This window comes from Anabrus simplex, chromosome 4 (genome assembly GCF_040414725.1).
Source record: "Anabrus simplex isolate iqAnaSimp1 chromosome 4, ASM4041472v1, whole genome shotgun sequence".
Taxonomy (NCBI): domain Eukaryota; kingdom Metazoa; phylum Arthropoda; class Insecta; order Orthoptera; family Tettigoniidae; genus Anabrus; species Anabrus simplex.
The window spans coordinates 394220652-394364830 of record NC_090268.1 but is presented as its reverse complement, the minus strand read 5'-3'; the positions used below and the strand labels follow the sequence as shown (position 1 = coordinate 394364830).

The 144179-nt window shown below is 40.9% G+C and overlaps 1 protein-coding gene across 1 annotated transcript; it reads right to left on the bottom strand.

Moving 5' to 3' along the window:
• Positions 1-30690: 30690 nt before the first annotated feature.
• Positions 30691-124576, bottom strand: LOC136872294 (probable cytochrome P450 49a1). Its single transcript, XM_068227316.1, has 12 exons — positions 124443-124576; positions 104475-104681; positions 103266-103399; positions 102838-102950; positions 99309-99425; positions 87784-87860; positions 83250-83451; positions 78192-78354; positions 45111-45280; positions 43522-43600; positions 38593-38799; positions 30691-31076 (listed from the first exon to the last, which is right to left on the bottom strand). The coding sequence occupies exons 2-12, from the start codon at positions 104668-104670 to the stop codon at positions 30969-30971; spliced, it is 1566 nt and encodes a 521-aa protein (XP_068083417.1). The 5' UTR covers positions 104671-104681; positions 124443-124576; the 3' UTR covers positions 30691-30968.
• Positions 124577-144179: the final 19603 nt, after the last annotated feature.

The window sequence follows — 144179 nt, the reverse complement described above, 5'->3', positions numbered from 1 at the left end:
AAAGACCCAAATAAAATGAAATTATAATTATTATCCCTCTGAAATGGCGTGCTTGCAGTCTACGTTATATCTAAGTGAAAAAATTTACATATTTACAATGGGACACGACCTTCAAAGAAATAAATACTTGGAAATGTACTCAGCCTTCTGGATACCACGTTCACAGCTTTACAGGAAGGCACTCCATGGATTTTAGACTGCTTGCATCACGTCATCGGTGATGTGAAGACCCATGATGACTTCCTGGCAGGTCACGAACATGACGGCTTGATCTGGTATGACGTTCTCGACGTTCTCTGCTACACCAGGCGAAGACAGCTAGGCGTCTGGTTCTCTCTAATATGCAGGCAAAATTCTGGCATTCAGATGGGCGTCGGCGTTCACTCCGGCGTTCACGTAGACATGTAAATGAGGGGAAATTATCTCAAGTGAATACGTTAGTTTATCACACACCACAATTTGAATATATGGTTGGATCTGCTCAATAGCACGAGCATTCCAACCCAATGCCGGTATTGTCTCTGTAGCCCGACACTGCTCCCTCCTCATGTACCTATTCTTTTATAAACGGCATACAGCCATTCTAGGTCCTGAATAAAGAATGTCACTGGTTAGGCCACTACTGGATTAAAATTTCTCGTCTCACACGACCACACTTCAAGCATATTCTATCTCGCCTAGTCATGCGTAAGTCAGGCTCTCAAATGCATTATCGATTTATAGACGTGACACTACCCTTAATTATGCCGACGCTGAGCCGTTCACGCACTTTCTTTGTATCTATCAATTATGTCGAGACACACACACAACTCCACGCACTGAGTTACCTGGCTATTGTGGTTAATTGAGCCGTATTAGTATCGGCACATATGAGGCTCGACGCACGACCTCTTCGACACACGGACAGCAGTCATTTCGGTTTCGTGCTGCTCCCACTATATTAAATAGCGACACACTATACTCGCAAAAAAAACTTAGTTAAATTGTGGATATTTTCGCAGATGTTCACAGCGTTTAATGAATCTGCATAACACTGCTCAAATTACAAGATTATTTCTTCACCACGACGAAACACTACCGTACTGGCGTCACATTGAGAATGCACTGGGTGGTGTCTCCTTCTCAGCTCATGAATATATAGGCGCGCTACGCTAGAGACCCGAATGCTGAGGGTGGGGGAAAAAATGCAATCCTTTCTCACACATTGGTCCGTTAATACGCAACGTACAGTAACGAACAGGATATCAAAATGTAGCTCTTGTATTCCCATCTCCACTGAGTGACTGTTATTAAAATAACTTCGTAGGTTCTGAAGCAATCTTAAAAGCGTCCTTTAGTTTCTGGCGGTGAATGATGACGAGCACAGGGGATTCCTTGTGTTCGCTGTTACTGTTAGGGTCCAATATCTGTTAGTCATTAAGACGTGCCCTTGTTTACAGCGCAGTTATCTCTCTGTCAGTTAAGTAGAGCACTTCTTGGTCTCATAATTATGCGTGAAATTCCCTGATTCGAATGAATGTTTGCGCTTAATTATCCATTGGGTATTTTGCGATTTATGAAATTTAACAGAAATAAAACAGCTGAATGCGTTAAGTTGGCAGTGGTGAATAAGCGAGGAAAACAGGGTATAATGTTAGTTTTCACGTTGGACCTACTCTCTGGGCTCAGTTAGTGACCTAGATTCTTTGTCACGTGATAACGCGTATGGTTTCATCTCGCTCGCGGTGGGAGTGAGAGAGCTTCGAGTACAAGCGCTCTTGCACCGCCTTGCTGCTAATTACCAGCAACTAGAGCTGGGTCGCGCGACTCTGGATATTGCAACTCGAGTCCTGGAGCGGGCAGAAAAATTCTGACTTGGGCAGTTTTTATCGTAGAATAACGCGGAAAACGGCGTATTTCATCTCCTGGATATCATGACATACCATAGGTGACGTTGTGAACGGTCACATCCCTCCCCTGCTTAAAATAAGAAAAATCACGGGTAGGGATTTTTCTTACCAATCACATGGTTCTCGTGTTGTTAAATGTGAGTGTATCGTAGGATAGCATTTTCTTGTCTTAGAGCGTATCTGGACATAAGGATACGCAAGTATTCTTGGGTCATGATATCTCGTCTTTCCGTGCATGCTAGACAATCTTCATCTCCCGACTCGCCAATGTTATCATCCATCCCATGGTAATCTTCTAGTTCCATGTAGTTTACTCCATCCATTCCCTCTTCAGGATCCTCCTCATCCGCGACGTCCACGCCGTCGTCATCCTCGTCTTCTTCTGGATGTTGTCCTTCATCTTCTAGGTCATCTGGATCGTTTGGATTCTCCTCCGGTAATTGTCCTGGCACAGGGTATAGTTTTAGATTTGAGGCGTTATAGATAGCCTCAGTTGTCCCATCCATGGATTGTACCTTGTACGCGTTATTTTCTAAATTTTTAATTATTCGATAAGGCCCAATATACAGCTCTGCAAATTTGTGGTAAAATTTCCTTGGTGGATCCGAAGTTGAGGGACGTTTGACCAATACAAGTTCTCCAACACGTAGAGGTCTGTGGAATCGTTTGCGTCGCAATCGTCGTAGCCGCTTCTCTGCCTGTTTCTTCAGAGATTCCAACGTATCTCTCACCCTCAACTCTACTGATGGTCTTGGATCTTCTGGACATGGCACGACGTCTTTCCATGGTCTCTCGGGATGTTCGTTGAAGTGCACGACGCTAGGAATCTGCCCTGTCGATTCGTGTACGGTTGAGTTTATGCATTCCATGATGGTTGGAACAACATCTACCCACCGCCAATGCTGTCTCGGGCAATAGATTCTGCAAAATTTTCCGATTTCCCTCATAATCCTTTCAGACGGATTCGATTCTGGATGTCGAATCGAACTCATGAGGTGTTGAATTCCCATCTGTTCCATGTCTCTACGGAACGCGGCTGAAGTGAACTGCGATCCGTGGTCGGTTAAGAGTTTATCGGGTTTGCCCATCTTGGGAATGATCTTATTCCTTATCTGGTTGACAACGGTACGCGTATTTGCTTTCTGTACTGGACACAGCATAACATATTTGCTGAAGACGTCCATGCACACCAAAATGAATTGGAGCCCCCTGGTCGCCTTTGGAAGCGGACCATAGAAGTCCATGGAAAACAGTTCACGGGGCTTCTCAGGAATCAACGGCTTCGGTGGTTGTTTGAGTAAGTACGCGTTGGGCTTAATACGTTGACAGATGTCACAAGTCATTAAAATTGTACGAGTCATCCTCATCATTCGCGGCCATGTAAAGGTCTCTCTAAGCGTCGCCATGACTTTGTCTACACCAGCGTGTCCTATGGAGTGATGCGTCAGCCATATTAAGTCAACCTGGAGAGCGGGTGGAACGACCACTCTAAGACGAGTATGTGCATCGTCCACATATTTGTACAAGATCCCATTTAAATAGTTATAGTTTTGCGCATGTCTCTCAGCGTCTTGATATTCTGGCGTTCCTGGTTGCAACTGTTTTCGCAGAAACTGAATCATTCGACGGGTCTCCGGCCACATTCCTTGTTCTTCAGGAATTTGTCTGAGTCGATCCAAGGTCTCTCGATCTTCCTCAACTAGCTGTAGATGATGTATGGCTTCGCCCTCGGGATCAGGATTTCTGCTAAGGGCGTCCGCAATGATATTTTCTTTGCCCGCGCAATGTTCTATCTCCAGATCAAATTGTTGAACGAATAAGGTCCAACGATTTACCCTTTCAGAGGCCATGGTGGATTTGAGTACAAATGTTAAAAGCTCGATGATCCGTTCTTAATAAAATGGGAAAACCATAGATGTATTTGCGCCAGTGATTCAATGCAGTTACGATCGCAAGCATCTCCAATTCGGTAACAGTGTAATTTTGCTCATGTCCGCGTAGCTTGCGGCTCATGAAGGCCAAGTAATTTATTCGTGGCTCAGTGTCCTTCTCCTGATATAACACTGCGCCGACACCAATCATGGACGCGTCCGTCTGTATTATAAACTTCTGGCTATAATCAGGATATCCTAATTTAACGCTGTTACTCATCAGATCCTTAGTCTTACGGAAAGCTTCCTCACAGGCTGTATCCCACTTCCAACGGTTGTTTTTCTTTAATAGCTCTTGCAAGGGAGCAACCGTGGTGGTATATGACGGACAGTGATCCGCAAAGAATCCGCATAAGCCTAAGAACTGCCGAACGTGCTTCACTCTGGTTGGCTTCGGGAAGTTCTGAATTGCCTTGATTTTCACGGGGTTTGGAGAGATACCCTCGGCATCAATAACATGCCCTAAGAAGAGGATACTGCGCTGACAAAAATGAGATTTTTCAAGGTTAATTTTGAAATTGTTTCGGCCTAAATCTTCCAAAACGAGACGCAAATGTTCCATGTGTTCCTCCAAAGTTTGCGTAGCTATCAAGATATCGTCTACATATTGGACTGTGATTTTCTTCACCTTATCACTTAAGTTGCGATCAAGTGCTCGAATGAGGGCTGACCCAGCGTTCTTGAGTCCGAACGGGAGACGTTGTAAACGTATGTCTGCTGGTCAAACAGAAAACCAGTCAAGACCTTTGACTCGGCTGACAACTCTACATGATGGTAGGATGCTCGCAAGTCTACACTGGAAAAGAACTGCATATGCTGAAATTTCTTTAGGAGCTCTTTGATATTCCGCGCACGATCGTATTCCGGCACGAGTCTCTCGTTAATTGCTCGGGCGTCTAAGCAAACCCTCAGAGATCCGTTTGGTTTAGCAACAATGACCAATGGATTTAGAAACGGTGTTGGAGCCTTTGAAATGATGTCATTGTCTTCCATCTCCTTGATGATCTCACGCACCTTAGGATAGTGCTTCTCTGGTACAGGGTAGGGGTTTTTCTTAAATGGTTCCCAACTAGTTACAACCATGTTATATTTGAAATTTAGAATCTTTCCTGGTTGAGATCCAAAAACATCCCGATAAGTTTCCAAAATGTCCTTCAATTTACACTTGTTCTCGTCATCAATCTTCGCCTCGCTCAATTTGACCTGTACAATATCCTCAAACTTCGGTTCTGCTTCTTCCACTTTCTCCAGATTAGCAACCATCTCATCGAATTGTTTTCTAATTTCTTCGACCTTCTGTTCGTCCCAATTCAAGAATTCGTGGTAGTCTTCCGCTGCATCTTGTGACAACTGGGTCGTCCATATCCGTTCTCCGTCCATGGTCTCTGGTTTATCATTCAGTTTCACGTTCTCTTGAATCATATTTATGTACAACTTAACATGGTTTTGATCCATGTCGACGACTGCCTTGTATTCACGTAAAAAGTCAGATCCCAGGATAACGTTGTATTCCATTCGGTCCATGACCAGAAATGGATGTGCGAGTGTGGCGTTGCCTATTTGTAAATCCAAATACACTTGCGTGTCACATACTGCCGTGCGATCCGGAATGATGCCTCGCACCTTCACCTTGGAAACGGGTAAAGTCGGAATTTTGAATTTTGACTGTATTTCACGTACAAACGTTCTTGACACTACACTGACACTAGCTCCTGTGTCTATTAGACAACGTACGCGTAACTCTTGGACACGAATATAAATTACTGGAAGTTCTCGGATAATCTTTTTACAACATGGACTTGGACCCTCTAACAAATCTTCGGGTTGAATTTCCCATGAGTCAATCGTGACAATGACTAAGTCTGAATCGTCTCGATGGTTGCTAATGTTTGGAGAAACTATCTCCTCGCTACCTACTTCTGCTTTTTTTTAACAGCTCCGCCCCCTGCGAAGTATTCTGACGCATGAGGGTTCAGCCGGTTTCCTCGGTCTTGTTCCCTTTGAGCTTGAAATTCGATACTCTCAGCTCCTGTGACTTCCTCAGATGATGCCATCTCTTGGATAGGCCTTTGCCATTTGTCAGTTCTTGCGGGCTGGTTTCGGAGTTGCTCGACGTACCTCTTCGATTCCGCCTGTCGATCCCGTATCTGGTTGTCCATATTCCTCGGTCTATCCCATGACCGTCTACTCTCTCCTCTCCATCTACCGTATGGCCTTCTACAATGATCGACCTGACTATACCTAAACCTATTTCTCCGTTCAGGTCGTCTTTGGTAGTCATAATTCCTGGAATTCCATTCTTCACGGCGTCTATCTCTCGGCTCACTCCATCTCGGAGGATTTCTATCACCATCCCTCGACGTTGAGTAAGTTTCCCTTCTCTCTTCGGTACTCGTGCCCTGATTTCGACGTTTTGGTGAACCTCCTTCTGATTTCACGTCTATCGTGTGCACCGTCTCATGGTGTCTCTGTCTCACATGTCCTCCACTTGTTGTCTGGTCCAACTGGCGCAAAATGTGCTCAGCTTCTACTGCGGTCTTAACATTGGCAGAGATGAGAATCTTTTGGACTTCCGGCGGAAGTTGTTTCCCGATCGCTGAGATCAGCTCTAACTCGGAAGGTGGGCTATCTAACTCTTTCATGCGAAGAAGCTGATGGACGAAGTACTCACAAAACCTCGTTTGTCCAGTTGCCGAGTATCGCCGTGAGTACAGCTCGAGGCGTAACCCTTGCTGTGTCTCGATCCCCCAGTATTTCTCTAAAAACCTACGCCGGAATTCTTCGTATCCGTCAAAGCAGTATTTAAATGCCTTGAACCATATCAACGGCTGGTCCGCGAGATATCTTTCAACTATCCGTAGGCGCCTATCTGCGGGGACATTGTGGTCGGAAAAATATTGGTCCATCTCATTTAAGAACCCCTTCGGTGTCATATGGGCATTGGACCCGAATTTCTTAGGTTCATCATGACTGAAACGCAAAAGGTTGTAAAAAGGGATCGAACCAAGATCCTGTGGTGTTGAGCTACGTCCTGACATAAAGCGAGTTTGATTGTTCTCATGGGTTGGAACTGATTTTCCCGACAAGTCAGATTCGTTGTGCGTTCCTGGCGGTTCCTGGTCCTTCTTAGCGGACTTGTTCAAAATGGATTTCAACACGTCGTCTCCTCGAGATTCTTGCGTCTTAAGGTTTTCTATTTCTTCTTGGAGTTCCAAGATTAGCCTCTCGTGGACGTCTAATTTAATGGTAGCTTTATGAGCCTTCAGTTCAAATTTATCAATTTTGTTTTTCAACTCCTGGACCTTTCCCTGCGTTTCCCGTTGTTTTCCCTCGGCGGTAACGTTCAATTCATTCTTCGCCCGATCCATGTGCTGATCAATATATTCCTTGCATTTAGTTTCTGTGCCGTCCCGAACCTGCGTTATTTGTCCTTCCATTTCTTCAGTCCTTAAAGACAGGTCCTCAAATCTTGTTTGTAGGTCTATCATGGCTTCCGTACTGGTGTTAACCTTCGATTCCATTTCTTCCATTTTGCTTTCCTGAGCTGTCATTCTTATTTCTATTTCGGCCGTACGCTCATCCAGACGGCGACTGGTTTGCTCTAGCTTCAATGCGAGGGAATCTATGCGTGTCGTCACGTCATCAATGCGGGAGTTAACATGTTCTTTGAGCTCCGCGGCTTGGGCTTTACACGACGCCTCGTATCCGTCTAACCGTGCAGTGAGCTGACCTACTCGACTATTGTGCTGGTCTAAACGTTCTTCAATTTGTGTGGTTGCCTGTCCTAGTTTATTTAATAGTTCTGCCTGCCTATCACTATCAGCCTTTAACTGCTCCTTTAAGAGTCCTGCCTGTCTTTCACTATCGGCCTTTAGCTGCTCCTTTAAAAGTCCTGCCTGTCTTTCACTATTGTCCGCATTAGCCTGTTCCAATTTCGCAAGACGCTCATCAAACTTCGCACTCTGTTCCCTGAAAAGCTCTGCCTGCTTCTCACTTTGTTCGGCCAGTAAGATGGCCATCAACTGTTTAATACCTTCCACATCCATAATACTTCACTTCTTGAGAAATGTGTGCCCCCCTGAATTAAGCTGCTCGTGGTATTTCAGTTCATACGATTCAGTTTCCTAAACTTAGGAAGGTGTGCAATTTTTGGAAATGACCAAGTCGTTTTACGCCAAAATTAGCTTCAAAACAGCTGCGTCACACCTCCTAACAATTACTTGTGTTTCCCTAGTATTTTCCTACGTAATTCATAAACATTATCCCGACATATTGTTTTTTTAATAATTAAATTCATGTAGCCCTTTATAAGATAAATATTACCTAAGTCCGCGACCTAAATGGGCTCTGTACCTTACGTGTGCCAAAAATGTGATGCACTTAATAAACATTGGATGTTTTCAGCCTCGAGATTTGGAAGATGCTTTAGCAGACAATTCCCCGTCTCGAACTGACAACATTGCACTGTTCATTTGAGAGAAAAAAAAATTAAGGGTGATGAGGCTTCCACTCTTGTCCGCGATATCTACCCTGTTTACATTGGATGAATCCCCTAAACTACCAAGGCCTGCTACAAACGCATCGCCTTCGGCATGAACCTGTGACCAGAAGAATTTGAAGAACTCAGTCCAGTCATTTTATCCTCAACAATGGGAAGGTCATTTTATTGCTCCCCTGAAGTTACACAACTCCATAACTTTTTTTCAGGTCCGCCATATTTCTGAGTGACCATCGTGTATATTTCCACTTAACCTGGTACACGATCTCTTCATTCTTCTCCCTACATCCGTCGGATTTAATTTATTCCAGTCACTCATTCAAATATCATTGCGCGTGACGTAACTGTCTATGGTAGCGGCTTACGCGCTCCATCCGACACATTATCCATACTAACTATCACGTTCACACCCTCTGATTCTATTTTGTATTCCTCTCTTCTAGCAAATTTAATATACGGGTAAAATTTGGTATTTCCATTCGTTCAGTTCTAATCGAATCAATTTGATAATCCTACTACATTGGGTACTCCTTTTATAGTAGTGGTATTCGAACTTGTGCCTTAATATTGGCTATATCAATATTTATGGTGCCGTAGGGCTTTACAAACTTGCCCCAACAACGGGACGCTAAACTATGCGTCGCGAGAACAATATGTAGCTCGCCCCAAACAACAATAAGGCCACCCGTTACGGGACGCCAATTATGTAACCTTTCCAGGGCATCAGTACATGAACCAGTTACCATTGTTCATAAATATGACGTTAGAATGGAGCACCATCGGTGAGCTTCGAACTCAGCCCGGTTTGTCGAAGCCTCACCCTCCCCTACTAGAATAGTTCGCTAGCTGAGTCGGTATCGCAATTTCGGGTCTGTGGACTGTCCGATGGGGGCGGTAAGTCCTTTAGTAATAGTCTCTATAGTAGGGGGAAAAGTTAATTATGAGAGGAATACCATTTCATTACTAATGAGAAGAGAGACAATATCTTGTATAATAAATTTTTACTTATACTAGTGAAACACATTATTTACATGGGTATGCCATACAGACACCTTACATATAGTAACTTGGGTAATCTTGACGTTTAAATGTTCGGTAGTCTTTTCTACACTTCATTATACGTTTAAATATTCAAAATTAAGAAGGCGCTCCCTCTTGAACTATTACACTACCGGTACCTCAGACTTAGAGAGGCGTTTTCTCTCTAATTATTTCACTTTACATTTACACTAATCACTTTACACACAAATCTATTCAACATAGGCATACCCAGCTGTAATTCCGTTTGTTTGTCGAGAATTAATATATTCAATTTGCATCAAATTATGATATAAGTTTGCTAGTATTGTATGAACTGAAATAGGCAATTTACACTCCCAATCCTTTGAAAGTCGCGTTACAACACTACTTTGAGTTAAACGTTGCCAAATATGCAGTATGACAAACACGCCCATTTCATTAGGAGTTTTATCAACACATATATCAGGACATTATTTACACAACGATGTTACCTATGGACAAGCATTTAGCGACTTCAATACCAGACATCATAAACAAAGTATTATAGCACTACCTGCTACAAATGGACAAGAATATATACATTTCACATACACACGATGGGTCGCAGGTGGCATATTCACCTGCCGCTTGTGACAGTAGGCTTTACTGCCTCCTGCAATGAACTCAGGACCTTCTGAGACAGGGTATATCTGACCTGGAATTCCCTATACGCTGTGAAAAGAAATAAATTGGAGGGATCCTTCATTTAATGCTCATTTGGAATCTCTGCGACGTTGGCTCTTTTTAAATTAACACGCGTAATCTTTGTACCGAAAAGGAAAGAAACTCGCTACTTGTATCTGTTTACTTTCAATGTAGAAAACACTTCTCTTCGTCCCTACAGCCAGGCTCGTAAATCTATTCAGCTGATAGCCTTCCAAGACCCATTTCTAAAGGGCGGCCACTGGGCCGTCTTCATACAATGACTTCGCAGTAAACGACCTTGCTTTCTTTTTTTTTCAAGCCACTGTGGCCTCACATTCAATGTCGGCTATGTCCGGCCGTAATTAACATATTCACAACACGAGATCCACTTCGTGTACATTACTAAAGAGTTCCAAGGGAACTTAACATTCTCATTTCACACTATATATTATGGCTACCGCCTGTTCACCCATTTCATTTCTCCTCTCGGTACATTGACTACGATGCAGATTTATTGATAATCTCCTGCCATCAGGGTCCAAATTAACTTGCTCATTCGCGAACTAATTAGCGATGTAAGATATATACCCCAAACTCATGCTCCATTCGTTGTTCCAGCAGTTTTAATTTCTAGTAAGGAGGATTTCCTAAGAGCTTGTGAAGTACAAAAAAAAATCAGTTACTGAGATATCTTTGAGGACTCCTATTGGCTGTAGAAAGATGATAACTGGAGTCGTTTACGTAGAATATTTAAGCCCTTTTTACTTGACAGTACTTCACACATAATTAATCTGAGGTCCTTAAATTTACGTCATGCATTATCAAACCCTTGTAAAAAAAAATGGAAGTAAAGTATGGTCGTTCCCAAACCATGAAGAAAGTATTCTATAAAAGACCCAAATAAAATGAAATTATAATTATTATCCCTCTGAAATGGCGTGCTTGCAGTCTACGTTATATCTAAGTGAAAACATTTACATATTTACAATGGGACACGACCTTCAAAGAAATAAATACTTGGAAATGTACTCAGCCTTCTGGATACCACTTTCACAGCTTTACAGGAAGGCACTCCATGGATTTTAGACTGCTTGCATCACGTCATCGGTGATGTGAAAACCCATGATGACTTCCTGGCAGGTCACGAACATGACGGCTTGATCTGGTATGACGTTCTCGACCTTCTCTGCTACACCAGGCGAAGACAGCTAGGCGTCTGGTTCTCTCTAATATGCAGGCAAAATTCTGGCATTCAGATGGGCGTCGGCGTTCACGTAGACATGTAAATGAGGGGAAATTATCTCAAGTGAATACGTTAGTTTATCACACACCACAATTTGAATATATGGTTGGATCTGCTCAATAGCACGGGCATTCCAACCCAATGCCGGTATTGTCTCTGTAGCCCGACACTGCTCCCTCCTCATGTACCTATTCTTTTATAAACGGCATACAGCCATTCTAGGTCCTGAATAAAGAATGTCACTGGTTAGGCCACTACTGGATTAAAATTTCTCGTCTCACACGACCACACTTCAAGCATATTCTATCTCGCCTAGTCATGCGTAAGTCAGGCTCTCAACTGCATTATCGATTTATAGACGTGACACTACCCTTAATTATGCCGACACTGAGCCGTTCACGCACTTTCTTTGTATCTATCAATTATGTCGAGACACACACACAACTCCACGCACTGAGTTACCTGGCTATTGTGGTTAATTGAGCCGTATTAATATCGGCACATATGAGGCTCGACGCACGACCTCTTCGACACACGGACAGCAGTCATTTCGGTTTCGTGCTGCTCCCACTATATTAAATAGCGACACACTATACTCGCAAAAAAAACTTAGTTAAATTGTGGATATTTTCGCAGATGTTCACAGGGTTTAATGAATCTGCATAACACTGCTCAAATTACAAGATTATTTCTTCACCACGACGAAACACTACCGTACTGGCGTCACATTGAGAATGCACTGGGTGGTGTCTCCTTCTCAGCTCATGAATATATAGGCGCGCTACGCTAGAGACCCGAATGCTGAGGGTGGGGGAAAAAATGCAATCCTTTCTCACACATTGGTCCGTTAATACGCAACGTACAGTAACGAACAGGATATCAAAATGTAGCTCTTGTATTCCCATCTCCACTGAGTGACTGTTATTAAAATAACTTCGTAGGTTCTGAAGCAATCTTAAAAGCGTCCTTTAGTTTCTGGCGGTGAATGATGACGAGCACAGGGGATTCCTTGTGTTCGCTGTTACTGTTAGGGTCCAATATCTGTTAGTCATTAAGACGCGCCCTTGTTTACAGCGCAGTTATCTCTCTGTCAGTTAAGTAGAGCACTTCTTGGTCTCATAATTATGCGTAAAATTCCCTGATTCAAATGAATGTTTGCGCTTAATTATCCATTGGGTATTTTGCGATTTATGAAATTTAACAGAAATAAAACAGTTGAATGCGTTAAGTTGGCAGTGGTGAATAAGCGAGGAAAACAGGGTATAATGTTAGTTTTCACGTTGGACCTACTCTCTGGGCTCAGTTAGTGACCTAGATTCTTTGTCACGTGATAACGCGTATGGTTTCATCTCGCTCGCGGTGGGAGTGAGAGAGCTTCGAGTACAAGCGCTCTTGCACCGCCTTGCTGCTAATTACCAGCAACTAGAGCTGGGTCGCGCGACTCTGGATATTGCAACTCGAGTCCTGGAGCGGGCAGAAAATTTCTGACTTGGGCAGTTTTTATCGTAGAATAACGCGGAAAACGGCGTATTTCATCTCCTGGATATCATGACATACCATAGGTGACGTTGTGAACGGTCACAGTATGCACACGGCAACTGAGACCATACTTTTATTATTATTATAATTATAGGTGAAAAGTATTGAGCTAATAAAATTATATTCAAATTCTGCCAGGGTATTATGTAGGACTGGAATGAGTTGGTCGATGTAATATCAGTTTGCACTGCATGACTGATTTCAAAGTATACGTACGGAAAATATAATTAAAGATCGTATTATATCGTCAATATTTATTTTTAATGGAAAAACACTGCCGGAATTTGAGGAATTATTCGATTATAACTTTCCATGCACCGGTGATTAATTAATTAATAAATAATGATAATAATAATAATAATAATAATAATAATAATAATAATAATGAAAGCAATAAAATATCTTCAACTGGCCTGATTTTCTTATCATGCCTCCTTTGACTGACTGCATTTCGAAATAAGATTGGAAAGCTAAGGTGATTCTTTATCTCCGAAATGAATCGTTGCGCTGAAAAGTAGAGTTTTCTGTTAATTTAATCCAGTTCATATTTATTTCAAAACTTTACACATCCATTTCTCGTATTTACGATGTATATTCTCCCAGGATGATAGAATACTAACTGAGGCTGAATCGAAGTGCAAAAAACCTAACACAGTGAGCTCACAGTTGCGAACGACGGTACTGTTTCTTCTTACAACTTGCTTTACGTCACACCGACACTGATAGGTCTTATGGAGACGATGGGATAGGAAAGGGCTAGGACTGAGAAGGAAGCGACCGTGCCATTAATTAAGGTACAGCGCCAGAATTTTCCTGGTGTAAAAATGAGAAACCGCGGAAAACCATCTTCAGGGCTGCTGAAACTGGAGTTCGAACCCACCATCACCCGAATGCAAGCTGATAACTACGTGACCGAAACCGCACAGTCACTCGCTCGGTACAGACAACATTTTATAAGAAGGAAGTGAGTTCTTGGAAGAAACTACTTTTACACATGTCTGTTTCGGACCGAATTAATTGGACGGGAATGAACGCTGGGTGGACTTTGGATGTCATATTCGGAAGCTGTTAGTAAGACATCTAAGCAGTGAGAATGACTGCTGTTACATACAGTTGGGAACAATGGTACAAGGATACACGGCAGTCGTATTATGATTTTTGAAGAGCGGTAGAAAGGCCATTTAGTATCAAAACGGACCAAATCCACATATGTAGCTGAATGTCTTCTCGTACAGTAGCGAAGGAGAAGCTGTTTAAATCCAAATGAGTCAGCTTCGTAACTCTCACTAATATTAAACACACTAATAATGGACTCAGTTTGACTGTCTTGAAGTTTCGCACAGGGTTGTAAAATCACAGTTAACCAATAGACAACAATAAGCTCATACTTTTAGTATTAGTTTCATTATCAGTGTAAAAACCCATCTCTGTACCTCCACCAACTGCAAACAACAAGGCATCTTCATTCACAATGTCGAACGCACAACCCCTCTAGAGCGTCTACGTTTCAGTACGTAGCATTAGGATTGGTAGACTCCTAGAAATTTACTAAACTCCAATAAAACGACCACGAAAACTACTCAAAAATAATACTGTATGACCTTATGGGGATAATGGAAACTGTGAGGATTCGTGACTTGTATCTCAGGATTAGCTGCAAATGCAAGATTATGAAGGCTTTCAGATTGAGCGTTGAAAGGAACTACATTCTACAACGAAGATGGACAGAATGTTGGTGTATATGTGCACGAGCTAATGCTTTACAAATATTCTGACATGTATCGAAGATCAAACACACGATAAAATCTGAACTGTCATAATTTTACGATACGGATTTACAAAATTGATCCACTATTAACTCTGAATAATTAATAACATTGCTTTTTAGTCCCATTAAATACTTTTATGGTTTACGGAGACGCTAAGGTTCCGAAATGTTTTCCCGTAGGAGTTATTTTGCGTGCCGGTAAATCTACTGTCACGAGGCTAACGTATTTCGGCACCTTTATCTACTATCGGTCTGATTCTGGATCGAACCCACCAACTTGAGCTCAGAAGGCCAGTGTTCTACCGTCTGAGCTGCTCAGCGTGGCCAACCAAAAATTCTAACTCATGCCTGTATCAGGGACTTTCCTGACAATACTACTCTGAGCGAAGCAGTGGCATATCTTGGTGTTATGACTGAAGATTGTCTCTTTTGAATATTGAATGTAAAACGTACCTTGTTGGGAGTGTGTAGATATCTGTATCTATTCCTAAAACCAGATAGTCCTACTACTAGCAAGTAAAGAATGAATAAACATTCTGATAATGCACTCGTTTTGACTTTCTTGAAGTTGTGCACAGGGATATAAAATCATAGTTAACCAGCAGACAACGGAAAGCTCATATTTTTATTATTAGTGTAAAAGAGTTGCCTGGTTGAGGTGGTAAAGGCGTGCTCTGTTCACCCGAAAGGACGTGGGTTCGATTTCCCGTCAGAAAGTCAAAACAATTAAGAAACGAGATTTCTACTTCCGGAAGTGCACCTGGCCCCGAGGTTCACTCAGCCTACACCAGAAATTAGCACCAGGTTAATTCCTGGGACCGAAGGAGGTCGGGTGTTCAGCTAACCACTCTACCCCACCAAGTGCCGAGCCTTTACCCTCCACTCCTCGCAGGGTCTTCAGGGCCTGTATGGAGATGACTTTGCTTTGCTTTCTTATCAGCATATAACCCTACTCTATACCTCAACCAACTGCAAATAACAAGGAATCTTCATTCCCAGTGTCGAACCCATAACCCCCATCAATGTGTCTACATTTCAATACGTAGCATCGGGCTTGGTAAACTGCTAGACATTTTGTAAACTCCTATTAAACGAACATAAGAACTACTAAAAAAAGATTACTCTATGTCTTTAAGGGGATAATGGAAACTCTCAGAGCTATTCAGTAACTTAGGCGATGTAATCTCCTATGAATATTCAGAACTGCAAGGCTGTACAAAATTATGAACTTTCGCCATAGTTTATTTACCTCCTCCGCAGCGTAATGGAGCGCTTTCAGCTGCCGTCCTCAGAGGCTTGGTTTCATATTCGGTACTGTCAAAAGTTAAGAATGGCAGGAGGATTGGTATGTAGTTAAAACAGGTAAGTGTACCTGACCTACACTGGGGGTGTGCCTTAATAGAAACTCCACCACCTCACGACGAAGATACGAGTTTACTTAACAATGTTTAATTGGCCTAGCAGAAAATTTCCTTCGTTTATTTATGAGACATTAGACAGTCAGTGACATATGTGTATTTGGTACTAGGTTATAATACTAAAAAGTAGTAATATTAATCATCATCATCATCATCATCTGTTTACCCTCCAGGTTCGGTTTTTCCCTCGGACTTAGCGAGGGATCCCACCTCTATCGCCTCAAGGGCAGTGTCCTGGAGCTTCAGACTCTTGGTCGGGGGATACAACTGGGGAGAATGACCAGTACCTCGCCCAGGCGGCCTCACCTGCTATGCTGAACAGGGGCCTTGCGGGGGATGTGGAAGATTGGAAGGGATAGACAAGGAAGAGGGAAGGAAGCGGCCGTGGCCTTAAGTTAGGTACCATCCCGGCATTTGCCTGGAGGAGAAGTGGGAAACCACGGAAAACCACTTCCAGGATGGCTGAGGTGGGAATCGAACCCACCTCTACTCAGTTGACCTCCCGAGGCTGAGTGGACCCCGTTCCAGCCCTCGTACCACTTTTTCAAATTTCGTGGCAGAGCCGGGAATCGAACCCGGACCTCCGGGGGTGGCAGCTAATCACGCTAACCACTACAGCACAGAGGTGGACAGTAATATTAATACATGTTGTAATTCAGATTGTTACGAAGAACAGCTTATCAATTTGACCTAGCATCCTGGTGTAGATATTTAGATTTCACGTGCAATTTTGCTAACGTTCCACTGCTCATTAACAAAAGCTTGGACTTTGCATGCCACTGGCGATGTACAATTCTAGGAATGTACGTGAACTATCTCACAATTATGAAGCTCTAGGAGTTTGCGTACACCTATTAGCATCTAAGCTTAGCAAAACTCTCAGTGGCTGAACAACTAAGTACCCGATCTTACAACAGGAACATTCCTCCATAAATTCTCGACCTACTCTCGACTATATACACCATTAAACAGGGCTCGGACTTCTTCGCTGTAGATGAGTACGCGTCTAATACACGATACGAAAGAAATTATGGAGTCAGGGTTCAACTCTCTATTCATAAAGCAGTAGCAGTATAATTAGGCATATACAGTTATATTATTATTTTTATTATTATTCAATTTTACTGTTATTATTCCAATAGTGGAAATAATAATACACATTACTTCGACTGAAGCTGTGGGTTCTTGCCCTTTGAAATGGACGAATTGCAGCGAAACTTTACGTATCATAAAGGATTTTCTCCCTTTCCTCAGAAGTGAACCATGACAGATCACAACTATGTTTTATAATTCCAAGCTCACTTGGTAATAAGGAAAAGTGTCCTCTAGGAATATAGCCGTACATAACGTGCCATCTGGTGAGGGATTAATGTACTGTTACACCAACAGAGCGACGTTCAATTTAATTCAAATATGCAGCATTTATAGATCAATTGTAATCGCTCATGATTCACTTTTGAGGATGCAGGACAAAGTCCTCTTGATAAATAATTTCCCCTATAGTCTCGAAAGAAAGAAATTAATCTACAAGTAGTATTTGCTCTGGCATAACCTTCATTTAGTGCAATAGAAAGCGGCTTAAGCTCAATATCAGCTAGTTTTTGCTAGCCATGTAGCCCTGCGTCGGCTCTCCTGAGAATGGTTTATGTGGATTTCCATTCTCCTGAACTAAGGGAAATGCTGGGCAGGTCCTCTTATAGGCCACGCCTACTAAAGCCTTCACCTTCTCCACACCACAAATCACCACTTCAAATCTCCTTGGTCTGGGAGCGGGCTTGAACATTCAGCGTACGGAATGAAAACTATATTTTAGTACTACTACCAATAGAAGGCTTCGTAACCTTAATTACCCGAAGTAAAACAAGGGAATTATATAAATGAATTTAGGGTGTCGAACTTTATTTAAACCACCATTAAGCTATTCCTAATTTTCTATCAGCAATTGCTACCCAAACCTCCATAGCAAAGTATTGTCAAATTTCACTTTGGGAAAGTGAACTGATCATAAATATGTATTTCACTAAAATGTGTGACACTGTGTTACCTAGCAACCGTGGAGGCTATGATGTGAAGTACTCATGGATGGCCATGACATTCTGATCCATGTCATGTGTAGCTCTCAGGCACTATTGCCAGGTAACATAGCGTCACACATTTTATTACATGATACTATTTCGTTACACAAATTATCGGATGACTCCCGGCTCTAACACACATTTACTGAATGCCAAAATGAAAAGATATAATAGGCTGTCCCAGATACAGCCGATGGAGTTATTTCCGGAAAATAGCCGTTGTGCATTGTAATAAGAAAATTTGCAATTTTCACATCGTTTTATTGTATTTGAGACGACAGTCCATATACTGGTTTGATGCAGCTCTCCATGCCAGCCTATCCTGTGCTAACCCTTATATTTCTACATAACTACAGCATCCTATATCCGCTCTAATCTGCTTGTCATATTCACACCTTGATCTACCCTTACCGTTTTTTACCACCTACACGTCCCTCAAAAACCAACTGGACAAGTCCTGGGTGTCTTAAGATGTGTCCTATCATCCTATGCCTTCTTCTTGTCAAATTCAGCCAAATCAATCTCCTATCACCAATTCGATTTAGTATCTCTTCATTCGCAATTCTATCTATCCATTTCACCTTCAGCATTTATCTGTAACACCACATTTCAAAAGCTTCTCTTCTCTTTCTTTCTGAGCTAGATATCACCCATGCTTCACTTCCATACAATGCCAAGTTCCGGAGGAAAGTCTTCAGAAACATCTTTCTAATTCCTAAATCAATGTTCGAAGTGAGCAAATTTATTTTCTTAAAAATTCTTTGGCTTGTGCTAGCCTGTATATTTTGTCCTCCTTACTTCTTTCATCGTTAGTTATTTTATTACTCAAGTAACAATATCCATCTACTTCCTTTATTAATTCATTTAAATGCCTATTTGCACAATATTTAATATATATCAACATTTTCCTTAATAATGTTGAATGATCCGAGAAGTAACAGATGTATAATTTACAATGTTGTTTGTCAAGTCTGTGACGCTCCCGAAACCACCTTATTCGTTTGGCAGATGCACTTTTGTCTTATGCGTTCTATTATAAAGTCTAGTTTTTGATCAGTCATACAGTTGAACATGGTATTTAGGAAGGGAACATTCGTCAGCAACTAAACCTGGGCACTTCTTTAAAAAATCTTGAACCCATTTTAATTTCTTCGCTGTTTTCTGATATATTAGGTGTTCACAACCAAAGTGGACCAAGTCCACGAGTGGTCATTTTGTGGATTAATGCAATCTGGGACTAACAAGACTTTGATTTATTTGCTGCCATAGCAAACTAAGTCCAGAACTTATTTGCCACTTCACAGAGGGCAGCACTTTCTGTGCAAGGTGAAGGTTACTAAGAATTTGTACTTGCCATAGTGAGCCAGGTCCATTAATCTACAGACGATCATTGTTTGTGAGCGTGTGTGTGTGTGTGTGTTTTTTTGCTAGGGGCTTTACGTCGCACCGACACAGATAGGTCTTATGGCGACGATGGGATAGGAAAGGCCTAGGAGTTGGAAGGAAGCGGCCGTGGCCTTAATTAAGGTACAGCCCCAGCATTTGCCTGGTGTTAAAATGGGAAACCACGGAAACCCATCTTCAGGGCTGCCGATAGTGGGATTCGAACCTACTATCTCCCGGATGCAAGCTCACAGCCGCGCGCCTCTACGCGCACGGCCAACTCGCCCGGTCGTTTGTGTTTTATTTGATCGATAACATGTCTAACGTTGAAAATTATGTCCCTAATTCATCATCTGACCCATATCGACATCCCAGAAGCCTGAGTATAAATTAGTCTTTCTTGGAGGTAAACTTTTCGCAAAAACAAGATTGCAGTATGATCATTATTATCATTGTCACCTGTCATTCAAGAGCCCCTATATGAAATTCAAAGGGGTATCTCTGTTACTAAGAAGAAGGACATGATCGACCTCTTGCCCTATATACCTCCAATGCATTATCTCTTCGCCAATAATCTCCCAAATGATATTACTACAAGGTCAACTAATATTGCAAACAACGCAAAAGATCACAATGATGAATTTGTGTACATTGTTTGAGATTAATTGTGCTGAGGAAATATAAAGACATCTCCATTTTTGCGTTAAATTATGTGACAATAACGAATAGTTGTCTGACTGTGATGTCTGTTATTAAGTAAACTCAAATTTTCAATCCACTGCTTAAATAATCATTGTTTTCATCCAGTCAATTAAAATTCAAAACCTGACTATACAAAGTTCATGTTTCTTTTACAAAATGAAATTGTTCATTTCATATGTACTGTACGCTTACATTTAAGCTAGAAATTACCCTAGTTATTAAGGATTTTCTGAAACTAATTTAAATTTTCAGAAATTAACAATGAGCCAGAAATCGTACGATTCAATTTATCTAAACCATTCCAAACGGACTTCGTTCACTTTTGGTTGTGAACCCTTCATATCTCAGCGATAAAATCAAATTACGCCTCATTTATAACATCAACACGCTAAGCCACACGGTGCAGCAGCAGACTTTGGACCGCCAAATCTTACCTTTACTGGGTGGCCATCTTGTGATGACGTCATTCACTTGACGTTAGCTATCATGGTGATATCTTGTGGATTAATTTTTCTTTTCCTTTTAAAATAACAAATAAACGATTCCCGCATATGTAATACTTCTTGAGCGATATAACCTTTTTTCGTTACATGAAAAGTTTCACATCGATTTTTCGTCGGAGGCCCTGGATCCGAATCTCATTGACGTTTCACATTAAGAAAGAACTGAAACATAATATAAAATACAATGGGAATTGAAAAAAATTCTCCGCTACATACCATGTAGGGCCTCAGCGGAAGTGGAGGCAAAAGGCGTACATAATTGGACACTAAAATGGACAAAGCCTAACATTATTTTCAGCTAAATTTGCTACTAGGAATTTTTTTTCTGTAGGCTAAATGAATCCCTTGACTACGTATCATTTCAGAAGTAGCGAACTTGTTTTTAAGCCTTATTCTCCGAGTAAATCTACCACACTTTTCATTCTTCGGCATGACTGTATCCACTATACCATAACTGAATTCTTAATAACGCAGCTTGACATGGAGTAACAATACAGCCTGATGTACATCGATGACAGCATGCAATTCCTAAATTTGGTAAGAAAAATGATCATATCCTTGATCGATTCCAGAGTGATGATCCATTTAAAATTTTTACTCCTTGATTAATGTATCCCTTAGGTCAGGGCCTCTCAGGGTGCATGCGCCTGGTGCATGCACTGTGCACAGTACAAAAGACGACTTCACTTGGTTGACCAGAGTGCAGACCCCCCACTCCTCGATTTGCAGCAATAGTGCTGTCTCTCTCTTTCCCCACGCCTGTCTCGCTCGCTCCCCCTGTCTCACTCTTCCACACTTGCTCCGTAGTGTTCCAAATCCGAGCTCGGTTGAGCCGAGTTGAGCTGAGCTTGGCCGAATCGCCCAGAGAGGAAGTGTTGGTCCGAGCCGAGCCGAGCCGAGCGGGACCGATGCACTGTGCTCAGGAACTCCGCACCGCTGTTTGCACGCGTGAAATTTTGAGCGTTTGAGAGGCCCTGACTTAGGTAATTATGTGTAACCCTAAGATCTCATGCAAACTTCAGTCTGATTATAAAACGTTTGTACTGAATATTACTTTTCTTTACAGGTAAGTGCAATGTCTTCAGGACTACGCAGAGGGCAGATATACACGTACAGAAGAAGTTATTTACGTTCAATGATTGCTGCGTCCATAGAGGTTAGTAGAATATACTGTACATGTTACTTGGTGCTGTAACCTGACAAACCCCGGTCAGATATTATTATTATTATTGTCATTATTATTATTATTACTATTATTATTATTATTATTATTATTATTATTATTATTATTATTATTATTATTTATTCATGTGTATATTTCATTTATGTGTGTATTTAGCCGTCGCGGCTTAGTAATTCTTTTTGGAACTCTCGTTATTATGGATACTCTCTATATTTTATTTGGGACTAGTGTGTTTCGATCACTCAGTTTATCTCCCGGTTGTGTACGTGACGAGTCTCCGAGCGGGGGTTTACGTGTTGACGGAGCTGAAGTGGAAAATTCCAGGAACTGGGCTATTTTAAGATGCTGTTGTGTTGGCTTGGGCTAGTGTGGTGCAAGCACGCGTCGGCAGTTGGAAGTTGCAGCTTGCAGTATGCAGATGTGATACTGGTGGTAATCGGAGAGGTGTTTTGTACGAGTTGTGGGAAGATGTCCCATGCCACGTTGGGAGTTCGAGATCTGCTGTTGAAGGAACCAGGGAGAAAGATGCTGGAGTGTAACAACATTCTATGGTTATGAATGTTAGCCATATATAATTCTACGGAGAGTCTACGTAAGGTAACGTGTTGGGCCTTTTCAAACTATACCAACGCCATCAGCAAAGTGGAGTCCATTCTTGAAAAATGAGTCATGACTGCGTGTGAATATTTTGCGTTGCGGAATAAACTGAGTACCAGTTATTGAGAGAGAGTTATTTCATAAATTAAGACATTTATTATTTATATCAATATTCTCTTTATTTTGTTATATATGTTCAAGGGTGTATCACGACGAGCTCTGCTCGGATTTCTAGGTAAATACAGGTTTAATTGACTAAGTATATTGTATGAGATTAATATATATTCTGTTTAATTTCTATGGGTGGGGGAAATTACCAGATGGACTCCTTTTCCAATATTAATTTTTTAGATATCAAGTGATTCAGATCTCCTTGTCACAAGGCAACGACCCTGAAGATGAGTTTCAACAGCCGGCAAAGTTTAAGAATTATTTATTTGTATATTTATGGCTCCCAAATTCCATTAGTCATTATTATTTATATTTATATTTAATAAAGAGATTTCAATGGCGCCCAACGTGGGGCAAGACTGATCTGAGTCACGATAGGGTATGCACACAGAAATGGTATAGTTGCTCTCAGATGTCATGATATGTACAGTTGTTGTGGAGATTTCTTGTTCGCTGTGGAGTGTAAAATATGTCTTGTGGAAATTTTGCTTATGTGGGAAACGCAAGGTGATGAGTTGGAAGAGAGAAAGTATTAATCTGTTAAAATTAAGAAATAGGAGTGTGGAAAGGAAAGTGCATATTAATTGTAGTACAGGGGGAGCAAACTATACCGTTGACATGATTAATTCAGAGAGTGAAGCCACAATGGGCGATAATAATTTAAATGCTTCATCATCTCTATCAGAGCAGAGTAGCGGTAATAGTGACCAGCAGCTAGACCAATTAGTTCATATTTTGAGTGAATTTACTAATAAACTTGAAAGTAAACTTAGAAAGCAGAATGATGAGTTAACACAGAAACTTGAAAGTAAACTTGAGGATAATAATCAGAAAATGGAAATTAATGTTGCTAAAATTGAAAAACAAGTTCAGGAAATTAGTGATAGGATGGATAATCAAGAAAAGAGGTTAAGTGAGAAAGTCGATTCAGGTATTATGGAGATGAGGAAGGAATTAAACTATCAATGTGTAGAAATTAATGGTAAATTGTCTGAGCATGATAGGCAAATTGAAGAAATTAGGGGTATATCTGAATCAAATAAAAGTGAATTTAACCGAGTAATTTGTAACGTTGCTAATAATCTTGAAGCTAAACTTGTTGAAAATAATTCTAAATGTCAGGATAAAATTTTAGATAACTTTAACAGTATTCACAATGTGATAAGTAAACAAGGTGTAATTGAACATCAGGTCAGAGAGAACGCTAGTCATATTGATGTATGGAAGGCAGATGTATTACAGAGGGTTGACGAAAAGATTCAATCAGTCAGGTCCTCAGGTGATGTTCAGAGTTCTAGCATACAAAGGCATATTATCAAGGAAATTGGGCTGCCTAAGTTTAATGGTAAGCAGTTTAACCCTCTGGAATTTCTCAAGGTAGTGGAGAAACGTTTTACTAGGAGCTTGGATGAAGGTGTGTTAGAGTGGGACTTGGTAGATGATATGTTAGCAAGTGCGTTGACGGGTGAAGCTAGGAGTTGGTATGATGTTTATAGAGGTCATATTAAGGGTTTAAGGGGATTCAGGGAGTTGTTTATGGATAAGTTTTGGGATGAGGAGATTCAGGGTAGGGAAAGAGATAGGATTATGGCTGGGAAGTATAAGGGTAATGAGGGTATTTCTCGTACGGAGTATTTTCTTGTGCACGTGGCTATTAGTCAGAACTTAGAAGAGAGTTTGCCAGAGCAGGATATTGTTAGGAGGATGGCTAGACATTTTAATGAAGATATTCAGTTGGCCATGTGCATCCAGCAGGTTAAGACCATTAAGGGAATGGAAGGGCTGTTGCAACGTTTTGATTCTTTGGGTAGGCAGGTAGGACATAGGAGTGTGGGGGAAAATAATCACAGGAGAGGAGTAGCATTTGAAAGTAATCGTAGGAATGGGAATGACTATAGCAGAAGGGATCAGGGTAATGGGAATAGGCAGGAAGAAACCAGGATTAATTTCAGGAATCAAGATAGTAGGAATTTTAATTCTAGTAATCAGTCTAGGGATTTGAATGATAGGGGGAGAAGGGATGAGAGAGGTAATAATAGTGGTAATCAGCAGAATCAGAATTTAAACTCCAACGGGATGTCCTAAATAGGTCCGTTAGGAGATCCCCACTTGATGTGCAAATCCATGTTATCAGGGAGGCTTTTGAGATTGATGTTGGTAAGGATTTGTTGTGTGACCAGGATAGTGCTAAGGAAGGTGGTTCGTCTGAATTATTGATCAACCCAGCTATGGAGGCTACCATATGGGGTGTGAAGGAGAAATTGCTTGTAGACTCGGGGAGTCACAAGTCTTGTGTAAATTTTAAATTTTGTGAGGAAGTTCGTCGCAGAGGTGAGATTATTGAGGAGATTCCTGTGAGGAACACATTTATTATCACAGCAGCTGGTGCTAAGAGTAATCGTATTCGTAGTCAGGTTATTGTTCCTATTGAGGTTGGTGGTCAGACCATGTTGCAATGTTGTCTTGTTGTGCCTAATCTGGTATATTCCGTTATACTGGGGAATGACTGGCTATCTGAAACCAAGTGTGTGATTGACTATGATACTGCTGTTTTGAAATTTCTTGTTGGTGAAGAACGTAAACCGATTAAGCTTAATTATCAGGTGGATAGGAGTAGTTTTGTGCTTCATTGTAGTCATATTCAGGTTATTGAGGAAATTGTTGAGGATGAAGTCGATGTTAAAGTTAATAATGCAAGTATCAGAATTAATGACAGTATGGTATCGGAAAGTCAGGATTTGGTCAGTGAGGTGGAGAAAGCGGTGCGACAGACATGCCTGGAGGAGCAGCAGAAGAGGGAACTTTTGAATGTTTTGATGGAGAACAAGGAGGTGTTCTCTGGTGAATTAGGGTGTACTACTGTGTACGAACACTCATTTGATATTTTAGATAGGTCTAGTTTTAATAGTCCTAGATATCCGATTCCTCATGCTCATGCTCAGGCGGTACAGGAAGTGATACATAATATGCTTACAGGTAAGATTATTGAGCCTTCCTGTAGCAAGTACGTTAATCCTTTGGTTGTTATTGGCAAGAAGGATGGGTCTGTGAGACTGTGTTTAGATGCTAGGCTTATGAACCGTCGGATAGCTGAGGATCAGCAGAGGCCTGAGAATATTGAGAGTTTAGTTCAGAGATTTGAAGGTTGTCATTGGTTTACTGCGGTTGACTTGCGTAGTAGTTTCTGGCAGGTACCATTACGGGTGGAGGACCGGCCTTTTACTGCTTTTCTTTATAAGAACAGGTTGTTTCAATTCACCAGAATTCCTTTCGGAACCAAGACGTCGTCATCAGGGCTTATTAGAGCCCTATCTATTGCACTAGGGCCGGACACAGAGGAATTCACTACGTGTTACATTGACGACTTGGTCCTTGCATCTCGTACATTTTCTGAACACATGACACACTTACGGAGTGTTTTTACAAAATTAAGGGAAGCGGGCTTCACTTTGAAGCTATCTAAATCTAATTTCGCAACGCATCAAATTAGTTTTCTGGGGCACACCATCAATCGGAACGGGGTCACACCACAGGGGGAGAAACTGGACAGCATCTTCAATGCTAGCACCCCACGCAATGCGAAGCAGTTAAGGTCCTTTTTAGGTCTCTGCAATTATTCCAGGCGCTTTGTAATCAGATACTCTTGTTTAATTGAACCTTTCCGCGAGTTATTAGTAAAGAATGCGAAATGGAGATGGAACCATGACCTCAATGAGGCATTTGAGCGCCTGAAAAGTGGATTCCGCCAAGCTGTCACGCTGAAATTTCCATGTACTGAGAAGCCTTATATTGTAATGACGGATGCGTCTAATTCAGGTATAGCTGGTGCTCTCTGTCAGCGTGATGAACAAGGTAATCTAGGCATTGTTTCCCTGGCAAGTCGAGGACTTAGCACAGCGGAACGGCGGTATACTACGAGCGAACAGGAACTTTTAGCGATTGTTTATTCTTTAGAGAAATTCCGCATTTACATTTTAGGCCATTCTTTTGAGATCCATACAGATCATAATGCTCTTGTCTTTATGAAAACGTGTAAGTTAACCTCCAACAGGATGTCACGCTGGATTCTGGCGATACAGGAGTATGACCCTAAAGTTGTTCATATTAAGGGTACTGATAATGTGTTAGCTGACTATTTGAGTCGGAATATTTCTGTGACAGCTGATGAGGTCAGCACTGATTTTAGTGAGAATATCTTGGTATGTGCTGATAAGTATGACGAATGTAGAGAGGAGAGAAGGAAACTCTCGAAGATGAAATTGGAACAGGGACAGGATGAGGAGTTGTGTGATATTTTATTTGAGTTAGAGGCTGCTGAGCCTGACACTATTGTGGAAAAAGGGAATATGAGGTATAAACTTCTGAGTGGTTTAGTAGCTCGCATATGTCATAAGGATGTATGGAGGGTTGTAGTGCCTCAAGCCTTGCGGAAAGACATGATTTGGTATTTCCATAAGGAATTAGGTCACTTTGGTGCGGAGAAGGTATTATGTGCAATTCAGTATCACTTTGTGTGGCGCAATATGGGTAGACAAGTCCGTCAGACTTTGGCTACTTGCGATGTGTGTCAGAAGTGTAAACACCCAAATAGGTATATGCACGGGCCGAGGCAGGCTGTGATAACCGAGGATATAGGTGAGTTACTGTGTATGGACATCTATGGACCGTTGGTTAAGTCTAGGTATGGCTACCGATATATATTTGTAATACTTGACTCGTTCTCTAAATTTGTTAAATTATACCCACTTCGGAAGGCTGCTGCTAGAGGATGTGCCAATGCAGTGAGTAAGTATTGCGAGGAATTCGGTAACTCTAGGAGGATCCTATCCGATCACGGCTCACAGTTCACTTCGAACATCTGGAAGAAGACTCTACAGGACAGAGGTATTCAGGTAACATATTCGTCTATAAGGTTTCCTTGTGGAAACATGTCTGAGAGAGTCATGAGGGAACTTGGACGGATGTTTAGGACCTATGTAAGTCATAATCATAGCTCTTGGTATGAACATTTAAGTAGGATGGAAAATTGGCTCAATGTCACAAGACATGAGAGTACTGGTCTTACACCCATTGAGGTGCACTTTGGGAGAAAGCCTGATTTTGAGTTGGCCAAGATATTGAGGTTGGAGAGCGTGGAGGAGGTTCCTCAGGATCTATTTGTACAGCTTGCTAGCGAGAAGCTGGTTAAGTCTGGTCAGAAACGTGCTAGGATAGTTCAGAATAGGTGCTCTGATAGTTTAGAGGTAGGAGATGAAGTATTGTTGCGAGTGCCTCACCCATCTAACGCTGAGGATAAGACCATGTCTAAGTTTTTTCAATTGTTTAAGGGTCCTTTTATTGTTGCGAGAAGGATAGGGAGGTGTGCATATTCCTTAATTGATGCTAATAGGAAATGTATTGGAACTTATAATGTGTTCAATTTGAGGAGATACCATCGGGATCCCTAATGTTGTATATTGTATATTTGATGGGTAGTTTGAGGAGCTGTCCTTGGGCCATCAGCCACCTGATTTGTGTTGTTTTGCCAACATTTGCATCTGTTGGAAAACAAAGGGGGAGTATTGTAACCTGACAAACCCCGGTCAGATATTATTATTATTATTGTCATTATTATTATTATTATTATTATTATTATTATTATTATTATTATTATTATTATTATTATTATTATTATTATTATTATTTATTCATGTGTATATTTCATTTATGTGTGTATTTAGCCGTCGCGGCTTAGTAACGCTTTTTGGAACTCTCGTTATTATGGATACTCTCTATATTTTATTTGGGACTAGTGTGTTTCGATCACTCAGTTTATCTCCCGGTTGTGTACGTGACGAGTCTCCGAGCGGGGGTTTACGTGTTGACGGAGCTGAGGTGGAAAATTCCAGGAACTGGGCTATTTTAAGATGCTGTTGTGTTGGCTTGGGCTAGTGTGGTGCAAGCACGCGTCGGCAGTTGGAAGTTGCAGCTTACAGTATGCAGATGTGATACTGGTGGTAATCGGAGAGGTGTTTTGTACGAGTTGTGGGAAGATGTCCCATGCCATGTTGGGAGTTCGAGATCTGCTGTTGAAGGAACCAGGGAGAAAGATGCTGGAGTGTAACAACATTCTATGGTTATGAATGTTAGCCATATATAATTCTACGGAGAGTCTACGTAAGGTAACGTGTTGGGCCTTTTCAAACTATACCAACGCCATCAGCAAAGTGGAGTCCATTCTTGAAAAATGAGTCATGACTGCGTGTGAATATTTTGCGTTGCGGAATAAACTGAGTACCAGTTATTGAGAGAGAGTTATTTCATAAATTAAGACATTTATTATTTATATCAATATTCTCTTTATTTTGTTATATATGTTCAAGGGTGTATCACGACGAGCTCTGCTCGGATTTCTAGGTAAATACAGGTTTAATTGACTAAGTATATTGTATGAGATTAATATATATTCTGTTTAATTTCTATGGGTGGGGGAAATTACCAGATGGACTCCTTTTCCAATATTAATTTTTTAGATATCAAGTGATTCAGATCTCCTTGTCACAAGGCAACGACCCTGAAGATGAGTTTCAACAGCCGGCAAAGTTTAAGAATTATTTATTTGTATATTTATGGCTCCCAAATTCCATTAGTCATTATTATTTATATTTATATTTAATAAAGAGATTTCAGTGCTGATGAAGGGAAAGAAATTGTCGCAATAATAAATCTGAAAGTTTGTATATTTTCCAGTCTGTGCTTTTCCGCGTATAAATATTTGACTGATGGGGTAAACCTAGGCAAATTTATTTCTGATATCTTTCTTTAACACGTGGGTACATAATATATTTTTTACAAGTAGTTTTACGTCGCACCGACACAGATAGGTCTTATGACGATGAACGGACAGGAAAGGTCTAGTAGTGTTAAAATGGGAAAGCAAGCAATACCATTTTCAGGACTGCCGACAGTGGGGTTGGAACCCACTATCTCCCGAATACTGGAGACTGGCCGCACTTAAGCGACTGCGGCTATCAAACTCAGTAATTTATGTATGACTCTATACCAGGGCCTCTCAGGGTGCATGCGCTTGGTGCATGCACTGTGCACAGTGCAAAAGATGACTTCATTTGATTGACCAGAGTGCAGACCCCCACTCCTCGATTAGGAGCAAGAGAGCTGTCTCTCTCTTTCCCCACGCCTGTCTCGCTCGCTCGCCCTGTCTCCCTCTTCCTCACTTGCTCCGTAGCGCTCCAAATCCCAGCCGAGTTGAGCCGAGCTTAGCTGAGTAGCCCAGAGGCGGAGCGTTGGTCCGAGCCGAGCCGAGCCGAGTGGAGCCGATGCACTGTGCACCATAGGAACTCTGCGCCGATGTTTGCTCGCGTGAGATTTTGGGCGTTTAAGAGGCCCTGCTCTATACAGTACAACGTAGTCCAGAAGTAGCCTTAACATTAACTCTAATTCTTTACTCATTTATGTATATTAGAAAGAAGTACTCATTGATACTTCCCTATGGGACCGCTCTCTTAATAATCACAGGATCAGATAACACTTCACCTATTGTGAATGACTGAGTTCTACTTACGAGAAATTAGGCCACTCATTCAACCACTCGTTTGTCTAATCCAATAGCCCTAATTTTCGTCAGTAACCCCCATGATCTTCCCTATCACAAGCCATGGAGATGTCAATAGCGATACAGTCCATTTGACTTCCTGAATCTAAAATGTCTGTCATATTTTTCTGGTATCCTTTAAGTTGAGCCCCGCTGGAGTAACATTTCCTAATCCAGAACTGACTTGTATCAAACCAGCTAGCAATCTCACAAATGTGTCTAATATAATCAGAAAATTACTTTCCTAGAACTTACGATCAACGCATGTCAAGCTGACTGGTCTGTAGTTACTCACTGTAAGTTTAACACCCTTTCTCTTGCACACTGCGACTACTATTGCAACTCTTCATTGATTTGGAATCGCTCCTTTATGCAAGCAGTAATCAAATTTATCTGATAAGGTACTCTCAGTACTTAGAAATTGTAAAAAACTGTCACGTCAACGACGAGTGGTAGCCAGTTGTAGATGAAGAAATAAGTAAGTGAAATGTCATATTTAATTACAATATTCCGGCAATTTTAATTCTGAACAAATCATTGTTAGTCCTAAACCAAATTGGTAATTTCCTTTAACAAGTCTATACTGATTTGATAAAGTATTGCAGCCCTTCATACGTGACATTTCTTTTCACATTTCACTATTGTGAAGAAAGTCTGGAAAAGATCTCTCAAATTATTTCTGTCCTAATACATTGTATTTATTTTGGCACATAATTTGTTTTATGATGCTGAATACTCTTCTATATTTCCCGTCCTGTTGAAAATCTTCTGACTCACGACCTATCTTCCAACTTAAAGTTGAGTGGAGACACAACAGTATTTATAACTGTGGATTTCATCTTCAGGTCCTGCTCATATTCTATCCGGAAGGCGCGGATTACCTGGAAAGAAGAAACATTATTTGAGCATGTTTGGCACAAGTTATTGGAAACAATATGACAGATCGAATATAATAAAACCTCATCTCTGGAGGTCCACTCATTTAACAACGGTTCCGCTGCAATTCCTCTTGTATAATTTTTTAGCAATACTCGAAATAACAGACTACTGCTACTACTACCACTACTACTACTACTAACACTGTGACGTCCGTCTCTGTAGCGTAACGGTTAGTGTTATTAGCTGCCGTCCTCGAGGGTCCGGGACCGATTCCCGGTACTGTCAGAAATTTAAGAATGGCGGGAGGGCTGGTATGTGGTTGAAATGCTTCATGCAGCTTACCTCCATTTGGGATGTGCCTGAAAAGGGCTGCACCACCCCGGGATGAGGATACAGGTTTACTTTACTCTTTTTTTAACACTGTGGCAATTAATTCCTATATTGTGGTGTGGCTGTAGATGACTACAATGTCGTTGAAGGATGGCAATCTCGTTGCGGCAGCGATGATCTGTGCGGGGACATCAGTGAGAATTGTTGAAGCTCGCGATAAGTCAACTACAGTGAAGGAGATGGAGTTCAACTCGCAAAGGCACAGGTACGCAGGGTGATCTGGAAGTGGAAACTACTTTCGCTGGCCTATAAAAATACTGGAGCCGGCCACTGGGAGTTTGGTCTTGAGTCAATCGCGACTGAATTTTATGGGTTACGTGACGGTTTCCAATATGACTGCGATCAAATCGGTAACTTCACAATAGAAAGGTAAACTTGGGCGTTATGAAATGTATAGCCAAAGCTTTTTTGTGTAAGTGGTCAGGGTACTGAATTTAGGTTCAGAAGACTTGGGGTCAAATACTTATATCTTAGAAACACAATGGTTCGCCCCTATTTCAGGGGCCCTTAAGTTCGTTCCTTCTCTACATAGAGTTAGTATTAGGTCGCCTACGCTGTCCTGCGGTTCAGATATTTTCGTGTTCTGTATGGTCAGCGTACTAACCTGCGGTTCAAAGGGTCTCGAATTTGGTTCTTCTCTAAAGGATGTTAATGTTAGGAAAGGTGTCCAGTGAGGTGTGATTGGCAGAGGAACCGTCAGAAAACCATTACTTTTCCTTATTTTCCTACCCACATGAGCTACGAGCTTAAAACTTATAACAATAGATTCAAACAGTATCATAACGTACTGTATCTGTTTTATTTACTTGTGCGACTGCTGTATTTCGCATTAGCCTCCGTACTAGGTCCGTCTTTTAGGCCGATGAACCTGCAGATTTTGATAGACTGGTGGATAACCCTGGCCTCTTTACATCGATGAACCTATAGTTCTAGGTATATTTTGCACATTAATCCTGTTTCACGATTCCCAGATTTGAAGCGTATTGCTTGTCTCTTATGAATATAGCTTCATCCCAAGTTAGGTGAATGCGGCGGCTACCTTATGCATATGACGTTTTACTAGGTCTGTTTTTTCATGTGACGACCCTGTAAACCTCGGTATGTTAGGTGATGATATTGCCGCTCATAGAATGATGACGATATAGTTTTAGACCATTCTTTCACATTAGCCTATGTATCGGAAACCATGATAAAGGTAGTTCGGTTTCCTCCCGTTTCAAATTATACATTGTTAGTTTCCAACGTTAAACCTACCTTTTTATCTAAGTGCTTTCAAGAAGCATAAAACGATCACGGCCACAGATCTAAGGGTTAGATTTCGTAGATGACAATTCATCCTGAATGTAGTTTTCCCACATCTTATTCGGTTTTCAAGATCGTTTCGTGTAGTGATTCAGACTCGGTTTGAAGCAGTTTTGAAGAACATCATTGTGGTTATGAACGGGATTTCATTTAAAAACGGTAACAGTTAATGCCTCAACGATATCTATAAGCAATTCTTTGTACCAGCCTATTGTTCATGGCTCAGCTCAGGAAACCCGCGGAGATACTGTTTGCTGTGTGCTTCTGAGGAAAACACAGATCTCCTGCTAGTTCAATGAGCCTTACCAATTTCACTGTAACGTCATCTGCCAATAGGATCTATCTCCTCGTTCAAATTTGATCCAAGTCATCAGCACATAGATTCATCATATTTCTCTCACTCTCACGAGTTCAATGAGTCATCACTCACCCTGCTGTAACATCATATTCCAGAAAGTTATAACTGGTATGTTTATGAGCCGGCCCCGTGGTGTAGGCGTAGCGTGACTGCCCTTTACCCGGAGGTCCCTGGTTTGATTTCCGGCCAGGTCAGGGATTTTTACCTGGATCTGAGGGCTGGTTCGAGGTCCACTCAGCCTACGTGATTGCAATTGAGGAGCTATCTGAGGGTGAGATGGTGCCCCTCGTTTAGAAAGCCAATAATAATGGCCGAGGGTATTCGTTGTGCTGACCACACGGCACCTCATAAACTGCATGCCTTCGGGCTGAGCAGCGGTCGATTGGTGTCCATGGCCCTTTGGAGTTGTTGCGACATAGGGTTTGGTTTGTTGGGGTTCAGTTTTTGGTATGTTTATGTACAAATATGCATTCATAATATCTGTATTAGTATTCGGGAGATAGTGGGTTCGAACCCCACTGTCGGCAGTCCTGAAGATGGTTTTCCGTGGTTTCCCATTTTCACACCAGGCAAATGCTGGGGCTGTACCTTAATTAAGGCAACGGCCTCTTCCCTCCTATTCCTAGGCCTTTACTATCCCATCGTCGCCGTAAGACCTATCTGTGTCGGTGCGACGTAAAACAAATAGCAAAAAAAATATATGTATTAATAAGACAACATGTTTCGAAATTATTCCTTTATTTATAGGATTTAATGTCTGCAAACCCAGTAGCGTCTGGAGGTTGGAAGAGAACAAGAGTTAACCAAGCGAGGTCATCAGTAAATAGGAAGGCAAAGAACCTCATATCATCATCTTTGCATTTTTCCCATCTTTGTGCGGTCAGCCTTCTTGCAGTGTTTCCTCCACTTCATTCGATCAACAACGTCCCGAGAGCTGACTGTGGTGAGCCGCATGTCATCTCTCACCCTGTCCAGCCAGCTTGTTTCAGGTCGCTCTCGAGGTTGGCGACCCTCCATGTTCAGTTGAAGGGCAGTCTTTGCTACAGAGGTTTCACTGCTACCGAGTGCTTGCCCATACCATCGCAGACGTGTTTCACACATTTTCTCTGTGGTTGGGGAGACCTTGCACTCCTTCCACACAGCATTGCAACTGATATGGTCTAGTCGAGTGAAGCACTGGACCACCGTAGCATCTTCATTTCCATTGCATGAAGTGCCTATTCATGCTTAGATGTTATACGAACCTGACATAAGTAGATGTAATGACAGACTCGGCAAGAAGCCCCGTGGCTTCAGTTAGTTCAGTATCAAGGGTGTCACAATTATATTAGTTTTCCTGCCTTAGCACCTGAATAACTACTTTTCTGCCTTTTGAACTTTCTCCGCTAATTCTGCTGTTTTTACTGTTCGTCTGATGTGTTCATTTCGGTTCAGTCTACTTACTCCAAGCATCCATCTCAAAATCTTCATTTCTTCCACTCTCATTCTGCCATCTTGTGCAGCGCCGGGGTCGATACCAAGTATGAGTAAACTTCTAACCAGCCTCTGTTAGGAAATGAATGAGGTCGGTTCTTATTTTCAGTAGCTGCGAACTGAGTGCAAAGGAGGATGAGATCGATATTGTACATTGTCATTTCTGATCGCAGCGAAACAAACAGTACAGATTCTTTCTTCAAACCGTAATAGCAATAATACGGAAGGTCGTTCGGGGTCTCTGGTGACGAGTTTGAAGGCCGCGGGCGGCGCTCTTATCATCTTGAGCACGTCAAAACGCTGAGTGATGATCACGTCGGTACTGAGAACGTGTGTGAAGAGTTTCGTGACATTAGCTGCAACGGTCCGGAAGCGGATTGACCCTTACTGGGAGGGCTACATAACGGCCATTTCCGATGTTAAATATAGGTATTCTGCAATCCAAGGAATGTACAAGAAGCATGATTGTAACAAACCCCGCTCTATTTACTGCCGCTCTAGAGACAAAAACAATTATCAAACATTTTTACGAAGAAGGCCAGGAAAGTTTTCCAAGGGGTTTCATGATCATCGCTGGATACTGCTACAATGACAAGTAAACCATTCGCCGTGTCGCTAATAGTGTGAAGGTGAACTCTACGTCCTGTCAGCAAGAGGTTTTAACACCCATTTGCAACACAGACATCCCAGCACTGTATAGGAGGGTAACAAGTCAAGTATGGGTGCATCATGATAAAGCATCTAACCACACCTCTCGTTCGACTCATCTCTTCTTAGAGAGAATGGAGATGGAAAATCACCCATGTACTTCTGGACTCCTAAAAAGGCCCTGAGAATATAGCCTCTGGAAAGCCTGTCAGGAGGAATGGGATAAGGTAGACATGCTATCTCTGAGAATGACATTGTCGAGCTATAGCTTAAATGCTACCTTTGTTGAAGACTTGGCATTTCATAAGATAATTACCCTTCAGACATCGTCCTCAGAATTCTCCAACGTCTTTCTGTATAGCAATCTGTTCATGCCTTGAGCAGGATTTGCGAGACAAATCTCATGGCTCCCACAACCGGTAACGCTTCGAGTAACAGTAAACGAGACTCTCGCCTTCCCAAGCACACATCTCCCTTGTTTATTCTCTTCTAATCCTGCTCTACGAAGATCTCTAAACTTCAGTAGTGAGAAAATGTTTTTACAATGGTAGACTCAGCAATGTGAACCATAGCAACCAAGAATAACACCTGTTCGAGCTATACTGTACACCAAAAACACTACCCGATCGCCTTAGCATTCATAAATCAAACCAGTACTCAATTCTGTTGGTCAAGTGAATCCTAGACCCGTAATATTAAAAGAAGCGTTTTGATATATAGGGCTGGACGGAGGAGCATTACACCTGCAATTATACAGTGTTGCCACATTTCTGCATTCCTTTCTCCCTCCCTTTGCTTTAGGATCACTTGTTCGTTCGTTCAGACCGCTGTATTCTGTCGTACATAACACAGAAGTGAGAGGTTTGGCAACTCCAAGCAACACGAGCCGGCCAGCAGGCTTATCTCCATGGCAACCGCAACCATAGCTCCTACCCCATTCTTTCCACCCAGGTAGGCAGTAAACGGATATCCTTCTAAGAACTGCCGGAACGCATCTTTCATTATTACGACTAATGAACCAAATATACCGTTCTAAATATCCTCGATGTCCTAATAGAATGAAACCATGTCGTTTTAAGTAGACGGAATATCTCTTTACCTCCCCGGCTGGTCAGCCCTTCAAACATTACTCACAAGACTTCCTGTGGAACTAAATTCCAACATCTCAACATTTCTGACTGTTATTATTATTGTTATTATCTTCTATAGATTTAAAACACTACGCTGATTTTTTGTGATCGCGAATTTGAGAGAACGGCTGAACCGATTGACATTGTAAAGCATTCTGATTGAAGCTCTTGGACTGTAGATTTGCAGAATGTCTTTAAAAGCATAATAATATCTAGCCTTATATTTTTTAATTATTAAACAACAATGTAGCATTCTGATTGGCGAAGCCGCTCGCCAGTACTTCAAGCGCTCCTGCCGGTCCACTTCCTGCCATGTGCATGAAGGGAGGCATACGATACGAGAGGGAAGGTGGAAGGAGGCAAGCACGCATGCGCAGTCGGAAGCACTTCCTGGTCAGCTGTTCCAGTCTGTGTTTGTGTTGCAGAGAGTCGCTTATTTCAGTTCATCAGAAGCTATTAAGAGCAATTTTACTGGCTCTTTGTAGCTCTCCCTATATTTGCTAGCTTCAAGTGATTTCGGGTGAATTTAAACGTTTCCTTCTCCATGTTGTCTCTCGCTATATTTGTTAGCTTGAGTGATTTCGTAGGAGTTTTAACATTTTTCGAGGCGTAATTTTAACACTTAGACTTTGAACGTCCTCCATTTCGGTAGTTAACGAAGTGATTCCTTACTCCGTGTGATACTAATGTGCTAATTTTCAATTTTGAATTCGCCGACATGGTAGTTATAAGAAACCAGGAATAACATCCAATTATTAATGAAATCATTGACATGCTCCAACAAAACAAAACAAAACAAATGTCAAGAATAAATTTTTCTTCGATGCTCCCGGGGACACTAAAATCCATTTAGGATATATAATACAAAAGTGCTTCAGTTTAGGGCTTGATATTATGTCAGAAACGTGGACAGGAATAGCTTCTGTTTTGCTGCCCAGTGGTTGAACAGTGCATATTACAATCTAAATGCCTCCAAATTTAAATGAGAGTTCGGTGTCTGCATTGAGAATTAAATTCCAATACAGCTGACGATATTCGATTAGCACGGCTCAATAGGGCATAAAGCCCCAATGGCAAATAGTCATTAATTAATTAATTAATTAATTAATTCATTCATTCATTCATTCATTCATTCATGTGTGAGTGAATCGTGTTATAAAATATATCATTTCATTCTTTCTGGGAGGGAAATTTGCATTCCTGGGGGAGATTTCATAAAGATTTTGCCTGTTTTACCACAAGCTTATCGCCAAACAATTATTTACTTATATTATACTCTCATTTTTGGCCCTTCCTCAAAATACGCCGCTTCCGTAAAAATATGTTGAAAAAACTTCAAAAAACAGAATTCGCTGATTTTTTTGCAAGAAATCGGTAAGGGCGACTACCCCTCTGTAGATGGTCACGGATCAAATGCTACTGAACTACTAGCCAGAATTTTAGCACATGACGATATCGTGACTGAAATGTATAACAAAACGTTCACTTCTGCGAAAGATGTCATCTTCTTCTCGTAAGTTGCCATTCATAATTTTAAAACCATTGGACTTATTTCCAGTAGTACAAAACCACACATTACCATCAAAATTATAACATTGAAGAAGAAAGCTAGCTACTTCAACATCCTACATAATTCCTGAATCCTTTGGAATTAATGGTTTGCCTCCAAATATCTTTATTCTACAAATTGGAGCAATAGTTATGCTCCTTAGAAGTCTGAACGTTTCCCAACGGCTCCTAAACGGAACCAGATCAGGGCCTAACTGTAAGAAGTATGTACGAAACTGTTCAGATTTTCAAATAATAAATGGAGATAAAGCTAGCCAGAGAGCTCTAATCCCTCGAATTGACTTAACAATATCCGATAAAAACACGTCCATTTTCTCTCAAGACGCATCAGTTTACAATTCGCTTGGCATTTTGTATCATGATCAATAAACCTCAAGGGGCATGACCATAAGAACAATGCATAGCAGTCGTCTTACCATTTAGCCATACGCCCGATCCATTGAGTTGGGTCCGTAGGACCAATATATAGCAGATATCTTGCCCATTAGCGCGGTGTATATATACAGTATATACCCATAATATCAATTTAATGCAACCATCTTACCCTTTACCTCCTGCGTCTGTTACCACTTATTTTCTCTACCCCTCCAATACGAGGTCTAGTTAAATGGTAGGAACCTGAGTCATGTAGAGTTTACGTATCCTTACCCTTGCCACGAGACATTCGATCTCCATCTCAGCAAAGCGACGGCCGACGCACATCCTGGGACCAAATCCAAACGGTAAGAATACGAAAGGATTTGCCTTCTCTTGCAACTTATCTCCTTTGAGCCAGCGTTCAGGGATGAATTTGTCAGGTTGCGAGAAATGTTCTTCTGAATTTGACATGTAAATGCTTGGAACCATTACGGTGACCTGGAAAAGTAAGAGATAGAATCATGGAGTTTGATTTGCTCGTCATTATCGAATCTTAACCAGATTTTACTTCATTTTCAGTGGTGTTAAGAATTGGGAAGGAAGAACTGTCAATGTCACATATTTTGGTATTTATAGATTTATTAACCTGTAAAATAGTTAGGTAATATTCGATTAAATTAGTGAATCACTTATTAAATTTTAATTTTATTTATTTATTTTTTTATTCCTGACTTACATTTGTGGCCAAGTTAGGGCTCACGGCCCTCTCTTACACTCAACCACTATAAACAATAAAATTTAAAAATGTAAACATAAAAGTAAGACAGAAATTCTAAGAAGAAATAATACTACAGACAGATAATTCTAAGACTAAGTTAAGCCTACATATCAACATATAACAATGGACGTATATTATCTGTAACACTAAAATGGACGCAAGATCTCAGTGAGTGGTTTACCTTAATGTAATCTGGAGGATATATTATTAAAAAGACTCAAAACCAGTTTTTTTAATTTTGGAAACCTCTTTTGAAACAATCAAACATAATATTATACTTTATCATTTGATAAGTAATAGAGTTCGTGTGCTTTTAACATATAATCACTGTAACCAGACATGTTTAAGTTGCAATAAGTGAAAGTAATAGCTATCTTATTACATTATATCTGGAGTACTAAGGACGTTATTTCTTGTTGCAATGATACCTATAGAATAATATTATTGTAATTTATCAGTCACTATACCAAATTGGTCTATGTAAGTGAGTGGCCACAACGACATTTGATGGAGGACCAGTTTCAAAGTACCATATGGACTGGATATCCATAGCCACAAAGAATGCTAATCTACCAAATAAATTTGTGGGAGTGAGACACATTGTGAATGTGCAATATTGTTTGAAAAGTATATGATATATAGAAGTATTATTATTATTATTATTATTATTATTATTATTATTATTATTATTATTATTATTATTATTATTATTATTATTATTATTATTATTATTATTATTATTATTATTATTAGCGTATGATGCATACAAGGCAGTAAGAACAAAATATTATGTACAATATACAGCAATTTACAGCATTAGGACCAAAAGGAAAATAACTTTAAATTATGGATTGCAAGATATTTAGTACTTTTGGATTGGCAGCATGAAGATCTTCCAAGGACCTAGGATACATATGTAGAGGGAAATCCTATACGATATGCTTGATGGTTTGCACAACATATCCAGTCACAACGAGGCGAGTCTATCCAGCCCCAGTGATGTAAGTGTGCACTGATTCGGGCAGTGCCACATCGAATTCTGTTCAGTCGTGATCAGATAGCCCGAGGGATATGAAATCCAGTTAGTTTTATGGTGGGGTCATGGATTTCAATCAAACCACGAGGTGGAAATTTAGACCACTCATCCTTCCATAAATTTTGGGGGGTCAGACCGAGTTGAACTAAGTTTGATAGCCGTCTTGCAGGCTGGTTTTCGTGATTTAAAACCTGGATATAGTGATTTGGTTGACGTCCTGGTGAATTGGGAGAACGTTATTCTACGCGAGGAATGGACAAGACTTTGCTGTCTCCTGATGTGAGGTGGAACAATATTACTGGTAGCCACTGCGATGGAGGGCAGTGAAGAGTGCCAGCGATTATCCTTATTATCTGGCGGAGTTGGATATCAATCAGTTGGCAGTAGGAGCTGTTCAGCCATATTCCTGCTTAATATTTAGCTGGAGAGTATACGATAGCCAAATCAGTAATTCTGAGAGTGTTGGCATCAGCACCCCATGATGTTCCGGCTAACATACTGGGTAGGTTATTACGGCTTTTTAGTTTTGCAGCATATTTTTTTCATTATGATGGCTTCAAAACAGTGCTCTGTCCAATATCACCCCTAAGTACTTAGGACAGCAGTTGTACTTCAAATATCGGATCTCAAACATCACTCTAGGTTGGTACTTTGCCTGCAAGTTGCTAAGGTGAAATGTAGTTACCTCAGATTTGGAAGGACTTATTCGAAATCGGCACTTTCTGAAAAACATCCAGCTTCTTCAGGTCTTCATTCAAAATATTCTCTGATTCTTCACAGGAGGTATTCTGGACTGAAAGACTTATATCGTCTGCATAGATGAACTTACGGGGTACTGTTTCTGGCAGATTGTGAATGTACAAGTTAAATAGTATAGGGGATAAAACTGATCCCTATTGTAGACCATTACTGAGTAAATGGAACCTGCTTTTGGCATTTACACTTTGAAACTGGTATAGCCTGTTACACAACATATTGTTGCTGATAGTGACAGTTTTAAGACAAAGACTTCTCTTTATGAGTTTGTGAAGAAGTCCTTTCCTGAGAGGTCGAGAAAGGCGGAGACACTCTTAAGTTTCATCTCAAAGTCAGTTTCTAGAAACGTAGTTGAGACAAGGACTTGATCAGAGCAGTCACGTTTTGGGCGGAATCCAGCTTGTTCGATGGGAATCACATGCTCAATTGCAGGAACAATTCTATTCAGTATGAGCCTTTCAAGTAATTTATAGGTTACGCTGAGTAAGGGGTAATTGCCCTGTAACTTTGAGGCAGCTGGGGATCTTTTCCTAGCTTCAGTACTGCAATGATTTTGGTCTTCCTGAAAGATGATGGTGAACGTCCTGATTGTAAAATGAAGCTGAAAAGTTTGCAAGCCGTCGTTTCGTAGCTGGACCATATTTCTTGAGAAACTCATGATATACACTAACAAATCCCGCTGCTTTTCCAAACTGAAGAGCATTTTTAGACTATTTAGTCAAAATATAGTGAAGGTTTAACCTGATGCTTTTCAAAGCGAGCCCTTGAACAGTGAATGGGAAATGTTGTCATCCTCCGTTTGTTCAAAGGGCAGAATGAACGTAAATTCTTTTTCTGTGGATGTACCGGCTGCTATTGCCGCTTAGGATTTCGAGGGTCAATGGCCTGCTTCATGTCACTGTCATCTGTACATTAGATAGTTTTCATTTCAAGGACATCTTTTCCCTCATTAATGCCTTCATTATTTCTTTATCAGTTTTGTCAAACAAATTTCAATTTCTCTTATAGCCAACGTGCAACACCACTCTGTGCATGTTGTAGTTATCTTCTGTAGACAAAAAAATTTATTTGAACTTATGAAGTGTATTTTGATTTACATTAACACATAGGTGATGCACCTCTCATCGGTTGGCTGGCAAGCGCGCCCAGCTTATCTGCTTCCCTTTGACTCATTACTCCCCACTCCGCGGCAGAGCGACATGGACAGCACTTCGCTTACTTTATCCGTGCATGACACAATTATCAATTAAAATTAAGAAATTGGTAATTAAGAATTAAGGAAATAAGTTTGTAGCTTATGACATGAGGTGTTGGAAATGTTCTACCCTTGCAACCATACATTTCTGGCATCGTCTTAGGAAACTCCTATTCAATTTTAACCTCTTCGTAGCCCGTCATACTGAGCTCTTCGAAACCCCAGATTCTCATGCAAGTCTCCTTAGGGATTTTGTATCCTACATTCTAATCTTTCTGAAATGTAATTTACTTTTTCCTCGTTAAGTTTTGTACACGTTTTTCAACACTTCGCTTCTTATGGAGTAAATAACAATTTGTTTACGAGTTTACGCACGGTTCCTCTATGTGGATGGCTAAAAATGTAATTGTCTTAGTAAGATGTGTTGGAGAGCAGTACGATTAATGTTTGATAACTCAGTATGCCTACATTTCTGTAACCATGTAGTCATAATCTTTTATTTCCATTTCTCTGTGAGAAATTAATTCCTGAATGTTTGTGTTGTATGTCCTCCGCTCTCTTCGCTCAGCGCCAGGCAGCCGCACCCACGCAAGCGTGGATCATTCGAGACTCGACGCGCAGTCTTCAGTGCGCGTGTCTGTTACGTCGTGTGCAGTATATAAGGAGCTCCCTGTCTGTCACTCATGAGGATTCTCCCCAGTGTCCTGCTCCAGAATACACTGAACGTCGAACACGGAGGCTACTCCTCTTAAAAATGTGTCTCGACCAGGTGGACGGAATTCTGGTAGTATGAGGTTTCACCTCAGGTCACTACTCCACTTTCCCGTTCCTTCATCCATGTCGAGCCCCGATGTTGTATGCCACACATCCCCAAGCTCACTCAAGCTCCGACACACACATTAGATTCTCTAATTGTGAACATAGCTTTCATTTAGTACAAGCTTTCAACTATCACGAACTATATCTTTCCCAAGAACTATCTTTTCAAGATAGCAGTGAGTGTAAATACATTCAGAGTGTACATAGTGTATAGAAACAAAAACTCTCTCAAGATTAATCATCTACTTTGCTTCAAGACAATTTTATGTTTTATTCCTGTACATACTGTAGAATTCTGTGTGAAGCAAATAAATAAGTTGTGTTCTTGTAAACCTTATCTTGTTTACAACAGTTTGACTAAGGGTTTCGTTACAACCTGTACATATACATACTTTTTTCATAAAATGCTCGGCCGATGGTCTAGAAGTTAGGCTTCTTTAAACAACAAGCATCAACAAGCAGAAAATGCTATATGTAAAAAGAAAATCTAAATATTAAAATTATACAGCTCATTCCAGTACACTGAAATTAAAATAGACGCTAAATACAGATGTATGTAATTCAAATCTTCTTCAGCAGGGGCTCCGTAAGTAAGAGGTCGTAAATTCAGTAATTACTAGGTGGTTGAATACTCACCCCTTTGGGAATGGCGTAGTTGCCGATAACTAGCTCGTTCTGCGTTTCCCTGGCAGTCCCGGAAACAATTGGGCTTATCCTAAAAATGTACAGAAGATCACTTATTTTTTAAATATAACGGTTATTCAAACAAAAGGCTGACAAATATTTAAATCAGTTTCACGGGTACACCTTGAGATTGAGGCTACCAAATTGATAAATAAACTAGCCTATTTTCCAGCACATTATCAAAGTTCCATTATTGTTACTACGAATAAATCTGTTGCTACAGTACTATTACCATCATGCCTTACCTTTTGTCTACCTATTTCATAAGATATGAGGTTTAGAAAAGTGAAACCAAGTCTCTAATCACGAATTGTACCTCTGGTTTGCAGTTCATCAGACGAAACAGACATTTTCCCAAAAATATAACTTTGAGTTGAAAGTGAAATTTGTTCAATTTTCTGGATTGTGCACATCTCCCCACTGTATGAGCTCCTGACGAGGGGGTGTACTGTATTGTTTTACACTTTATTTTTTCTACGTCCGGGTATGGTTCATATTTCACTTTTGAAGGTTGTGTCGTGTAACTAGTGACGTGTTCCACCCTTTGGTAGCAACACACACACAGGGGCCTACGAATGCACTCGTCATAGCCATTTCATAACACACTGTCGGCGTGCGAGCAGACAACACGGATAGCAACCACCAGGGATAGCGCTACACGACTTTGTTCCTATGGGAAGAAGGCTTGACCACTGCAGACATTCATCGGCGCTTGGTGGCAGTCTGTGGAGAACATGCGCCGTCACGGAAAACAGTTTACAACTGGGTGGAAGGTTGGAAAACAAGGCGCACATCGGTGGACAAGGGAACCAGTACTGGAAGGAATGTGACAGTGTCAACACCAGCCAACATTTCCCGGGTCGAACAGGTCATCCAAGGAAACAAATGCATCACATTTATGGAGATGTGGGCAGCCAAAGCGGATCCTGCAGGGCCACTTACAATTTTGGAAGGTGCCGTCTTCGTGGGTACCTAGACTTAGTCTGCAGACGAAAAGCAGAGGCCTTAGGACGTGTGCAGAGAACTTTTGCAACGCATTGATCAAGATCCAGCCGTCTTCATGGCTAGGCTTGTGACTGGTGATGAGACATGGTCCATTTCCATAAGCCATAAACAAAACAACAATCGATGCAATGGAAGCATAGGGGCAGTCCACCAACAAAGAAATATCTACCAGTGCCATCAGGAGCATGAAGAAACGTCTGCGTCATCGCCGTTTTGCGGATTTTGCAGAACTGGACACAGCTGTCAAGGCATGTGTAGGCGGCACTCCGAAAGAATGGTTTCAGGAAGGTCTGGATAGAGTGACACATCGATGGCAAAAGTACATACAGTTACAAGGAGATTTTGTTGAGAAGGTGAAGTAACAACTGATGTGTAATGTAATTCATTTGGGTATAAAAAGTAAAGTGTAAAACAATATAGTACGCCCTTCGTATATATATTTTTCACATATCGTTTCATTTCGAAAATATTTGAGGGTGCACAATTTGGTGGAACATTCTGTATACAGCTTGTACTAATTACTGAAGAATTCATACCTCATAGACTCCTTTATACATGCTCGGAGGTACTTCATTTCTTCTAGTTTCGAAGATGTCAAAGGCTCATCTTTAGAAGGAAGAACTCTCTTCAATTCCTGAAAAAGCTTCTCTTGTTTGTCTTGATTTCGTGCGAGATAATGCAGAGTTATGGCTGATGAATGGGAAGTCTGAAACATAGTCGCAAGTTTGATATTAACATCTAAAATAACAAGTGTAATGACACATCAGAATAATTAGCTCGAATAGCATTTTAAATAGATAAATGCTCATCTTAGTAATAATATATATTCACTGTTTGCGTGTCTAATAGCGTTTCTTCAATTCGTTGAATAACTTTGCCGGAAAAAAAAGTTTGCTACATCCTCAATGACAACATAATTTTATTCATAAGCGATATGGCAGGCATTTCAACATAGCAGGAAAATATGATTACAAATTCAGACCAAATGAAATACACATATCACAGTAAAGGGTGCCCAAACAGTCGCATAATAACACAGTGTATCCTCCTCTGGTGGAGTGTATTCACGCATGCCGACGTTCACCAATATGCCGAATGGCATCCTGCGATCGATTGTCCCAAGCATTTTAACCTTTTTATCCAGTTGGGCAATGGTTGTTGCGATCTCTGGAGAACGCTCCATCATGTCCCATACGTGGTCAATTGGCGAGAGATTCAGGGATCTTGAAGGCCAGAGCATTTGTGGTACACCACGCAGAGCACGTTGCATCATATCATCTGTATGTGGACGTGCATTATCGTGTTGAAAAATCACATCAGCATCCTGTCGAAAAACTGGCTGTAGCACGCGGACAACAACCTTTCCAATGCAGTGGGCACTGGTTACGTTACCCTACAGAAACACCATAGGTCTGTGTTACATGTGCGCATTACACTACCTGTGAATAGTACCATAATGTGTGGAATACCGCGAGTCTCCGCTGCTTTTGATTAGTACCGCAACATTACACATAGCATGGTTCTACTTTCCTAGCGATAAATACCATTATGAGGGGCTGACAACCTGGATTTTGGACCCGTTTCGACTATAAGTATAATCGATTCAGCATCGTGCTATAGGAGTAGTCCCTCGGTCAGTAATACTATTGTTTCGTGCCAGCTTCTGAGCACGTGAGGCACTGTGGGTCGGATCCACTGATCGTTTTAAATTCATATCCGTCCATCCAGTCATTCTTCGTCCTCATGCTTTGAATTCTGGTCAGTGGAGGATTTTGGACTTTTAAGTTGTCATTTCACTTCGTCTCATTTTGTACCATTAGGGGCTGATGACCTCGATGTTAGGCCCCTTTAAACAACAAACATCAATAAATCAATCAAACGTGTACTTCCATTACTTGTATTACAGACAAAACGTACTCTCGTCACTGAAGAAAACAGAGCGCCATTCCCCTGTCCATTCGACTCTTTCACGACACCAGTGTAGCCGTGCTTGTTGGTGTCGTGGTGTCAGTGGGTGCCTGTCCAGAGGCATATGTGATCGAAATCATGCTGCAAGTAGACAGTTCCCAATGGTTCTTGGTGACACAGCAGGGACAACGTGTGACCCGATTTCGTTCCTGGTTGATGTTCGGTCGGCCACCGCTGCCCGTATAATGCGCCGTTCTTGTCGTGCATCTGTATTACGGCGGGCGTCCGGAGCCTAGTTTACGGGTATGGGAATGTTGCACTGACCACTGCTGAAAGCAGCGACACACCACAGATACATTGTGTCCAAAATATGAAGCAATCCATTGGTATGTCCATCCATCTTCCCACAGGCCCTCAGTACGACCCTCGTTGTTCAACAGGAGCACGCTCCCGTCGGTGGGGCAAGGTTGTATTCTAGAATGAATGTTAGCACTTTTCACCTCTAACCTCAGAACAGTCACTGCCTGCACAGTCAAAACAAAGTGCGCACGTACATGCCTCGTGAGTGCCATCGGATCGTCGATGTCCGTGACAAATTAATCACTAACGCAAGAACCCCTCAGTATGCACATACAGTGACTCGCATAATTATTCGGACAGACATGATTTAATATAGTTTCCTTTGTATTGGTGGTTTCAGTAATAATAAAGCACTCATATAAATTAGATACAAGTTTCTGTATGGAATATAAGAACTAAACATCCATCATTCTTCTAATGAACACGTTCAATGGAAATATAATAATTAAAAACAAAATCAAAATCAAAACCAATATTGTACAAAATTATTCGGACACTTGCCGTTTTACTTATGATCCTAAAGGTTCAGTATCTGGTGGGCTTTCCTTTCGTTATAATTACTTCCCTGAGTCGACTTGGCATGCTCTCCACTAATCTCCGGATGTAATCGGGAGATATCTTCTGCCACTCTTCTTGAAGTCCATTTTTCAGTTATTCTCTCGATGCGATTGTTGTTTTCCTCATTTCTTTATCCAGTTTGTCCCAAAGATTCTCAGTCCCATTCAAGTCTGGTGATTGAGGGGGAGGATAAAGCACCTTTGCGCAATTAAACAATAACCACATCCCTACATTCCAGGCCATATGCTTTTGGTCGTTATCTTGATAAAACTTAAAATGTTCACCATTCCCCAATCTTTTCGGCACTCTTTTTCATATTGTCCCTCAGTATTTTAAGGTATTGAAAGTGGTCCATTTTACCCTCAATAAAAACCAATTCACCAACTCCATTCGCCGACATGCACCCCCACACCATTACATGCCCAACACCATGCTTCACAGTTGCTTTCAGATTTTTCTCTTGAAGCTCAGTATTAGGAGGCCGCCAAACTGTTATCCTCCAAAACCAAACCAAACCCCATGGCACTACAGCCCTTGAAGGGCCTTGGCCTACCAAGCGACCGCTGCTCAGTCCGAAGGCCTGCAGATTACGAGGTGTCGTGTGGTCAGCACGACGAATCCTCTCGGCCGTTATTCTTGGCTTTCTAGACCGAGGCCGCCATCTCACCATCAGATAGCTCCTCAATTCTAATCACGCAGGCTGAGTGGAGCTCGAACCAGCCCTCAGGTCCAGGTAAAAATCCCTGACCTGGCCGGGAATCGAACCGGGGCCTCCGGGTTAGAGGCAGGCACGCTACCCCTACACCACGGGGCCGGCTCCTGTTATCCTCCCATCACATTGAAATATGTTAAATTTACTCTCATCAGCAAATATAACGTCATTCCACCACTCATTGTCTTCTCTAACATGCTCTTTGGCAAACAGCATTCTCTTTCTTCAATTTACTTGATTTATGAAGGGCTTCCTTCTTGCAATATGGCCTGAAAGTTACCTTTTCTGAGCACTCTCCGTATTGTTTCGGGATGCACTTTCTTTCCGATGTCTGCGGCAATTTCCGTAGCGAGTTTTGGAGCACTTAACTTGGGTGCCTTTTTCATTTTTCTGATCATTTAACACTCTTCCCTCACAGAAAAAAGTTCTTGGACATCCCATATGCGGTGGATGTCAATCCTATCTTCCTCCCGGAATCTTGTGATAATATCAGAGACTGTACTTTTCTTCATTTGTAACATTTAAGCAATTTCACGACAACTTTTACCTTTCGTATGGTGAAAAATTATTAGCTGCCGCTGTTCGATTGTGCTCTCTCTTCCTCTGCGGCCCATTTTCTCTTAAGTTGTACACAGCACTCTAACACACTGAATGTTTACGTTCACACTGTCCGTGGCTCTTTTACATACGAACTCTGCACGGCAACTGACTTTTGTCCGAATAATTTTGTTGAAGCACGTTAACTGCGTTCTGAAGTTCCGTGGTCATTGGTTCTCTCCTATTTTCTAAAAGTACACATTTGAACGTCATGTTGAATCTGTCAAACTGGGTTCTGTCAGAAACTAGTTTGCGTGTACGATATTTTCTCTGAAATATAGGGCGAGTGTGTAGCAAAGACTATAATTACTAACGTGTCCGAATAATTATGTGAGTCACTGTATTAAGACCTAGTGTCACTGAAGACGTTGCATGCTTTTTCAGGCAGTACTGCTTCTCCAATTTGTTTTATTAATCTGCCTGAAATTAAAGATGAAGATAAGGATTTCGAATACTTCAGTAAATTGAAGAAAATGAAAACCTACAACCTGTTTTCCAATCATTGACCGGGTCAGGGATGTAATGATTGAATCATATATGGGGTCGCCACTCCCAAAGTGATTTATTAATGACTGATAGATGCTATGAATGAATGAAAGATGACAGGGAAAACCGGAGTACCCGGAGAAAAACTGTCCCGCCTCCGCTTTGTTCAGCACAAATCTCATATGGAGTGACCGGGATTTGAACCAGGTATCCAGCTGTGAGAGGCCGATACGCTGCTGTCTGAGCCACGGAGGCAGTAAGTTAATATATTACAAAGTTAAAGCGTTTATTATTGAAGATGCAAGTCAAACACTAAATAAATAATACGAAAATTACCTCTTCCTAAAGATGCATTTAAGTATGTAGTAAGGAAAAGATAAAAAATTCCAGGTACGTATGTACATTTAGGTACAAGTTCCAAGAAATTGCTTAAACGAGAGTTGCAGGATTATTTCAGGGTTGTCTGAGGCCAACTCCCATCAATTGCCGGGAATCAAACCCGGGACCCCTGTGACCACAGGCCAGCACGCTAACCATTAAGCCATAGAGCCGGACGCTCCCTCTGATATCAGCGGTGAAGTGGCTGCCAAAGGAGAAATTTGTTTACTATGACCTCACATCCACTCTACGGATAACCTGCTGAAAAGGGATAAAAATCGATAAAGTGCTTCCTAACAACTATTCAACCGTTACAAGGAACAGTTGCAAAAGCACGAGTTGCCATGTGGAAGGATAGAACTAGTATTTTGTCCGAATGGATTGAATCGAAGAAATCTCTACCTTCTGGTGACACAGAGAACTGGCCAATATGGAAGTCCCTGATCAGACTGCGAGCTGAAGTTGCAAGAACAAAGGGCAAGTTATGTAAGTGGCATTTTCCGGCCAAGACAGTTCTCTGTGATTGTGGCGAATTTCAAACAACGCAAATCTCTTATGTTGTCCGTTATGCCCATCCAGATGTACACTGAGTGATTTGACTCAAGCTAATTCAAGTTCTCTCGAAGTGACTAAGTTTTGAGCGGGAATTGTTTGAAGTCACTTGATGAACATATATTTGTGTACTTGTGTCCATTTCATGCTTCATTTTTTATGTTTTCATGGTTCATATTTTGTACTTCTGACATGAATAAATAAATAAATAAATAAATAAATAAATAAATAAATAAATACTTATTCTGATTAGGGAAATAGTTTTAAGTAAAAATATAATTAGTATGTGCTGCAAAATTTCTTCAAAATATAATTACCTCAGAATCTATTGGATATAGGTATTTAACTTTAACAAACAACCCCGACAAGATTGTGGCAGATCAACTTCCTTTTCCTGGAATTTCCCATCATGACGTTGTATATCGTCGCTGCCGGGGCAAAACCTCCTATGTGAAATAGCTTAGAACTTTGGCCGGTAAGGTTCTGCCATCTAAGGTGCAATATCGTGTGCTTGTTGTCAAGGCATTCTCGCTCTTCATGATGTATGTGTTGCGGGTCAGTATATCTCCAAAGATATTATCACATAGGAGGTTTTGTCCCGGCAACGACGGTATGTTGTATATTCATTCAAAATCCGCAAATATAAACCGAAAACTGTCACATTCAGAGATTCTAAAGACATTAATATGGATGCCTTCATTGAGAATGCTCTTTCTAGGCCATGGCACACTGTTCAGCATCTGAATGATAATGCTCATTACTTTAGGAACCTTTTTTTCCACTGTACGATAGACACGCCCCACGGAAAACAGGTTACTCGCTCAGCAGCTCCTTGGCTAGACCAATACATTCGTGAACAGATGACTCATAGAGATAAGGCTTATAAAATCTACCGTTAAGATAGTTCAACTCTATATTTTAAGTCTTACAAAAGACTAAGGAACAAAGTAACACTAATGATTCGTAACGCTAAAATTCGTTTCACCCACTCTCAGCTAAATACCAACGACATAGCTAAGCTGTGGAGATCTTAAGATCTCTACGTTTAGGTAAGGCTCCTAAAAGCAGCGAACTTATTTAGCATAGATAGTGAGGAGCTCAGCAGTCACTTTGCAACTAATCCGAGTCCGATAGAAGAACAAAGTAAAAGAACAATATTTGAATGAAGTTAAATGTGATCAGAAACCAAATACTGAACAACTATATTTCCTTCATGTCTCACCCACTCAAGTGAAGCAAGCTTTCCTGTCTATCAGCTTGCGTGCTACTGACTTTGATGGTATTAGATTTAAGATGTTGAACTATGTACTAAGTATCATCCTTCCTAACTTAACTCACATAATAAATACATCCCTTATGAATGGCATTTTTGGTTCGCAGTGGAAGCAAGCTATTATTCGCCCGATCCAAGAAAACAATAATCCTAAATTACCTGAATATATACGATCTGAAGATTACCGTTTCTGTCAAAAATTCTAGAAAACAAATTGTTCGTAAGCAGATTATGATCTGCGTAAATGAAAAGAATTTACTCAGCATATATAAGTCAGGATTTCGCCCTAACCACAGTACTACAACAGCTCTGGTGAAAGTGATTCATGATCCCTAATGTGCTATGGGTAATGCATGGTCAGCTAACAATCTTAATACTAATAGATCTGACTAAAGCCTTCGACTGCGTGGATAAAGATATACTTCTGGCAAAATTAGGATCGTTGTATTTCTCATCCAGTGTAATAACGTGGATAAAACATTTTCTGTCAAATCGTTGTCAGTATGTTTACATCGTGGAAAAAACATCCTCATGGAAGAAGGTTGAGACAGTTACGTCTCAGGGCTCTATAATCACTCCTCTCTTCCTTTCCCTTTATATTTACCATTTTTCATCAAATATTGAAAACTGTAAATATCATCTATACGCAGATAATTAGAATGTCTATGCTCACGTGAAAGTAACCGGTATTCATGTAGCTATACGTAAAATTAATCAAGACCCGGCGCGTGTCAAAATGTGGACTAGACTAAACGGACTCAGAATGAACCCCGTGAAATCTCAAGCTATAATGATGGGTACATCGAAAACGCTTTATCTCTTAACAAACGTAGATATCCCCCCAATAACATTAAATGGAATCATTATCCCTTTCGAAAACAAATTTAAAGATTTAGGATTAATAGTGGACAGAAACCTTGACTGGACAGAACACGTAACCGATATATCCAAACGAGTATTTGTCTCCCTTCACTCACTTAAAATTTTTTTTCTATTTGTTTTACGTCGCACTGACACAGATAGGTCTTATGGCGACGATGGGATAGGAGAGGCCTTGGACTGGGAAGGAAGCGGCCGTGGCCTTAATTAATGTATTGCTCCAGCATTTGCCTGGTGTGAATATGGGAAACCACGGAAAACCATCTTCAGGGCTGCCGACAGTGGGGTTCGAACCCACTATCTCCCGAATACTGGATACTGGCCGCACTTAAGCGACTGCAGCTATCGAGCTCGGTCACTTAAAATAATGAAATATTTATTTCCTTTCAAGGTCAGAAAGCTGTTGGTTCAACAGCTAATAATACCTCTGTTTGACTACTGTGACGTCGTGTCTGGCAAAGTAAGTGGCGCCCTCTCTAGTAGACTTCAGAAAGCTCAGTATGTTTGTGTCCGCTTTACAATGAACATTCCAAAATTTCATCACATAACTCCTGTACTCAATACGTTAAACAGGCTTAAACTTAACCAGCGTCGTAGCCATCGTTCGTTGCTTCTACTCCAAAAAATAATATACAAGCAGACACCCTCGTATTTAACAGATTCTTTCCAGTTTCTCTCAACCATTCATAACATCCAGACCAGAGCAGCAGCTAACGCATCCCTCAAAATACCAAATTACAGATCCACCCTCGACTATAATTCTTTTGTTGTCAGGACAACTCGAACAAGGAATTAGTTGCCGTATGACCTAAGGGACAACGTACCTGAACCGGTATTTGAAAAGAAATGCTGGCAACGGTACTTGGAATGATCAAGTTGAGTGTAAATACACGAATTTTACTTTCCTGTTTTCTCATTTCATTCCGTGTGTCATTAAGTGCTAAGTTGTATTTAATTGATGCATTAGAGCAATAATATTTATTCTGGATTATTTAAGATACGTATCTTTTTCTTTCCTTTTGCGTGTTTTTATAATTATGTGTACTGTTTGGTAATTTAATGTGTGTGTGTGTGTGTGTGTGTGTGTGTGTGTATGTGTGTGTGTGTGTGTGTGTGTGCGTGTGTAATATGTGAAATATATTGAAGAACTGTCTGTACATTATAAGACATGTTCTGGCAGAATAGCAGGCTCCATAGCCTGGGCCATGCCTTGTAAATAAATGCATAATATAATAATAATAATAATAATAATAATAATAATAATAATAATAATAATAATAATAATAATAATAATAATAATGTCCGCCTCTGTGGTGTACTGGTTAGTGTGTTTAGCTGCCACCCGCAGAGGCCCGAGTTCAATTCGCGGCTCTGCCAAGGAATTTGAAAAGTGGTACGAGGGCTTGAACGGGGTCCACTCAGCCTCGGGAAGTCAAATGAGTAGACGTGGGTTCGATTCCCACCTCAGCCATCCTGGAAGTTGTTTTCCGTGGTTTCGCACTTGTCCTCCAGGCAAATGCCGGGATGGTACCTAACTTAAGGCCACGGCCGCTTCCTTCCCTCTTCCTTGTCTATCCCTTCCAATCTTCCCACTCCCCATCCCCCCACAAGGTCCCGTTTCAGCATAGCAGGTGAGGCCGCCTGAGCGAGGTACTGGTCATTCTCCTCAGCTGTATCCCACTACCGAATGCTTCACGCTCCAGGTAGAAGTGGGATTACGAGGGATAAACCATCCCTGGAGGGAAAACCGATGAAGAAATAATAATAATAATAATAATAATAATAATAATAATAATAATAATAATAATAATAATTGTACCGGGCGGTACACCTCTACTCTGTTTATTTAAAAGTTGCGCCAGTTGAAACTCCTCTTCTGGAGGAAGGTTGAACTTTATCTATTCTATTAATTCTCTACTTTCTCAGAAGATGTCACCACGTGGAAAATTTTGAGTTTTTGAACTGTGTCACTTTTGATGTGTTTTTGTTTCGCTTGAAGTAAGAAGTGTGAACTTTCTCTTCTAGAGGACACTACTGAAGATCAACAATAGTGCGACCTAGTGCGGAGTTAAAGAACTATTTTGTTGGAGAAATTTTTATTTCAAGAGTTGTTCTTTGTTAAATTTCTTTCTGTCATGGTTTAAGTTGGCTGTATACCCCTCTTTTTCCCCTTAGTTTGGATCTAGCCAATCCCGAATTTCTTTAATTAATTTTCCACCAATAATGTGTTTCTTTTCCTCTATGTAGGGGTTTCTTTTCCCGAACCAATAAAAACTTTGAGGGAGGGTGTTTTATTTCCCCTAACGCCTAGAATCTTCCGCGAGAGGATATAAACTGCTGATTTTGGGGTCTCCGGGCCACTTCTGTTCCATCTTTCAGTGTATTAAGTACATAGCAGGAGGCGGGAAGCGCCTCTTTCTTCTTCAGCCGTTCAACACCAGGTAATGGCCTATTAATAACTTCTTTTCTTGCTAGGTCGGCAGTTTAACACTCGCGGCGGGTTCTAAGCATTTCCATCATGTAGCCTTTTCCTAAAATGTAATTACTCTTTTCATCTTTTTCTTGTAAAGCTACATATTGGGATAGAGAGTGCTAACCCTCTCGAGCTCCCACTCACATTTGCTTTGAGGTGAACTTATTTTCTCAAACTATTCTTCGTTTATGTAATGTAAAGTGTTCTTCTCTAAGTCACCTCTGTAGTATGGGATTAGCCCTTGCGTTAGCGGCCCAGAGCCAGATTAGGTTTTAAAAAAAAACAAAGTGTATTAGGAGTGCAAGATCGCCTCCTCTCAAATTGTTATTTTAGAGGTCATGTAATCAACCTTCTTTTCATGTAATAGACCTCTGTAGGTTGGGTATTTTACCCCTGTGAATACGTCCTTAAAGGACAGCTTGAAGGTAGAGTTTGGTTTGGCCTTTGAGAGGCTTAAATTTTAAGAGCGGATCGCTCTTTTGAAAATGGAGTGTCATATGCCTCGTGGAGGCTTTTCTGTGTAATTCGGAGCCAGGGGCTCCTAGGGATGAATGGGGTTTTCTGCCCCTCTGTTAAAACTTGTGTTTGTGGTAAAACTGAGCTGATCGCAGAAGTCAGGGCGTGAAGCCCAAAACCTGTAAATATTGTATCTCCCCTTGTTTTGCTACATTGTACCTGCCATGTCTGTTATTGCTTTGTTTTTGAAAAGAAAATATAACCTAGTTAAATTTTAAATTACTTTTACATTAACTTTGATTCCGTAGTTTGAAACCCATTCACGCCCGCACCTTCTTACGCCTCTACCTACCGCTAAAACACGGTAACAAGTGGTAGCAGAGCGTGGTTGAATGGGTCTCAATTTAGCCCCTTTTGACGGCTAAACATTGCTTTGATTCGAACTCTAACAATTTTCTCAGTTGCTGGAATTTTTTGAGTTTTTCAAAATTGTTCTGTCATCATGCCCGGCCCTCGCGATGTTCTCCTCCTTAACTACTTGCGCAAAGAGGAGTTGATATATGAGTTAACTATCAGAAACGTTCAATCTGGAGGCACGGTTGCAATAGACACTAACAAGCTTAGAGAGTCCCTTGATTTGCCCATTTCCATCCCCAATTTGGGAGAGAAAGAAATTGATGACTCTCTTTCCACGATTGTCGAGAATATTACTGGGCTTGCATCGGTAGTCAGCTTTTTTGATGAAAACGATCCATCTCCTAATCAAATTAAGCGTGTGCAAGGCAGGCTGTATCACCTTGCAAATAGAGTTAATGATCTGTTGTCTCTAAAGGTGAATGACGTTCAGAGGAAGCAAGCTAATACGCTCCTTGAAACTATTTCTGAATTGTCTAATAAGGTCACTCAATTGCTAACCGGCGAAGCTCCTCCCAAAACTGATCAACCCGCCACGGTGAATGTAGGTAACGAGGAAGAGCCTCCTCAGGGAGAAGTCAATAGGATAACCGTTGCTGCTCAAACTATCTCTGCCCCATCGAACAACGAATCTGAACGCCGTGCGTCATTGAGTAACATCCGCTCTGAATTAACTTCTTTGCCATTGAAACCTTTAACGACTATGTCACCTGGGTTCAGCAGCTTGCCTCATCCATTGGCAATGTTGCTTAGAGCTATCTCTAAGTTTTCCGTCAACACCACCAGTGACGTAATTTCATTTTTAAGATTTCTAGTGGAATTTCAGGATCATGCCCTTGTGTTTTCTCTTTTCCCCATGTCAAATTTTGCAAATTATCTATCCTTATGCTATTGGTGTTCTATCTGACAAAATAGTTAGAGCCATCGCTGAGCAATCTTCTATTGAGGATTTCCATGCCCATTTGCTAGCTAACTTCATCCCGGCTAGGGCCAGGTCCTCCCTTATTCAGAAATACTATTATCGGGTACAGCGCTTGGATGAAAACCTGGCAGACTTCATCCAAGATATTAAGTTTTATACTAGGGTGTTTGCTCTTCACTTCCCTGAGGATCAAATTGTACAAGCTATTGTGGAAGGTATTTCACCATCCTATAGGTCATATTTGTGTTTCGCGGCGTGCCCGCAAACGTTCTCGGAACTTGAAGCATTGGCAGTCTCAGCGGAAGGAGTTAGATACGCCGATTCTTTGCGTGTCGCGAAAGAACCCCCGCCTTCCTTTAGTAACACTCGGCCTCCACCTCGCCGACCAGTCAATCCCCGTAAATGTTATGCTTGCGGGTCGCCTGACCATCTGCGGAATAAGTGTCCTCTGATCAAGTCAAGTGGGACAAGGAATGGAGCAGGGTCATCACAAGGCTGTTTTAAGTGTGGGGCCTTCTCACATATCGCCAAGAATTGCCCAAACTCAAATAGCACCCCCTCCTGCTCAACTTCTGGTGCAAATTCCAGCTATGCCAATAATAAAAAGTGACTAGTGGCGTCGGCTGAGCCGACTAATCCATCTTCCCGAGACTCAGCCCCTAGTAAACAGGTTGTAAATGCAGAGAACGACCAGCCTTCAAATTCATCTTTTGAATGCCCTAAAGAGTGTCTTAGGATTGCGGCGGATACCCCCGCACCTGTTCCTTTTCTTAAGATTGAGTTAAATAACGAGCCTATAACAGCTCTCTTAGATTCAGGCAGTGTTTGTTCCATTATTTCGGCTGATTGGTATTCTAAATTGAAATCTGTTTGTAAACTCCCTGACTATGACTCATCTCCTGTTAAATATGTTTCGGCTAATTCATCTCCATTAGAAATTCTAGGTTCCTTACATGTCAAAATTCGGGTTTTTAAATTTACATGGAAGATCAAATTGTTTGTGGCCAAGCGTTTGTCTTGCCCCATCATATTGGGAGCGGACTTCATTTCTCACACTGGTCTTGTGCTCGATCTCCGGAGTAGGTCGTGCACATTCAAATTTGCGTCCAATTGTAGAATTCCCTTGTTAATGTGTAATTCTGTATCATGTTCATCTATTTCGCCAACCCAGGATGAGATGTTGTTAGACCTTAGACATCTACCTGAGGAGCAGGCTGATAGTATTCGGAAACTGTGTCAGTCGTTTCCCGAGGTGTTCTCTGATACTCTTGGTGTTACTGACCTTATTGAATACAAAATTGAGGTCACGGATTCAATTCCTGTCCGTTTTCCACCGTATAGGCTATCTCCACCTAAAATGAAGGCTCTGAAAGAAATCATCGATCAGATGTTGAAGGATGGTATTATTAGGCCCTCTAAGTCAGCGTATTCTTCGCCTATTTTTCTAGTCCCGAAACCCCAAGGAGGCTTCAGGCCTGTCATTGATTACAGGGCTCTCAATCGGAAGGTGGTGTTGCAATCTGTGCCCCTTCCCGACCTTCATTCTTGCTTTTCATGGTTTCGAAAGGCCAAGTTCTTCACTATCTTGGACTTGAATCAGGCCTATAATCAAATTCCCCTTGCCGAGGAGTCTAAACATCTTACAGCGTTTGCCACGGACTGGAATTTATACGAATACAACCGCGTGCCTTTCGGGCTCCCCACGGGGGCAGCTGTGCTCACTAGGCTACTAGATAGGGTCTTCTCCGACATCAAATTTGAGTACTTATATCACTACTTGGATGATGTCGTCGTATTTTCCGAGACTTTTGAAGAACATCTAGATCATCTGCGAGAAGTTCTCAATCGCCTTCGTAAGGCTGGGTTAACTGTCAAGTTGTCCAAGGTTGCCTTTGCTAAGCCCTCTATGTCATTCCTAGGGCATATTGTGTCTCCCGATGGGGTAGCTGTCGATCATTCTAGAACACAGGCCATCCGTGATTTTAAACCTCCTAAGGACATCAAAGGTATCGCTAGATTCATTGGTATGGTGAATTTCTTCAGGAAGTTTATTCCTAACTTCGCTAATAGAGCGGCGCCCTTAAACCTTCTTCGTAGGAAAGGCATCAAATTCGAGTGGGGTCCTTCTCAACAAGCCGCTTTCGAAGATCTTAAATTAGCTCTCTGTAATGCCCCTGTACTTGCTATGCCTGATTTCTCGAAGAAATTCATCGTCCAAACGGACGCGTCGTCGTCAGCTGTAGCTGCAGTCCTTCTTCAAGAGACTGAACTAGGGAGGCGTCCCATCGCCTATGCATCTAGGACTCTATCGGCTCAAGAAGCCAAGTATTCCATCTATGAGCTCGAAGGGTTGGCAGTCTTATTCGCCTTAGAAAAGTTCCGTCTCTATCTGGAACATGTCAAATTCGACCTGGAAACAGATAATCAAGCCTTAAGCTGGGTCTTAGGTAGGCCGCGTCGTACTGGTCGTATAGCCCGTTGGGCCATCCGTATTTCTGCCTTCCAATTTGATGTACGACATATCAGAGGTACCGAAAATGTTGTTGCTGATGGACTCAGCCGTATGTTTCACAACGACGTCGAAACCCACGAACCGGTCGACAGTTCATCACCTTCCGAGTCCATACTATCCGAGGTTAATGCCATCCTAACAGACGCTCCCATGCTTTTTAGGGATATTGAGAAATACCAACGTGAAGATCCGACGCTGGCTCCTATAATGGAAACCCTTTCTTCTGGGGAACATGCTGTCCCTTATGTTCTGAGGAATGGTGTTCTATGTTGCCCTTCGAGGCATGATAAGTTGATGAAAGTTGTTGTTCCAGCGGTTCTTGTACCTATGATCTTCAAATACTATCATGAGACCCCATTGGGGGGGCATCTGGGTATCTTTAAAACTCGTGAAAAGATTCGTGAAATGTTCATCTGGAAAGGTATGGACGGTGAAATCCGTGAACTTGTAAAAGCTTGTAAATCTTGTTTGCTCAGTAAACCCACCATGTCCACTAAAGTAGGCCTTTTGTCTTCTCATCAAGCGTCGCGCCCCATGGAACGCCTGTATATTGATTATGTAGGACCCTTCCCCCAGTCAAAGGGCAATGCCAACAAGTTCATCCTTGTGTGTGTAGATGGTTTTACAAGATTTTCCTGGTTATTTCCGACTAAGCTGGCTACCGCTCAGTCAACCATTACTTGCTTAAATTCTATTTTTGCTTCTTTTGGTCCGTGTCAATATATTGTATCTGATAATGCTAAGGCTTTTACATCTAATTTATTTCGTAAATTCTGTTTTGACTTGTCCATCTCTCATGTAACTACATCTGCTTATTATCCTCAACCATCTCTGGCTGAACGGGTTAACCGTAATCTCAGGTCCGCACTCATTGCCTATCATCATGAAGATCCTTCCAGGTGGGACACGTCCCTGCATTGGATAGCTTTTGCTTTGAATTCGGCGGTTCATGAATCTCACAAGTTTACTCCAGCTTCCTTGATGTTCAAGTTTGTTCCCAACTCGCCGCTCTCTAACCTCTGGTCTTTGAATGACATTCTACCCGAGACAATAGATCCGGATAACATTAAAGATCTTTGGAAGAAGGCTAAAGCCAATCTTAAAGTGTCTCATGAAAAGGTTAGGGAAAGGTATGATCGTGGACGGAGACCCACCCCTTTGAAGGTAGGTGACCAGGTTATGGTCAAAAATTTTGTTCCCGCGGGCAAGCTTGCCCCCAGATTTCATGGGCCTTGTATCATTCTCGATTTTCTTACGCCGGTTACCTTATTGCTAAGTAATCCAGCCACCGAGAGGATATTTAGAGTTCACCTGTCCCAGGTGAAACCGGTGTAATTTTGTGTTAACTTGCTTCATATTATTTTGAAAGGATATGAAGGTTATATTTTTTTTGAGTTTCACTTTTAAGGCATTCTGCCCCTTCTGTAATATTTTGGTTTTAGATGTAAGCCTTTTGTAAAACCCACCCCGATCCGTTAAACTGCCATCCTGTTCTTGCCACGGCCATTACCACGCTCCCGTCTCCTGCTTCACCTTACACTGTGGCTTCATAATAGTAAATGCCATGGATATCTACACGCCGCTGGCCCCTCAACCTCTCCACAAGCCTGTACCCTCAAAGAAGATGATAGTCCAACACAATTCTGCCGCCTAGCTTTAATGTTTCAGCGCCCCCGCAGCCGCGCAGCGCCGTGCAGCGACTGGGGAGGGGGATGGGCCCCCTCCTCTCCAGCGAGGACGACATGTGCACGGCGAGCCGGAGCTCTCCCCCCGGCCAAGGCTGATGTGCGGCGCACGACCTGCTACATGCCCGCAGCCTGTATCTGTTCACCGCGGGCGCGGCGTACTTCAACACCTCTGCTCCCCTCATAGTGCGGGCGAGCGGTATCTCAGGGTACTTAAGGGGTCCGAGCGGCCTCCTTTTGGACGCAAGCTGCAACGGCCGGTCCGGCCATCCAACTTCATCAACATCAACTACATGGACAGTTACTATAAGAGATAACTACATTTGGGAATTTAACAACAATATTTGGTGGACATTGCAAAACTTTTCTTCACTTTTAAGCATTAAAGGTTTATCTTCAGAAATTCAACTACTACAAACAGAAAGACTTTACTGCACCTGCAACAACAAAATTTTGAAATTGAAACCAACCAAATTACTAAAATCTTATAAATGCTTCCGCAATTAATCTTAATATCAACATCATTACTTGGACTTTGTTTCAAACTGATTTCATGTGTCACCCCTGGAGGAACTTTTGGGGGGGGGGAGGTCTGTACCGGGCGGTACACCTCTACTCTGTTTATTTAAAAGTTGCGCCAGTTGAAACTCCTCTTCTGGAGGAAGGTTGAACTTTATCTATTCTATTAATTCTCTACTTTCTCAGAAGATGTCACCACGTGGAAAATTTTGAGTTTTTGAACTGTGTCACTTTTGATGTGTTTTTGTTTCGCTTGAAGTAAGAAGTGTGAACTTTCTCTTCTAGAGGACACTACTGAAGATCAACAATAGTGCGACCTAGTGCGGAGTTAAAGAACTATTTTGTTGGAGAAATTTTTATTTCAAGAGTTGTTCTTTGTTAAATTTCTTTCTGTCATGGTTTAAGTTGGCTGTATACCCCTCTTTTTCCCCTTAGTTTGGATCTAGCCAATCCCGAATTTCTTTAATTAATTTTCCACCAATAATGTGTTTCTTTTCCTCTATGTAGGGGTTTCTTTTCCCGAACCAATAAAAACTTTGAGGGAGGGTGTTTTATTTCCCCTAACGCCTAGAATCTTCCGCGAGAGGATATAAACTGCTGATTTTGGGGTCTCCGGGCCACTTCTGTTCCATCTTTCAGTGTATTAAGTACATAGCAGGAGGCGGGAAGCGCCTCTTTCTTCTTCAGCCGTTCAACACCAGGTAATGGCCTATTAATAACTTCTTTTCTTGCTAGGTCGGCAGTTTAACACTCGCGGCGGGTTCGAAGCATTTCCATCATGTAGCCTTTTCCTAAAATGTAATTACTCTTTTCATCTTTTTCTTGTAAAGCTACATATTGGGATAGAGAGTGCTAACCCTCTCGAGCTCCCACTCACATTTGCTTTGAGGTGAACTTATTTTCTCAAACTATTCTTCGTTTATGTAATGTAAAGTGTTCTTCTCTAAGTCACCTCTGTAGTATGGGATTAGCCCTTGCGTTAGCGGCCCAGAGCCAGATTAGGTTTTAAAAAAAAACAAAGTGTATTAGGAGTGCAAGATCGCCTCCTCTCAAATTGTTATTTTAGAGGTCATGTAATCAACCTTCTTTTCATGTAATAGACCTCTGTAGGTTGGGTATTTTACCCCTGTGAATACGTCCTTAAAGGACAGCTTGAAGGTAGAGTTTGGTTTGGCCTTTGAGAGGCTTAAATTTTAAGAGCGGATCGCTCTTTTGAAAATGGAGTGTCATATGCCTCGTGGAGGCTTTTCTGTGTAATTCGGAGCCAGGGGCTCCTAGGGATGAATGGGGTTTTCTGCCCCTCTGTTAAAACTTGTGTTTGTGGTAAAACTGAGCTGATCGCAGAAGTCAGGGCGTGAAGCCCAAAACCTGTAAATATTGTATCTCCCCTTGTTTTGCTACATTGTACCTGCCATGTCTGTTATTGCTTTGTTTTTGAAAAGAAAATATAACCTAGTTAAATTTTAAATTACTTTTACATTAACTTTGATTCCGTAGTTTGAAACCCATTCACGCCCGCACCTTCTTACGCCTCTACCTACCGCTAAAACACGGTAACAATAATAATAATAATAATAATCATAATAATCATAATAATAATAATAATTTAGCATTCTTGCCTCATGGCTGAGGCGTCGTGACCATCATAATTCAGTCAGCTAGTTGACAAATCATATTCAGTCTTCCATCTCTATCCAAAGCATTCAGTGTGATTACTCGGGGAGAAAACTGTAAGGGACTATTCATAATGTCGGACCACCGTGTTAGTGCAAATCCTCGTTGTTTGTTTCCTTCGACTTTGTCCTCAACAATCAACTTTTGAAGACTAACTTCTCAGCGCATTACGTAACCAAAGTACCGTATGATCCGCTGAGAGGCCTTGTATGACAGACAAATTTTATCTGAAGTTAGTTCAGAATGGACATGTTCGTGCAATGAGCTGCGCAAGAAATCCTTCTTCAACCACCACATTTAGAAACTTCTATCCACGAACGATCGCTTTGTAGGATGGTCTACGTCTCTGCGCGATACAAGAATTCTGAGAAGACTGAAGATACCGCGACCTGCCTTTTCGTATTGATGGTGATATCATTTTATCATATCTTCCACAGACGAATCATTGCTACCTTTGCTATTTATCCCCTTCTTTATTTTCATCGTTGAAATCACCAGAATTGGACAATAAGATGCCTAGAAATACGTACCATAGAGTGGCCATGCGGTTAGGGTCGCGCAGCAGTGGGCTTGAGCTTGCATTCTGGATATAGTGGATTCGAACCCCCTTGTCGGCAGCAATGAAGATGGCTTTCCGTGGTTTCCCATTTTTACACCAGGCAAATGCTGGGGCTGTACCTTAAGGTCACGGGCGCTTCATTTCCAATCCTAGCCCTTTCCTGTCCCGTCGTCACCATAAGACCTTTATGTGTATAGCAAAGTGTAAAAATAAAGTACGTTCTGATTTACAAAATCACATCCTCCAACCTGCTATATATCTGGATTGTTGTTCTGACAATCAACAGTGATGACTTTAATTTTCTTTCGATTTAGAGGTAATCCAATTTTTGGGATTGTTTCATCTGCCATCTTAATCTGCTCTGTCAACTCATCTTCAGATGATATTATCGAAGTGGTGTCATCAGCAAATCATAAGTTGTTGATCTTTCATCACCCAATGGAAAATCGTTTATTCCAGACATCAAATGTATTTCTCGCTGCATATTCACCATAGAGATAGAAAAGTAGTGGTGACAGGATACATCCCTAACGGACTCTAGCCTTCATTCGAAACTGCGGGGACTGTTTGTTTTGAATCTATACAGTGACTGTCTTTTACTTATACAGAGACTTGAATAGACCGATCAGATGGAGTTGCAAAACATATGCCAACCAAAATTTTCCAGATATGGCTCCATTTGATAGTATCGAAGGCCTCTTGGTAGTCAGTGAAACACAGGCATACCGGAACACTGTGTTCTCTAGCCTTTTCTAGCACGTTCAAAATAATGGTCGAAATGTCAGGTTGGTATACCTAACAGTTCCTGAAATATGGATGTATACACAGTGAGTTTCTCTCATCGGTTGGCCGACAGGCGAGCCCAGTTTATCTGCCTCCCGTTACACAGCGCAGCGACAGCACGGGAATGCCGGCACTTCGCAGTTCGCGTCCGTGCTTAGAACATGTCTTGAGTGATCTGCCGCTCCAATATTTTCGAGTTGTGAATTGTTACTTCGGAGTATAATTCTAACAATGCCTCCACATGTGTACACGGTGTAGGTAAAAGGCTATTTATGTACTATAATTATGTGAAAACAGAGTTTTTCAGGGAAGTCGTTAGGCAATTTGTAACACAATTTCCAGGTGTATGCGCTCCACATAGAGACACCGTGCGGAAAGTCGAAAACAAATAGAAAGTAACTGGTTCTTTACTCAATAAGAAACGAAGTGTTATGGAAACGTGAACTTAACGAGGAAAAAGTAAATGAAATAGCACAAGGATTAGAACATACGCCTGCAAAATTCCTAAGACGAATAGGACAAGAAGCAGGGGTTTCCAAAAGCTCACCATTGTGGGCTACGAAAATATTCAGATTGAAACCATGCGTGTGAATCGAAGATTCCTATGACGATGTGTGGATGCAAGAAGAGAACATTTCCAACATCTCCTGTCATAAGCTACGAGCTTATTTCCGTAATTCTTAATTACTAACTTTCTTAATTCCCACTTTCTTAATTTTAATTTGATATAACATCTTTATTACCCCACCATAGTTACAAACCATCGGTATAAGGGAATAAAGTAAATATTCCAAAGCTAGACTAACTACTTAACTACAACTAATCTATAACTAATGTAATCTAAATCGTCTATGGCTAAATTACACTCTAACTAATTAAGTGGCGCCCCGCACGGGCGGGATACCAGACACCATGCACGGCACCACCCCTAACTAAATCTACTGAGATGCCTCTAACATGGGCGGATAACCTAACCGCATGTTAGGGTACCCCCTGCATATAACGCGCTAACTATTTATTCTACTACCTACATATAATTAAAAGAAGAACTGGAGGGTCGTGGTATCTCCCTGGTACGGAAACTGTCCGTCCAGCCCGTGATACCACTGCCTACCACGCCTCGAGGTTCAGATGTCTGTCCCCACCTACACCTATTTGGCAATGTGCTATCCTTCCATTCTTTACGTGGCGAATCACATGAGGAGGAAACCAGTCCATCATGTGACCCGTCACGTTCTTATCTACTGTCCCGCCTGCTGAATCCGAGTCGCCTTTCTTACACGTTGTCAGCACCCCTCTATTCCTCTCCTGTTTTACCATTAATTTTAATTGTTATCTCATATCATGCACTGATAAAGTGAGGTAAGTGCTATCCTTGTTACTAAGCCGCGGAGCGGGGAGTGATTAGTCAACGGGAAGCAGATAAGCTGGGCAGGCCTGCCGGGCAACCGATGAGAGAAATTCACGGTATTGTACGTATACGGAAATAAAGAACTGAGAAATTGTGCTGTAAAATTAACTTTTCAACTTTTATCATTACATTTTATTTACTACATGTTAATGTAAGAAAACAAATGCATGTACCATTTTGTTCGCATAACTCAGGAGGACTCATTGAAATTTGTTTGAATATTTTCCCGGTTCCAATGAAAGCAAAGCTTGGTAATGATCTTCATGTTGTGTACGATAATTCGGGAATTAAGTGTAACCTGTTTACAGATAGAGATTGTGTGCTTAAACAAAGAGTCTAATAACATTTAAAACTCAATTCTAATCCTTTCAGACCGGTTGTCCAATATAAAACACAGAAACTTCGTAATGCTTCCTAATACCTCAGTTTATTTTGCAAATTTATTTTTTCTATTTTCTTAGAATTCCATGCCTCTGCTGTTCCTAACATATGTAAGGACTTCTATAAAGTAAAAGGGAGAATGTATAGCAGATTTCAATCATGCCTGAACATGTACTCGGTAATGTACTCGTATACTTTTGACGTTGAGTCCCATAAAAGTGTATACCAGACTTCCTTCTTTAAATAATTTCAAAGTTACATAATATACACAAAATTTAAAAAAAACTATCTTCAAAATTGGAAGTTGCAAAGAGTGCAGACAAATGGCTTTCAAAATTAAATGGCTCGTTAGTGAGTGGAGCGCGCATCCGTTATTTTGTAGTGATATCGGAGCTCAGAACGTGCGACAAAAATTAGTAATACACGGGAGTGTAACATGATAACCCGTAATGTGAGGTGCCGTAAGTTGAAGCAATGCCAGGAATCAGATAATTGTCCCCGTGGTCGCCAACCTAAGTTCCAAAGTTAAGAACCCTGGGATCCCCATTAGTCACCTCTTACTACAGACAGGTAGTTGTTATTCTACTGCCACCATCCACAGTTTCGCTAGGGTTCGGTATTGTAACTGGTCGCTTCATCATCATGATGGGTATGATGACCCAGAAATAAAATTGCATACAATCGCTGCTGGATTTCAAGAAGTCCGCATCAGCTGCATGTCCGTCCACTTCACGATGTCAAAGTAGGAGTTTGGTGCGCAATAAATGCTCGCAGAACTATGCGTCCTATATTTTTCCATGAAAAAATAAATACTGACCGATACATGTCTTTCAAGATTTGACGGAAGAAGAAAGGAATAATGGTTACTTCATGAGAGATAATGCGAAGCTAATCGTTCTACGGAGATAATACGGGAACTTTACGAAGATCGTGTGGTTAATTATACCGCTAGATTTTATCTGTGGGAGATGTTGAAACGATAAATATACACAAGAGAAGAACTACAAGAGAACATTTCACAAGTTATTTCGCACATCGCATGGGCTGCGATTCACCGAGTGTCTGCAAAGCTGTTGACGAGGTGCCTGGCTTCTTTGACATCTGAGGGACAACATTTTGAATATGAAATGTAATTCCAGGTAAGTTTTAGACTTACAGTTTCAGTAGAAATAGCTTTCTGTAAAAGAAAGGAGCGTATTATATCGGCTAGCGACAAAGTATTGTTGCACCAGCCGTGCTTCCGAGTGGTGCTGGTGCAGAAAGCTAAAAGAAGGGTACGGTATAATTTTACAGAAATTTCAGATGAATGACGTAGGATAGGTGAGATGAATGAATAATAAACTCATCCATTGAGGGTAAAAGAAGCAAAGGGTGGACATGAGACGAGTGTGCGATACTGCAGCTATAGACAAACACTTATGTGTGTTTTAAAACACAAAAGCATATCTGGAATTCGATACTGTGAGGCTCAAGGAGATATTTACGCTGTGCTCACATCTCCACCTCACACCCTTTACTACATTTCATTGCCTACCGACCATCGCACTATAAATAGCATAGAGAATACGCAGTGGAGCGATCCCGATAGTACAGTGCGATCAACAATAATAAGCAGAGATTAGCACGCAGTAGAGCAATGCGGTAACGATATGTGGTGGTCCGATAAACCGTCCGATCAGGGTGAATAGGAAACTGTTTGAGACTAGTCGTGCCCTAGGTAAATTACACCAAATTAAACCAACCTTAATTCTACCAAAGGAAATAAAGGAGGTAAAGCTTAAATATAGCAAAGCAAAGCCATGAAGGCCCTCGGAGGGGTGGAAGGTAAAGGCTTCCACTGTCCGTAACCTCGGCACTTGATGGGGTAGAGTGGTTAGCTGTACGCCCGGCCGCCTTTGCCCCCAGGAATTAACCTGGTACTCATTTTTGGTGTAGGCCGAGTGAACCCCATGGCGATATGCACCTCCGGAAGTGGAAATCTCGTTTCTTAAATTTTACGACTTCCTGACGGCGGATTCGAACCCACGTCTTTCGGGCGAACCGAGAACGCCTTTACCGCCTCAGCCAGGCAGCCCTAAAGCTTAAATATAAATTTATTAAAATCAAAGGCTCAAAGCTAAAACAAATGGATAAAAACATAACAGGAAGACGGTGAAAAGGCCAAACATAAACTCTTCCAGCGTACTTACAACATCGTTGTGTGCATGGAAGCCACCAACATATCGCCTCCTTACCAAGCTCCTTGATCATACAAATACAATACCTTACTGCAAGAGATAGGGCTGTTGTACCAATTCATTCAACATGCGGCAGAAAATCGTGGTAGAACATCTCGTATACCTCCGAAATTAATATACTATGTATGTTGAGTATTTAGCCGGAAGGCTGGTTTGATCCACCACAGTACCGCCAACAGCTGTCATAGATAGCCTAGGCGCCACTGAAGAGGCATACTAGAGAAATGAGGAGTGAGATAGTTTCCAGTTGCTTTCCTCACTGAGCCAGAAGTTGCTGTTACATATCACTCTGCCAAGCCCACTGAAATGCATTCACCAACTGACCCGATGAGTGATATTTTCACACCATTCATAACAGGGACTGGCTGCATAAGGAATGATGTAGTATTTAAATAATGAAACAGAACGGGCCATGCCCCACACAAATTCAGAGCACGAATGAAAAAACCCGAAGGCGCCAATAATTACCAAGGCAAAGATGAAGTAAAATCAGGCAATGTCTACGTCACTCAAGGGCTCAAATGAAATCTAGGAAGAAGGGTAAAAATTCGAGCAGGAATGTAAAATAAAATGTCTGCTTCCACAAGGACCTAAATATGAAACATAACGAGCTCGGTAGCTGCAGTCGCTTATGTGCGGCCAGTATCCAGTTATCGGGAGATAGTGGGTTCGAGCCCCACTGTCGGCAGCCCTGAAGATGGTTTTCCGTGGTTTCCCATTTTCACACCGGGCAAATGCCAGGGCTGTACCTTAATTAAGGCCACGGCCGCTTCCTTCCACTTCCTAGGCCTTTCCTATCCCATCGTCGCCATAAGACATATCTGTGTCGGTGCGACGTAAAGCAAATAGCAAAAAAAAAATAATAATAATAATATGAAATCTAAGAAAACGGTTACCACGAGACTGCACCAAAGCATGACACAGAAAGAAATTTAAAAGTGGCCCAAGTTTAATATCATTAACTCAGAGTAAAAGACATGTGACAAGGCAAAAGTAAATTAAATCCTCCTCCGTCACTGTGTACTGAAGTACGATCATTAGCATCCAATCACTCGACAAACATTCAGAATCAGATATAGATTCATGTGCCAAGAACAGGATTTTACCCAAATGTATAAGGCCACCACAATTCATTCCAGGAATTAACTCGTTGATTGGCCCATCTTACCACGTGACAGTGTCTTCCTGACCAGCCACACTTTAAACCTTACCGCGTTCGATAGCTGCAGTCGCTTAAGTGCGGCCAGTATCCAGTATTCGGGAGATAGTAGGTTCGAACCCCAATGTCGGCAGCCCTGGTGGCCACGGCCCCTTCCTTCCCACTCCTAGCCCTTCCTTGTCCCATCGTCGCCATAAGACCTATCTGTGTCGGTGCGACGTAAAAAAAAAATAACACTTTAAACCCTAACGAACTCATCCACCACTACGTCTCAAGGTAAACAGCTTCGATGATTAATACTACGTATGCATTTACAAAGCAGATATAGATATAGATATCGTATACACATGATGGGCCAACTGCAAATCAAATCCCGTACAGAGGTGACTAAACAATCACAAGGCACACATATAACGGAGATACCATTCAGGCGATCCACACTAGAATTTACCGTACTGCGATACTCATGAAGTGGTATAAATCAATTAGATTGAGAGAAAAATACAGTATGAATACACATATGATGTGACAAGATGAAAACATGTAAAGCCATTAAGGATTATATAATATAAACATCCAATCAAAGGATTGTGTCAAGCCAAGCGGTAACCATGCGAAGAGAAATACTACCGCTGAAAGGCAAGATGAAGTAGATCCAGGGTAAAGCAAGGTAGAAAGCATGCTTGATGCCCATGATCCTTAAGGCGTTGTCAACGTGGTTAGCCGGTTCAGTCCCGTTGGTAGAAAAAAAAAATGTTCAACATCAGAATGTTGGCCGGCAGCGTAGGGGAATTGGTCGTATACAATTTCTAATCACTACATTGCATGCGAAAAGTTTGGATTAAATTCCAAACATCTGCGTAGTGCTCGTATGGTGTGAGGGCATATGGCGTTGTTGATGGTGATTCCTCCGTCGGATGGGGACGTTAAGCCTTGAGCAGACCCCTTGGTGCTATTCGACAGGAGTAGGCTATGTGCCGGCACCGGATTTCACTCTGCCTTCTTACTATCATACAGTATTTTACGTCATTCATTTCATCTCACTAACTCCTCTGATGAGGTTGACGTGAGAAAGGGCTTACGGTCATAAAATCCCGCCAGGACAGATACATCTCATCTCATACACGACTAGGGATGTGTTGTGATTTCACAACCTCTGATTTTATCGCTATGATTTGGTTGGAGCTGTGTACACCTGTGACAGAGCTCACGAAATCACCACTCCAAGGACCGACCCTGTGACGAGTGCTATGCAGAACCGTTGAAGTCACAACACATTCGCTCGGCGCTTTAGCCGTTATTTACTGTTGAAGCTCCCTGAATTAATGCAGCATGGCTGACGAGGGACGGAGGAAGTTGATCCCCGTTTGGAAATTTTTCACTCCAATAGAAAATCAATCATTCAATCAATCAATCAATCAATCAATCAATCAATGAATCAATCAATCAATCAATCAATCAATACTGATCTGCATTTAGGGCAGTCGCCCAGGTGGCAGATTCCCTACCTGTTGTTTTCCTAGCCTTTTCCTAAATGATTTCAAAGAAATTGGAAATTTATAACACGTCTCCCTTGGTAAGTGATTCCAATCCCTAACTCCCCTTCCTATAAACGAATATTTGCCCCAATTTGTCATCTTGAATTCCAACTTTATCTTCATATTGTGATCTTTTCTACTTTTATAAACGCCACTCAAACTTATTCGTCTACTAATGTCGTTCCACGCCATCTCTCCGCTGACAGCTCGGAATATACCACTCAGTCGAGCAGCTCGTCCTCTTTCTCACAATTCCTCCTAACCCAAACTTTGCAACATTTTTATAACGCTACTCTTTTGTCGGAAATCACCCAGAACAAATCGAGCAGCTTTTCTTTGGATTTTTTCCAGTTTTTTAATCAGGTAATCCTGGTGAGGGTCCCATACACTGGAACCATACTCTAGTTGGGGTCTTACCAGAGACTTTTAAGCCCTCTCCTTTACATCCTTACTGCAACCCCTAAACACCCTCATAACAATGTGCAGAGATCTGTACCCTTTATTTACAATCCCATTTATGTGATTACCCCAATGAAGATCCTTCCTTTTATTAACACCTAGATACTTACAATGATCCCCAAAAGGTACTTTCACCCCATCAACGCAGTAATTAAAACTGAGAGGACTTTTTCTATTTGTGAAACTCACAACCTGACTTTTGACCCCGAGGGCAAAATACAATATGTGTAAACATACATTTTCTTATAAAACGTCGGTTTCGCTTCAAAAACTGGAGATGTTTTAACCGAACGTCGTAATCGACTCAGTGCAGAAAAAGTTCGACACCTGTTATTTTTGAATTTCCATCTGAAGCTTAGGGTCACATAGACACAAAATACTTGAAATAACATTCCTTCCATTTTAATGTTATAGCCCATGAATGTATGAAAATATGACTATAAACTGGTTGGCAAATTTTGAAGTGGGTGCTGATTACTATATGCTAATGTTTGTTTGTTTGTTTGTTTGTTCGTTTGTTTCTCCTACCCTTGTCCCGTTTCTCTATGGGGTCTGGTATGGGGTGAGGTGAATCTGTCAAGGCGGGTTTTTATGACCAGTTGCCCTACCTTACGTCAACCAAATGAGAGAAGTTAATGAGATGAAATGAATGACGTGATATACAACCTGTGACAATAAAGTTCGGTGAATGAAGTCATAACGGTCGATCCGGTAACACTGGCGACACACAACGCTGCACCTGCGTAGCAGCAGGTTTTGACCATCTGCTCCCAAAGTTGTTCAGTTGAGCATCGTGTGTGTGCGTGTAAGACCTGTTTGACACAGTGCTTGTTTAGTGCGTTGGTTCTGAACTGCGAACAGGAATATGAACGACCACAAGATCAATGTGCAGTTCGGTTTTAAGCTTGGCAAGACACCGAAAGAAACGCATGCGATGCTGGTACGTTTTAATGAAGATCAAGCACTGTCCTTTAAGTGTGTGTACGAGTGGTTCGCCCGTTTTCGGGGAGGCCGAGGAAGTGTTTCTGACAACCCCCGTAATGGAAGACTGGCGACCGCCGGCAGTGTTGAAAACATTGAGAAGGTGAGGACATTAATCACGAACGATCGGCGATTAACTGTGTGCCTGATAGCGGATGCACTGCAGATTAACCGTGAATACGTGTGACAAATCGTTACCCAGAAGTTAGGGAAGAGGAAAACGTGTTCTCGTCTTATGCCACATCACTCGACTGACGATCAGGAGCAGGCACGTTTAGGGGCTTCACAGGATTTTGTCGAAACGGCGGATGCGACACCAAATTTCTTGAACTGTATTGTCACTGAGGATGACACATGGTGTCTCAGGTACGACCTTGAAACTAAATGGCACAGAATGGAATGGCGTTCTCCGGGATCCCCTCGTCGGAAAAAGGTCAGAGCCGAAAAGTCACGCATCGAACCCGCTTTGAAAGGGAAGAGATTTGACGATATTCCTGACATCCAACGAAAGGTGACGAGGCTTTCGAACACCATCCCAAAGGAAGGCTTCTTGCAAAGTTTCCAGGACATGTATCGCCGATCTCAGCAGTGCATAGGTATGGTGAGGAGGGATATTTCGAAGGGCAGTAAGGTCACTGTCGTGCATTGTTCATCTATGTTGATAGTACAGGACTGTTAACCAAACTGTATTTTCACAGGTTGTATGATACCAGGAAGGGAGAGGGTGAATTCCGGAGCCGGCACGTAGCCTACTCCTGTTGAATTGCAACAAGGGGGTCTGCTCAAGGCTTAACGTCCCCATCCGGAAAATCAAATCATTCAGCATAAAATTCTAATATTTGTATTCCGATGTAGCCTATAACCCATCTATGTGTAGATTATATTAAGTAAAGCCCATAAAAAGTACGTTCAAGTTTTTAAAATCTAACCTGTGAACATATGATATTTTACAGATTTATTTAATGTTTCACGGTCTTCTCTTAAGTTTCATCCACATTAGTCGATTGAGATACATGTATAGAACTAGGTGTTTACTGACACGGAACAACGTTAAGTAAAAACACAGCTGTGACAAAATCACAGGTTCTCGTCACACTAAATTTACAGGAGCAGAGTAGTACGGAGTGCTGACTAGAAATTCTTGTTACAGCCCATGTCTATACCCTACCCCGTAGAGAAAGGAACAAGGTAAGCAAGGTAAAACAGATATAAAGTCACGAAACTTACCAAGTAAAATACAACAATTAAAACTTAATCTCCGCGGGAGTGGACGGCTCAGTTTCATGTAAATCTTTTATAATTATAATAATGCAGAAAGCTGAGCATTATGTTTCCAGTCTTCATATTTGCCTCTCTAGGAATGTCAAATAAACCGGCCAAGAACAAAATATTTTAAAATCGAAGGAGTAAAATGAGCCTAATATACAAGAGGGAATGGGACAGCCATCTCGTGACAGCATTTCAGACTACTTAGTGAAAGATCCTATGTATGAATGAAAGGAAAGAGTTTCTTTACTTGAAGCAATAACAATGAGAGACCAAGAATAAAGTACAAAGTGGTCGGAAACAACGTGAACCGAGAATGTGAGCCTTAGAGCGCTGGTCATGCTTATTTATTTATTTATTTATTTATTTATTTATTTATTTATTTATTTATTTATTTATTTATTTATTTATTTATTTATTTATTTATTTATTTATTTATTTATTTATTCCTGACTTGCATTTGTGGCGAAGTAAGGGCTCATGGCCCTCTCTTACACTTAACCAATATAAGCAATCAAATTTAAAAATATAAACATAAAAGTAAGACATAGAAATTCTACAAAGAAATGATACTACAGACAGATAATTCTAAGACTAAGTTACAGTACATATCAGTATGACAATTAGTGTGACAATACTAATAATCTATATATATAAAATAAGAGTTTTGTCTGTACATTGCTCAGAATTTGAAAATAATGGTATTTCTGTATCGGTCATGTCCATTGTAACAAGAAAATGCACTTTTTACTTTTCCGTAATTTCTGTCTGTCTGTCTGTCTGTCTGTCTGTCTGTCTGTCTGTCTGTCTGTCTGTCTGTCTGTCTGTCTGTCTGTCTGTCTGTCTGTCTGTCTGTCTGTCTGTCTGTCTGTCTGTCTGTCTGTCTGTCTGTCTGTCTGTCTGTCTGTCTGTCTGTCTGTCTGTCTGTCTGTACGTACACGCATCACGAGAAAACGGTTGAAGAGAATTTAATGAAAATCTGTATGTGAAGTCAGGGGATGAGCCTCTACAATCTAAGCTATAAATCATTTTACTCACGCTGAGTGAAATGGTAGTTTAGGGGAAGGCCTAAAATTGAATTCCAACTATTTATGTTATTAGTGGTATAATGAAAATCGGTATGTGAAGTCGGGGGATGAGCCTCTACAATCTACGCTATAAATCATTTTACTCACGCTGAGTGAAATGGTAGTTTAGGGGAAGGCCAAAAATTGAATTCTCAACTATGTATGTTATTAGTGGTCGTATTTTAAAGAAAATGGGTATGCAAAGTTGGGAAATAAGTTGCTACAATCTAGGCTGTCAATAATTGTATTCACGCTGAGAAAAAGGTAGTTTAGGGGAAGGCCTAAATTATAATTCTCAAATATTGTTGTTATTAGTAGTCCTATCTTGATGAAAATCGGTATGCAAAGTCAGAAAATAAGTCGCTATAGTCTAGGCTGTAAATTATTTTATTCACGCTGAGTGAAATGGTAGTTTAGGGGAAGGCCTAAAATGCAATTCTCAAATATTTCTTATAACTAGGGTTATGTAGTATTAAATTTTCTATTATTTATGTCTTATACATTGTTACCGTACTGGCTATGATCACAAAGATATTCATAATTTTGGATTTTTGTTACCAAGTCCATATCAGCGCCGAGTAACCAGAAATGGGTAAACAGTATTTAATGAAAATCGGGTTGTAAAGTCGGAGAATAAGAAACTACAGTTTATGGTATAAAATATTTTACAAATCACAGAGTCGAAAGAAAACTAAATGTGAAGGCCTACAATATATAAATCCCATAACATTGATCAACAATAACATTACATTGACCATTGTTTGTCGTGATGTGCTTTGTGTCTTCTGTTGCCCTTCATCTCCGGTAGATAGGATTACTGCTGCGTACAGAGTATTTTTATTTGATTTACGTCGCACCGACATAGATAGGTTTTATGGCGACGATGGGATAGGAAAGGGCTAGGAGTGCCTTAGGCCTTAATTAAGGTACACGTCCAGCATTTTACTCAAAAGTGGGAAACCACGGAATACCATCATCAGCGCTGCCGACAATGGGGTTCGATTCCACTATCCCTCGGATGCAAGCTCACAGCTGCGCACCGCTAACCACACGGTCAACTCGCCCAGAGTGCAACAGCCTGTCTGAATATTGATGGGAAGTAGCTGGGGAGTTAGATAACTTTCTTCTTTAGCATGACATTCCCCTGGTTTATAAATTTTCTGATACTACTGGTACGTAACACACCGGATCATCATAGCATTCGAGCTATTCAATCTCTAATCTGAGGCACTGATTGGAATGAACAGTGTGCATATTTAGCGGAATAATGGCAGATGAGTGTTCATGGCAATCTGCAGCCTGGTCATCCCAGCTCTGGAACTTTGGACTATTAGATTGGCACCGCAATCTAACCGCAGCACTCTTCGTTAAAAGCGATAAAACGTGCGGCTTTCCATTTGATCGAGTATTTTATATGATAGCATTGCTTTTAATCGCTACATTCATACTTATGTTTTTGTAATGACCTATGTTGATTTCAGGTTAAGAAAACCACGAAGTCAGTCTTTCTGAGAATCCCGTAGCGAAGCACGGGTACATCAGCTAGTAATACTATAAATATGAAATACAGTAATAAGAATAATGACTGAAGTGCATAATAGATGAAGAAAAGTCATTCAAAAATTTACGTCAAGAACTCGCCCCATTTATCATTTTATGAGCTCCACAAGTTAGCCAATCAGATCGCTTCGCGGGCTAATGCAAATGGGATTTACGAGGCGGTGTTGCTAAATCTGTACGTAACTTTCTAGTGCTTGAGAGCCATGCCGGGACATGAGTATCAAACAATAACACACTGTGGCGTGCTTGCTAAGGGCCGAGCCTATCAACAGGGAGGTCCTTGTTCAAGTTCCTCCCCTGGAGAAGTTTATTCTTTCTATTGGCGCTCTCAAGGCGGTCGTAAGCCACGTGTACATTTAGCAACACCGCCGCGCAAAGCCAATCTGAAGTCGCCCGCCAAGCGATCTGATTGGCTAACTTCAGCAGCTGATAAAATGACAGTGGCGCGAGATATCATCGTAAGATTTTCAAATCACTCGTCAGTATGACCAACGCTCACATACCCGATCCACATTGTTTCTGAACACCCTCTCCACACTGAGAAGCAGTTGCATCTCTTACTTATGAGAGACAGCACCCGTACATTACGATTAGTTGAGAATAACGTTATTGTTGATTGATTCCAGGAGCTGTACTCCGCCTCCGAAAACAACCTTTCCTCATGTAAAGTTACGTGGCTCCATTCAAACGTTTAATATGACATGTTAAACTTAATATTATTCTTCGGAAGTATGTGCCAGTAATGCGAAGTAGTCTACGATAAAACTGAACAAAATTCAGACAGAATGAGGACACTTTCCGGGTGTATTATACGGTACAATTCCTCGTCCGAAGTTGTGTGATATTGCTTCCGCTTCTCATTTACTCGTATATACTGTAGTTCCTCTGGTCACTGAAGGCTCACGAAATCAGCGCTCCGTGAAGAATGGTCTGCCATTCTCCAAGCTACCTTCCAGCACTCGATTGAACGTATGCCTGCGAGAGTGGATGCTGTCATCAAGGCTAAGGGTGGGCCAACACCGTATTGAATTCCAGCATAACCGATGGAGGGCACCACAAACTTGTACGTCATGTTCAGCCAGGTGTCCGGATACTTTTGATCACATAGTGTATTTATGACGTACGGTCTCCGGAGATGCATCTGGCGTCCTTAAAAGTAGGAAAGATCCTAATATGAAGACAAAGTTGGAATTCAAGGGGACAAATCGGGGCAAATATTCATTTATAGGAAGGGGAGTTAGGGATTGGAATAACTTACCAAGGGAGTTCTTCATTAAATTTCCACTTTCCGTGAACTCATTTAAGAAAAGACTAGGAAAACAACAGACAGGGAATCTGCCATCCGGGCTACTGTCCTAAATGCAGATCAGTATTGATTGATTGATTGATTGATTGATTGATTGATTGATTGATTGATTGATTGATTGATTGATTGATTGATTGATTGATTCATTCATTCATTCATTCATTCATTCATTCATTCCTGGTGCAGGTGTTTCTAAATGACGCCTGTAGGTGTTTTGTGTACCTAAGATGAGTTCTAAAGCTGAGGACGGCACAAACAACCAGTCCCTGTACCGAGGGAATTAACCAAAGATTGTTAAACTTCCAGACTCGGCCTGGAATAGAAGTCAGACCCCTTTGACCAAGCGCCATCATACAATTTAGCCAGGGAGTCGGAGAAAGTAAACTTATGTCCTCGCCCCGAAGCGGTGCAGCTCTCATCAGGCTTAACTCCCATGGAGGTGATCTTCATGTACTACTTTTAACCACGTCAATGCACAATGTTCTGAAGAAAATGATAAATGTAGCACTGAGTGATAACGAAGACGTAAATTGTTATCTGTGAATAATTTACCGTGTCTATTCCTGCCGTCATCATGTCCATGGCCATGACTGCTGCTATCATGGGGTCTTTGTTCTTGATCAGCAATGTCTCCAATACACTCATTTCATATTCACTTTTCTCCACTTTGCTCTGAATTCTGTCCATGCTACGACGTATGTACTTCATACACACCCTGTAATGAAATAAAAGCGGTCGCAGTAATCTGTATTTAGGATATATTATCTCATAAAACTATAAAGAATACAATTTTATCCCCAGCACATCAATGGAATACTACTGTTTTGTAAGATGATCACATGTGCCAAGTACTACAAATGATGTCTGTTGTGTCGATGGGTATGAAACGTGAAATACTATAAAAGAACCTGACGTTCCACGAATATTATGCCCAACATCCTCAGGATAACACGCCGATTCAGAGGAAAAACTGCGAGGTCTTTGAGAAATGTCGAAGACTAGAATTCAGAACTAATTTTGTTCAAAAATGTGTCGACATATCTCAGTTATATCTGGGGTACTTCGATCAAATCTGATTCATTTTTCATCCTGTCGGTGATTTCAGGTCTCATGTCTCTTGATGACTCACGGGAAAATTGTATTCTGATATTCAGCGTGACTCTAACCGCAGAAGTCTGGATTAGAGCCAGAATAAAAGTATTACGTTAATAACACCCGAATGTACAACAATATATCGATGAAAAATGGAAATGGCGTATGACTTTTAGTGCCTGGAGATCCCAGAACGGGTTCAGCTCACCAGGTCTTTTGATTTGACTCCCGTGGGCGACCTGTGCGTCGTGATGAGGATAAAATGATGATGAAGACAACACACACTCCCAGCCCCCGTGCCAGGGAAATTAACCAATGATGGTTAAAATCCCCGACCCAGCCGGGAATCGAACGCGGGACCCCTGTGACCGAAGGCCAGCATGCTAACAATTTAGCCATTGTGCCGGACAGTGTATCGATTGCAGTCTCTTTATTAAGTGGTCGTCTGGGAGGTTTCTTTGATTCCCAAATGGATCCATTCAAGTTTGTGCGGAATTAGTAAAACTGGATTATTAATGGGGCCATGACGAAGCATACCAGGCAAGGCTAAGAGAGGGTGTTAGCTTTTCATCACTTCGTTCACCCTCCCCCTCCCTCCCCCCAAATGCTATTGCAGCACAATCATCCCAACCAATATCACCTTTCAATGCATCCAGTCGCAATAATAAGTCCGTACATGGTATCTATGAAGTTTGATGGCGTATAACATCACATCCTCTCTAGCCTGTCTCATGAAAGTTTATGACGACCTACTAAACGAAATGTTAGCTGTACTGGGGGATTATGGGATGTTGAAGACATAGATTTTGACTATCAGGTTGCAATTTAATTTGATTTTTTTTTCCATTCAGAATACTGCAATTATAAATGTTAGAGAAAGTTGCAAATTATTTCCCTTATTGTGCATAATTTACATGGACCTTTTCCTTAAATAGCAATAACAAGTTCAGTTTGATGAAACCAGTTACTGATAATACCGTTCACTTGGTATAAATAGCACATAACCGAAAATTTCTGATGTGATGTCTTGAAACTCGAAAAGTGGGATATGACAATTAACATTTCGAAGATGAGTTATGTTGTTTGAGAAGAATCCTAAGCGGATGCAGTCGTAGAGTTAGTAAATAATACACTAGAAGTATCAGCCGCGCCACCGTCTGCGAGAGAACCACTGCAGCCAGCGGAGCATGTTGAAATCTCAGCTGTTTGGGAAAAAGCTCGCTCCGCTGTGTTCGTTCGTTCGTAATCTGTTTACCCTCCAGGGTCGGTTTTTCCCTCGGACTCAGGGAGGGATCCCACCTCTACCGCCTCAAGGGCAGTGCCTTGGAGATTCAGACTTTGGGTCGGGGATACAACTGGGGAGAATGACCAGTACCTCGCCCAGGCGGCCTCACCTGCTATGCTGAACAGGGGCCTTGTGGAGGGATGGGAAGATTGGATGGGACAGGCAAGGAAGAGGGAAGGAAGCGGCCGTGGCCTGAAGTTAGGTACCATCCCGGCATTTGCCTGGAGGAGAAGTGGGAAACCACGGAAAATCACTTCCAGAATGGCTGAGGTGGGAATCGAACCCACCTGTACTCAGTTGACCTCCCGAGGCTGAGTGGACCCCGTTCCAGCCCTCGTACCACTTTTCAAATTTCGTGGCAGAACCGGGAATCGAACCCGGACCTCCGGGAATGGCAGCTAATCACGCTAACCACTACACCACAGAGGTGGACTCCGCTGTGTTAGTCAATGTAAATAGGGGACTTTGAAAACTGTTTGGATATTGATATGGTTTAAAATTTTTACAAGCAAACATTCTCAGAGACTACAGTATACTTGCGATGTTTCTTTCCAGTAGAAAGAAGGCCCAAAAAGAAGAAATACAGGACAAATGCTTGATAAGAGAGGACGGTGTTCAAATGCAGTTAAGCAAACAAAATCAATTTACTGTTCATGTTAAGTCTTCTAACAAAATACATTTTTAGAATGGGGATACGCATGTTTCACTATCTTCTGTGTAAATGAATAATTTACATAATTTTGTGAAACGAGCGAAAACATTCTCTCTCGTACGAAGCAAATAAGCAAGTTTTTAGGCCTTAAAGCATTGGCGATATTTCGGAGCAAAGTAGACGAAATATTGTCATCGCCGGTTAAGGTGCTGGCTTTCTGAGAACAAGTTGGCAGTTTCGATCCTAGCTCAGTCAGGTGATATTTGGTGCTCCAATATGTCAGCCTCGTGTCGGGAATTCGCCGATGCGTAAAGGAACTCCCGTGGGACAAAATTTCGGCACCTCGGTGCCTCCGAAAACAGTAAAAGTAATTATTGGGACGTAAAGCCATTATTATTATTATTATTATTATTATTATTATTATCATCAACATTATCATCACTGTTTCCGAAACGTGATTACAAATGGAAATTGCCACTCGGTTGTGGTTTCAGTCTATTATGAAGTTTTATATTTAGCTTTTCTTGAAAACTTTGATTTTATTTAAGATATCAGGTTTTAAAATGACTTCTTTTAATGGAGTGGTAAATGAAATCATTGAAGAGAACTGAAAACATATTTAGAATAATATTTTGTTTGTTCACATTTACTTTATGTCGCACCGACACAGATAGGTATTATGGAGACGATGTGATAGGAAAGGTCTGGGAGTGGGAAGGAAGCAGCCGGGGCCTTAATTAAGGTACGGTACCAGAATTTGCGAGGTGTAAAAATGAGAAACCACGAAAAAGCATCCTCAGGGCTACCGACAGTGAAGTTCGAACCCACTATCTCCCGAATGCAAGTTCACAGCTAAGCGACCCAAAACCCACAACCACTCACTCCGTATTCTGCACATCAGTGGCATTACAAGAAAGGAAAATCAATACATAAGTATTACCTATAAACAATGAATAATCATGGCCATGAGGAGACAATATAATCAACATAATCAGCGCTGTAAGAAATGTGTTGAGAAATCAACATTACATTTTTATTACTGTAAAACTTTCTCAAGGCGGAATCTCAAGGGACCACAATTTTTTCCCGAATTAGACAAGTTTCCGCATTACACAAAACATAGTATTTTGGCCTAAAAGCACCAATCGTGACCACTGCTCACAAATACAATATACAGAAATGTAAAATATTACTTAGAGCTTACGCGTAATTACCTATGCATGACACTTGACTATTCGTACACTGACTTGTTAATTATTGTTACTGCGCTTTGTTATTACATACAGTATGCGTATCATGTTGACACCATCACAACACTCTATTACACAATTTAACAACATTGGATATACGCTCCTTAAACTTATTTGCCAGGTGTAAAAATGGGAAACCGTGAAGAAGGGCTACCGACAGTGGAGTAAACGGACGATGCTGGGGTAGCGGCAGCGATGAGAAATGGAGCAGTCTCACGTAATATGTGAACTTATCCAGCTGTGGCGAAGGGAAGATACCAGCGTTCCCCTCTAGCATGTGACAGGTAGGGAGTACTATGATTACCTTTAATTTTAATGTAGAGTTCTTAGCTTTTATATGCAGACTTCCTAGGTTGTCTACGGGCATGGTTGTAAACCCCTCTTGGCGACTATGTAAATATAAGAACGTACGAGTGCGTACTCTCATTTCCCTTATTCACTTTTCTTTTTGATGACTAAATGTTCTAACTTTAAATTTTCATCCCCTGTTTTGGACGTTAACTTCTTTCCGATCTTAGCCATATTGTAGTATGGCTTATCCTCTCTGTCACCGAGCCTTCTGTCCGACTAGGTTTTATGGCATGACATGTCACGGGCTTGCTTAAGGTGTTCAGCATTTCTTTCATTTTGTTCTCGACCTTTCTGTTAATTTTGTTTTTTGCCGTTTAATATCGGAGCCTGTGTTTCTAGATCTTCCAATCCGCTATTTCTGTGCGGCTACCCTATGAGTAAGGGCACCGTGTATAATATGAAAGCTGTTAAGCTATTCTAGTGTTCTTTCTGGAGTGTATTCGGATTATGGTCCACCATTAAACTAAATTGCATTGTAGAGTTTAGGGTTGGAGACCCTTCCAATGTGTAACTTTTGTAGTTGAGGATTCGATTCCTCTCTTGTTAACTTTGTTCTGGGAGCATCCGCTTTTTTTTAAACAAAGTATGGTTCGATATTACTTCTGCGGGGTAACTTCATTTGTAAATTGATTTCTCTCTCATACCAAAGATAAAAGATGCTTGTAAGGCTTACTGGCCCCGTCAAATGAGATCTTTTCTCCCCTGTTGTGTACTAAGCTAAGATTCAAGCTGGACTGCTATTCATTGTTATCAATTTATAAATTTATTTCTTACTGAGAACTATTGTTGTTGTTTTTTCCAAAAGGTTATCAACCAAACAAAAGAAAAGAAAATTATTTTCAGTAAATATGCATTACAGAATGTATCCTCTAACCCATCAAAACAACGTAATAATAATAATAATAATAATGAAAGGAAGAAGATAATATAACTCTTAAGTTATTTGTCAGGGCTCAACGAAAGTAGTGTTAGACACTTACTCATAGATGGTATCAAGGGACGTCACCAATTCTTTCCAGTGTTTCCTTTTCGTGAAATGAAGAAGGGAAGGCTTAACGTCGAGTTCGTAGAAGGCATAAAACATGAAGTTTACAGCACTTATCATCTTCTTCGGCTCGGAATCTTGCTTCAGATCAGGATCAAGGCAACCAAGTCGAGTGTCCAAAGCGACCACAGAAATAGCTACAAGAGAAAAGCAATAATACATTAACAATAACAAAATATTTTCCAACATATATTGGTATAATATGACGCTATTGCTGGTGACTCTTCCGCCAGATGGTGACGTTGATCCTTGAATGAATGAATACTGATCTGCATTTAGGGCAGTCGCCCAGGTGGCGGATTCCCTATCTGTTGCTTTCCTAGCCTTTTCCTAAATGATTTCAAAGAAATTGGAAATTTATTGAACGTCTCCCTTGGTAAGTTATTCCAATCCCTACCTCCCCTTCCTATAAATGAATATTTGCCCCAGTTTGTCCTCTTGAATTCCAACTTTATCTTCATATTGTGATCTTTCCTACTTTTATAAACGCCACTCAAACTTATTCGTCTACTAATGTCATTCCACGCCATCTCTCCGCTGACAGCTCGGAACATACCACTTAGTCGAGCAGCTCTTCTTCTTTCTCTCAATTCTTCCCAACCCAGACTTTGCAACATTTTTGTAACGCTACTCTTTTGTCGGAAATCACCCAGAACAAATCGAGCTGCTTTTCTTTGGATTTTTTCCAGTTCTTGAATCAGGTAATCCTTGAGCTTGCCCCTTGGTTTTGTGTTATAAGTGCATATTTGACATCGTATAATGTGGGTTATTTGTCATGAAATTCCGTACTGTAATATAATTTTCCACTGAAATTATAACTCATTTGAAGCATGGTTCGTTGTGTGGGTTGCTGTAGTTGCCATGGGCACCGGGTGTGTGACCTAATCAGTCGTCATGAGAGTCAGGATACCAGCTGAACAGGATTGGGCATCTTGGATATAATCTGAGTTTTTGGCTTTCCTTGTACTCAGGTGGCTAGGACTGCATAATCCAACGGGGATCGCTGAGCCGGTAGAAGAGAGATCCTCACCTGGACTATGTGTAAGTAGAGTAACATCCTTCTTCACAGAATTTATCTAGCTCAGAAAATTTTTAGCAAGGTCGAATCTATGGGAGTCCCATTTCTATTTAGCAGGCGAAAGAATCTTCGAAACAACTTGGTGAATGGAGTAGAATTCGATGGGGAGATATCAATATTATTGGGGCTAATGGAAGAAAATAGAACTGACTAAGTCAGGAAAGGTGACGCTTCCCGATGTATTAGGAGTGAATGGTGTTCAGATAATCGTAAATAACTAGGAAGATGTGGGATATCATAAAGTATTGTTAACAGGTGTTAAAAAGGGAATGGCAGAACGTAGGGTAGGACTATTCATCAGGAATACTGTTGCACACAACATGGTTTCTTTTAGGTACGAAAATGAGCGTACAGTAGGTTGTTGGTAGATTTAACTTTTGGTGGTTTTATATTGGAAAATGTCCCAATGTATCCACCATGTTAGTAGGCAGATGAGAATGAAGCTGATAAATTTTATTAAGTATTGAATAAGATCGTGGTTAGCGTCAACAGGAAGGATAGGATAGTGCTAATGGGCGATTTCTTAAGGCGAGAGTCGGAATAGTACTGAGGAATACGAAAAGTTGATGGGTGAATGTGGGGAAGATACGGAAGCTAATAAGAATGGAAAGCATTTACTATACTTCTGTGCTAGTATGGAGAAGCCACTTACGAACATATTCTTCAATCATAAGGCTATCACCGCTACACAGAATAAGTTAGGGGTACCAGATACATGATAGCGTATATCATAACCGACTTTGAATTCAAGAAATATGCTAGGAATATGCGTTATTCAGGGAATATTTTGGTGATACAGTCCACAACATGATCTGTATTGAACTAAGTACCTCTAGGCCTAGGGTATAGGAAGTGAAATCTTCCCACCAGGACGAGGAATTTAGACAGAAGATAAAATAACGAATGAAATGCTGAAATTAGGTGGAAGAGATCTGCTAGAAGCCGTGAGAATACTCATGAACAAGTGTATTAACTCTGGAAGAATACCAGAAAATTGGAAAAATGCTGAAGTGGTACTTCTCTTCAAGAAAGGTGATAAGGAAAATTTAGAGAACTATCGTCCTGTGAGTTTGTTATCACACCTTTACAAGCTCCTGACTAAAATTGTAACCAACCGCCTCACAAGAGAACTGGATTTTTATCAACCTGCCGAGCAAGCGGGATTTCGTAAAGGTTTCTCAACTGTTGAACACATCCAGACTATTCGTCTTCTTCTTGAGAAAACCACTGAGTACAACATCAAGATTCATCTGGCCTTCATTGATTATAAAAAAGCTTTTGACTCAGTGGAGATCTAGGCAATCATGAAGGCACTTCAAAATGCCATGATAAACTCAAGGTATATAAAGCTTCTGGAAAACATTTATGATCAAGCAACAATGGTAGTCAGAATGGACGAAGACCTCATCACCAATAAAATCCCAGTTGGCAAAGGAGTTCGACAAGGTGACACAATCTCTCCATAGCTGTTTACCCTTGCCTTGGAAGATGTATTCAAAACCCTTCATTGGGATAATAAAGGCATAAAAATCAACGGGTTATATTTGAACCACCTGCGTTTTGCCGATGACATTGTGCTCATAAGTGAAAATCTAGATGAGCTAGAAAGCATGATCCAAGAATTAAAAACTGCTTCTGCTAAGATTGGTTTGGAAATGAACATTAATAAAACGAAAATTCTAAGCCCAGAGAGTCGACCACTTAAAATGGGAAACCAATATATAGAAGCTGTCGATGAGTACATCTATCTTGGACACAAGATAAAACTTGGAAAAGACAACCAACGTGCAGAAATTCCTCGCAGAATAGGTATGAGTTGGACTGCATTCCGAAAACTAAGGTTCATCCTCACCAACAAGGATGTTCCAATTAACCTGAAGACCAAGGTTTATAATACGTGCGTGCTGCCAGTTACAACTTACGGTCTGGAAACGATGACTCTGACGAAGGAAAGTGCTCGTAAGCTTCAGCGAACACAACGAGCCATGGAGCGACAGATGCTAGGGATCAGCCTTAGGGATAAGATCCGTTCAGAGGACATCAGGAGAAGAACTAATGTAACAGACATCCTAGAGATAGTAGCAAGACTAAAATGGCAATGGGTAGGACACGTAGCTCGACAAGACTACAACAGGTGGACCTCTAGGATTGTTCACTGGAGACCATGGGGACACAAGAGAGGCATTGGAAGACCCCTGAAGAGATGGCTCGACGACATAAAGCTGTTGGCTGGAACACGCTGGTTCCAAGTGGCTCAAGACCGAAGACGATGGAAGCACATGGAAGAGGCCTATATCCAGCAGTGGATTGAAATAGGCTAGAAAAGAAGAAGAAGACGTGGACATGAATTGTGTAAAGTTACAAACAATAGACAGTAAGCAGTTTCGGGATATAGAAAGAGAATGTTTGGCATACAGGGATGCTGTAGTAGATAAAACAAGGGAAGGCCTGGGAGCAACTGTGTGTAAAGATAGGTAAAATCGAACTTCTTGATCGAATGACGAAAGAAGGGTAGCTTGTAAACGTAAAGGAAAGTCGTTTCGGAAATGGCTCCAGACAAAGGCTGACACCGACTGGAAATTGTACGTAGATAAAAAACGGAGCTAAACAAATCGCAATTGCGATCAGCAAAATTCTATAAGAAAAAGTCACCTCCCGGGCAAAATTATCTGGGCCGTCATGGGGTTAATCATGTCTTGACATAGCGTTGTCACGATTGGTTGACATTCCCTCCTTGGTTTCATGGTATGTCTTCCTTGTTTGTTTTTTCGCACTGCACTTTGGATATTCCTAAGTTGCCGTGCTGCTGCTTATGTATGTCCGCCCTGAAGCAGTGCGACAGTTCATGTTCCGTCAAACTGGGAAATACTCATTAAACACTCGTACTGCACTGGATACAGCACCACCAATCTTCACCTGAAAGGGCATTGGTCGTGTCAGGCTCAACACAGACCGCAGGCAGTGACATGTGCTGCATTATAAACAAGGGATTGAATTACTTGTATGTATAAGGTGGTCTCTACCACTTACAACAGGACTACACACGTCCTACCACACAACGTGTCTAATCCCACAATATTCAAAACATGGATTGAGTGTTTATATATATTGAACAAGTCCTCCTAGACTGCAGGAGCAGTAGAATGTAAGGGTCTCTATTACTTCAATCCTGGGTATTATGTGTGGTATAACGCTATGCCTGTCCACCTTCGGCCACAGAAATTAACATTGGACTCGTTCCTGTCGGTGGATGAGTGAATCCCAGTGAGAAGAGGAAGACTTTTTTCTATGCGCCCTTAGGTGTTGGCAGGACCAATGTATTTCAAGGATTTTTTCTCCTGCGCCAAACTTCCCCGTGCCAAAAAAATTGCAATAACAATAAAATACTTACATTCCAATGCCCACCGCATAAGATGCTCAATGAAATCAGGTGGAAGCTCTCCATTAGCATTCTTCAAGTTTTGCATCCTGTAGGTGGACACATCAGGTATTAATAAAGTTGCTAGAAATATGAAAACAAAGGTACATTAGAAAACACTGACATTTGAATGTGTATAAAGGCGAGCGGTCGTGTTTTTAGGAAGAAACCTAATCGCAAGCTTGGAATCTATAGTAGGCCTATTTGCAACATTATTTATTTAATGAAGTGGTTTAAAGATTTATCTTATATATCATTACAAGCATAATACTCTACCTTCCAAATTCACCTCAGTTACACACCTCTGTCTGTTTCTTTGTTTCTATGTTTGTTTGTTTGTTTGTTTGTTTGTTTGTTTGTTTGTTTGTTTGTTTGTTTGTTTGTGGGAAAACGGCTAAACAGAAATTCTCAAAACTCAGTTCAGGGATAGGCCAGGTGGGCACTAGGCGTTACATTATTTAATTATCATTCAATGGCGTAGCACTATTAAGAGGGCCAAAAGAGAAAATGTCAAATTTCTCCACTAATACAGTAGAACTTCATTAATCCAGACTCCATTAGTACGGTTTTCGCTTAATGCAGACAACCATTTAATAATAATACATAAATGCAATAACAGTATAAAGCTGAGTTACGGGTGCAATGTTTTGGCTAGAAGCAGGCTAAGATGACCCATGGTATCACATTTTAACAAAGGAAGATATCGTTGAAAGTGTGATCGCTGCAGAAAGCTCTGAAACGGATGAATATGACCAGGATGAAGCAGGTGATGTTATTAAACCTAAGGCGAAACTTAGTGAAATTAGATAGAATACGTTGTCATTAGATACGTTGATGATAACGATGAAAGCGTATTTGCATATTACTAACATCAGACGCATCTGCGTGAGTTAATTATTAAAGAAATAAGTGTCAAAGGAAGACAATAAGAGATCAGCAGTTTCTTAAAACCAGTAAGCGTGTCCGGTGTGGTCATTGAAGTTGTGCCTTAATTGCCTTGTTGTAATTGTGTACTGCATTAGTTACTCTGTATTTTGTAGGGCCTAATACTGTATTTATACTAAGTAAACTTTCTAATACCTAAATTTAAAATGATGTACTGTACACGTTCTTTTTACTTAACAGAACGTTTAACTATGAATTACATCATTTCATAAGTTATTTTGTTTAATACGGACCTTCATTAATTCGTAGGTACAACCTAAAGCCCCATTTACTCCGGATTAATGAGGTTCTACTATTTTAGCTGTATCGAAGATCTGTAAAGGTTAAACGTTGTACAAAATATTCTGTCCGATCTCGTATCTTGAATGCTGCACGAGAAATTATAATGCAGGTATATACAACTTATAGTTTCCTTACAAATACAAATAACTCCGGGATTGTTCGTTTTATCTAAGAGTATACCAAACAAGAGTTGCAGAAGCTATAATTTCCGGTAATTTATCTCTCATACACTTTTACCGTATGGGCTATGGTAATAGAGTAGATAATTTTAATTGTTAATGTTGGGAACATTACTTACTAGTGAAAATACTGGACCCCATACCACGAAAAACGTAAAATTAAGCAATTTCCTCAATTGTGACGAAAGTTGAGGGGATAAAGGGCCGGAAAAGTTTAAAATTGTGAGTCTTGGATAGCTCTATCAAACTAAAGCCAAAATTTCGGAAATCACTTACGGCCTAAATTCGTTCCGGAAAAATGCCTAAAATATCTTGTTTCTTTACTCGTTTCCTTTTGTCAATTGAAATCCTAGTCAAATTAACTTATTTACATCATTCTTTCTGTAATGTGTTCCTTGGTTCAATACCCTTAGGAGTTTCTTTTATTTTTTGAAAAATGTCCACACAGAATATAGTTATAAGGGCTTAAGTGAAACTCTGCATTGGCTCACAATAGCGCTCGTAGTGGTGCTTAAGTAAAACAATACACTGACACGCATTAGTGCTCGTAGTGGTACAAAAAGGGCAAACTACTAAACAAATCGACCGGATAACGATGAGAAAGAAAAGGATTTTCATTTTTAGGAATAAATAAAGAAAATATTTTCATACTTTATTACGTTTTATTTACCTACAGTTCGTAGCTCATATCCTTAGGATGCTTTCAACATTCAGTTACTTGCCTAAAGGGTTAATTTTATGCTAAGACGGTAAAGCTTCCGTACCCGGCAGGCGAAAGACATGTTTGATATTCAACATCGCGGCTCGGAAGACGTTACTAGTAATAAACAAGAATTGTCATCGTCGGAGGATTTGATAGAGGAGCATTAGTCTGGATATTATTATTATTATTATTATTATTATTATTATTATTATTATTATTATTATTATTATTATTATTATTATTATGTCCGACTCGTTGGCTGAATGGTCAGCGTACTAGTCTTCGGTTCAGAGGGCCCCGGGTTCGATTTCCCGCCGGGTCGGGGATTTTAACCTTCATTGGTTAATTCCAATGACCCGGGGGCTGGATGTTTGTGCTGTCCCCAACATCCCTGCAACTCACACACCACATGTAACACTATCCTCCACCACAATAACACGCAGTTACCTACTCATGACAGATGCCGCCCACCCTCATCGGAGGGTCTGCCTTACAAGGGCTGCACTCGGCTAGAAATAGCCATACGAAATTATTTGTTATTATTATTATTATTATTATTATTATTATTATTATTATTATTATTATTATTATTATTATTATTATTATTATTATTATTATTATTATACAGTTGGTTCAGAACCGGATGTGCTGTGTGAAATACGGCCGAGATGAAATGATATGAAAGCACTTCTGGCATTGTTTCAAACAAAGTTGAAGCAAACCTTCTACGAAATATTCATATGGAATTGAAATGGATTGAAAGAATATATTAAACGATTTCTAACTTCAGTGTTTGGCGAACATGTACCGTACACTACTGCCATGTGATTTCTAATCAGATCACACAGATCGTATCTATTAGATGCAACTTTTCACACAATGCTCTCATAGATAACATATTGCTACCGAAAACAACAAAATATCATCCATTTTTTGATGCGTGTTTCTTTCAGCAATATAAGCATTACATCAGATGGGTTGGTAATTGAAGACGTGGGTGCAAGAAGCAGACATCTCCACTTTTCCCTGATTTTCACTTTTTCACATATCCCTATACACAAAAAATCCTGGTTCAAGAACCATATAGCTCTAAGTAATGGCTATATAGATATACATGGGAAGGTGATGTACGGGTGTCTCATACAATGCAGGAAACGTACAGCTCCAGAAGCAGTCTTGTCTTCCCCCGAACTCGTTAAGCGTTAATAATAATGAGCTCTAATTTGTGGGAGCACCTTCTAAGTCAGCCAATGAACAGTGTAATAATAGCTGCAGTTTTAAAGTGATTTTGGTCGAGTACTTTCTAAACCTGGACAAAATGTTAAGATTATTTTAAAATATGTCTTTGGACTTTCTAATATAAAATATCACAAGTTACTCTTTGTGCTCATGCTGTTTTAATTTCGTCATAAGAAATTTTTGAGTATCTAACAGGATTTTACTTGTAAGCCAAGTCACAGATTTCCAGCCTTAGCGGATGAAGCCGGACAGCCCCATTCCTGTTTCCTCTATAAGAAGAGAAACAGGAGAATAGTTGAAAAATTAAAATCGGTCTGTGGTATAGGAAGGATGTTTTACCCAAATTTGATACTTTTTAAGGAACATCAAGTGTTTTTAGTCCTAAAAAATATAGAAAACTGGAGCTCACTGGTTCTTGCACCTAGTCTTCCGCTTTAGACAACAATGTTAAAAACCACTAGGCACATGATCGGCATTTAATCAATAGAATTCACTAGGTGATATACAATTGCAATTTTGCACTAAAGTGTAAGCCTATGTTTGAGTTGGCCTATGCTTAGCTAAAGGCAGCTTATGACATTGAACTGAGAAAGTGGTCGCGGATTGGATCATGTACTTATCAGCTTGCACTGGGGTGACAGTTGGTTCCAACCCCACTGTCGACAGCCCTGAAGATGGTTTTCTTATTTCCCCTTTTTCACACCTTAATTAAGGCCACGGTCGCTTCTTTCTCACTCCTTTGCAATACACTATCTCCGTAAGACCTATTTTTAGGTTGGGAAGACCTGGAGTAAGGAGATGAGATGCTCGACTAAGTGGTATGTTCTGAGCTGCTAGTGAAGAATTGCCTTGGAATGACATTAGTATACACATAAGCTTCAGCGGAGCTTTTCAAAATAGGAATGATCATAATATGTAAATACAGTTGGAATTCTAGAGGACAAATTGGGGCAAATATTCATGTACAGGCAGAGTGTGGGATTGGAATAATTTATCAAGGGAAATATTCAATAAATTTCCAAGTTCTTTGAAACATTTAAGAAAATGTTAGGTAAACAATTGATAGGGAATGTGCCACGTGGGCGACAGCGATAAATGCAAATCATTGATGACGGATCTGCATAGATGAGACGTAAAGCAAATTTTAAAATTGTTATATATGATAGTCACGTAGTCACTGTAGTTACGTCCTACTTCGCGAACCATGGGCAACGGCTGAGTGGCCTAGAAAGTGGTCCTGAGAGTCGGGATACCAGTTGCTTTGGAACGGGGGTGGGCATCTCGGACATATTCTGAGTCATGGCCCTCCTTGCGCTCAGGCGGCTAGGACTATACAATCCATCGGTAGTCCATAACCCGTTAGAAGAGAGATCCTCACTTGGACTATGTGTAAGTAGGGTAGCATCTTGCTTCATGAATTTACCGAGCTCAGAACATTTTAAGCAAGCCTCGGACCTATGGGAGTAACGGAGTCACACTTCCATTTGAAAGGCGAGGGACTCCTTGAAAACAATTTGGTGAACGAAATGGAATTCAAAGTGGAGCTATCAATATTAATGGGGCTTATGGAAGAAAGAAGGTAGAACTGGCTGAGTCAATAAAGAGGATGCATCTGAATGTGCTAGGAGTAAGTGATATTCGGGGAAGGGGAGATGATGAGGAAGAGATACGAGGTTATAAAGTGTACTTGACGGGTGTTAGAAAGGGAAGGGCAGAGTGTGGGCTAGGACTGCTCATCAGGAATGCTATTGCACGCAGCATTGTTTCTGTTCGGCACATAAATGAGCGAATAATGTGGGTAGATATGGCAGTTGGAGGAATTAGGACGAGATTTGACTGAGTGTATTCACCATGTGAGGGTGCAGATGAGAATGAAGTTGACAAGTTTTATGAAGCATTGCGTGACATCGTAGTCAGGGTCAACAGCAAGGATAGAATAGCGATAATGGGCGATTTCAATGCGAAAGTTGGAAATACTGAAGGGTACGAAAGGGTGATCGGTAAATGTGGGGAAGATATGGAAGCTAATGGAAATGGAAAGCGTTTGCTGGACTTCTGTGCTAGTATGGGTTTAGCAGTTACGAATGCATTCTTCAAGCATAAGGCTATTCATCGTTACACATGGGAGGCTAGGTCTACCATATCCATAATGGACTATATCTTAACCGACAATGAATTCAGGGATTCTGTTAGGAATGTACAGGTTTTTCGGAGATTTTTCGATGATACGGGCCATTATATTATCTGTTGTGAACTAAGTACCTCTAGGCCTAGGATAGAAAAAATGAAATTGTCTGCAAACGAATAAGGGTAGCAAAGCCCCAGGACGAAGAACTTTAACAGAAGTACATAGATATTATTAGTGAGAAGTTTCGAACAGTGGACAGTAAGCAGGTTCAGGATATAGAAAGAGAATGGGTGGCATACAGGGATGCTGTACTAGAAACAACAAGGGAATGCCTAGGAACAACTGTATGTAAAGATGGGAAAAAGCGAAAATCTTGACAGAATGATGAAGTGAGGGCAGGTTGTAAACGTAAAAAGAAGGCTTATCACAAATGGCTTCAAACAAGGGCCGATGCCGACAGGGACTTTGGTAATAACCTGGAATGACTAGGCCAAGCAGGAGGGAAACGTTTATGGACAGTAATAAAGAAACTGAGGAAGGGAGAAGAAAAAGGAAATGGACAGTGTTTTGGGTAATTCAGGTGACCTCATAATAGATCCCAGGAAATCACTGGAGAGGTTGATGGAATATTTTGAACAACTTATCATCGTAAAAGAAATCTCTCTGGTGGTGGTGTCGCGAGCAAAATGATGTTCGTGAAATTACGCATGAGGAAGTGGAAAATATGATAAATAAACCCCATTGTCATAAAGCAGCAGTAATAGATTAAATGGTGAAGTATAGTGAGAAGGCAGGGATGAAATGGCTTCATAGATTTGTAAGATTATCGTGGAGTGTTGGAAAGGTACCTTCAGTTGGACAAAAGCAGTAATTGCACCTATCTATAAGCAAGGGAACTGGAAGGATTGCAACAACTATCGGGTATCTCATTGATTTGTATACCAGGCAAGGTATTCACTAGCATCTTGGAAGGGAGGGTGCGATCAGTGGTTGAGAGGAAGTTGGATGATAACCAGTGTGGTTTCAGGCCATAGAGGGGCTGTCAGGATCAGATTTTCAGTATGTGCCAGGTAATTGAAAAATCCTACGTGAGGAATAGAAAGTTGTGTTCATGTTTTGTAGATCTAGAGAAAGTATGTGACAGGGTCCCAAGAGAAAAGGTGTTCGCCGTACTGGGGGACTATGGAATTAAGGGTAAATTACTAAAATCAATCAAAGGCATTTATGTTGACAATTGGGCTTCAGTGAGAATTGGTAGAATGAGTTCTAGTTTCAGGATACTTACAATGGGTTAGACAAGGCTGTAATCTTTCACCTTTGCTGTTTATATGGATCATGGAAATTAGTCTTTCCAAGACTGAATTGATATCAGTAGGTAACAAATTAGACAGAATTGAATGTCAGATTGGTGATACAAAGCTAGAACAGGTCGATAGTTTCAAGTATTTAGGTTGTGTGTTCTCCCAGGATGGTAATATAGTAAGTGAGATTGAATCAAGGTGTAGTAAAGCTAATACAGTGAGCTCGCATTTGCGATCAACAGTGTTCTGTAAGAAGGAAGTCAGCTCCCGGACGAAAGTATCTACACATCGGTCTGTTTTCAGACCAATTTTGCTTTACGGGAGCGAAAGCTGGGAGGACTCAGGTTATCTTATTCATAAGTTAGAAGTGACAGACATGAAAGTAGCAAGAATGATTGCTGGTGCAAACAGGTGGGAACAATGGCAGGAGGGTACTCGGAATGAGGAGATTAAGGCTAATTTAGGAATGAACTCGATGGATGAAGTTGTACGCATAAACCGGCTTCGGTGGTGGGGTTATGTGAGGCGAATGGAGGAGGATAGGTTACCTAGGATAATAATGTATTCTGTTATGGAGAGTGAGAGAAGTAGAGGAGACCAAGTCCGGCCCCACGCCAACGCGTCAGCCTGTCACCCCGCGGCCCCCGGTTTGATTCCCGGCTGGGAATAATATTAATATCCCTGGCCTGGGGAATGGGTGTTTGTGACGTCCTTAATTTTCCTTTCCTCACACTTAACATTCGACACTACCGCCATTCCAATTGCACGCAGGTTGATACAATATTGTGCCAGTAGGGGCAAATGATCCACATGGCTCGACTCCCCGAACAAATAGCATTTAAAAAAGACGGAGACCAAGACGACGAGTGTTAGACTCAGTTTCTAACGATTTAAAGATGAGACTAATAGAACTAAACGAAGCCCCAACACTAGTTGCAAATAGAGGATTGTGGCAATGTTTAGTGAATTCACAGTGGCTTGCAGACTCAACGCTGAAAGGCATAGCGGTCTATGATGATAATATATGTATGTGTTGTACCCGGAATGGTTACATGCATGAGTCCACCCAAATGTTTACCAGACGCATGTGTGCCATCTTCTCGTTATGATCTTTTGACCTCATGGTGACACTCGGAAGTGGTACATCTTTCCGCCCGACATCTTTGATCAACATGGAGGGAATAAAACGGGCACCGAGAAGAAGTTTTTCCTCTTTTCTGTGTGGAACATCGTCCTTACAACACGAAGAGTCTGTACATTGTCATTTGTTCTTTTTTCACTACGGTGCGCCGTCTATACTACATTAACACGTTCCCTGCTTTGCGAGTCACATGTGACTCGTACAGCAAATAAATGTGGTGCTGGACAAAATGACACATTTTATTCCTATGCTGCTAAGATGATAACTTTGCGTAACAGTACGACAGCGAGTCACAGATGGTATCTATGTTGTTCTATGGCATAGGTGTACGTTTAACAACTGCCTTACACCACGAGGCACGGGTGACTCGTGACGTATGGATGTAATGCAGCTTTTACTATTTGCTATACGAGCCACCAGTTCCTCGCATTTTTACTAGACGTCCCGCTCAACTGGGGTGGACAATAGGGGTTGATCGAGTATTATCGTGCTGTAGTCGTCATTGTAGGCTGGCGGAAATCTGTTGTGACAGCGTGTGAATACCCTTGTCATCTTGTGAGGTAACTACAGGATATACAATTGTTTGTGTAAAAATGCATTTATGCTCATGTAAATCAACCTTTACCAACATGCATAAAGGGATGTTAACGCTCTGCTCTGTGTTACGCGAGGCACGGGTGACTCATCGACTAAAATAATTATTGCCGCTAAACCGAGCGATGGTGGTTCCTCCTGCTGAGGAATGTGAGAACTTGATATGACTTGCAGCTGTAAATCTAATTATTTCGAAGTAATATACTTTCGCCATCCACCGGCAGCCCGCAAACCTACTTCCGTAAGACGAGTCACATGTGACTCGTGACGCACTCACGCTTAATGTCAACAGTGTAACAATAGCAGCGAACGTGTTAAATGACTGTACTGTACATTGTCAGTTATTCTCTTAACATTACGGAATACCGTCTCTACAACGGCGAAGCATTTGTGCATTATCAATCATTCGAAGTCTCGAGAAGGTTATATTACCAAACATCGTCTTCATAACACTAAGTTGTTAGATGCTCGAAACCTTGAGAAGGTTGTCGTAATGAAGTTAGATAAATTTTATCATGTGTTCACGAACTCTAATTTGTTCGATGTTGTAGTTTATACCACGTAGAATTGGATACTTGGATTTTGAACACTTACGCACGCTAATGCAAAACATTCAGCAGTGTATAAATGTGTTGAAGCACCTGTTAAATGGTTAAATTGAACAGTGTTTGTATAGTATGATAGTGGAAGTCCACGCACAGTCAGATACAACATCTTGGAACAGTAATGCGAATTACTTTAGAATGGACTGCCAAATGCAGAGAAGTAACGCCAAAATTAGTGCAAATACGCAGTTATTTTGTTAATATGACAATACTCTTGTGTTTCACGAACTGTGATATGAGAGCGTTAATTCTTTACATGTTATGGTCAAGTCACATGTGTGCAAAGTGTGACATGTGAACGTCAATTACTGACACATCGTCAAGTTACGTTTTTCTTTTAGAGTGGTTCATCATTTAAAACTTGTGTGTGCTTAAACATGCATAGTTATAATGCAAAGTGGAAAGCCGATACAATTAATTATTTCAATGAAGAGGTTATCTTGTGTTAAGGCGATTATAACTTTACACCTTATATGACTTATGGTGTTATATAGCGATCAGTTCGAAGTGAGCGTTTTGCAAAAAGCGAAGTGCAGTTCTTTAAGTTTATTTCATCACGGCACGAGTTAATCTGTGATAAGGCATCATCTTATGACCAACAAGATTTCACAACGGCGTCCACATTTTTCTTCACCTGGATCGACATGAATAGGAGTTCGAGGACGACCATGCAACCAGCAGCCTTTTCCAAGCCCATTATGGAAGCTTAAATCATTGAGGGGAGCTGAAGAGTAACTCATATCGTAAAGCACTTCCAAAAGGCCTATCTCTGAAGTATGAATCTTGGAGACCGCCATGACTACATGGTGGAGCAGAAGAACAAACGTGAGTTTGTTTCATTCTACTTATTGATTTTTTCCTGAAGTGAAATAACATCGGATTAAATTGCCACAAATTCCAGCTTAACGTTTGACTACCGGTACATGATGACAGTGTTTATAATTTTTTTGTATGAGTTGAATAGAGATGTTGATTAAAGTTATATATTTCGAGTGTGAAATTTAGATTCAGAAATGTTTTTTGTAAAGTTCTCAGTGCGTGTACATTTTTGCCAGTACAATGTAAATTAAAGTAAGCTTATTTTTGACTAGTTAAGTGACATATAAATATATTTAGGAATAACGTGAAGGAGTGTGATATCAGTAATTTAATCATATTTGACCTGTTCTAATGAGGTGACTATGGGATAAGAATTATATGCTTTAAAGGTTTTTGAACCAAACGATGAAGGATATTTAAGTGACTTTCAGTGATAATACAATGAAGAATTTAATAAATTGAAACATAATAAACAGGAAGTGAAGGCAATGTTAAATGTAAAGTCTACGTTCAGTTATTCATTTGAAAGGTAAAGGCAAGTTATATTTTAATCGTTACGTTTACTTGTGGTCCAGACGTTTGGAATTCAAAGGCCTCCGCCTCCCTTATAAGTAATATTTCCACGGTAGTGAGGTTCGCAGTTGATGGAAAGCGCATTGAAAATCTAATTTCTCGTGTATTTTTATTTACTTATTTATTTATTGTCTTGTTTTATGTGGCGGGACTCAGGCCATGAAGCCTGCTACTCTGTCCGACCATACATACACCTACATGAAGAGTTAAATATACACTAACTTTTACAGTTTAATATATTAAGGTATCAATGAAATGTTTTAATTAATCTACTACTTAGCTTTGATCAAATACTACGATGTTATAAATTATTATTATTTATTAACCAGGCTTGACAGAGTTTCTTAAAGCTTAGGTGGTTTGACACGCTCCTAATTTCAGCAGGTAGGGAATTCCAAATTCGTCTGGCGGCGACTATAAATGATCTACTGTAGCCAGCTGAGCGGTGAATGGGAATGCTTAGTACTGCGGTGGATGATGATCTAGTAGGAATACTAGAAGGTGATGCAAGGTAATGCATATCTCTGTCATCATAGCTCTTGCGGTAAAATTATATGAATCCTGAAAGATCACAAATTCCATATTCTACAACATTAGCAATGTACAGTTTTTCGATACAGTTTATTTTAAGGGGAGATTGATGTTTTGTGTTCTTATCCCTTAAATGTCACTGAACGAATATCAAATAATATGAATCCCAATGCGTAACCGTGCTATCTGTGACCTCGAGTACTAAGCTTTGAGAAAATCTGTGAACTGTTTTGCCGTGAAGTCGTCGGAAAGAAGAAAAGACAATCGGACAAACAGACGAAAATTCAACTGTCATTTCTTTCAATTTTTTCATCTAATACGAGAAAATTGAAGTATAATTTAAAAATTATAAGATTACAGGTAAAACTGCAATTATATTTATATAGATCAGAGTTAAATTTTGTTTTCTATTTGTGGTAAATTTTAATGCCCACTTAAAATAAAATAATGAAATGTACCTGTTGATTAAATCTATGGTCACGTCGTCAATAGGTCTCACGTACTGCTTAGCACTTCTTGGCTGCATCAATGTTTGATTCACGCTGGAACGGAAATCCTGCCATTGCTTTCCTTGGCTGCAAAAATAAAACAGAATGGAATGTCATGCTGACGGACAAGATTTACGAATAAAGGAATGTGGTAGCTTAGTAATGTTCCATTTAATCTTGCAATATTAAAGCCTTCTAACTAGATATATACATACTAGCAAATGTACCCGTGCTTCATTCTAGATTGTATACGGATTTCTTAATAAATTACTGTAAAGGCAGTGAGTTAGATTATACTAAATTGCATCTACAAACGGACTTCACCATACGACACTTCGTTCAGTGTTCTACATGGTTAGTCCTATGACATGTTCTCGTATCTCTTATTTTTATGGGTTACATTCAGTTAGTCATTGAATGGGGTGAAATTTGTTACAGTTGCCACATACTACTTTTTATTTTCATACCCATGTGACACTGGAATCATACCATTTGGCAAACATATGGCCACTGGTCATGTCAATGTGGGTGCCCAATGTCATGATTGCATCTTTCCTATAAGTATGCCAAGCGATAACTTATACGTGTAAAAAGTATAACATTAACTTGAAATGGAGAACTACAGCTCTATTTAAGGTATAAAGGATAGAGCTGCGATAAAAAGTCATAGGACCCCACCCCCCGCACAAAATGAAAGGCGATTGTGCATTCTGTTTTGTATACGACTTATCGTTTAGCCACCAATTATCCTGAAACGAAGGTGTGCACCGTTGTTAAAATTGCATCCATATACCGATATTTTCCGGGGCCAAATGTAATACATTTGCATAGCTTAGAATATTTCCTCACGGGAAAGAGTGTCCAGGCTTCGGGATTAGCATTCGCATATGTACGGAGTAAGAACATAATACAGTTAAGAAAGTTGAAATTAATAGAAAATAGGTCAATGACTGAGGACAGTCGGATAGGACAATAATATGTAAGTACCAAGTGAATGTATTGGAAAATCAAATGCTGATCAATAAATTATGCTGATATGAGTTAAGGATATTAGAAAGCAGTAACAGAGGAGAAATTTAGGCGCAGGGATTCTTAAGTAATCAGATAAGAAGATGACTTATGGTGTTATTACATAAGCTATTCGAGGATGGTTATAACCTCAAACGATATTCCACCAATATCCCGCAGAATGGCCGATTGACGTCTCTCTTGCTTTCTACCTAAGGAGCAACCACGAATTTACAGGAATGATGACGAACATGGCAATTCGTAACTTCCCTGCTGGCAAGCAGTCAGAGACGTTGGCATGGTAACCTGTAGGTTTGTTGTCGGTCTGTCGGTCACTCAATGCAGAGCATGATACCGCAGAAAATAACAATTTTCTCCGGCATTTGAAGAGTAAGGTAAATTATGAACATGGCAAACGTTGTGTATAATGAAGAGACGTTTCACGCAAAGTCCACGGCGTTTAGAGAAAGACAATAGTATAAGAGAAAATGGAGGAAAACCGTTCGGCTTTTCCTATAAACACCCAGTCTATTCAAAGATTTTAAAATGATATGCATATCAAAACCTGTGTATACACTAAATATGATGTTTAGTTGAGATCTATCCAGCCGTTTCACCATGATGGTGGAACATACATACAAACAGACAGACAAACGGACAGACACGAAAGATAAAAACCACCGATTCGGTATTGAGTTAACCTAAAACGGATAAATGTCTGAAAAATTGGCAAAACAAACGAAATTACAGATAGCGGATCCCCTACAACTTTATTTATATAGATATATATATTACATTGTATCACATTATAAAAATTAAATAAAAATAATATTAATATAAATAATGTTAAATGATCAAATTAAATCTAAGTTACATTAAATAAAAAATGAAATATAATAAGAGGAAATTTTCTTAAAACTTGTATCCCGTACACAAGAATATGTGTTGTGCATACAATTTAATAACATTTAAAAAGTAAACGTCCGTGACAATGACACGGTTGTGAGGAGAAGCATCAAGTTTACATAGGATCCTTACTGGTGCAAAAAACTCCAGAGAGCTTTTCTGAACGTCCAAATAGAAATGGAGCTTGCATCCGGGAGATAGTAGGTTCGAATCCCACTATCGGCAGCCCTGAAAATGGTTTTCCGTGGTTTCCCATTTTCACACCAGGCAAATGCTGGGGCTGTACCTTAATTAAGGCCACGGCCGCTTCCTTCCAACTCCTAGGCCTTTCCCATCCCATCGTCGCCATAAGACCTATCTGTGTCGGTGCGACGTAAAGCCCCTATCAAAAAAAAAAAATAGAAATGATCCCTCTGATAATTTCAGGAAAGATATTCTACTCACGGCAGGAAAGTACTGGGAATTAATGTAAAGGCAGTTCTATGGGTAGGTAAAGCAAGGGTGGAACTTTTAAAAAGTCTGTGATAAGACGAAGAGTATTTGAAATATGAATTAAGTTAAAATTACTTTGACGAATGGTGGACTTTATTGAGATGCGATGGGTTTCTAGTCAGGGCCAAAATAAGTGGTTGTATGAAGAACCATAGGTTACAGAGGTATCTCACATACGTATTTTGACCACGTTGCAATCTGCTCCTTAACTTTGCTCATCTTCCCAAATCGCATAACCATAGTCGAAATGAGATAAAACTACAGCATCTACAAGTATACATATATTTTTTAATTCAGGAAGTATTTATATCTGCGCAGCATGTGCACTGGTGAGAATGTTTCCTGAGTGATTTTCGTAATACGTGTTGTGCATGACATGTTTTTAGAACGTATAACTTGGCATCGAGAAAAAGAGTGGACGGTGCGAGAACTTCCCACCAGGTTGGTGGTTGAGAAGTTATAAATACGTCGTTGTGGAAGAACTAAAAATGAGAAAAAGCAAGGTATCTGTAATCGGTGAACTAGTCCATGAAAAATCCGATAGTGTCACAAGTAGCTCTAACAATTTGATTGTCAGACAAGCAAAAATCGATTCAACAGCATTCGAGCTCCACGTTACTGAAAAGAGAAAGACTATTTCACTGAAGTGTCAGGCTCCTTTGAAAATTTGATGGTGTTATTACTACCATGATCCATAATATATGTCCAAGAGTCGACCTTGACTGAATGGATAGTATTATCGTCATTTCCATCATTATCAAGTGTATGTATGCTCCAGAGAGCTTGAACTGCTCCCGTATCAAAAGGACATGGACGATAATAATTATCTGTGCAGAATGCTATATAGACAGTATATAATAAATATAATAAATTAATATAATAAATAATAATTCACTCTGGAATAAATAATAAATGCCGATTTGAAATCACAGACGTAATTAGCATACTACTCCCCTCTTGCCACTTACAAACATCGTATCCCAATGTTTGAGGTTGCTTGAAGAACTATGAAAAATTAGTCAAGATCAGATACACTCAAGGAGACATTTGGATTAAGGGGTACTTTATGAGGTAAAAAAGGTTCTTTACGTACCTTGCAATGACTCCCACTACACCATTAAATACATCCTTCCTTAGAATATCCCGGTAGTAGGGTAGTGTCCTGAGACCTGGCCTTATGGGCCATTGTCCTTCATTCCTTAGCAGCTATAGAAGAAACAAACTCACTTCATCAAATAAGAACGCTAAGATTAAAATTGTACAATGATTTAGTTAAAAAAGTGTGATCGAACATCAAACGTCACAACCTACCCAAGTATAGTATTCTAAGCTGAAATCATTTCTATTTCATTCAAGGAATTCTACAGGAATAATAATTTTTAATACGCCATTTCCTGGAGATGACTCTTTCAAAACCTTATCCCTATGAATGCGTTGAGTATTTTGAAGTGTTCTGTGTCACAGTTACCCTGTATAAATTCCTTACATGTCGTATTCATTTGCATGGTGTATTTAACTTACCGTTTCTACATTTTTGGGATCGAATACGTAGACTAAGTCGTTGATCCCTCGCAGATCACTTATCTTTGCAATCTTTCCGTATTTCTTTGCAACCGTTGACATCAGTTCATTGATGTCCATATCAGCAAACTCTCCTGAAAAACGAGAATAGCAGGTAACCCATTAGAAACATAAAACACTGGAGCCTGGAGCTCTGCAAGGATATCCTATATTATCATTTGAGTGAATAATTCACAGGAGAGATTTCAAGATTGATCTTGCATGTATCAGCATTGGATAATTCCAAATTTCGAATTAGTGATAATCTGTAGATTTTATTGACCGATATGAACGCAATGAAAGATACCCATTAAAGATTCAAGTATCTGTCCCAGAGTTGGTAGACATGCAGTTGTTAATGGTATATAGTACTGATGAAAATACACAGCTCCTGAGACGTTCAAGACATATATTAGAGGGGAATAGAACCACCTACAGTAGACGTTAATAACCCTGAGGGTGACACAAGTATCTAATCAGGCTGATGTCCTTTCGTACCAATACCGAATTCCTGTCCGTGGAATGGTACCTCACACTCACTGCACATGTTGGGGCATTTACACGATGATCGTTTCTGGGACCGGGTGGGATATATATTAACACTAAATTGAACAATGTATCTGTATTATAGGAGGTTCGTAGGGATATTTTCTACACTTAAAAATATGAGGATGCCAGAATAAGAATAGAACGTTCATTGAGAAAGATAATTGGCTGGAATGCGATTGTTTTGTAACTTAAAGCTGTCCAAAACACTGGAGTGGAGAGGCTTTTCCCAATTTTAAAGTTTGTCCTGGTAACTTCTGCGATGTATTATTAGGCTGTTCGTCGAGCCTTAGCACCAGGACCAGCCAGCCTTTCCTATGTTCATCTCAACAGTGCTCCGTTTTAACTCATGTTTAACTAATTTGGACTAATGTCGACACACTAATGTGGACTTAAACGTTGTAAATAGAGTTAACAATGATGATGGACCTTCAAGTCTGTAAGCCGGTTGTGAAATAATATACTGTGCATATACGTCTATTATGAATAATAATAATAATAATAATAATAATAATAATAATAATAATAATAATAATAATATACTAATAATTCAGAACCTGTTAAAGTAGCACTTATGTCTAAAAGAATACTTCATCTACAAATTGGATGTACCTTGTTACTTACCTATGTAGGGAAAGAATCTCCATGTATTTCCAAGGATGGGTAGTGGTTTGGGTCCAGGAACCTCCTTGTAAGGTCTAATTTCCTCAAGGTTTTCCTGAGCTGCAGCCATAGACGACCGTGTTCTGTTGAATAGCAGCACCGAACCTGCAGGGTTCAGGCCCTTTCTACAGAGATGTGTGACTACTTGAATCATCATAGCTGCGTGAACTGAAAGAAAAATGGCGAGTGTGATTGACTTTCGACGAAAACCACAGAAAAACTCTGTTACATTCGTTTACAGTTTGGGGAATTGGTAACTGGAGTGCGTTTTCTGCTGTAGTCTTAGAGTAATTTCCTAAAAAACTTGGATACTTCAAGAAAATAATTAAATATCCCAATAATCTTGTATGAATACATATTACTGGTACGTTAGCCTGTATTCGACAGTCGAAATTTAAGAAATAACTGGAAATTTTAAAATTTCCAGGCTTTATACGCCATTTGAATGGGATAAAAGCAAGTTTTGTTGTATTTCCTTACAAACTACTTTGAGTGCCGTTGTAGAATGGAGTTGTACTTTGACATCTATGTATCTGTGTACTCTTAAGAAAGATACATACAGCTGTCGTAAACACTGAAGTGGGGAGGGAACAAGGAAGGGCTAGGAGTGAGAAGGAAGCGGCCGTGGCCTTAATTAAGGTACAGCCCCATTATTTGCCTGGTGTGAAAATGGGAAACCATTTTCAGGGCTGCCGACAATGGGGTTCGAACCTACTATCTCCCGAATACTGGATACTGTCCGCACTTAAGCGACAGCAACTATCGAGCTCGGTGCAGGACTTACTTGGTTTATTTATTTCGTAAAGGGCACCTGAGCCCCGACACATATAGGTGCAATACATATCTGATAAACATGTAGCATAATTAGGAGATAACACAGAATCTTAATTACACTGATGTTTTACTTGAGAATAAACGGAAAGTGAGTTAAACTCATTATGGAGGTACGATACATTTGACGTATACATTTTACATAGTCAAGATCACTCAGATGTTCATAGCATCTTATGTAAATGTTTTGCAAGTTTCTGCTTAAACACAGAAAATGAAGCAGCCTGTCGAATATGTTCAAGAAGTGAGCTATACACATGTGCTGATTAGCACCATACAGATTTGTTGCCATGTTTAGTTGAGTTAATTAATTCAATGTGAATTTTATTGTTACCTCTTGTATTGTATGAATGTATGTCAGAATTTGTCACACATTAAGTACTGGAGTGAACCAAATTATTTTTCAACGTATAGACCATCACAGCTGTAGCTTTCTGACGTAAAGCCTCAAGTGGAAGAACATTACAATGTTGGTATAGATAAGCTACTGGTGTCAATGTAGGTAGCATAAAAAGTATTTTAGTATAGCTCTTTAATGCAACATGCCCAGATATGTACCATATAAAGTATATGACTATGAATAAGAGCGTGATGAATAATCTTTTGTAGAGTGTTAGTTGGTTTGTATTTAAGTCTATTAGAACGCCAATTGCTGCCGTAATTTTATTATATATTGCCTGAACCTGATCACTCAACAGAGGAATTCGTCGAGAATTAATCCTAGGAAATTTGTTGCCCTAGCTCTAGGTATTTTGCAGTCATAAATTATTGAGTGTAATTTGCAGAGAAAGCCTGTATGCTGTTTTATGAAAGATTATATAATTTGTTTTAGTCAGATTAATAGTTAGACGATTTACAAGAAGCCAATTCTGATGTAAAGTAATATCGGACTGCATAATGATTTCAACGTTATCCGGAGAAATGTCCGTGTAAAACACGCTAGTGTCATCAGAAAAATGGATAATCGTCCGTACAATTTTAGTGATCCTATATCATTCAGAAATATGAGGAATAGAATGGGAACTAGTACAGAACCTTGAAGTACACCTACATTTATAGGCAATGGGATACTGTTCAAATTATTAAAGGACATAAATTGTTCTCTGTCTGTAAGGTAACTGATAAAACAGTTTGATTATATTCCTTTAACTTCAAGAGTATAATTTCCTGAGTCTAATTTTCCCTGAGGTTTAATTATTATATCTTCCGTTGCGTTATATGAACTGGAATTTGTTTCAGTCTAATGCCACTAGATTATGTCAATGCTTCAACTTGCTCCAAAATGACAAACTCACTGCACTGAATGAGTAGCATTACAAAAATGTTGCAACGTTTGTGCTAGGAAGACTTGGGAGGAAGGAGACGAGCTGCTCGATTAAGTGTCATGCTTCGAGCTGTCAGTGCAGATATGGCGTCAAATGACATTAGTAGACGAAAAAGATTGAGTGATATCTTTAAAAGCATGAAAGATAACAATATGAAGATAAAGTTGGAATTCAAGAGGAAAAGTTGGGGCAAATATTCGTTTATAGGCAGGGGAGTTCGGATTGGAACAATTTGCCAAGGGAGATATTCAATGAATTTCTAATTTCTTTCCAATCATTTACGAAAAGTCTAAGGAAACAACAGATAGGAAGTCTGCCACCTGGGCGACTGCCCTATATGCAGATCAGTAGTGACTGATGATTGATTGAAAGATTAACGATTAACGATTGTCTTCTATCTGTTATAATATTCAATACTCGAAAACTTCAAACCAGAGAGGGGACTCAGTTCAATCTTATGCCAATAGTATCATATGCCACAAAATGACAATATCACAGTATTGAGTGAAAGGCATTTTGTCGAGAAAGGACCAAGTATACGGAATTCAGTCGAATCATATCTCTACAATAGAAACACCTACAAAAACGAAAGGCTTTCTGTCTCGTCCTTGTGTGTCCAACCCTTGTCCTGTTTCTCATCGCGGTCGGGAAGGAAGTGAGATAAATCTTCGTAGAGAGTATTTCGAGCGGATGCCCTTCCTGACGTCAACCTCATCAGAGGAGTTCATGAAATGAATGAGGCGTGAAGGGAGAGGGTAAAATACGTTGCCTTCTCCTATAAAATAGTACCAAGAGGCTGCTCAAGGCATTACGTCACCATCAGCAGCGTCATATGACCTCACTCTATATGAGCTCTGCGAAGAGGTTTGGAATTTAATCCAAGCTTTTGGCAAGCAATCTAGTGATTAGAAATTGTATACCACCACGTTACCTTCCCTGCCGGCAAACATTCAGATGGTAATATTTTCTTCGAATAACTGGACTAGAACCGGCTAACCTCAGTGTCAGACCAGGTAGACTTCACGCCATAACAATCTTGGGCACGAGGCAGGCTTTGGTTATCGATGGAGATAATGTATTTACCCAGAATAGAAAAAAAAAGGTCCATTTATATTATTTAAAAATAGTACGTTTCACTCAACAGTTCAAGTTTGATGTCATCATTGCATTGTACTTGTAACCCATATTTAGTTTCACTTTAAGACTCTATTCAATAACCTTCTCTTTGGATAAACTTGTGTACGATTCGGTTTTACTAATGAATATTTGTAACATATTTTATTGTATTTTGTTGTATGATATCAATTGAAGTCATTAGAACAGGGCTGTTTGGGTCGTGTAGCGTGAACTTGCATTCAGAAGATGGTGGGTTCGAATCCAGCCGTGGCAGCCCTGAAGATTTTCCGTGGTTTCCCATTTTCACGCCAGGGAAATGCTAGGGCTGTACCTTAATTAAAGCTACAGTCGCTACCTTCTCAGTTCTAACCATCTGTCATCCTTGCATCACCAAAAACCTGCAATGTGTTAGCGCGATTTTAAACCGCAAGCAGCAAAGAAAAGAAGAAGGAACATTAGGCAGGCACCTTACTTTAAATCATTCCCTTACTATGACGGTTGAAAAGGCAGCACTTTTGAATCGATTACATTCACAAGTAGTAATATCCAAAGGCTCTTTCTCCAACTTCAACGCTGCTATTTAAAAGTGGGCATCTACTATTCAAGACATTTCTCACCTTGTGTCACGATATTGGAATGATGATGATGATGATGATGATGACGATGATAATAATAAAAGTGTTAGCAATAGAGATATCGTCTTTAGAAATAAGACAGAATTGCATATCTCCTCGATGGAAGAGAAGACATCTGATAAGGCGCTGAGCATTCATTGTGATTTTATCTAAATGACAAAATGAGTTGGGTTCGCAGCCATTACCATAAGACCTGTCTTGAGATAGTACCACCTAAAACTAGCAGCAAGCAGAAGACAATTGAGATGTCCTAATACAATTATGTAAAGCAACAAACCTTAACATTTAAATTTTATATTAATTTTGATTGCCGGTACTAGTTGTATTTCATAGATTTCTCTCTTTGTATACAGTAGTATCAGTCTTCTATAAATTTTACAAAAATAATAAAATATATTAATACGGAGATAGACCTTTCGATGACTAAGCAGAACCAATTAATGCACGATTGGCATATCTGTACATTGATAGCGCCTGAAACATGGCGAATCCAAAATTACCTACATTTATACACACTCACGTTCATAGAAAACGGAACACATTGAACGACTAGAGGTATGAAGTTCATATTCACAGGACATGTTCTTTAGTATGTTCAACAGAAACGATGAGTATTTCAGTCACCTAGGTTTGACATGTGTCCTGTTGCCTAGTAGGCACTGGGTACTCCATGGGCACTGATAAGGTGTTCCATACGCGACGGCATCGACGAGTATAAGGCGCGAATGGTGACCTGGGGTGTAGCCATCTATGCTGCATTCACCTGGTTCCGTTCTCCTTTGGTGGTGGCACTGGGTCAGAGCGCAACACACGCCGTTTTACAATATTCCACACATTTTCGATTGGCGACAAGTCCGGTGATCGGGCGGACCACGGCAACAGTCTGACATGCTGTGACATGAAGAAGGCACGTGTTCGTGCAGCAACATGTGGTCGCGCATTGACCTCCTAAAATATGGCGTCTGGGGTGTCGTGGAGGAAGGGTATGGCTACGGGTCGCAGGGTGTCGGACACGCACCAACTGTGATTTTGTGGTTGTACCCAATATCACCCCACACCATATGGTCTTGAGTTGGCGCTGTATGTCTTGTGCGAATGCAGTCAATGTGATGTCTCACACCGAGACTGCGGCGAACCAACATTCGGCCTTCATTTTCAAACAAACAGAACCTGGATACGTCCGGAAACACTATCTGCTGCCATTGATGTCCCCAGTGTCGCGTTCCATACATCATTGCAGTCTAGAATGTTTATGAACTTTAGTCAAAGGTAGGCGAAGAAGTGGACGACGCGCCGGTAACTCAGACCGTTATAAACGACGACGGACTGTCACGATGTGTTACACTGTTCCTCTGTTGCGCCAGAGTCTAGGAGGACGCAGATCTGCTCTGCAATGCCATTCGGACGAGGTGTCAATCTTCTCAAGGGGTGGTCTGGGTGGTGCGACCAGATCCATTTCGTCGTGTTCTACGGCCTTCTGTAAACAATTGTGTACACACCCGTCGCACTGCCGACACACTTCGTCCCACATGAGCAGCAATTTCCCGGATGGATGCATCACGTTCTCTCATGCCAATACTACGCCCTGTTTCAAACTCACTCATTTGACGGTGCGGTTCTCGCATACGTCTACGAGGCATCTGCACGTTTGCTCAAGTCACACTGATCCATTACCTCCGGTTTATAGCGAGAAGGAGAGCCACAGGCACATTTTACCAGTCGGTGGTGCTGCGCTGAGATATCGACTTGGACCTTGAACCTTAGGGCCGACATGTTTCAAATGGTAATCATTTCTGCAGAACATACCAATGCACATGTCCTGTGAATATAAACTTTTTATCTCTAATCTTTAAAAGTGTTCGGTTTTTTATGAACATGAGTGTAATTCCATTGCGTAGAAAGGGTCTTATGGGGTTGCCTAGCAATGCTGTGAAGGTTAGCTCGGTTCCCTCGAATGAAGTGGGTTCGCTTCTCCGTCAAAAAGACGAAACGTTTAGAAGCAAGAGTTCTACGTGTATAGAGGTACACAATCATAAGGTTAATTAATCTGTACCAAAAATTAGTAACAGGTTAATTGCCGGGGCAAAGGTAGACAGAGGCCCTGCCACTCTTTCTCCCACTTAGTGCCGAGTTTCCAAATAATGAAAGCCCTTGCGTTGCAATCATCTATAGAGGCTTCATAGCCGTATGGCTTTGCTCCTTTAGATTCAGGACTGACACTGTGTGACCTACCCTTTCCTTTTAAATCGTTCAGGTCGCTGATAGCCTCATTATTTCCCTTGGAATTACAAATTGATAACCACTTTGTCTGATCTTCGATTTGCGTTCGTGAACAGCATGCTTCTCCACCAATTCCTTTTATTAAAACTGGGAATCTAAAATTTTCCATATCAAATCAACAATCGCCTGCACCATAGATTTCACTTCGGTTGTTGAAATTATTGGAAAGTGATCGACTTCGTAGGCTTCACCAAATACACTATTTTGGATGTCAGCAAAGAACAAGCAATATTTATGTTAGGCCGTATATGAAAAATGAAAGGGTAAGGACTGGCGTAAGTGAGTGAAAGCAATATCAGACTTACTGCCACCTCAAACTGAGAGTGCGGGAGGATATTATTCCTTTTTAAGTGGATGGAAATTGTTTAGGTACATCTAGTTAATAGATACATTTCCTCTTTCATAAATATAAGTTTCTGGAAATCATGGTAATGTAATTGAATCGGTCGTTGAAGAAAAGAACTAAGCCTCATTATCTCACTTTTCAGGAGAAGGAAAAAGGAAGTACATCTCTAATGTCTCCCTTATTTCATCCCCATCAAATACCTTCCTCTGCCAAGATGACTGATAATAATTAATAAAATATTGGGTAACATGTTTTAAGATATAAAATTTTGGTAAAAATATGGGCTTAACTACTTGCCACTTGCATGCCGTTTTCAGGAAATAATTCACTGCCTTTATTTCTAAAATAAAATAATCATATTTAAGTTTATAATTACTTTGTTTTAAAATTATATTTACTAATTCAATGTAAATGTAAATCTTCAAACTGTTCCCAGTCTTTTGACCGGGTCAAAAATGGAATAAATCAATCCCCGATCTACCGGCGAGGACAGGAATTGTGTCAGCTGCCGAAGCCTGTTGCTTTCCACTGGGGCAAAGATTAAAGACTGACTGATGAAATGAAACGATTTTGGAAAGTATTTCTGGAATGAAAGATGCCAGGGGAAACCTGAGTACCCGAAGATAAACCTATCCCGCCTCCGCTTTGCCCAACAAAAAACTCACGTGGAGTGACCGGGATTTGAACAATGGACCTCAGCGGTGGAAGGCCGGCGTGTTGCCACCTGAGCCACGGAGGATTCTACACTCATAAAAACCAGAACACCTTGAAAGACTAGAGATAGGAAGTTCATATTCAAAGGACAAGTGCATCAGTATGTTCAGTCCGACTCGTTGGCTGAACGGTCAGCGTACTGGCCTTCGGTTCAGAGGGCCCCGGGTTCGATTCCCGACCAGGTCGGGGATTTTAACCTTAATTGGTTAATTCCAGTGGCACGGGGGCTGGGTGTATGTGTTGTCTTCATCATCATTTCATCCTCATCACGACGCGCAGGTCGCCTACGGGAGTCAACTCGAAAGACCTGCACCTGACGAGCCGAACATGTCTTCGGACACTCCCGGCACTAAAAGCCATACGCCATTTCATTTTTATCAGTATGTTCTGAAGAAATAATTAGCATTTGAACCAGGTTCAAGGTCAACACCGATATCTCGGCGCACAACCACCAACTGGTAAAATGTGCCAGCTGCTCTCGTCGCTATAAACCGAAGGTAATGGATCAACGTGACTTGAGCAGACGTGCAGGATGCCTCGCAGACGTATGCGACAACCGTACCGTCAAACGCGTGAGTTTGAAAGATTGCGCATTATTGGCCTGATAGAACATGATGCATCCAACCGGGAAATTGCTGCTCGTGTGGGACGAAGTATGTCGGGTGTGTACAGAATGGTTCACAGAAGGCCGTAGATCACGACGATATGGGTCTGGTCGCACCACCCAGATCATCCAGCGAGAAGATCTGAAAGGCATTGCAGGACAGATCTGCGTCCTCCTCGGCTCTGGCACAACAGTGGAACAGTGTAACACATCGTACACTATGAAGAGCGACAGTCCGTCGCCATTTGTTACTGTCTGGGTTACCGGGACGTCGTCCACTTCTCCGCCTACCTTTGAGTAATGTTTATAAACATGCTAGACTGCAATGGTATATGGAATGACGTCACTGGAGACAGGAATGGCAGCAGATAGCATTTTCGGATGAATCCATGTTCTGTTTATTTAAAAATGATGGCCGCATTTTGGTTCACCGCAGACGAGGGGAGAGGCATCACATTGACTACATTCGCACAAGACATACAGCACCAACTCAAGGACTTATAGTGTGGGGTGCTATTGGGTACAACCACAATTCACAGTTGGTGCGTGTCCAGGACACTGTGACCAGTTTGACCTACCTAAATGACATCCTGCGACCTGTAGCCATACCCTTTCTGCACGACACCCCGGACGCCATATTTCAGCAGGAAAATGCGCGAACACGTGCCTTCTTGTTGTCACAGGATGTCAGACTGTTGTCATTGTCCGCCCGATCACCGAACTTGTTGCCAATCGAAAATGTGTGGGATATGGTGAAACGACGGGTGCGACGCTGTGATCCAATGCCAACCACCAAAGATGAACTGTGTAACCAGGTAAATGCAGCATAGATGGCTATACCCCAGGACGCCATTCGCGCCTTATACGCGTCGATGCCATCACGCTTACTAGGCCTACTAGGCAACATGACACATGCTGAACCAATGCAACTGAAATGCTAATCGTTTCTGCGAAACATACTAATGAACATGTCATGTGAATATGAACTTCCTACCTGTAGTCTTTCAAGGTGTTCTGTTTTTTATGAACATGAGTGTACTAATCTATTATTTAATCAAATTTTACGTAAATCACATAAAAGTGTACATGTCGAATTCACTGTTCTTGGGAACAGATAGTGAGCCAAACTAACAAATCAATGAACACCATGTAATCGCACATTAACAACTTCACATCCGTCAATCAGAGGAAGAAAGTTTATTTTAGCAATAGATACAAGTATCAGTATTAGAAATGTCTCTGAACTTAAATCTTTTCTTCTTCTCAGTATGGAGTGAAACTTCCTCATGTTTCTCGCATACAACACATGCAGACATTGTTACTTTCAACATAGCAAGGTGCACTTTCGCCAGTTTAATATATCTAAGTGAAAAAACAAAAAATAGCCTTAAATGAACTCGATCCTTTTCCATTAAAAACTGCAATGGGCATGTAAGTTAATTATTCTTGTTATTCTTATAATTCATCCTAAATCGTCCGGCTCCATGGCTAAGTGTTTGGCGTACTGGCCTTTGGTCACATGGGTGTCGGGTTCGGTTCCCGGCAAGGTCGGGGATTTTAGCCATAATTGGTTAATTACCGTGGCATGGGGACTGTGTTGATGTGTCGTCTTCATCATCATTTCATCCTCATCACGACGCGCAGGTCACCTACCGGAGTCAAATCAAAAGACCTGCACCTGGCGAGCCGAAGTCCTCGGACACATCCCGGCACTGAAAGCCATACGCCATTTCATTTCATCTATGTATATAAAACAGGCCTAAGTGTTTTGTCTGTGAATCGCTCGGAATTCGAACAAAATGTATTTCTGTATCGGTCGCGTCCACACGAAGAAGGAAATGCAGTTTTTAATGGTCGGTCGGTCTGTCTGTCTGTCTGTCTGTCTGTCTGTCTGTCTGTCTGTCTGTCTGTCTGTCTGTCTGTACACGCATCAAGAGACAACGGCTAAAGGGAATTTAATGAAAAATAGGTAAATAAATTCTGATAATAAGGCACTACAGACTAGATTATAAACAATTTTATTCACGCTCGGTGAAATGGAAGGCCTAAAATGTGATTGTTCTGTGCATTGCCCAAAATGAATGGTATTACTGTGTCGGAAGTGGCCACAGTAAGAAGGCAATACCTTTTCAATTTTCCGTCATACCTCTCTCTCTCTCTCTCTGTGTGTATGTTTGTACGCGCACCACGGAAAAATAGCTCAATCTATAACAACGACAAACATCACTAACAATGAACTATTGCTCAATCGTGTTACTGATGATGGTGTTCGCATTTGTGGTGATTGGTCTAAGATGAAATACCTTGAGGTCACGAGCCCATATCGACAAGGAAAATTGTGAAGAAGACATTCAAAATGAGAAAAATTTATTGAAGGATTGGTAGCATGAAGAAAATAAGAGAGAGTCCTGAAAAGAGAAAGGAGGATGAAAACTTAATGTGAACACTTCAGTATCAAAAGCTCATAAAATTGATGAATATTACACTGACTACTGTTTGTTGTGTTGTACTTTGTATCTTCTACTGCCACTCATCTCCGATATATGGCATTACGGCTTCGTGCCACGTGTGGTAAAGGAGTTCCAAACCCGAGCACAACAGCCTACTTGAATATTGGTTGAAAGTAACTGGGGAGTTAGATAACTTTCAGTTTTAGCATGCCATTCCCCTGATTTATACATGTTTCGATAACTACTGGTACGTGACTCACCGGTTCATCATAGTGTTCTATCTGATTGATCCCTGCTCTGAGACACTGTTGGGAATACGGGAGGGGGCAGGGGAGTGTGAGGGGTTCCACACTTAACGGAAAACAGCAGGGTAGTGTCATTGCGGTTCTGCAACTTGGAACTGTTAGAACAGGGGTCCAAATGGCGGCGAGGGCCGCATGTGGCTCGTGAAGCCCTATTTTGCGGCCCGCAAGACCATTTTGAGAAATAATGCGAAGAAAAGTTAAAAAGCACTTCATAGCTCGTTCAAAAAAATATTAATTTATAGGCCTACACCCATTATAGATCCAAGTCAGAACTAATTCATTCTTTAATACTATTTCCTCTTCTTAAGTATTCGCTTGGTCTGAATAGACTATCTGGTATTTCTTTACATTTAAAATCCGAACTTCACTCTTTTATACAATTCTAAAATAGTGTTGTACGCAATTAAAATGATCAAACCTTCACTTTAATTGAACTAAACATATTATTTCATACTGGAACTTCTGATCTATTTTCAGAGAGGGCCGTGAGCCCTAACTTCGCCACATACAAAGGCATAAAATAAATAAATAAATAAATAAATAAATAAATAAATAAATAAATAAATAAATAAATAAATAAATAAATAAATAAATAAATACAATTGAACTATTATCAAGTGCGGCCCCCGGTCATGACTAAGGTTTCCAATGTGGCCCTTGAACCCCTAAAAATTGCTACCGCTGTGTTAGAACTCCAGCGTAGTTCTGATCGTGCAAAGTGATATAAACTGCGGTTTTTCATTCGATCGAGTATTTCATATGACAGCATTGGTTAGTACTACGACAATCCAATCGGTTATTGTTGTATTCTGACAAGACTACTGACTTAATTGTAACGACCCATGTCGAGGTCAATTAATTGATTGCTAGTATCTATTACAGTATCACGGTAAAATTGATGGAAGGATTTTAATTAAACTTGGTATTTCTATTCAGAATAAGATCGAGTAGAATTTTTTTCATAGGGAGTGTTGCTTTAGAGGGGTGCTAAATCTTAAAAATCGACGAATCTCTCTTACGGTTCATTCTAACGAGATGAATGGTGGTAGAAGAGACAAAGTACAATACAACAAACAGTAGTCAATGTAATATTATTGTTCATCAATTTTATGAGCTTTCGATACCGTAGGCCTTCACGTTTGGTTTCCATCCAACTCTCTGATATAAGTGAATCCTCCTTCCTCATTTCATGACTCCGTCTTTTCTTCAAGCTATAGTTCCCTCCTCATTTCATGACTCCCTCTTGTCTTCTTCAAGCTATAGTTCCCTCCTCATTTCACGACTCCCTCTTGTCTTCTTCAAGCTATAGTTCCCTCCTCATTTTATGACTCCCTCTTGTCTTCTTCAAGCTATAGTTCCCTCCTCATTTGATGACTCCCTCTTCTTCAAGCTATAGTTCCCTCCTCATTTTATGACTCCCTCTTGTCTTCTTCAAGCTATAGTTCCCTCCTCATTTCACGACTCCCTCTTGTCTTCTTCAAGCTATAGTTCCCTCCTCATTTTATGACTCCCTCTTGTCTTCTTCAAGCTATAGTTCCCTCCTCATTTCATGACTCCCTCTTGTGTTCTTCAAGCTATAGTTCCCTCCTCATTTCACGACTCCCTCTTGTCTTCTTCAAGCTATAGTTCCCTCCTCATTTGATGACTCCCTCTTGTCCTCTTCAAGCTATAGTTCCCTCCTCATTTGATGACTCCCTCTTCTTCAAGCTATAGTTCCCGCCTCATTTTATGACTCCCTCTTGTCCTCTTCAAGCTATAGTTCCCTCCTCATTTGATGACTCCCTCTTCTTCAAGCTATAGTTCCCGCCTCATTTTATGACTCCCTCTTGTCTTCTTCAAGCTATAGTTCCCTCCTCATTTCATGACTCCCTCTTGTCCTCTTCAAGCTATAGTTCCCTCCTCATTTGATGACTCCCTCTTCTTCAAGCTATAGTTCCCGCCTCATTTTATGACTCCCTCTTGTCTTCTTCAAGCTATAGTTCCCTCCTCATTTGATGACTCCCTCTTGTCTTCTTCAAGCTATAGTTCCCTCCTCATTTCATGACTCCCTCTTGTCTTCTTCAAGCTATAGTTCCCTCCTCATTTGATGACTCCCTCTTCTTCAAGCTATAGTTCCCTCCTCATTTTATGACTCCCTCTTGTCTTCTTCAAGCTATAGTTCCCTCCTCATTTCATGAGTTCCTCTTGTCTTCTTCAAGCTATAGTTCCCTCCTCATTTGATGACTCCCTCTTCTTCAAGCTATAGTTCCCGCCTCATTTTATGACTCCCTCTTGTCTTCTTCAAGCTATAGTTCCCTCCTCATTTCATGACTCCCTCTTGTCCTCTTCAAGCTATAGTTCCCTCCTCATTTGATGACTCCCTCTTCTTCAAGCTATAGTTCCCGCCTCATTTTATGACTCCCTCTTGTCTTCTTCAAGCTATAGTTCCCTCCTCATTTTATGACTCCCTCTTGTCTTCTTCAAGCTATAGTTCCCTCCTCATTTGATGACTCCCTCTTCTTCAAGCTATAGTTCCCTCCTCATTTTATGACTCCCTCTTGTCTTCTTCAAGCTATAGTTCCTTCCTCATTTCATGAGTTCCTCTTGTCTTCTTCAAGCTATAGTTCCCTCCTCATTTGATGACTCCCTCTTCTTCAAGCTATAGTTCCCTCCTCATTTTATGACTCCCTCTTGTCTTCTTCAAGCTATAGTTCCCTCCTCATTTCACGACTCCCTCTTGTCTTCTTCAAGCTATAGTTCCCTCCTCATTTTATGACTCCCTCTTGTCTTCTTCAAGCTATAGTTCCCTCCTCATTTCATGACTCCCTCTTGTGTTCTTCAAGCTATAGTTCCCTCCTCATTTCACGACTCCCTCTTGTCTTCTTCAAGCTATAGTTCCCTCCTCATTTGATGACTCCCTCTTGTCCTCTTCAAGCTATAGTTCCCTCCTCATTTGATGACTCCCTCTTCTTCAAGCTATAGTTCCCGCCTCATTTTATGACTCCCTCTTGTCCTCTTCAAGCTATAGTTCCCTCCTCATTTGATGACTCCCTCTTCTTCAAGCTATAGTTCCCGCCTCATTTTATGACTCCCTCTTGTCTTCTTCAAGCTATAGTTCCCTCCTCATTTCATGACTCCCTCTTGTCCTCTTCAAGCTATAGTTCCCTCCTCATTTGATGACTCCCTCTTCTTCAAGCTATAGTTCCCGCCTCATTTTATGACTCCCTCTTGTCTTCTTCAAGCTATAGTTCCCTCCTCATTTGATGACTCCCTCTTGTCTTCTTCAAGCTATAGTTCCCTCCTCATTTCATGACTCCCTCTTGTGTTCTTCAAGCTATAGTTCCCGCCTCATTTCATGACTCCCTCTTGTCCTCTTCAAGCTATAGTTCCCTCCTCATTTCATGACTCCCTCTTCTTCAAGCTATAGTTCCCTCCTCATTTCATGACTCCCTCTTCTTCAAGCTATAGTTCCCGCCTCATTTCATGACTCCCTCTTGTCCTCTTCAAGCTATAGTTCCCTCCTCATTTCACGACTCCCTCTTGTCCTCTTCAAGCTATAGTTCCCTCCTCATTTCATGACTCCGTCTTGTCTTCTTCAAGCTATAGTTCCCGCCTCATTTGATGACTCCCTCTTGTCTTCTTCAAGCTATAGTTCCCTCCTCATTTGATGACTCCCTCTTCTTCAAGCTATAGTTCCCTCCTCATTTCATGACTCCCTCTTGTGTTCTTCAAGCTATAGTTCCCGCCTCATTTCATGACTCCCTCTTGTCCTCTTCAAGCTATAGTTCCCGCCTCATTTCATGACTCCCTCTTCTTCAAGCTATAGTTCCCTCCTCATTTCATGACTCCCTCTTGTCTTCTTCAAGCTATAGTTCCCGCCTCATTTCATGACTCCCTCTTGTCCTCTTCAAGCTATAGTTCCCGCCTCATTTCATGACTCCCTCTTGTCCTCTTCAAGCTATAGTTCCCGCCTCATTTGATGACTCCCTCTTCTTCAAGCTATAGTTCCCTCCTCATTTCATGACTCCCTCTTGTCTTCTTCAAGCTATAGTTCCCTCCTCATTTCATGACTCCCTCTTGTCTTCTTCAAGCTATAGTTCCCGCCTCATTTGATGACTCCCTCTTCTTCAAGCTATAGTTCCCTCCTCATTTCATGACTCCCTCTTGTCTTCTTCAAGCTATAGTTCCCTCCTCATTTCATGACTCCCTCTTGTCTTCTTCAAGCTATAGTTCCCTCCTCATTTTATGACTCCCTCTTGTCTTCTTCAAGCTATAGTTCCCTCTTCATTTCATGACTCCCTCTTGTCTTCTTCAAGCTATAGTTCCCTCCTCATTTGATGACTCCCTCTTGTCTTCTTCAAGCTATAGTTCCCTCCTCCATTTTATGACTCCCTCTTCTTCAAGCTATAGTTCCCTCCTCATTTCATGACTCCCTCTTGTCTTCTTCAAGCTATAGTTCCTTCCTCATTTCATGAGTTCCTCTTGTCTTCTTCAAGCTATAGTTCCCGCCTCATTTCATGACTCCCTCTTGTCTTCTTCAAGCTATAGTTCCCTCCTCATTTCATGACTCCCTCTTGTCCTCTTCAAGCTATAGTTCCCTCCTCCATTTTATGACTCCCTCTTCTTCAAGCTATAGTTCCCTCCTCATTTCATGACTCCCTCTTGTCTTCTTCAAGCTATAGTTCCCTCCTCATTTCATGACTCCCTCTTGTGTTCTTCAAGCTATAGTTCCCGCCTCACTTCATGACTCCCTCTTGTCTTCTTCAAGCTATAGTTCCCGCCTCATTTCATGACTCCCTCTTGTCCTCTTCAAGCTATAGTTCCCTCCTCCATTTTATGACTCCCTCTTCTTCAAGCTATAGTTCCCTCTTCAGTTCATGACTCCCTCTTGTCTTCTTCAAGCTATAGTTCCCTCTTCATTTCATGACTCCCTCTTGTCTTCTTCAAGCTATAGTTCCCGCCTCATTTCATGACTCCCTCTTGTCCTCTTCAAGCTATAGTTCCCTCCTCCATTTTATGACTCCCTCTTCTTCAAGCTATAGTTCCCTCTTCATTTCATGACTCCCTCTTGTCTTCTTCAAGCTATAGTTCCCTCTTCATTTCATGACTCCCTCTTGTCTTCTTCAAGCTATAGTTCCCGCCTCATTTCATGACTCCCTCTTGTCTTCTTCAAGCTATAGTTCCCTCTTCATTGCATGACTCCCTCTTGTCTTCTTCAAGCTATAGTTCCCTCCTCATTTCATGACTCCCTCTTGTCCTCTTCAAGCTATAGTTCCCTCCTCCATTTTATGACTCCCTCTTCTTCAAGCTATAGTTCCCTCCTCATTTCATGACTCCCTCTTGTCTTCTTCAAGCTATAGTTCCCTCCTCATTTCATGACTCCCTCTTGTCTTCTTCAAGCTATAGTTCCCTCTTCATTTCATGACTCCCTCTTGTCTTCTTCAAGCTATAGTTCCCGCCTCATTTCATGACTCCCTCTTGTCTTCTTCAAGCTATAGTTCCCGCCTCATTTCATGACTCCCTCTTGTCTTCTTCAAGCTACACATCCTTCCATATTTCATGACTCCCTCTCGTCGTCTTCAAGTTATCGTTCCTTCACGATGTGTTCTCTACCTTTTTCTGATATACTCGGAAATGAGGGAAATATCCGTGGCAGTTGTGTGAAAGTTTTATGAAGAGACAGTAAGTAACGCTACAGCCTGTGGTGGACTGAGTGGCTCAGACTCTTGAAGCGCTGACCAACTTGGCAGGTTCGATCCTGGCTCAGTACGGTGTTATTTCAAGGTGCTCAAATGCGTCAGCCTCGTGTCGGTAGAATTGCGGGCTGGTTAAAAAACTACTGCGGTACAAAATTCCAGCATTCGGAGCCTCCGAAAACCGTAAAAGTAGTTAGTAGGACGTAAATAAAATAACATTATTATTATTATTATTATTATTATTATTATTATTATTATTATTATTATTATTATTATTATTATTATTATTATTATCTATAGACTGTAAAGAGAGTTGCTTTGGAGATCGTTTTGGCGTTGTTTTAAAGGCTTTATACGTCTTGGCACTGTATTGTACTGAAAGGAAGTGATCAAATCAAGATCAGTGAAAGAGAGTGAGTGAGGGAGGGAGGGAGGGAGGGAGTGAGTGAGTGAGTGAGTCACGACCAGCCTCAGGATCTGGGGAGCAGTATGAGGGATGAAAAATCTAATCAAGCACATGCTAATTGATGTCATGGCCTTACACATCCCTCCAAGAGCAATTGAACCAGCCCTCTATGCTTCAATATATGTCCTACCTGTACATCTCTTCCTGGGACCAAATTACCCAAAACACTGACTTCTTTCAGTAGCCCATCATTCAATCAGCATTCATTGGTGACATTTCCTATGTTCTTCTTTCTAGGCCAGTCACTGTCCACGTTTAATTCCTACATTGCACAGTGGTGGACGCAAACATATTCAGAAATATCCAGTGTAAATATTTAAGACTCAAAGGAGCAAATTTCCTTCCTTAAAAATGTTTTAACTAACGTGGGGAAGTCTAAATGCTGCATCAAACTTTCTGTACTTCTGCTTTCATTAATCATTCCGGTGTTCAATTAACAATATTCGTACGCTTCCTTGAGGCGAACTCTTCTGATTAAGATGGGAGCGGAAACGAGTTCGACAAGGGGCTGGGAAGAAAACTTCATTCCTATGTGGTATGGTATTTTCTGCATCATCAGTTAAATAAATTTTACTGCATTCCATTACTTTTGTTTTACATGTATTTATTTAATTATGCGCTTAATTAATTCGTTTATTTATTTATTTATTTATTTATTTATTTATTTATTTATTTATTTATTTATTTATTTATTTATTTATTTATTTATTTTCACCTGCATTCCCTACTCTAGTTCTTCTCCTCACAATTTAGGATTATTTCAAGTTCCTTTACCAAAATAAAGTAACAGTCTCGTCCGTAAGCGTAGAGTTTAGCATTTTTAGTGTTCCCCTTCTTCATCCGTAATAAAATTACACATTTCCTTTTAGTAGCCTTTATCGTCCTTCTGTGTACGTACAATGGGAAATTTGTAAAAATTTCCTGATGTAATGTTGTACAACATTTCATGGTTTGCGTTTCTGGGTGCTGAAACTCATTATCTTGTGGAGAAAGAGTAACCTGAATGATACCCATATTGTTCACTTCAAACAGCTACAAACTTGCTTTAGGGAGATGATGGGTTCAAGCTACACTAACTGCTGTCTAGAGAGTGACTGAGTCTCAATTATTAATGCTACTCCCACTACCTTCCTGCTTTAGTTGTTTCCCATTCCAGAGTCGTTGGAAGCCTATTCGTATTACTGAGGCTTTAAACAGGTTGCAAAAGTAAATCTCCCCTATTAACCTTAAATGGAGTCCTTGAGTCTCTTTAATTTAAATTCATATTAACGGCAATTCCAGCTCGCCTGGTGGCCATGTTCTTTAAGGCGTTGAAGTATAAACGATCTGACACCGTAGTTATCCGGTTAGAGTCCCACTGGTTCAGAAATTTTCTCCATCAGAACGTTGCCCGACAGGGTAAGGGAGGTGGTGGTATACAATTTCTAATCACAATTTTCGTACCAAAACCTGGATACGTTAAGCCTTGAGCAGACCCCTTGGTGCTCTTCGAGAGAAGTAAACTATTTACCGGTACCGGGTTTCACCCTCTCCCTTCCTACTATCATATTGACGACTAAGAATCACTACCTCGTATGTCACAATGCTCTTCCTGTCCATTATCTTCCTTAAGACTGGTCACGCCTCTCAACGATATATGGATATGCAGTCCATCAGAACAAATTGCGTTGTGTTCTTTTTGGTATGCGTGTATGTAAAGCAAAATGGACCTTATATACAGAATATTGTAGGAATGTGTAAATACGTTATGCAAACATAAATCTCTACAGTAGTGTATAGTAAGGTTCATACCCGTAACCAAAGGAAACTGAACACTACGTAAATTGGTCTGAGTGACTGTATATCCGCAAATGGCTCGGAGACGTGGCCGGACGTAAGGGACATAATGGTTGGAAAGAGCTTTGCGGGATACGAGGTTTTGATTCTTAAACGACAATATATCACGCCATTCATTTCATCTCATTAACTGCTCTGATGAGGTTGACGTCAGGAAGGGAATCCTGTCATAGAAACCCGCCACAACAGATTCATCTCACCCCATACCCGACCCGTGGAGAAACGGGACATGGGTTGGACAAACAAACAAATATTAACGGCAATTCTTTTAGTGTGTACGTGGAAAAAAACTATCTGGATTGTACAATCAATCCATCCATCCATCCATCCATCCATCCATCCATCCATCCATCCATCCATCCATCCATCCATCCATCCATCCATCCATCCATCCATCCATCCATCCATCCATCCATCCATCCATCCATCCATCCATCTCCTGATCTGCATTTAGGGCAGTCGCCCAGGTGGCAGATTCCCTATCTGTTGTTTTCCTAGCCTTTTTTAAATGTTTTCAAAAAAATTGAAATTTATTGAAATCTCATTTGGTAAGTTATTCCAATCCCTAACTCCTCTTCTTAAAACGAATATTTGACCCAATTTGTCCCCTTGAATTCCAGCTATATCTTCACATTGTGATATTTCCTGCTTTTAAGGACACCACTCAAACTTATTCGTCTACTGATATTCTCCCATGTCATCTGTCCGCTGACAGCTCGGAGCATACCACTCAGTCGAGCAGCTCGTCTTCTTTCTCCCAGCTCTTCCCAGTGCAAACTTTGCAACATTTCTGTCCAACTACTATTTTGTCGGAAATCACCCAGAACAAATCGAACTGCTTTCATTCAGATTTTTTCCAGTTCTTGATTCAAGTAATTCTAATGGGGGTCCCACACACTGGAACCATACTCTAGTTTGGGTCTTGCCAGAGACATTATATACTCTCTCCTTTACATCCTTACTACAACCCCTAAACACCCTCATAACCATCTGCAGGGATCTGTACCCTTTGTTTACAATCCGATTTATGTGATTACCCCAATGAAGATCTTTCCTCATATTAACACATACAGAGTACAATAAAAACTTGACAGATCTTCCTCCTAATATCAGTTTTATTACAGGTTATAAAGGGAAGTAGTAGAAATTCCCTCAATCATGGCTGCTTAAAATTCCATCATTTGCATACATAGGTTCACATACCAAATAGTTTATTCTTCAGCAATCCAGTCTAAGACTGCAAAGTTATGATTATTCTATTCCCTAATCAATTTAACAGTTCCTCTAAACTTCTGCTAATGAATATAAAAGAAGTACAATATTTATAAAATTACTGTTTTACTCACTGTATTTCTGGAAGATGGCTAATGAACCTGTTACTATTCTTCACTGAACTAAATTCATCTCGGCATGCTAACACAACTGCTACATTGACACGCGCCGTTATCAGACTCAACATTCGAGATAAGAAGACCTTCACCCATCCATACTTCTTAAAAAACAACTGATCACTGTGCAAACTGTTAGAGGTCATAGAATATAACTTGGGAGTATCGAGACGAGATGCTCGATTATGGAGCATGTACCGAGCTGTCAGCGGAGAGATAACCTGGTGGTTTGAGTGGGGTTTTCAAAAGTAGGAAAGATCACAATGGTAAGATGAAGTTGGAATTAATGACGATAAAGTGGAGAAAGTAATCGTTCAGAAGAGGACGAGTTCGGGATTGTAATAATTAAGCAAGGGAGATGTTCTATAAATTATCAACTCATTTAGGAAAAATGGAATAGTTTATGGCTTTTAGTGCCGCGAGTGTCCGAGTACATGATCGGCTCGTCAGGTGCAGGTCTTTTGATTTGACACCCGTAGGGGATCTGCACGTCATGATGGGGATGAAACTATGATGGTGACGACACATTCACCCAGCCCCCGTGCCAGCAAAACTAACCTATGGTGGTTTAAATTTCCCACCCTGCCGGGAATCGAACTCGGGAAACCTGCGACCAAAGGTCAGCCAGCTAACCATTTAGAAATTCAGCTGGACTAACTAGGTAAACGAGTGATAGGGAATCTGCCAAACGGTCGACAGCCCTAAATGCAGATCTTTGGTAATTGATTGATGAATATTATCACACACACAAATGTTACATCTTCCATAACTTCCCTCAGACGGACTACCCAGTCGGAGTTGGACAATGAATCGCACGATTTATTCTTAAACTAGCTGTTAAGAACACACCGTTTAAGGGGTTAGTTTCTGTAATTGCAGCAGTAATGACATCTGACGAAGATGAGTGCTAGCAGAGGAGACAAACTAACACCAATAGTTAGTCACTGCAATGTTATTTTTATATGGGCATAGGACATCAGAGGGAGGCCGTCACATTTCATTTTAGCAAGGATATGTTTATGGGCTTGTGGTTCATTCGGAATTACCGTTATCAATTTTGCGTGGACAGAAAATCGACACTATAAGTAGCCCTGAAGATGGTTTTCTGTGGTTTCCCATTTTCCCACCAGGAGATTGCTAGGGCTGTACCTTAATGTTCTTTTAAAAGTTGCTTTACGTCTCACCGACACAGATAGGGATAGGAAAGGGCTAGGAGTGGGAAGGACGCAGCTGTGGCCTTGATTAAAGTACAGCCCCAGCATTTGCCTGGTGTGAAAATGGGAAACCACGAAAAACCATTTTCGGGGCAGCCGACAGTGGGGTTCGAACCCACTATCTCCCGAATACTGGATACTGGCCACGCTTAAGCGACTGCAGCTATCGGGATCAGTGTACATTCATTATGACCACGGGCGCTTCCTTCACACTTCTGGCACTTTCCTATCATCGTCATAAGACCTATATGTGTACGTGCGACGTAAAGCCAATTGTAAAAAAAAAAAAAATGACATTGTGGTACCAAGGCAACCGGCTTTCGTCATCTATCTGTACTACAGTAAGCAGTCGTCGTTTTCTTCCTCGCGTTATTACAGTGTGCCTTAAATCTGCTGTCCAATATCATATGATTAAACTGCAGATATCCCGTTTTATCCTTTTTATTTGATCTATATTTTATTATTCCGTACCATTCTATATGAACAGAGCATTTAAAACATAGGCTGGGTACAAAGAAGATTACATAATGAAACAAAACACTCACTCATCCCAAAGAGATCCAAGGAGTACAATATAGTTATGTGGTTCGTGCTGGTGCTGCAACATCTTTCAACCTCATTTTCTGAAATAAAAGTTACTAAACATAGTGACAAGGTTTTTTTGTTTTGTTTACAAAAATCCAAACGATGCGGCGCGCTTTCACTAGTCTTCCAGATTGAGTAACTTGAGGGTCAATACTAAAACCTGGCGGTATCTGAACGACATTGGATGACTCAGAATGATCACAAGAATCCGAAATAGAAGCCGCAACAGGGTCCAACACCTCTTTACTATCCTTGTCAGAAATATATTCAACTAGCAATAAAAATTGACTTTCACAGCAATAAAGTATAGACTTCTACGAAATATCACTGAAATGTCTTTGTTATATCATAATACATTTCAAAATCAAATCAAATCAAAATCTCTTTATTTGCAAATGAGGTGCCTACCTCGGTGACAAATAGTGCGCTAAAATACATTATTGTCAATTACTAAATATTAAATTAACAAGAGAACAAAATTTTCCTATAATACAATATTATACAATTTACGCTAACAACTTTTTCTATTAAACACACAGCTCATCCTTAGTAAATTTATATTGTTTACAAAATTCTACTAATAATATATCCTGTACTACTTACAAATATAGTCAACTGATATACAGTATGTGGAATTACTTCAAATGTTACTGTACAACTGGTATAAGATTAAAATTTACATTGCATTTATTTACTTTTTTTTTTCCTTTACCCATTCTGGAACCTAAGTAGTATAACGACCTGCTGCGTCTTAACCAGGGCCCCTTTTGCCACCAATTTTCAGAGTTCCTGAAGGGCCTTCACAGCTACCGTAGCGGTCCCAGGGCCCTCGAAGTCCCCACTGTACTTCACCCCTACAGGCCGTCCCCTACTTTGGCTGTCCAAACTCCTTAGACTAGGGGATGGAATTAATTTATTCACACACATTTTTTATTTACATTAACCTGCACTGGTCGAATGCCCTCTAACATTTCATTTATTTTCTCTGTTGCTGTTTATTCTCTTCTTGAATATCTGTACAGATTGTGGAAAAGGATCAAACACTACCCCTTGTAAACTGTTCCACTCCTTCACACCCTTCCCAATGAATGAAAATTTACCCCAATCGCTTCTACTAAAATTTCTTCTAATTTTACATTTGTGGTCAGTCCTGCTTCGTAGTGCTGACCACATGAAACCTCGTAATCTGCAGGCCTTCGGGCTGAGCAGCGGTCGCTTGGTAGGCCATGGCCTTTCAAGGGCTGTAGTGCCATGGGGTTTGGTTTGGTTTGGTTTGGTCAGTCCTGCCGATATAATTATTTTCCAACTGAAGCCTCTCACGGATATCTCCCCATGCTGCTTCTCCTGTATAGGCTCTATATAAACCTATAAGTCTAGTTTTCTCCCTTCTCTTACTTAAAGTTTCCCTCCCTAGTTCCTTTAACATTTCTGATACACTACTCTTTCTCCTGAAATCCCCTGTTACAAACCTTGCTGCTTTCCTCTGCACACTGTCTGTTTATTTTATTAGGTATTCTTGGTGAGGATCCCAAACACTGTTTGCATATTCCAATAATGGACGAACCATACTTAGGTAACTTTTCTCTTTTAATTCTTTGTTGCATCCTTTAAGTAGCCTCGTTATGACATGTAATGATCTGTATGCTTTCCCAACAATGTCATCCACATGACCCTTCCAGTGCAAATTACTTTCAAATTTTACACCTAAGTATTTGCACTTGCCATCTTTTGGGATAACTACCCCATCCAAAGTATATTCAAATTCAGTTTTAAAACTCCTGTTTGTAAAAGTTGTAACAGTTGATTTGCCTCCATTAACCTTCATATTATTCTCTTTAACCCATTGTTGGATACTCTCAAGGTCCCTTTGTAATTCTGAACAATCCTCAATGGTATTTATTTCCCTATAAACAATTATGTCATCTGCATACAACCTTATTTTTGATGTTATATTATTCCCTAAATCATTTACGTATATTAAGAAAAGTAACGGACCGATTATACTACACTGTGCAATTCCCTTCCAAACTTTCTCTTCCTGCGATACGTTATTTCCTACTTTGACTTTCTGAACCCTTGAATTTAGAAATGTTTTCACCCAACGTGTAACCCTTACGTCCAGTCCTATTCCCTCCAATTTCTTTAATAATTTTCCATGTTCCACTCTATCAAAGGCTTTGGAAAGATCTATGGCTATGCAATCTAACTGGCCTCCTGAATCCAATTTATCTGATATGTCCTGCTGAAATCCCACCAGTTGTGCCTCACAAGAAAATTTCTTTCTAAATCCATACTGGCTCTTCATGAACCAATTTTTATCATCACATATCCCTCTGATGTACTTTGATATTAAACTCTCCAGTATTTTACAAACTATACTGGTCAGGGTGATTGGTCTGTAGTTCTCTGGTTTCCTTTTATCACCCTTTCCTTTATAAATTGGTATTATTATATATTCCTTCCATTCCTTTGGTATTACACTATTATTTATGACATAGTCAAAGAGAAATTTTAAATAAGGCACTATGTACCACCCCATTTTTTTTAACACCTCCCCAGTAATTTGATCACTTCCTGCTACTATTCCTTGCTGAAGCAGTTGGATTTCTCTGAAAATATCTTCATTTGTGAATGAGAAGCTTCTTGTTTCCCTCTGTGTCTCTCCTTCTGTATCTTCTGTTTCAGTTTCCAACTCCTGACAATCATCTACTGAATATCTGAATTCCCTACTAAAGAGGTTTGCTTTCTCAGTATCTGTTAAATAGTGTTCACCCCCTTCTCCCACCATTGTAGGAATTTGGAGTCCTTTTCCTTTTTGATTCCTGATATATGAATACAGCTTTTTCCATTTCCCTTTGTGGTCATTACGCTCTTGAAGAATGCCAATCATATAATTCTCTTTTGCTTCCTTTTTCACTCTATTCAGTTCCCTCATCAGCTGTTTTCTAGTTTCTCTACTCTCCCTAGCTTCTTTGATTTTCCTGTTTACTATTCTACATTTTCTTTTTAATTTTCTTATTTCCCTTGTATAATAAACAGGGTCTGAGGTCATTTTACCCTTCTTAACACGTACAAATCTCTTCTCTCCTTCCCAAATGATTCCTTTGAATTTAGCCCAAAGTGTATCCACATTACTCCCTTCACTTATCCAACAACTGAATTGTGACTTAAGGTAAGTCCCAAATTCATCAACTTTAGTTTTTCTGTACAATTTCTTGTCTTGTGTGACCCTCTTATTAAGCCTTTTTGGTACCAGTCCTACATCCATTATTACAGCCTTATGGTCACCTATTCCTTCAATTACCCAGTTTTATCAACAATTGACCATGGTTTAACCAAGAATACATCTAGTAAGTTATTGAGACGAGTTGGTTCTTGTACTACTTGTGTAAATCCTCCCTCCCAAATTAACTTATTTGCCAGTTTCTGTTCACGGGCTTCACTTGCAGCTCCATTCCATTCAACTTCAGGCAAGTTTATATCTCCCCCAATTATTACCACATCATTATTATTGTTTTTATGAGTATAATCTATTATTTTCTCAAATATTTCCACGTCCCTTTCCTCTCTTCCAGACCTGTACGTTCCTATAATTCCCACCTCCTTCATATTATCACAAATTAATTTTATCCCTAATATGTCATCCATTTCATCGGTAAACCATTCATGTGAACAATAAGTTTCCTTCACCAGAATAAACACCCCCCCTCCCTTTTTATCTCCTCGGTCTCTACGATAGATTGTGTACCCTTCTGGAAACACTTCTCTGTTACCCACCCCTTCTCTCAACCACGATTCCACTCCTATCACCACATCAGTCTCATAAGAATCCATCAATGTACCGAATTTTAATTGTTTATTTACTACACTCTGACAGTTTACCAAGAGCAATCTCAGACCCCCTTCCTCCCTAAAACTTGACTGTTGCAATTGGTTAACTTGAAATTCCTTACTTTCCTGAGTTTCATTTTCTATTTGGCTGAGCCAGCTTGAAGTACGGCTGGCTCTTTCTACTAGTTTTCCTGGTCAGTATTATAACTCAAGGGAGTTGCCTTTTTTACAGTACATATCTTAAGATTAATAAAATCTAGAACAATATTTGCTATCTTTTGTTTACCTGAATTGTTTAGATGAAGGCCATGCTTTTTGTAACAGTGTCTCTCGAAAGTGCTGCTATCAATTACCTGTGTATTACGAAAATGTTTACAAATTTTAACCATATCTGTATTAACTTTGTCCACTTCAATGTTCACACACGAGTCTTTAATCAAATCATGCCTGTGGGGCACGTTCACTACAAAGATGTTAGTGTGAGTCAGCTTACCTAGTGTACATTTAAGTTCAGAAATGACATTCTTAGCGTCGTTGTGAGCTACGTCGTTCGTCCCGCCGATTATCACTACTGCATCACGACTTCCGAGATTTCTTGCCGCCTGCTCCGTGTTTTCCAATACCTGCTTCATTGGGGCCCCAGGATAGATGACAGCCGATGCTGCAACATCTTTATTGTTCATTTTCTCCGCAATTCCCCTCGCCTGGCTATCACCAAATATGAGAATGTTCGACACTTTCGCCGGTGCACTGTGTGGGATTTTAGGCCTAACTTTGCCGCTTCTCGTAACGGGTCTTGCGCTATACGTCTGACTGCTTCCCGTGCGGATACCTTGCGTATCGCTTACTTTCCTCAGGGCTGAAAATCTATTTTCGGTGCCAATTACAAAGTTGTCCTTATTTAACTGTACACGTTTCCTCCTAGAATCTGAAGCAACTTGACACCACGCGCTAGAATTCACGGAGCCACCCGTGTTCTGAGTGTTTACTGGTACCGGTATTTTCGATTCCAGTAAACGTACCTTCTCCTTTAAAATCTCATTCTCTGCTTTTAATGCTTGTAAATCCTGTTGCAATAAAGAGAGAATTATAAGTACATTATCATTACCTCCATCCTCCAAGGAATGAGACGCCAGCGATTCGTTGACCGTTGTAGACATAGGTTTGTTACCGCTATTCAAATTGCTCTCGCCACAGCTAACACAGGTCCAAGTATCTTCATTTTTAGCAAAACCAGCACTACATATATACTAAAAATGGTACCAAATTAAACACTTTTCACACTGGATACCATTCTTCTCTCGCTTCTTGTTTACACCACACTTATTCCCGATTATTTCGCAAGAGAACCGGGAGCTATCTTCACTTACATCCTTCGCTGACGCCATCTTGAAACTTAAATTCTTCTAGTTTTAGGATCACTTAGTACATTGATAAATAATCTGTTGGAAATAGTAGGTTATGCATTAGTGCACATTGGAACTACACCGTTATTAAGCGATCTGCCCGATCATGTGGGCGGGATTCACGTTGAAGAAGAGAAATACGTGAACTATGGCCACGTTTCTCAAAGCATAGCATGTGTTATTTCACCCGTTAATACAGTCAACCTAGAGGGTGGCGTTGAACCAATGAGAACGCGTACCTGCGTCGTGTGGAGTTTCTGCATTTTAATTGAAATGAAGTTTTCATTTTTGCATTCTGGACATTTTTCTTTTTCAATTTTTCGCGGAATTTTGAATCAAAGCTGCACCTTTTAAAGGAAAAGCCCGGATCATAAAACAAGGGCATTCACCACAGACTTATTATTGGGACTGTATACTCTAGTTATGAACAGAGGAGTAAGGGACTGATGTTCATTCCTAACAATGTAGAAAAATAGGCCTATAAGCTGCAACGCGTCCGTAGCACTACAGATAGGCCTTTTATCACACTACAAAAGAATGCCATCTTTTTTGAGAGGTTGATCCGAATCTGGCAGTTCACAGTCATGCTATGGATGTGGTAGTATAGTGGACTTTGGATGTTTGTCTTGTTCTCTCGGCATTCCATAAAATTCTCAACATTACCCTACAACAAAACATTTTGAAGAAATCAATACAGTTTTGGCCAGTCCTTTTGGTGTCATTACCAGACAACCTCTCTAAGGCTTATCTATTAGTGTGTAGTACGTAGGTGGATAAAAAGGTTAGTTGCAGCAACGCGCCGCAGCAGCGCGCTGTGTGTCGCAAACGTGGACACAGCGGAGAAAGGGGCTGACACTGCCCACACGTCTGTTAGGCAGGTCGCTGTGGTGTCTCGTCTGGTATTGTGGGAATAGGGGCCAAATGCAATGGCGCGTCAACTGGACGTTCATTCCAAATATGAGGTGCGTGCGACAATCCGATTCCTATGGGCCAAAAGGAAGAATTGCACGGACATTCATCGTGAGATTAGTGTTGTGTATGGGGAGCGGGCCATTTCCCGGCAACGTATCGTAAAGTGGTGTCAGCAATTCGAAGCCGGACGCACAGATATCACGGACAACCATCGCGAAGGCAGGCACGCAACGTCCAGGACCCCTGCAAAGGTCAACAGTATGAATACGATCATTAGACAGAACCGGCGCATTAAACTGACAGAAATCGCGACGCAGCTGAACATGTCGTATGGCAGTGTGTTCGCCATTGTTCACGAGGACCTTGGATATCATAAGCTGTGTCAAAGATGGGTCCCACGTCTTCTCACCGATGAGCACAAGGGACAACCTTTCCAATCCTCCCTGGCATTTTTGCAACGCTATGCCGCAGACGGCAACGAGTTTCTGCGGCGAATCGTCACAGGCGACGAAACGTGGGTCCACCACTTCACCCCCGAAACGAAGCATACATCAATGGAATGGGTGCACTCCTCATCACCACAACGAAAGAAGGCCAAGGTTCAACCTTCAGCCGGTAAGGTTATGGCGATAGTGTTCTTTGACATGGAGGTTTTGATGCACGTGGAATTCATGCCGAAAGGAACGACGATCAACGCGGCGTCGTATTGTCAAACGTTGCACCGGTTGCGTAAAGCGATTAAAGAGAAGCGCCGCGGGAAATTGAGCGCCGGTGTGATTTTGTTGCACGACAACTCAACACCTCACAAGGCCCGCCAAACGATAGAACTGCTGCAGCGTTTCAAGTGGGAGGTCTGGCAACATCCACCCTACAGTCCCGACCTAGCGCCATGTGACTTTCATCTGTTCGGTAAGCTCAAAACGGAGCTCGGTGGTCGACGTTTCCAGACCGATCAGGAGGTGAAGGCCGCTGTCTCCGAGTGGTTGCAGAACGCTGGAGGAAATTTCTATGCATCCAGCCTCGAAAAGTTGATTGTGCGTTCGCAGAAATGTTTGGAGTCTTTTGGAAACTATGTGGAAAAGTGACGTTACAGTGTATGTCGTTATAGTCGTGTTGCTGTTGTATAGGTGGTGTAATAAATGGCCATAACTGGGAAGTGCAACTTATTTTCTGATCTGCCCTCGTAATTGGCTCGATTTGATAAGAGACGGGAAGGACGGGATTATGTCATTAAAGCAACACAGGTCCCTTATTATTTGGAACAAACAGAACTTCTGTTAACCTTAAAATTCTTGCTGCTCTGTGCGTATTCAGACCACCCGTCCACTCAACTGTCAAGTGAACGTATTTGAAGAATGCTTTATAGATTATTAATATTCTTACACGACAACGTATTTCTTTCAGACATCAATCATGTGTCCTTCTACGTAGCGTAAAGTCCCCTGCACACGGGGACAGCAGTGGAGGCCAGTAGTACTAGCCAGTAATGGCCACTATTAATTATCGCTCTACTGTCCCGTTCTACTGTCAACGCCCAGCTGGATATTGGCGGCCACCAAACTCAAGCATGTTTGAGTTTAGTGGACGCCACAGGACTAGTAACAGGGTTACGTGACCTAGTGGCACGTGTATTAAAAGGTACTGGCCGCCTGTAGAGTGCTGAACTCTCTTGAAGGTAGAATTACTTTTGTGATTTACTTTTGTTGCGAAAGGTGTTCAAATTCTGAAGAAGCGAAGACAAAATCAACTGCTAGTGTAAAGTGGAGGACGGACAATATCGGTACATTTTTAGAAACTAACATAAAATATGAACTACTTTGGATCGTTCGTCATTCTTATTATGCTAACAAGTATATCAGATAAGGTACTCTCAGTACTACAAAAATTGTAGAAATCTATCATGTCAACGACGAGTGCAGGAGATAGTTGTAAATGAAATAATAAGTAAGTAAAATGTTAAGTTTAATGACAATATTTCAACAATTTTAATCCCAAAAATCAATGTTATTCTTAAACCCAATTCGCAATTCAGTTTTAAAAGTCTGGAACTGATTTAAAGAAGTATTGCAGTCCTTCAGACGAAATGTTTCTGTTCGCATTTCACTATTGTGTGTAAGACTGGAAAGGACCTCTCAAATTAGTTTTCTACTAATACATTGTATTTATTTTGGCACTGAACTTGTTTTGATTATCACGCTGTACACTCTTCTAATTTTGTCGTCTAGTTGAAATCCTTCTGGCTCTGGACCTGTCCTCCAACTTAAAGTTCAGTGGAGACACAACCGAATTTATTATGGACGATTTAAACTTCAGCTCCTGCTCATATTCTATCCGGAAGGTGCGGATTACCTGGAAAGAAGAAGGAACATATTTTAATATTTTTGAGCCATTCCGGCGCATGTTCTTGGAAACAATGTGACACATTGAACATAACAACACCTCATCTCTGACGGTTCCGATGCAATTCCTTTTGTAGATTCTTATATTAGTATAATAGAATACTACTACTACTGCTACTGATACTACCACTACTTCTACTGTACGGCTCCATGGCTAAATGGTTAGCATGCTGGCCTTTGGTCACAGGGTCCCGGGTTCGATTCCCGGCAGGGTCGGGAATTTTAACCATCATTGATTAATTTTCCTGGCACGAGGGCTGGGTGTGTGTGTTGTCTTCATCATCGTTTCATCCTCATCACGACGCGCAGGTCACCTACGGACGTTAAATCAAACGACCTACACATGGTGAGCCGAACCCGTCCTGGGATCTCACGGCATAAAAGCCATTTCATTTACTACTACTACTAACTCGCGAAGGGGCACAGTTACGCAGAGTGATCTGGAAGTGGAATTTACTGGTATATTTCGCTGGTAGACTGCAGCCGGCCAGAGAGACTTAGTTTGGAGTCACTTGCGACTGAACGTAACAGGTTTACGTGACGGGTTCCAGTACGTGTGAGATCAAACCAGCAACTTGAGAACAGAAAAGCCAATCTGGGAGTTAGAAAAAGTATAACCAATGCTTTATAATGTGAGTGGTCAGCGCATTGATTTTAGGTTCAGAAGATTTCGGGTCAAATGCATGTATGTTAGAAACATCATGGCTCGCCTCTGGTTCAGAGGCAGTACACATACATAGTCTCCGCGGCAGAAGAGTTAACCAGAAGTAGTTAAAGTCCAACAACACCGCTGGAAACGGGACCCAGCTTTCCTACTTAGAAACGTTTGGATAGGATAAATTTTAAAAAAGGTAAATAAAAATAATTTTTAAAATGAATATGTTTCCGCGTTGCAAGTAATAAGACCATGAGTATGCACATTACCTGATTGTACAGTATACCAGGTCGTGTTAGTAGCCATCTTACGCATTAGTCCCAGGGGATAGTCACATAAGACAAATGCATGACAGTCATCTTACCCTTTAGCCCTGCGTCAGCTCCTTGGAGTTAGTCGTATAAAACCAACATATAGCAGCCATCTGACCCATTAGCCAGACACGATATATCCCCATTAAAACAATGTATTGCGACCATCTTACTCTTTAGCCTCTGCGTCAGCTACGGCTTATTTTCCATACTTCTAAAATACCAGGTCTCGTTAAATGGTAGGAAGAAAGAGTTGGTGTTTATGTATCCTTACTCTTACCACGAGACATTTGATCTCCATCTCAGCAAAACGACGACCAACCCACATCCTTGGACCAAATGCAGATGATAAGAAAACGAAAGGATTTGCCTTCGCTTGCAACTTATCTCCTTTGAGCCAGCGTGCATGGATGAACTGGTCAGGTTGCGAGAAATTTTCTTCTGAACTTGACATGTACTTGCTTCGAACCATTACTGTGACCTGCAAAATTAAAAGACAGAATCATGGGATTTCATCTGTTCATCATTAACGATTGTAACTCGAGGAATTAATCAAGTCTGCGAAAATTACTTCTTACTCAGTGGTGTGAAGTACTACAATAGTTAATGACAGCTTAAGAGATTATATATTTTGGAATTTATATATTCTTAGCCCTTAAATATGTTGTTAACGTTTTCGATTAAATTGATGAATCACTCATTAACCCTTAACAAGGAACATGTTGTCTGTAATACTGTCACGGATGCGAGGTCTGTGTGAGTAGTTTATGTTAATGTAATCTGGAAGATATATCATACATTTAAACAGTCAATGCCGATTTTATTTCTTAATTTAATATTTAAAATCACTATTGAAAAAATCAAATATAATACGATAGTTCCTTATTTGACAGTTAATAGAGTTCGTATGCATTTAATGCTTATAAGTCATAATCACTGCAAACAGACGTGTTTAAATTGCAATAAGTGAAAGAAATAGCTGTCATTTAACATAATGACTAGAATACTAAGGACGTTAATTATTATGTTGCATTCGTACGTACAGAATAACATTACTGTGAGTTCTCAATCACCATATCAGGCTTGCCTATATAGGTGAGCGGTCACACTTAAATTTCATGGAGGTCCGTTTTCAAAGTACCATATGGACTGGATGTCCGGAGCAGCGAAAAATGTGAAGCTACAAAATTAATTTTGTATACTTAACAGATAATACTCTAATATATAGAAGGAGAAAATTATTTAAGTTAATTTGTGTCTAATCGATAATAGAAAAAATTAAACAAAACACATTTTAATTACTACAGAAATATACAGAAATTTAGTAGAGAATTACTATCACCACATTCAAATTTCCCATACGAATCATATTATAATTCTAACCATCCTTCACATCGTGCGATAAGTGACATCTTCTAGATGTGAACATTTTCCTGAAATATGAATCTAAATTACTGTAAATTAGTTTTAAAATGTTCGATTATATTGATGAATCACTTGTTAAAACTAGGTTTACTGCAGCGGTCAAAATGTTCCTTTTCAATATTGTTTTCTCTATCACTCTCGTTATACAGTTAGGACATACAAACCAGTTAGTGACTTTTATTGATATTAAGTGTACTTTCCGGCATATAGCTTCAAAAACCTTTAACTCCTTTCTAGTTAGCGCTACGAGGTCATATACCTACTTTTACCTGACGGTCATTTTAACCGGTACTGCAGTAGCTACCCCGACAGACATTTGTGACATTCATTTAGAACGGGATATCATTCTAACAAGCTGTTACAGTATACTTTATTACCGTTGTACCGAACAGAACTATTGTTGTGCTGCAATAGGACAGCTGTTGGCTCTTTTCTAACAATGATACAAGTACAACGACAGTAAAATATAGTCAGAATCATTTGTTCAGTAATGAAAGGTGTGCAATCATAACGAGCAGTCAATTGTCTTGTTCACTACTTGTTACAAACATTCAAACTAGATTTTCCGATTGTTTGTAATTACTCCGAAGAAGCATGTTTTCGCGTAGTCTGCTGATGAATGCCGAAATTTTGAACCACAAGCATAACATTTCCCCATTACAATCAAGCGATGAAGCTGGGACTGATTTAGACCTCGATAATTGCAAAGACGGGTACAGCTTGGCAAACGGAAATAGCTCGTATAGTGATTCTAGTTGCATCGAGCCTGTAGAAATGCCATATGAATATGAAATCACACAGCAGCCTTCGACCTCAAGGGTTAGGGAATTACCCGCCAAACGGCGACGCAAGCACACCAGCAAAACAGCTGATGACAAAGGTAAGCCTGTTTGACATTAGTCATTTTGTGTTTACGTAATTCTGTGCACAGTGAAAGTGTGTTTGGTTTTATATTTTACTGGTGAAGGAAACAATAAGGAAGATAATAAAATTACTAGCAAGGAGCACGATATCATCCTGTGATGCTCCTTTACTATCAAAATAGAATCTATTTTGCTATTAAATTGATTATTTTAACAGAGCTGTTACTGTAAAGAGAAACAGAACGTACTCGCGCGGAATTTATTTCCATATACTGACAGCATACAAAGCTCCTAGACATGTGCATGGATAAAAAAGGCACAATAAGGATATATTGTAAACTATGGATGGTTCCTTGTATCATATCTGTTCTTAGATAGGTAGATAAATAATGTTTAACCTTTAAGTTATTAATCCTTTAGCATATCAGATTTTACATACAACCGAATTGTACAGTTTGGTGTTGTGGACGACACTTTGCTATTTCCATTTTACAATTTACAAAATTCTTAGAGCAGTATCAACATATAAGTACGCAACAAGTAGCTAGTTTCATAAATTAATTTACATAGTGGCATGTCTTATTTAGTTCAGTATCCTGCTGTCTTTGTATTTTGTGGTAATTGTTGTAGTGTATATGACTATAACATCAAAATATATGTTGCTATTACTACCATATTTTATTTTTCAGAAGGCTAGAAGCCAGTATGTTAACGATGAGAGTACTTGAAAAATTACCTGGCTCCTTTTTCAGTGCTGGCTCCTAGATTTAAAAAATCCACAGTTTTAGTCCATCAGGCAAGCGACTCGATGTTGAAAACATCCTAGGGAAATGAGCTATTAATTTTAGGTAAAAAATGACACGCCCAGTACCTTCCTGGTTTAGTTGCTTCCCATCACAGAGTCATCTTTAAATAGAGCACATCAGTCTTTTGTTAAAATTTAAATCATATTAACGCCAATTCTTTTAGTGTATACGGGTAAAAGCCTATCTGGAACGAATGTTATATTGGGGAATAGATAAAATTCCCTGAAACACAACAGCTTAGAAACCCATAAATTGTATGCCTAAATTCAAATACCAAATAGGTTATTCTTCAGCAGAGCAAATGCAACACCAAGAAGGAGTGGTTCGAAAGGGGTGAAAGTTGGGGAAAAAACAGAGCCGGCACGGACGAATAATTGATGTTTATTTCAAACCGATATGCAGGTCACACAATGCGCACGGCATCGACTCAGTAGGATGTAGGACCACCGCGAGCGGCGATGCACGCAGAAACACGTCGAGGTACAGAGTCAATAAGAGTGCGGATGGTGTCCTGAGGGATGGTTCTTCATTCTCTGTCAACCATTTGCCACAGTTGGTCGTCCGTACGAGGCTGGGGCAGAGTTTGCAAACGGCGTCCAATGATATCCCACACGTGTTCGATTGGTGAAGAGATCCGGAGAGTACGCTGGCCACGGAAGCATCTGTACACCTCGTAGAGCCTGTCGGGCGGGCATTATCCTGCTGAAACAGAGCATTGGGCAGCCCCTGAAGGTACGGGAGTGCCACCGGCCGCAGCACATGCTGCACGTAGCGGTGGGCATTTAACGTGCCTTGAATACGCACTAGAGGTGACGTGGAATCATACGCAATAGCGCCCCAAACCATGATGCCGCGTTGTCTAGCGGTAGGGCGCTCCACAGTTACTGCCGGATTTGACCTTTCTCCACGCCGACGCCACACTCGTCTGCGGTGACTATCACTGACAGAACAGAAGCGTGACTCATCGGAGAACACGACGTTCCGCCATTCCCTCATAAGTCGCTCTAGCCCGGCACCATGCCAGGCGTGCACGTCTATGCTGTGGAGTCAATGGTAGTCTTCTGAGCGGACGCCGGGACTGCAGGCCTCCTTCAACCAATCGACGGGAAATTGTTCTGGTCGATATTGGAACAGCCAGGGTGTCTTGCACATGCTGAAGAATGGCGGTTGACGTGGCGTGCGGGGCTGCCACCGCTTGGCGGCGGATGCGCCGATCCTCGCGTGCTGACGTCACTCGGGCTGCGCCTGGACCCCTTGCACGTGCCACATGTCCCTGCGCCAACCATCTTCGCCACAGGCACTGCACCGTGGACACATCCCTATGGGTATCGGCTGCGATTTGACGAAGCGACCAACCTGCCCTTCTCAGCCCGATCACCATACCCCTCGTAAAGTCTGTCTGCTGGAAATGCCTCCGTAGACGGCGGCCTGGCATTCTTAGCTATACACGTGTCCTGTGGCACACGACAACACGTTCTACAATGACTGTCGGCTGAGAAATCACGGTACGAAGTGGGCCATTCGCCAACGCCGTGTCCCATTTATCGTTCGCTACGTGCGCAGCACAGCGGCGCATTTCACATCATGAGCATACCTCAGTGACGTCAGTCTACCCTGCAATTGGCATAAAGTTCTGACCACTCCTTCTTGGTGTTGCATTTGCTCTGTCAGTCAGTGTACTTAATGTATTTCTGGAAGTGGGAAAATGAACCTGTAACTTTGCTTTACTGAACTAAATATTTGTATTGGCAAACTAAGCCAACTGTTGCATAGATAGGCACTGTTATCAGACTCAACATTCAAGATAGGAAGACCTTCACCCACCCATACCTCGGTTTAAAAAACCACTAATCACTGTGTAAAATTTTGGAGGTCATAGAATAGAATATAAACACGCACAATGTTTACAATAAGCAAATTTCATACGCCAAGATAAATTCATATCATTTGAACACTGAGTTTGGTTCATGAGCGCTTAGGTTTATTAATTTTACTTGGATGACACAAAATTTGGGCATTCCATTTGTTTCATAAATCCACTACCTTTTTAAAAATCGCAAATTCAAATTGGAAGTACCAACACCAGAAGAGCATACATGGAAAAGTGATTGAATGTTCATACATATTCAATTTATATTAATAAATAATCTTCACAGCATTAAACTATAGAGTTCTCCGATATATCACCGACACTTCTTCGGCACACCAACATTTATTTCTACCTAGATTTAGGGTCCTTTAGCACATTGATAAATAAGTTGTTGGGGATAGTATGCGATGCCTTAGGGCACATTGGAACTGCACCATTTATAAACTACAGTGAGTTTCTCTCACCGGTTGGCCGGCAGGCGCACCCAGTTTATCTGCCTCCCGTGGACTCATCACTTCCCATTACATAGTGCTACGACAGCGCGGTAATGTCCGCACTTCGCAGTTCGGGTCCGTGCTCAGAAGGTGTATTAAGTGTTGATTTATCGCTCCAACTGTTCTCGAGTTGTGAAGTGCTACTTTGGGATATAACTGCCATAATACCTCCACATAAATCGAGACCAGCAGGGGCAAAGAGCTGGAGCCCGGACGGGAACCGGGGCCAGCCAAGCCCCAGGATCCATCGCGGGAGACGGAGCTGCAAGTTCCGGAGACCGCATAAGGTAAAGTATTCTATGAAAGTAAAGAATGATTACTTTCATACAAGCAAATATACAACATTGTATAGCGGCCTCTAGGGTACTTAATAGAAGTATCCAGAAAGGCGGGTTTTCGGTCGTCCTGATACAGGAACCCTGGCTTAGACAGGGGCATATCATGGGACTAAAATGTGCAGGTTTCACGCTATTCAGTGGAATAGCAGAGGAGAAGCCTAGAGCATGTATACTAGTTAAGGATCATAACGCTTGGGCTATACCGGGTTTCATTAGTAGAGACCTGGTAGCAGTCCTAATGAGATATGAAGAGGGCGGACAGCCAAGAGACTTGGTTGTCTGTTCTGCATATTTCCCAGGAGACTCTGAATCTCCACCCCCGCCGGAGGAGTTCAAGAGACTTGTGATATACTGTAGGAAACAAGGATTAAACCTCATAGTAGGATGCGATGCCAATGCTCATCATAGCATTTGGGGAAGCAAAAATGCAAACCGAAGGGGAGAGCACTTCATAGAATTTCTATGTACAACTGATCTTGAGATCATGAATATTGGTGATACCCCTACCTTCATTAATAATAGGAGCGAAGGGATCATAGATCTTACCCTGGGTTCCATGGGAATCATGCAGGAATTTAAAGACTGGAAGGTCTCTTTGGAGCCTTCCTTGTCAGATCATAGACACATTGTGTTTTATATAGAGGGCTCCATCGAGATCCCGTCTTACAGAAACCCTAGGAGAACCGATTGGATATCTTTTAGGGAGGACGTGAGGAGGGGACTGGAGGGAGGACCCTCAAACATAATTAAAAACAAAGAGGAGCTGGAGCTCAGTGTGAGTTTTCTCACACGGACACTGGTTACCTCTTATGAATTAAACTGCCCTATTGTTAAGGCAAAGAGAGTAACAGGAAGCTTCAAGTGGAATAGTTATCTTGAACACCTGAGGAGAAATACACGAAGGCTCTGGAATAAATACAGGGAACTTCAGTATCAAGAAAGCCTAGATTCTTACAAAGAATCACAAAGAAGGTACAAGTCAGAAGTCAAAAATGCTTCTAGGAAATCTTGGAGACAATTTTGTGACTCCATTGAAAGTCAACATGAAGCGGCAAGGCTTCATAAAATTTTAACCTTGGATAGAAGGGCAAGGCTGGGCTCACTGGAGACTCCTTCTGGTGGATACACATCCACAGAGGGGGAGACCCTGAGCTTACTGCTTGATGCCCACTTTCCAGGTTCGGTAATCACGAATTGTGAGGTAGAATCGAGCGGATCCTTCAGACCCGATAAAAGTGGCTGGAGGGAAGCCGCAGAGATTGTCACCCCAAGAAGGGTTAAGTGGGCATTAGAATCCTTTGCCCCTTACAAAAGCCCAGGTGTGGATGGGATCTTCCCGGCGCTTCTTCAGGAGGCGGAAGAGGTCCTTATACCATACCTGGTTAGAATTTTTAGAGCCTGTCTCACTATGGGGTACGTGTACTCCTTGTGGCGTCAGGTGAAGGTGGTATTTATACCTAAACCCGGAAGGTCTTCATACACTAGACCTAAGGATTATAGACCCATTAGTCTAACGTCTTTTCTACTTAAGACTTTGGAAAGACTGGTGGATAGACATATCAGGGAGAAAGTATTAAGAGACTTTCCCCTGCATTCCCACCAACATGCATATCAACCAGGGAAGTCGGTTGAGACGGCACTGCACCAGCTGGTTTCTAGGCTGGAGAGTGCCTTGGATCAACAACAACTTGCCATGGTTGTATTCCTAGATATAGAAGGGGCCTTTAACTATACATCTTTGGGCTCCATAGAACGTAGTCTAGAGAGAAGAGGAGTGAGCAGCATGCTCATAAAATGGATTATGGCCTCACTGCAGTGCCGTCAAGTTCTGTTTACCCTCAACGCTGTAATGTTGAGAGCTAATATAGACAGGGGGTGTCCACAGGGAGGAGTATTATCACCAACATTATGGTTTCTGGTAGTGGATGAACTACTTACCAGGTTAAATGTTGGAGGAATATACGCCCAAGGCTATGCAGACGACATAAGCCTGATGGCGGTAGGAAATTTCCCCAGTACGGTTTCCGAACTCGTACAGAGCTCTCTACGTAGGGTGGAAAGATGGTGCCACGAGACAGACTTGTCGGTTAATCCCGATAAGACGGAGCTTGTGGTATTTACCAAGAGGAGGAGGCTAGACGGACTGTCAGAGCCTTTCCTATTTGGGAAAAAATTAGTTAAGACAACTTCGGTTAAGTACCTAGCGGTAATCCTTGAGGAAAGACTGAGTTGGAAGAAACACATAGATCATAAGGTGGATAAGGCTCGCAAGATTATGTGGGCCTGTCGCAGAGCCGTCGGGAAGACTTGGGGCCTAAGACCTAAGGTGGTCCAGTGGCTCTATATCTACATTGTACGGCCCACGATCACCTATGCATCTATAGTTTGGTGGCCAGGCTCAGAGAGTAAAACTGTGAGCACCAAGCTAAACAGTGTCCAAAGACTTGCGTGTCTAGGAATAACAGGGGCACTGGATACTACACCATTATGTGCAATGGAGGCCTTCCTAGGTTTTCCCCCATTACATTTATATGTTAAGGTAATGGCGGGAATGAGTGCCTATCGCCTTTGGTCACTCGGAGGATG

Coding starts and splice junctions, on each gene's coding strand:
- LOC136872294 (XM_068227316.1), bottom strand. CDS start 104,670: ATGATGATTCAAGTAGTCACACATCTCTGTAGAAAGGGCCTGAACCCT. Junction 99,426..102,837: donor GTAGTGGGAGTCATTGCAAG/GTACGTAAAGAA, acceptor TTATTTTTGCAG/CCAAGGAAAGCAATGGCAGG. Junction 38,800..43,521: donor ACTACGCCATTCCCAAAGGG/GTGAGTATTCAA, acceptor TTACTTTTCCAG/GTCACCGTAATGGTTCCAAG.